Genomic DNA, 144,179 nt, shown 5'->3' with positions numbered 1-144,179 from the left:
GACCTATACCCCTGGGGATAAAAATACATTATATTTGGGGGAACCAGGTGGTGGTTATTAGAGAGGGCACGGATTGCATGGAGCACTGGGTGTGGTGCAAAAACAATGAATACTGTTACGCTGAAAAGAAATAAAAAAATTTTTAAAAATACACTATATGTGTATTAAAAAAATAATAATAAATAAATAAATTAGAAAAAAAAGAATACTTCCACAGTGGGGCTGCTGGGTGACTCAGTCCGTTAAGCATCCGACTCCTGATTTTGGCTCTGGTCATGTTCTCAGGGTCCTGGGATTAAGCTCTGCATTGGGCTCCATGCTCAGAGCAGGATCTCCTTCAAGGATTCTCTCTCTCTCCTTTCTACGCTCTTCCCCCTCACCCTTACCCTTTCCCAAATAAATAAATCTTTTTAAAAAATACTCCCATAGTGTTATTTATAGCAGAAAAAGATTAGAAACAACCTAAACATCTAACATAAAATGCCTAATCAAGTTACAGTACATCCATAAGAGGAATTATCTTAAGTGATTAGAAGAGTTTCTAAAGATGAGACTGTTAGAATTACTCTAGAAACAACAATTACTCTAGAGATAAAAGCCCTGGGAACTTTCCTTCATCACATTCTGCCCCTTCAGTTTGGACTCAGCACCACTCCACACACACGATCAATGCCAAGACTCAGCCTCTATTTCTCATCTAGCTTCATTGTCCTGATCCACAGCTTCTTCATGGCTTTCTTCACTTCGGCATTTCTCAAGGAGTAGATGACAGGGTTGAGGAGTGGGGTGATCACTGTGTAGAATACAGCCACTGTCTTGTCTATAGACAAGGTGGTAGAAGGCCTTAGATAGATGAAGATGCATGGCCCAAAGAACAAGGTAACCACAGTGATATGCGACCCACAGGTGGAGAGGGCCTTGCTCCGCCCCTCAGAGCTTCGAGTCCTCAGATGGAGCAAAATGACCATATAGGAGGCTAAGATGATCACAAAGCTGATCACAGACAAGGTCCCTCCATTGGCAACAATCAGCAGACCAATTAGGAAGGTGTCAGAGCAGGCAAGTTTGAGCAGGGGAAGGAGGTCGCAGAAATAGTGGTCAATCACATTGGGACCACAGAAGGGCAAGTGGAAGATTAGAAGGATTTGGGCAAAGGAATGCACAAAGCCCCCAGCCCATGCCATTCCCACCAGGACAGCACATACCTGCCGGTTCATGATAGTGGTATAGTTGAGGGGCCTACAAATGGCCACATAGCGGTCATAGGCCATCACAGTGAGCAGGAAGATCTCAGTGCCACCAAAGAAGTGCATAAAGAAAAGCTGTGTCATGCAGCCCCACAAAGAAATTGCTTTCCTTTCAGCCAGCAAATCCTTGATGAGTTTGGGAGCTATAGTTGAGGAGTACGAGATCTCCACAAAGGACAGGTAGCTGAGGAAGAAGTACATAGGGGAACCAAGACTTCTGCTGGTCATGACCGTGAGCACAATGAGGAAATTCCCCAGCACAACTGCTAAGTACAAAAGCAGAAATAGCACAAAGAAAAGTTTCTGCACCTTCTGATTGGGAGAGAGTCCCAGGAAAATGAATTCAGTCACATTGTGTGTATTAGCCATGAAGTCACCACAGGAGGCAATGATTAGGGTGGGGTGATCTGAATTGATACAGATCAATTGAACTGATACTTCATCAAGTGCATGAATTACATGATAATCCCTTGCAAATCTGAAAAGTTTGTGATCTGGATATTAAAAGATAAGTAGAAGTTAGTTTAAGTATAGAAGAAGGGAAGATCATTCCAAAAAGTAAGAAGAGTATACAAAGCCACGAAAATCCACCCAAGTGTAGCTGAAGTAAAGGGCAGAAGAGCAAAGATAAAACTAGAGGCAGAGTTTATTACCAGTTCCTGAGGGATGGTTATGCGCTTGGGGGTTTATCCTGCAGACCATGGAGACTCATCAGGAATGTTAGTCAACTGGGAAGTAAAGTCACTTTGTATGTAGAAGTTGGACTAGTGGGAGCAGACCAGCAGAAGGGGCACCTATTAGGAGACGAATGCCTCCTTGGATGATGGTGGCAGCAAGGACAGTGGTGCTATTTCCATGTTAGAGGTCTCTGTATGGCTTTTAAATGCTTTTAGCTGTCTTTTGCCAGCAGCTTCTCTCCCTCCCACTTCCTTTTGTTCTCTGTCCATCTTTGGTTTGCAGAATATCATTCTAACCTCTCCACTTACCCTTCAGACCAGAAAAAATGTCTCTTGACTCTCAGCATTCATTCTTATTTTTCCTTCTCCTAATTCCCTCCTTCTACTTGGTCACTTGGTAACCTCATCCCTTTCCAAGGATCTAGTTCCATCCGTACACCGTTCTTCTCTTCACTAATACCTCCTATCATATGCCCCCCAGTGGCAAGAGAAACACAAAACACCTTCTGGCCAGACTGCACACACATTCTCGGACACAATCTTCTCCACATCCAGCCTTCCAACACCTTGTGGTATCACCAATATTGTGCACTGACTGATTTGCACACTGTCCTCAGTGATGCTGGACTTAACCCAAGGTGGCTGAGGTCTGTATGTATCAGTACAGTCCCTCCTACAGTGAGGTTCCTGGGTTCTGAGACTGAGTGACATGACATCCACTCCTGCCACAAATCTTTTTCCTCTAGCAAATGGGGCAGGTTCAGCAGGTCAAGGATCACCATGACCAGAAGGGAATCACCAAAAGGGAATCACCAATAGAGTTTCTGTCTTCAGAGACAAAGACAGTAGAGACCAGCACCAAACTCTCAGCTCAGCTGCGGAATTTTACCAAGAGGCCATTCAAGGAAGAAAGCACTGCTGCAGTCCAGACTCCCATGTTGACATCAGGTTTCTTTGGATGGTGTCTATGTGATAGCTAAAAAGTTCTTTAACCTCTCACAGATTCAATGTCCAAACTGCAGCATGAAGAGACTACCTGCCTCACTGGTAGATTCCCATTCCCCAGCCCATCCCAGAACTTAGCACAGCATGCAACTTTCGATCTTGGGGTTGTGAGTTCTAGCCTCACGTTGATATAGAAATTACTTTTTAAAAAAAATAGAATGAACAGTGGATATGGAGGGCATAGACATTCCCTAGCTTTTTTAGCCTAGTATTTGGTACACTATAGGTGGTCAGTAAATATTGAAAGAACAAAGATCCCCAAGAACCAAGACCATAGCTTCTCCATCCCTGAATCCCAGTACCTTGTACGTTGTCTAGCTTGTCTCGGGCAAAGACCAGAACTATGTGAGAGCACTTTGTAAAATGCCGTGCACTTGATGGCAACATTCCCTTTCTTGAGCATTGAATGCAGAGATTTAAATAATCCCCAGAGAATAGACAGCTTTTGCAAGTTCCTCAGCTAGCCAATTGGAAAATATTAAGACCTGGCTACCAACCAGAGCTTATATATTGCAGGAGTTTCCAGATGGAGGATCTGCTCACCCTGTAGCCTCAGACTTTGAAATGCTGAGACCAAGCCACTGAGTTTCAGTTCCATCTGATTTAAAATAAGAGTTAAGTAGACTTCCCTCCCAGGTATTCCTGAATTCTGGCAGCTCAGCCTTGAGTTTGCACTGCTTGAGAAATACCAGGGGGGACACCGCCATGATCAAGTAAGAAAAGATTGCTCCCAGAGAGCCAGCCATACCTTTCCCCTTCCTAATCCAGAAGACAACCCCAGGGGAAGCAAGACCTGGATAATAAAATCTCGTACATCCGTGTAGGTAACTTCAGAATCAATAAGAAATGTAAAAGAATAAATTCATCTAGAGTTTGCACTTATTCTATATAGGACTCTAATAGGACACAATTACAAGAAAGCTCCAAATCTTGAAGTAAAACATGTATTTATTCTCTAACAGGTCATCCTGAGGTTGAGGTTCTGTGAAAATCTGCCAGTCAAAATATATTCTATATTGAAATATTCAGTTTAAAAATCTAAGGGAGATAATTTTTTAATGTGAGTCTATAAATATTTGTTATAGGAAACACATTTGTTAAAAATGTTTGTGGTATAAAACTGTCTGTTCACCTAAGTTTCATTTGTTATAAGAGGTTGATTTCATTTCCTAACCTGGTAAAGATTAGCCCATTGGCTATGGGTTAATCCCTCCCTTCTCCAGTTCTAATCAAACCCCACCATTATAAATGATGCACAGATTCATTCAGAATTAGGAATATATCGGGATGCCTGGGTGGCTCAGTTGGTTAAGCAGCTGCCTTCGGCTCAGATCATGATCCCGGCGTCCTGGGATCGAGTCCCGCATCGGGCTCCTTGCTCGGCAGGGAGCCTGCTTCTCCCTCTGCCTCTGCCTGCCTCTCTGTCTGCCTGTGCTCGCTCTCTCTCCCTCTCTCTCTGACAAATAAATAAATAAAATCTTTTAAAAAAAAAAGAATTAGGAATATATCTATACATAGATCTTCCAAAAAGGTATTTTGCAGAATAAATAAATAAATAAATAGCTCATTTGGTTTATGCTTTTTTTTGTTTTGTTTTGTTTTGTTTAAATTTATTTTTTACTTTCAGCATAACAGCATTCATTATTTTTGCACCACACCCAGTGCTCCAAGCAATCTGTGCCCTCTATAATACCCACCACCTGGTACCCCGAGCTCCCACACCCCGCCCCTTCAAAACCCTCAGATTGTTTTTCAGAGTCCATAGTCTCTCATGGTTCACCTCCCCTTCCAATTTACCCCAACTCCCTTCTCCTATTTCCCCATGTCCTCCATGCTATTTGTTATGCTCCACAAATAAGTGAAACCATATGATAATTGACTCTCTCTGCTTGAATTATTTCACTCAGCATAATCTCTTCCAGTCCCGTCCATGTTGTGACCAAGTTAGGTATTCGTCCTTTCTGATGGAGGCATAATACTCCATAGTGTATATGGACCACATCTTCCTTATCCATTCATCCTTTGTAGGGCATCTTGGTTCTTTCCACAGTTTGGCGACCGTGGCCATTGCTGCTATGAACATTGGGGTACAGATGGCCCTTCTTTTCACTACATCTGTATCTTTGGGGTAAATACCCAGGAGTGCAATTGCAGGGTCATAGGGAAGTTCTATTTATGCTTTTTTTAAAAATGGGAATGTCAACAAATATGTATAGTAGCTTTTATTTGTTTTATTTTATTTGTTTGTTATGAAACAAACAAAAACTGAAATCAAACTGGATGTCCACCAGCAGGAATACATTTTATTTTGTTGTGGTATATGTATACAATGGAATACTATTAACCAAACAAAAAGAGCAAACTACTGTAACCCACAATGCAATGAATCTTTTTTTTTCCAGTGTTCCAAAATTCATTCTTTATGCACCACACCCAGACGACACAACGAATCTTAAAAAATATTATGTTGAGTGAAAGAAGTCAGGAACAATAGCATACATGATTTATGATTCTGTTTTATGAGTTTTTGAAGGAGCAAAACTTCCATGATGATAAAAATTAGATCAATAGTTGCATATGGGGAGTGGAGATTGCCTGGGAGGCATCACAAGAGAAGCTTCTGGGGTGATGGAAATATTCTACATCTTGGTTGGGACAAACTGGGTATATTTCCAGACACTAAATTTGTCAAAACTTACTGGGTTGTACACTTAATATCTGAGCATTTCACCTAATATAAGTTAGATCTCAATTTAAAAAAAAAGAACAGCTGGGATGGGGAACCACAAAGGAAGGAACCTCTGATCCTGGTGTCAGAATATCCAAGTTTGTGCTCAACCCTTGTGCCTAATTTATTCAGAAGCAGAGACTGCTGGTAGGTTTCCCGGCATTCGTTTTCTCCTTCATTCCTTCTATAGTTTTAGGAACTCTGAATTTTTATCTGGGCACAAACCCACCTGGAATAAAAATTACGTTACCCAGCTTCCCTTGCAACTTTAAGAAAGGGGACATGTATTTATTTTGTCCCTTTGCCTTCACTGATGCCAGGAACGCTGCCACTCTTCTTGCCTCTGCAGCACCATCTTGGGCCATGAGATGGCAATGAAAGCTATAAAGGATGAAGAAACAAGAGAGACCATTTCCATCCTGAACTGTCTAGTTCTTGACTTCTAGCTTGTTTTAGACTCTGTTCCTTACAGATAAATCCTATTCTAAATGATGTTTCAAGCTCCAAAAATGTCCACTGGGAATGATTTAGATTTCACGGACCTATCAGGACTGCTGTGAGACTCCAATGAAGTAACTGATGTGAAAGGGTGTGAAAGGCTGTGAAATATTTACAAGATGTTATGCAAATATAAAATATAATACTTCCTCTATTCATAACCCTAAGTATGGCTTTGGGGAATTATCATGCATTTGAAAAGCTGTTCTTTTTTTTTTCCAATTTATTTATTTTCAGAAAAACAGTATTCATTATTTTTTCACCACACCCAGTGCTCCATGCAAGCTGTGCCCTCTATAATACCCACCACCTGGTACCCCAACCTCCCACCCCCCCGCCACTTCAAACCTCTCAGATTGTTTTTCAGAGTCCATAGTCTCTCATGGTTCACCTCCCCTTCCAATTTACCCAAAAGCACATACCCTCCCCAATGTCCATAACCCTACTCCCCTTCTCCCAACCCCCCTCCCCCCAGCAACCCACAGTTTGTTTCGTGAGATTAAGAGTCACTTATGGTTTGTCTCCCTCCCTATCCCATCTTGTTTCATGGATTCTTCTCCTACCCACTTAAGCCCCCATGTTGCATCACCACTTCCTCATATCAGGGAGATCATATGATAGTTGTCTTTCTCCGTGAAAAGCTGTTCTATTTTCATTGCAACTAATAGATTAATATCACTTCTATGTTGCAACTAAATTTTACAAGAAAGAGCCTCTCTGGCTCCAAATTATCTCACATCTAGCTCAAGCCTTTCCAAATGATAAAGATAGATAATGTTGACACCACTTTGATATCTTTTATCCATTCAGTAATTGTTGAGTACCTATCCTCTGTCACTCATCACACTAAGTACTAAGGCAGAGTAATCCTCCTAAAACCTTTTCACCAACTAGAAGTTTGCCACTAACTGAATAACGACAGTAAATTCAGAGAATTAACCAACTCAAGGATTTAGGTATTAGGCAAATGACCAATTCACTGAACTACTAATTTATCAATGATATGCTTCCACTTCTGATCTATTCTACTGCTTTTATTATTAAATAAGAAGCCTTGGAAAATCTAAATTATAAAACACACAGAAAATCAACTTTCAATGAATCCAAATCTATAAATCCATAAACAGAAAAGAGAAACTGAGATATGCCAAACCGGAAATATTTTCAGACACTATTTCCGGATAGTTCTAATCAAGAGTAAGACCTTCAAGGTAGCAGGGAAGGACATGTCAATGCCCATGCTCAACAAAATAAAGAATGTGGGGTAAGCACAACTTTTCTGCTCTTCTTTGACATGTGTATTTGTTATTCACCTCTAGTGAGTTTGTGCCAGAACCAAATAACCACAAATCCTCAGTAGTGTGTGACAATGAGCATTTATTCTCACATTAGTGTAGTGTGTCTGCAGGTTGGCTGGTGCAGCTCTGTCGCTGGCTGCAACTCAGTGGGTCAGGAGGAGTTCTGCTCCATGTGTGTCATTCTGCTGCCCAGGCTGTGGAGCAGCTCCTCCCCAGCACCTTATGGTGCTGACAGGACACAAGAGGCAAGAGACACTTGAGGCTCCTTAAATTTAGGCTCTAACTGGCACACTGTCATATCCATACACATTCTATTAGCCAGAGCAAGTCAGATGACTGAGGTCAGGGTCAAGGGATGGAGAAGTATATTTCCGGTATAGTGGGAAGAACTTCTAAATTACATGGAACAGGGCATAGACACAAGAAGGAGTCAAATGCTGGAGTGGATAATTCAGGAAGGCTTGGCTAACACATGTGAAAACATGCCCAAACACAGTTCCTCAACTGTTCCCCATACCTAAATCCATTGCTCAAGAAGGTAAATCTAAAAATGAAAAGATACGGCAAAGTCGATTGACTAGGCTGAAAACTCGTTTGAAAGAGAGAAACCAACATACGTAAAATGCTTGATATCTATCATTTCCAAAATGTTGAAATTTAAATATCCAAAAATTCCTATTACTCATTGCAGGCTTCAGTAAAACATAAGTGCAATGAAATTTATAAAGGCTTAATAGAGATAACGTTTCTGAAAAAATCAAAGGTTTAGTGTTAGCAAATTTCTGGCTGGGGAATTAGCAAATTGCTAATTAGCAAATTTACTGAAAATTAGAAAATTGATGCTTGGTGACTTTATTTGCAGTAAATTGGCCCAGAACTCTGGGTGCAGGGATATATAAGCAAACAAGACTGTTCCTCACCTTGACGAACTATAGAATGGTGTGGTTCCTATTAACAACCCTCAGGCACTCGCATGCCAGGGCTTTAGGCTCTCATTCTATAGAGGGAAATGAAAATAGATGCACTTATAGGAAAACTGGGACATGATGGAACTTGGCCCGAGTGTCCATACCAAGGAAACTGGATCACAGAGAATGACCATTCACTTGCCTGAGGTTGAGCCAGATTTCAGTCACTCTGGCACCAATTCAAATCCCTGCCATTGTGTCCAAGTGCACCACCCTCCAAGATACCCATCTACCAACACTCTCTATGGCAGATATTTCTTCCTAATAATGGTGAATTTTTTTACATACCAATACACCCAGCCCAGGAGAACCACAGTGCCTAATCTAAACTGATAACATAATCCCATTCCTCTTTACCACTGTTCACTATCCATCCCAGCCTCCTTTGCATCTAGACAAAGACATGCAGTAAGAAATATGAAAAATTTCTGTTCTGGTCAATAAGAAAAAAAATAAAAAACATTCTGAGAAGTCTCTAGGAGATATTTTCCAAATAAAATGAGAGCCCGTCCTTCCCCTCACGTGACCATATAATACCTAGACATGTTGTAGCCATCCTGCAGCCATGAAGGGACAGCCAAGAGAACTGAGGATGCACAGACCAGGTGCTTTGGCATCACAGAATTAACAAAGCAACCCTAGAAATGCTGGTCTCCAAACGTTCTGTGGAGTCAGGAATAAATGCTATATGACTTAAGCCAGTGTTGCCAAACTGTTTTGGAAAACAGTGACTGCAGTAGATCTGCCTTTGCAGACCATACACTCTCCGTACTCAACCATGCCACTATACCACAAAAGCTACCATGGGGAAAAAGTAAAATAGGTGGTACAATTGTAGTCCAATACCTACTTATGGACACTAAAGTTTTACATTCATATAACTTTGATATATCAACAAATATTCTACTTTGATTTTTTTATTTAAATTCAATTAGCCAACTTATAGCATATCATTAGTTTCAGATGTAGTGTTCAATAATTTTTCAGTTTCATGTAACACCCAGTGCTCATCTCTATTTTGATTCTTTTAAGTATAAAAACCATGTTGGTTTGTAGGCCATACAAAACATACAGAAACAGGCAATGAGCTAGTTTTGGCTTAAGCAATACCTCAGTGCCCAGATAGCAACTGGCTAAAAAGAAAAGGATCTTCTAAAATTGTCCAGATTAATGGTTAATAATAGCTTCATTGTATTTCACATCCAAGAGACATTTCCATTCTTTTTTTTTTAAGATTTTATTTATTTATTTGACAAACAGATCACAAGTAGGCAGAAAGGCAAGCAAGAGAGAGAGGGGGAAGCAGACTCCCTGCTGAGCAGAGAGCCTGATGCAGGGCTTGATCCCAGGACCCTGAGATCATCACCTGAGACAAAGGCAGAGGCTTAACCCACTGAGCCATCCAGGCACCCTGAGACATTTCAATTCTAACAATATCCTATGCCTATGAAATAAAGTTCCTACTATGGAATTTCAGGCATTAGAATCAGGTTAATAAGTAGGGTCCCAAATGAAGTATTCAAGCCTTCCTGGGACTCCAAGACCTCACAACATCAGAAGACAAGGACAAAGCAAAACATAAACTTCTGTCTCCAAGTGCTACAGACTTTCCACACACCGTGGCATGCTAACACCAAGAGGCAAAATAAATAAACCCAAGGTTGCACAGGTAGAAGATGATAAGGTGGGAATTCCAGTCTAGATGATCTTCTCCAAAATGTTCTCCAAAATACAGACATCAATGAATTAGTGCAGTTATGATTAGTACAATGGAATATGAGGGGCTCATCTAAATACAACAGAAAAATATGAATAGGTTAATTTTTCCTCAATTCCTCATAGTTGACTAAAATCAGAATGCATATTTGGCCACCCTATACATGACAATTTTTTTATGTATTCATATTTATTGCATCCCTGAGTTTACTTTTTCCCCCACAGCTTCCTCATTGCATTTTTCACCTCTGCGTTTCTGAGTGTGTAGATGATGGGGTTCAGCATGGGGGTGACAACCGTGTAGAACACAGCCACCAGTTTGTCCTCAGTGAAGGTGGAGGGAGGTCGCATGTAGAGGAAGATGGCAGGTCCAAAGAACAAGAGGACCACCATGATGTGAGAGGCACAGGTGGAGAGAGCTTTGCGCCTCCCCTCCGCAGAATGATTCCTCAAGTTGAACAAGATGACAATATAGGAGGACACCAGGAGGAGGAAGGAGAAGATAGAAAATAATCCACTGTTGGCCAATACAATAACCCCCTCCACAGAAGTATCAGTGCAGGCGAGCTTGAATAAGGGATGGAGGTCACAGAAGTAGTGGTCAATCACATTGGGACCACAGAAAGATAATTGGAGAGTGATAATAATCTGAACCATGGAGTGAAAAAAGCCACCAAGCCAGGAGCCAGCCACCAGAAGGCGACACATAGATCGATTCATGATGGTTGTATAGTGAAGGGGTTTGCAGATGGCCACATAGCGGTCATACGCCATTACCGTGAGCAGGAAGATCTCAGTGACCCCAAAGAAGTGGAAGAAGAATATCTGAGTCACACAGCCCTTCAGGGAAATGGTTTTAATCTTGGCAAGCAAGTCTGTGATGAATTTAGGGACAACAGTAGAGGAGTAAGTGATCTCCACCAGAGACAGGTAGCTAAGGAAGAAGTACATGGGGGAATGCAGACTCTTACTGACATTGACTGTCAGGACAATGAGACCATTGCCCACCACAGTGGCCAAGTACACAAGAAGAAACACCACAAAACATACTCTCTGCACCTCTGGATCCTGGAAAAGACCAAGGATAATTAACTCAGTCACATTATTTGTATTCGCCATGGAATCCAATTAGGTGTTCTGGACACAAGATCATGTGAGACCTGCAATAAAACAAACATTGATTATAACCGATTCACCTCATTTATAACACATTACACAGTGCAACCCACGTTACAATATACTAATCACCAACTCATTCAGTTGGCCCATATGTATGCTAATCCTGAATACTCATTCAGGATTAAATATTAGCAATCTAACGAGTTTGTATATTAGAAAAGTAAGGCTCAGGGAGATGGCTATACACCAGGATCACACATCTGGTGAATTCTGGGCCTCAGAACCAGACTTTTTTACTTCAGCCAGGATTCTTTCTAATTCACCAGATGATTTGAATTTGAGGAGCCATTCTGGTATGTGCTTTTGGCCATTCTGGTTTCTAACCTAGACTTTTACCCTCTTCACTGCAATTCTCTTCTATTGGGGAATTGCCATGACACACCTATACTCCTAACCTCCTTGTTTCCCTTCGTCTCTGCCTCAGGAAACATCTCCCCACTGATAATTCTTCCCTTTCCAAAAGGTCCTGAGTATGATTTTCTTCCCTTGTTATACCAGTCTTCAACCCAGGTCAGATTCTTTCACCGGACTTCAGCATCAATGGTCTTGTCTGAATGACAAGGGCTCAAATCCTCTGGAGAGAATTCAACTTATTAGTTTGTCTCCATCATTCACTACTACTTTCCCATCTCTTGCCCCACTAACCAAACTACTGGAGATCCCGAACTTGGAGCTTGTCCTCTGAGAGCATTGTATGGCCAGACAGTCTGGCTGCTCTGGTTCTAGGTTGGTAGTCAGTAGCCAAATATATTGTAACAAGAGTTATCCCCAGGAACAGATCATTACTCTTCTACATCTACACACACTTCAGACGATACAGAAGATGCACAGAACACAACATATACTCAGGCTAACAATGTCCTATGATGCAAAACGTTATTCTCTAAAGTGTCCTCTTCAGAAATTTTTCTACCACATATGAGCCATGAGAAATAAGAAAGAAATAATATGAACATCTTGATTCTCTGCTACAAAATCTATCCTCATTGCATTTCCCTTTATCTCTGAAATTTTCAAGAAATGCTCTTTTGAAAAAGTAAAAGTGTACCTGAGCAGCAAGGAACTGAATCAACAGAAAAAATGAATGTCTCTCTCTCTCTCCTTCTCTCTCTCAAATAAATAAAATCTATTTTAAAAAACTTGGGGAGGGGAGCACCTGGGTGCCTCAGTCAGTTAAGTGTCTGCCTTTAGCTCAGGCATGATCCCTGGGTCCTAGGATGGAGCCCCACATCAGGCTCCTTGCTCAGTGGGAAGTCTGCTTCTCTCTCTCCTCTGTCCCTCCACTCCACTCATGTTCTCTCTCTCTCTAAATAAATAAAATCTTTAATTAAAAAAAAAAAAAGGAGAAAAAAAAGTGGGATAAACAGTTGGAAAGAAAACAGTATATGTCAGACATCATCAGGTGAGGGCAGAGGCTGAAGCATGAAATATCCTGAGAGCAGATACAGGAGTTCTCATCCAAATTTAAAAAAAAAAAAAAAAAGTAACTAATGAGGAGATAAATATGTTAATTAACTAAGCTGTAGTAATCATTTCATTATGTTTATCAGAAAGTCAATTTGTAAATAGTAAATAGGTATAATTTTTAGCAAAGAAAAAATGTTTAAGATTAAATAAAGTCATTGACCTGAAAACATTGAGAAACTAGTATTCAGAGCAAGAAAACAGTAGAAAATAAGACCATGGCATTTCAGAGATGCAGAGAAAATCCTTGATGCTTAACTTTCAATCTCTGATTCAGTCTATTCTATACTTGGATACTAGAGACTGCCCCTTATTCCTCGAATAAATTCTCCTCTTTCTTAAACTAGTTTGATGGGTTTCTGTTTTTGAAAGCAAAACCTCCTAAGATATGAACCTAGGGGGAAAAAATTTTAAAAACTGAAAACCATAGCAATAGTAAGAAAGCTCAAAATACAATTACTAGTTTAGGACGCTTGGGTGGCTCAGTTGGTTGGACAACTGCCTTCAGCTCAGGTCATGATCCCACAGTCCCGGGATCGAGTCATGCATCAGGCTCCCAGCTCCACAGGGAGTCTGCTTCTCTCTCTGCCCTTCTCCTCACTCATGCTCTCTCTCACTGTCTCTCTCTCAAATAAATAAATAAAAATCTTTAAAAGAAATACAATTACTAGTTAGAAAACACAACTGAAAAAATACTCCCTTTACAATTGTCATATAGTTATGCAGAGAACAATGCATAAAATTGCCATACTTTTGTTGTGCAGGGAACTATGCATAAAACTTCTATAGGACACAAAAAAATTCATGTATAAAAGAAAAAACATATCCACCAAAAGCAATTTTTATAAACCCATGTTTAAGCAATAAAAGCCCACATGAAACCCTCAGCATAATCTCTTCCAGTCCCGTCCATGTTGCTACAAAAGTTGGGTATTCGTCCTTTCTGATGGAGGCATAATACTCCATAGTGTATATGGACCACATCTTCCTTATCCATTCGTCCGTTGAAGGGCATCTTGGTTCTTTCCACAGTTTGGCAACCGTGGCCTGAGGGTTTTGAAGGGGCGGGGGGTGGGAGGTCGGGGTACCAGGTGGTGGGTATTATAAGGGCACAGATTGCATGGAGCACTGGGTGTGGTGCAAAAATAATGAATATTGTTATGCTGAAAATAAATTTTTAAAAATCCTACTTTACAAAATTTTTTTAAAATGCAAAAAGATGAATTTTTTTTTTAAAAAGCCCACATAAAGATTTTGACTCTCCCTAAATTTATCTACAAATTTATGCAACTTCAATCAAATCCAACAGAATTTTTCCTTATAATTTATATAATTATTCTGAAGGTCATCTGTAGGGTGGGGGGAGATCAGCCATCTACCAAAGCAAAAAGAAACTGCCCATCCAAGAGCTAGTTTCCAGGAATGGTAAAGCAAAAAAATTACACTGATACCCATGCTAGGCACAATCAGTAGTGCTAAATTCACCAGTGCTGGGCTCCTGCCAATAGGAGTAGTTCTGTGGGTACCAAGCACCCAAAATCATTGGGAATATCTAACACCATCTCAGCCTAGAACATGAAATGAATGAATGGTTAGAAGACAAGATTGTGAGACTCCTCAAGAATCACTCTTCATCGCATCCTCACTCATGAGCCCAAGGAAAGCATCTGGAGACAGATTAGGGTTGCAGTTAATGACACTAAGCTATGGGGGAAAAGGAGACCTAGAGGCAAGTGTGACTTGGAAGACATTCTGATGACATCCTACCCTCCAGGCTGCCCAGGTTGTAGCTCTGATATCACCTTTGATCCATGCCTCCCCATCATGTCCACATCAGTTATCACCGTACCTCGTGAATTTCTCATTAAACAACCTGCCCCCATGTGCCCCTTCTGCCCCTTCTTCCACCACCCCTTCTCACGTACCATCAGCAGATGTCTAAATTTCCAATGTCTCTTCATCTCCAGATGCTCCTGCCCAACCATCCCCTGTATGGCAGTCAGAAAATTGTGTCCTAGATCCTTCTTTCCTTGGATCCTTCCCTACATGGGAATAGCCAGGGAGTGGGGAGGTTGGTCCTGACTCCTCAGACTCACATTTAAAGATTTTCACAGACTGAGCCACCTCAGCAATCACACTCTTACCCGCCAAGCTTTGACTCACTTCTGTCCACGTCCTCTCTCCATCCCACAGCCCAACCTGTTCTTTCCTACCACAATCCCTCGCTTAGCCAGAAATGCTCTCTCCCTGTCCTTCCAAAACTACCCACTTTCCAACCCAGTGCCAGTCTTGCATGTTCAGTGAAGCTTGCCTTTAATACTCCACCCATCTGAATCTTCTCTTCCCTAAGCACTGGAAAGTAAGTTGGTGATTCTCCTTAAATGCCTATCAAATCAGGGGCGCCTGGGTGGCTCAGTGGGTTAAAGCCTCTGCCTTCGGCTCAGGTCATGATCCCAGGGTTCTGGGATCGAGCCCCACATCGGGCTCTCTGCTCAGCGAGAAGCCTGCTTCCTCCTTTCTCTCTCTGCCTGCCTCTCTGCCTACTTGTGATTTCTGTCTGTCAAATAAATGAATAAAATCTTTAAAAAAAATGCCTATCAAATCATACCTCTACCCTAAAATCTACCAACACCTCCCCATTACCATAGCATAAATTCCAATATTCTTGGCATGGATACCAGGTCCTTCTTGAACTGGCCATTGCCTACCTTTGCACCCTTATTGTCATTCCCAAATGACTGTTTATAGCTACTTCCAAACCAAAGACTTCCTTTCTGCCTTTTGGGTTTAGTATTCATTCTTTCTAATCGCAGGAACAACCTTACTATAATAAGAATAATGTATCCCTTGCTCTGTGCTCTTCTAGTAATCTGTCATACTTCTTTATTAGCATTAACAGATTCTTTTTTTTTTTAAGATTTTATTTCTTTGACACAGAGAGAGAGAGAGAGATCAAAAGTAAGTAGAGAGGCAGGCAGAGGGAGAGGGGAAGCAGGCTCCCTGCTGAGCAGACAACCCGATGCAGGGCTCCATCCCAGGACCCTGGGATCATGACCTGAGCCAAAGGCAGAGGCTTAACCCACTGAGCCACCCAGGTGCACCCAATTAATAGATTCTTTATAATTGTTGTCCTGTAACTACATCTTCTACTAATAAATACAGTATTCAAAATTATCACTTACTACATTTCTTAAATTTGTATAACTAGTTACATTTTGGTTGATAATCATGGATAATATTTCAATAGTACCAAGTGCCATGCACTTTATAAGAACTCCATATACATTAATTCATTCAGTTCTCAGAACAAACCTGTGATGTGGGCTTTATTATTGTCACCTTTTGACATATGAGGAAAAAGAAGCACAGTTATTAAGTGAATTAACTGTCCTTACATCACACAGTAGCGGAGTCAGGATTTCAACCTGAACAACCTCAGATCCTGTGCTTTTTGACCACTGCCCAATATGCTAAGTACATAATAGATAAATGATAGTTAAAATTAAATATGTCCTTCTGCTCGAGGTCCAATTTTTATTTATTTGCTGACAAATATTTCTTTCTTATTGAAGCATAGTTGACGTACAATATTAGTTTCAGGTGTATAACACAGTGATTTATCATTTGTGCATATTATAAAGGGATCACCATGATAAATTTAGCTACCATCTGTCACCATACATACACTATTAACTATATTCCCTGTGCTACATATTGTATCCCCATAATTTATTTTTTTTATTTCTTTTCATGTAACAGAATTCATTGTTTATGCACTACACCCAGTGCTCCATGCCATACGTGCCCTCCATAATACCCACCACCTGGCTCCCCCAACCTCCCACCCCCTGCCCCCTCAAAACCCTCAGATTGTTTTTCAGAGTCCATAGTCTCTAATGGTTCACCTCCCCTCCCAATTTCCTTCAACTCCCTTCTCCTATCTCCCCTTGTCCTCCATGTTATTTGTTATGCTCCACAAATAAGTGAAACCATGTGATAATTTACACTCTCTGATTGACTTATTTCACTCAGCATAATCTCTTACACTCCCATCCATGTTGCTACAAAAGTTAGGTATTCATCCTTTCTGATGGAGGCATAATATTCCATAGTGTATATGGACCAAATCTTCCTAATCCATTTGTCTATTGAAGGGCATCTTGGTTCTTTCCACAGTTTGGCAACCGTGGCCATTACTGCTATAAACAATGAGGTACAGATGGCCCTTCTTTTCTACTTCTGTATCTTTGGGGTAAATACCCCGTAGTGCATTGCAGGGTCATAGGGAAGCTCTATTTTTAATTTCCTGAGGAATCTCCACACTGTTCTCCAAAGTGACTGCACCAACTTGTATTCCCACCAACAGTGTAAGAGGGCTCCCCTTTCTCCACATCCTCTCCAACACACGTTGTTTCATGTCTTGCTAATTTTGGCCATTCTAACTGATATAAGGTGGTATCTCACTGTGGTTTTAATTTGAATCTCCCTGATGGCTAGTGATGATGAACATTTTTTCATGTGTCTGATAACCATTTGTATTTATTTTTTAACTGGAAGTTTTTATCTTTTTATCTCCCTAACCTATTTTCACTCAGTTCCTCAATGCCTTCCTCTCTGAAAACCACTAGATCATTCTCTGTATCTGTGAGTCTGATGAGAAATATTTGTTATGAGAGTATGAACTTGATCCTTTTAGGACCCACTAGAGAAATTAAGCAAAATATCCTAGGACCAATATGAGAGGTCACTCAGAGATAAGAAAGGAATCTTAGAAGAGGATCCAGTTTTTCCAGCCTTCATCCCTAAGAGGAGTAACTGAAAACCTTCCTCTATGAAAACCACATGTTCCTTTCCTATCATCTCTATCATCTCTGTCTTTTCTGCATTTATTCCTCTCTTTGCTATCTACCACCAGCCATTCCTACCATCTCTCCCACAGAGCTAGTAAGAAATACCTCCTCCCATATGTATTGCAATGAGCACTGTGTGTTAAATGCAAATAATGAATCATGGAACAGTACATCAAAAACTATGAAGTATAGTATGATGACTAACATGACATAGTAAAAACATAATAAAATTAAGTAGACTACAAACAAACAAACATAAAAAAAAAATACCTCCTCTCTCCCCAACAATACTGCCTCACCAAGGGGCATGGAAAGAAAATGTAATGAGCATGTCAAAGCCTAAATCAGTACATGAACATGCAGACTGCACATCAGGTGACCCGCTGGACTCTGGAAAAGAGGAGAATGACAGAATGCAGACAACACCCAGAGGTAAATGTAAGAGAGAGCTAAATGTACCAATGTGGCTGATCTCAGATGACCTAATCACACACTCCTAGTTCATCATTCCCAAACAGTACCTCACAGAATCCTAAAATTATAAAGGAGTTTGAAACTACCAAATTTGGGGGCACCTGGGTGGCTCAGTGGGTTAAAGCCTCTGCCTTTAGCTCAGGTCATGATCCCAGGGTGCTGGGATCGAGCCCCACGTCGGGCTCTCTGCTTGGTGAGGAACCTGCTTCCTCCTCTCTCTCTCTCTCTGCCTGCCTCTCCCCCAACTCGAGATCTCTGTCTGTCAAATAAATAATCTTTTAAAAAAAAATTACCAAATTTTTTGTTTTATATAATCTCTCCACAATAAAAATAAATAAGTAAATGGAATTCATTACTCTCAAAAAATACATATTCAAAGCAAACCGCCTCATTTACAAATGAACACTTGTGGCTTAAAAAGAGGAACCAACTTGCCCAATATCCAGTGGCTGCTTAGAGACTTTGCACCTCCTTTCCAGCCATGTCACCTACCTTGAAGTCAGAAAACCTGGTGTGGCTTCATTCTGCTTTGGAACAAGAAATTGGGTCAGATGGATCTCAAATATTCTCAGGTGCCTCCAATTCAGCATGAAAACAGTCACTCTGTTGGAATAGATCATTTTCAAGGTGATGATCTGGTTGAAGAAACAGGATGGTATGGAGCACTGGATTCCTCTCTGGGAATACTGGTCCCTGGACAAGTAAGGTGCTCTGTCTAATGTTCCCCACCCAGCTGATTTTTCACTGACAGGCCCAATGAGCAAAGTCCAGGTCACACTAAGCTAAGCCCCTCTGACGGTGGTGCTGAAAATATTCAGAGACCTTGTACTCTAACTTCCTCTATTTATAGATGAGATAAGAGAGGCTGAGAGAGGTTCATTGTTTCCCAAAGCCATACACTAGGTCTTTGCCAGGCTACTAACTCAGAAATCTATGTTCTTTCAATTAGCAATAATCGCGCCTCGGATAAACCTCATTGGCTACGATACTGCCACTGCGCAAAGCTATGTTCTTTCAACAACACTCAGCCACCTTCTGAAGGCAGTGGGTGGTTGTCGCTACTGTGATTCAAGGATCAGACCTTGTCCGCAAAAATGAAACACCATGTTCCTGGGGGCTTCTAAAAAACAAATAGATGGCATCTAAGATGAATCACAAAAGACAAAAATTCAGAGGACCTAGATCTGGGTGGATATTTGGATTTATAATATCCAAAAAATAAACAAATGTCACAGAAATTTAGCCAATTCAAAGACCTTAAGATCCTGGTTTAGATGTAAAAAATGTACCCACCCACTGAGAGTCCAAGAGTTCTGAGTAAATACTCAGATCCTTTTATTATTTAAAATAAATTAAGCCACACACTACGATCAAGGGAACAACTTCCCCATGGAATTTTTTTTTCTCTTGGGGGTAACTCTCAATTAAAGTATAACTTAAGAAAGTTTCCAAATCTGCTTCAATTAGTTTAGTGAGATATCCGTAAAGTTTTGACACCCAGTTATGAGTAGTAATAGAAGAAAGTTTAAAGAAAGACATAAAAGGAATTTTTTTCCCTCTCTGAACTTCTGAGAATGGAAAGGAGAATGAAGAGAGAGGAAAGCAAGGACTGGACAGGGGCCAAGACAGCTGGGCACTGGCTCCGGTCATAAATGATAACCTACTAACTTAGGCACGTCATTCACCTCTCCACTTCTCACTCTCCCTAGCTCTGCTTCTATATAAAAAGACAGAGCAGGGCTCAATCATCTCCATTGTATCTTCCAATTCTCACATTCATGAATTCATGTACGACTCACTGACAGTCTCCAGTGCCTCACCCTCTCGTTCAATAATGATAGTGGTGATAACAATGTAATCTACAGGAATTCCCTGAGAAAAAGATGTCATCATGCCTTCATTCAACAAATAGTACTGGGTCCTTAGCCTGTAGAATGTAGCCAAGCACTATTCGAGGTGCAAGAGATTTGGAAGTTAAAAAAAAAAAAAAATGGTTCTTAGTCTCGCAAAGGTTAAATCCTTCATATCCCCAACAGATATAATGGAAGTGGAAGCAGACAATAAATAAATAAAATTTGATCTGCAAGGCATATAGTAATAAGTCCTATGAAGAAAATAGAACAGATTAAAGATGATAGGGAATGCTAGTGGGCATTACATTATTACAGTAGTAAACAAAGGTCATATTTTGCCAAGATCTCTGTCTGCTGTCTTGAGAAGAAAGAAAGGGAGAGAGAAATGTAAGAAAACCAATTAGGAGACCATCACAATAATTCAGTCAAGAGATGCTTGTGTCTTGGGCCAGGACAGTAGCAGTGAAGGTTTTAGGAAGTGGTCAGGTTTTGGATAAATTTTAAAGGTAGAATAATGAGATGTACCGATGTTTTGATTAAGATGATAAAGAAGGAGAGAAATCGAGGTTATCTCCAAGGTATCATGTCAGACTTGCCATTTCCTGAAATGGGAATGGTTGCTAGAACCAGAATAGCAGGGAATAATAAGAATTCTGTTATAGAGGGCACAGATTGCATGGAGCACTGGGTGTGGTGAAAAAATAATGATACTGTTATGCTGAAAATAAATAAATGAAAAAAAAAAGAATTCTGTTTGGGACATTTTAAATGAAGTTTCTGTTGGTACACAACCTCAGGAGGCTCCCAGGTGAAATCTGAGAACAGTCCTTATACACAGAGAATAGGGGGAGACCTAAGAAAGAGGCAGACCACTCTGTATTGGTAGGTGGAAGATTTAATCCACAAGGGAACTTAAATACATGGCTTGTCTTAGCCAGTTACAATACAATTTACAACCACCTGCCAAATCTTAAAAGTTTAGAGACTTTAACTAGCTTCAGTCACATATACTGTCCAGATGGCCTCAACACCATATTGCTTTGTCAAAGCTGTGTCCTTTGGCAGCTTCTAGCTCAGGGAAGGCATGTGGAACATACACTCCCAGGACAGGAATGGGGGAGCATCTTGCAATTGCTGGGGTCCAGCTCTCTGTCTGACCAACCAGCAGTCACGTCCTCTCAATGACCTCCTCCAACCATTGCCTTTCCAAAATCCCCAGTAGACTGCATTAAGAGAGTGACATAGTTTATTCCCAACCTCAGTCCCCCTCACAGGAAGGCCAATTAGCAACTATCCATAGACAAAACATCATTGTGTAAATCCCAGAACCCAGAGGTGAAGCTGAAATACCACCAAAAACAACAAAAGAGGCGAGGAAAAACAGAAGCCTTATCTGTTTTAATGCCTGTTATAAGATAAGATGAGCGGTTTAACCTTGACTGCACTGCCTCCCTCCCAAGCCAGCACAGCTACAGCAAGAGGTCTTCCCTGGGCCCACAGCTTCTCCAGCAGGAAAAAGAAAACCTGAGGTGGACATGCAGCTTCTGAAGTGTTCTGAGACACGTCTCAGGAGCCCCACTTGATGAGCTCATGGGGAACACTGTGTGAACCTACAGAACTCAGACACTGGAGATGATATAGAGACAGGGAAGGGGATGGGGCTTACAGCAACCAGCATCAGATCTTGGATGACCAAGTTCCTGCTCACAGTGGTCCCTGCCTGGCCAGGAAGTTCAGTTGGCAGTTCTGCTTAATTCACATCCCTAGCCAATGGCCAAAACAACTATAGAGCCCATACTATGACCCTGCCTGGGCAGCTGAGCAAATTCCCAGTCCCACCCAATTGCACAGCATAGTCTCCAATGTCCCTTCTGGGATGCAAGGTCACAGATACTTAGCAGTGGTGGAGCACATACTCTGGCTCACCGGGACAAAGGAACAAATTCATAGTTCTGCCTCAATACTAAGGATAGCCTCCAGTCCAACCACTCTGGGAAGCATGAACACAGACACCTGGGAGCCATGAACACTTCTTATGGCCTGACCAGGCAGGGAGCCAACCCAGCAGCCCTGTCCTATTACTGAGTATATCCTCTGACCCTGAATAACTAGGGACCTGAACAGTAACAATGAACAGCCTTGGAGCCCAGCCTATAGCACCATCTAACCATACAGCCCAGGCTAAAATCCCACCCAGCAGCAGAGTCTAGCATAAAGGCCTACCTGATTGCTAAACACAACCTGCGTCCTTAACCAGGCAGGGATCCAGCACAATCACAGATCATTGCCTGCAGCCCCACCTAACTAGACAGCAACCTCACATGACCCTGGCGCACAGTCTCCAGCCCTACCCAACTTCAGAGAACACCCTGCTGCCTAACCTAAAGAACAGAGCAGTCAGTGGCACTTTCCAGCCTGAAGCCACATCTGACCAGGAGCTATTGGGTGGTATATTCCAAATGTTGAAAGAACAAAACTGCCAACCAAGAATACCATCCTCAGCTAAGCTGTCCTTCAAAAATACAGAAGAAGCCTTTCCCAAATGAAAAGAATTGAAGGAGTTCACCATTACTAGAAACATCTCACAAGAAATGCTAAAGGACATTCTACAAGCTAAAATGAAAAGGATGCTAATTAACATGGTAAAAAAAAAAAACATATGACTGTGTAAAGCTCACTGCTAAAGGTAAATAAAGTCTAAGTCAGATTTTTTAATATTGTGATTGTGTTTCATAAATCAATTACAAGTCTAGTTTAAAAGTAAAAAATACAATGGACTATCACGCAGCCATCAGAAAGGATGAATACCCAACTTTTGTATCAACATGGACGGGACTGGAAGAGATAATGCTGAATGAAGTAAGTCAAGCAGAGAGAGTCAATTATCATATGGTTTCACTTACTTGTGGAGCATAAAGAGTAACACGGAGGACATTGGGAGAAGGAGTGGAGAAGGGAGTTGGGAGATATTGGAAGGAGAAATGAAGCATGAGAGACTGTGGACTCTGAGAAACAAACTGAAAGTTTTGGAGGGGAGGAGGGGTTGGGGGATGGGTGAGCCTGGTGGTGGGTATTAAGGAGGGCACGTATTGCATGGAGCACTGGATGTGGTGCATAAACAATGAATTTTGGAACACTGAAAAGATAAAATTAAATTTTTAAAAAATTTTTACAGGCACCTGACTGGCTCAGTCAGTAGAGCCTATGACTCTTGATCTCAGGGCCGTAAGTTTGAGCCCCATGTTGTGTGTAGAGATTACTTAAAAGTAAAATCTTTAAAAAAAAAAAAGTTTAAAAAATGTATAAAAACAACCATAACTGTGATACAGTTTAAAAAGCTGGCTCATAAGATGTAAGCTCTAAAAGAATCAGCCACAGACCAGTCAGGATCCCAGGGTACAGAAACAATCTTACTCCTGATCTGAAGAAATAGCTACAAGTTTGCAGAAGTAAAAACTGAAGTGTACGGGCGCCTGGGTGGCTCAGTGGGTTAAGCCGCTGCCTTCAGCTCGGGTCATGATCTCAGGGTCCTGGGATCGAGTCCCGTGTCGGGCTCTCTGCTCAGCGGGGAGCCTGCTTCCTCCTCTCTCTCTCTGCCTACTTGTGATCTCTCTCTGTCAAATAAATAAATAAAATCTTAAAAAAAAAAAAAAACTGAAGTGTGTGGATCCATGCTATCCAAGGTGGTAGCCACCCACCACATGTATTTATTTAACTTAAAGTGGAAATTAAAATAAATAAATTTAAATTTAAAATTTAAAAAAATTAAAGATTCAACTCTTCAGATTGCTAGGCATATTTAAAATACCAATTAGCCACATGGAGGCACTACCATGTATTAGAATAGATATAGAATATTTCCATCATCACAGAAAGTTATTTTTTTATTAAGTTCAATTAGCCAACATTATAGTACATCTTTAGTTTCTGATGTAGTGTTCAGTGATTCATTAGTTGTGTCTAACACCCAGTGCTTATCATATCACATTGACAATGCTGATCTAGACCACGGCAGCTTCGGAAAACGGAATGTTTACATCCATGTAGGCAGGAACTTCCTCCATCCTATATGTCATTGTGTATCCCTGGCACTTAGAGCAATGCAGAGCACATAGTACATGCTCATTAAGACTTATTGAATAGGGATGCCTGGGTGGCTCAGTGGGTTAAAGCCGCTGCCCTCAGCTCAGGTCCCGATCTCAGGGTCCTGGGATCGAGCCCTGCATTGGGCTCTCTGCTCAGCAGGGAGTCTTCTTCCCCCTCTCTCTGCCTGCCTCTCTGCCTACTTGTGATCTCTGTCAAATAAATAAATAAAAATCTTTAAAAAAAAAAGACTTATTGAATAAATTATTAAGTAAACCTAATAGCCCTGAAATAGGTGAATGATTAAGTAAACTATGCTACAATTAGGCTGTTGATATTATCAAGCCATGATAAATAATTTTTATGAAAATTTTTTTGTTTGTTTTTTGTTTTTTGTTTTTTTCATTTATTTATTTTCAGCATAACAGTATCATTATTTTTTCACCACACCCAGTGCTCCATGCAATCCGTGCCCTCTATAATACCCACCACCTGGTACCCCGACCTCCCACCCCCCGCCACTTCAAACCCCTCAGATTGTTTTTCAGAGTCCATAGTCTCTCGTGGTTCACCTCCCCTCCAATTTACCCCAACCCCCTTCTCTCTAACTCCCCATGTCCTCCATGCTTTTCGTTATGCTCCACAAATAAGTGAAACCATATGATAATTGACTCTCTCTGCTTGACTTATTTCACTCAGCATAATCTCTTCCAGTCCCATCCACGTTGCTACAAAAGTTGGGTATTCATCCTTTCTGATGGAGGCATAATACTCCATAGTGTATATGGACAACATCTTCCTTACCCATTCATCCGTTGAAGGGCATCTTGGTTCTTTCCACAGTTTGGCAACCATGGCCATTGTTGCTATAAACATTGGGGTACAGATGGCTCTTCTTTTCACTACATCTGTATCTTTGGGGTAAATACCCAGGAGTGCAATGGCAGGTCATAGGGAAGTTCTATTTTTAATTTCTTGAGGAATCTCCACACTGTTCTCCAAAGAGGCTGCACCAACTTGCATTCCCACCAACAGTGTAAGAGGGCTCCCCTTTCTCCACATCCTCTCCAACACATGTTGTTTCCTGTCTTGGTAATTTTGGCCATTCTAACTGGTGTAAGGTGATATCTCAATGTAGTTTTAATTTGAATCTCCCTGATGGCTAGTGATGATGAACATTATTTTCATGCGTCTGATAGCCATTTGTATGTTTTTATTGGAGAAGTGTCTGTCCATATCTTCTGCCCATTTTTTGATATGATTGTCTGTTTTGTGTGTGTTGAGTTTGAGGAGTTCATTATAGATCCTGGATATCAACCTTTTGTCTGTACTGTCATTTGCAAATATCTTCTCCCATTCCGTGGGTTGCCTCTTTGTTTTCTTGACTGTTTCCTTGGCTGTGAAGAAGCTTTTGATTTTGATGAAGTCCCAAAAGTTCATCTTTGCTTTTGTTTCCTTTGCCTTTGGAGACATATCTTGAAAGAAGCTGCTGTGGCTGATATCGAAGAGATTACTGCCTATGTTCTCCTCTAGGATTCTGATGGATTCCTGTCTCACATTGAGGTCTTTTATCCATTTTGAGTTTATCTTTGTGTACAGTGTAAGAGAATGGTCGAGTTTCATTCTTCTACATATAGCTGCCCAGTTTTCCCAGCACCATTTATTGAAGAGACTGTCTTTTTTCCACTGTTTATTTTTTCCTGTTTTGTCGAAGATTATTTGACCATAGAGTTGAGGGTCCATATCTGGGCTCAATACTCTGTTCCACTGGTCTATGTGTCTGTTTTTATGCCAGTACCATGCTGTCTTGGTGATCACAGCTTGGTAGTAAAGCTTGAAATCAGGTAACGTGATGCTGCCAGCTTTATTTTTGTTTTTCAACATTTCCTTAGCGATTCGGGATCTCTTCTGATTCCATACAAATTTTAGGTTTATTTGCTCCAGCTCTTTGAAGAATACCGGTGGAATTTTGATCGGAATAGCATTAAAAGTATAGATTGCTCTAGGCAGTATAGACATTTTAACAATGTTTATTCTTCCGATAATTTTTAATTGCTCAGGAAATTGGTATGTAATAGCCTGAGAATATATGCCAATACTTACACCCACTCCCCCTTCTCTATTTTTTAAGTTTTAATCAAGTTCCAGTTAGTTAACATGCAGTGTAATACTAGTTTCAGGCGTACAATGTAGTGATTCAACACTTCGATACAACACCCAGTGCTCATCCCAAGAAGCGCCCGCCTTAATCCCCATCACCTATTTAGCCCATCCTTCCACCCACCTCCATTCTGGTACCTATAAGATCGTTCTCTATAATTAAGAGTCTCTTTCTTGGTTTGCACTCTCTCTCTCTCTCTCTCTCTCTTTCTTCCCCCTTGCTCATTTGTTTTGTTTCCTAAATTCCATATATGGGTGAAATAATTTGTTATTTGTCCTTCTCTGACTGACTTATTTTGTTTGGCATAATATTCTATAACTCCATCCATGTTGTTGCAAATGACAAGATTTCATTCTTTTTTATGGCTGAATAATATCATATATATATATATATATATATATATATATATACACACACACAAACACACACACACCACATCTTCCTTATTCATTCATCAGTTGATGGACACTTGGGCTATTTCTGAACTCCCCTTTCTTTTTAGGAACAAAACACCCTGATCTTAGTTAACATAATTCCACTTAAAATAAAAGATGCCTCCATCAGAAAGGATGAATACCCAACTTTTGTAACAACATGGACGGGATGGAAGAGATTATGCTGAGTGAAATAAGTCAAGCAGAGAGAGTCAATTATCATATGGTTTCACTTATTTGTGGAGCATAACAAATAGCATGGAGGACATGGGGAGTTAAAGAGGAGAAGGGAGTTGGGGTAAATTGGAAGGGGAGGTGAACCATGAGAGACTATGGACTCTGAAAAATAATCTGAGGGGTTTGAAGTGGCAGGGGGTGGGAGGTCGGGGTACCAGGTGCTGGATATTATAGAGGGCACGGATTGCATGGAGCACTGGGTGTGGTGAAAAAATAATGTATACTGTTATGCTGAAAATAAATAAAAAATAAATTTTATGGGGAGGGTATGTGCCTTGGTGAGTGCTGTGAAGTGTGTAAACCTGGCGATTCACAGACCTGTACCCCTGGGGATAAAAATAAACCTTAAACCAGTTAGAATGGCCAAAATTTTCGCTTTTGTTTCCTTTGCCTTTGGAGACGTATCTTGAAAGAAGTTGCTGTGGCTGATATCAAAGAGATTACTGCCTATGTTCTCCTCTAGGATTCTGATGGATTCCTGTCTCACATTGAGGTCTTTTATCCATTTTGAGTTTATCTTTGTGTACGGTGTAAGAGAATGGTCGAGTTTCATTCTTCTACATATAGCTGTCCAGTTTTCCCAGCACCATTTATTGAAGAGACTGTCTTTTTTCCACTGTATATTTTTTCCTGTTTTGTCAAAGATTAATTGACCATAGAGTGGAAATAAACTTCTGGGACTTCATCAAAATCAAAAGCTTCTGCACAGCAAAGGAAACAGTCAAAAAAACAAAGAGGCAACCCACGGAATGGGAGAAGATATTTGCAAATGACAGTACAGACAAAAGGTTGATATCCAGGATCTATAATGAACTCCTCAAACTCAACACACACAAAACAGGCAAACACATCAAAAAATGGGCAGAAGATATGAACAGACACTTCTCCAATCAAGAAATACAAATGGCTATCAGACACATGAAAAAATGTTCATCATCATTAGCCCTCAGGGAGATTCAAATTAAAACCACATTGAGATATCACCTTACAACCAGTTAGAATGGCCAAAATTAACAAAACAGGAAACAACATGTTTTGGAGAGGATGTGGAGAAAGGGGAACCGTCTTACACTGTTCGTGGGAATGCAAGTTGGTGCAGCCTCTTTGGAGAACAGTGTGGAGATTCCTCAAGAAATTAAAAATAGAGCTTCCCTATGACCCTGCAATTGCACTCCTGGGTATTTACCCCAAAGACACAGATGTTATGAAAAGAAGGGCCATCTGTACCCCAATGTTTATAGCAGCAATGGCCATGGTCGCCAACTGTGGAAAGAACCAAGATGCCCTTCAACGGATGAATGGATAAGGAAGATGGGGTCCATATACACTATGGAGTATTATGCCTCCATCAGAAAGGATGAATACCCAACTTTTGTAGCAACATGGACAGGACTGGAAGAGATTATGCTGAGTGAAATAAGTCAAGCAGAGAGAGTCAATTATCATATGGTTTCACTTATTTGTGGAGCATAACAAATAGCATGGAGGACAAGGGGCATTAGAGAGGAGAAGGGAGTTGGGGTAAATTGGAAGGGGAGGTGAACCACGAGAGACTATGGACTCTGAAAAACAATCTGAGGGGTTTGAAGTGGCGGGGGGTGGGAGGTTGGGGTACCAGGTGGTGGGTATTATAGAGGGCACGGCTTGCATGGAGCACTGGGTGTGTTGAAAAATAATGAATACTGTTTTTCTGAAAATAAATAAATTGAAAAAATAAATAAATAAATAAATAAAAATAAAAATATATTATATGTTTAAAAAAAGAATAAATAAATAAATTTTTTTAAAAAAGATTATACTTTCTGGTATCCTTGAAATTAAGTGTAACCATGTGATTAACTTCAATCAAATAAGATGAGAGCAAAATGCTATATAGCACTTTTGCATAATCTCATAAAAGAGGCAGTATTCAGGGGCTCTCGGGTGGCTCAGTCTATTATGTCTCTCTCTGCCTCAGGTCATGATCCCAGAGTCCCAGGGTCAAGCCCACATTGGGCTCCCTGCTCAGCAGGGGTCTGCTTCTACCTCTGCCCCTCATCATGCTTGTACTTCCTCTCTCTAGCTCAAATAAATAAATAAAATCTTTTAAAAGAGAGAGAGAGAGAAATTGATCTTTTTTCCTCCCCTTCCCTTTCCTGTCTCCTGGGATATAGATGAAATGCTAAGAGTGATGTCTAACATGGCGTCTATTAGCCACATTGTAGATTTTTTTATTTTTTGAGGGGAAGGAGGGACAGAAGGAGAGAGAGAGAGAATCCCAAGCAGGCTCCAGGCCCAGTGTGGAGTCCTATGTGGGACTCAATCTCACAACCCTGAGATCATGACCTGAGCCAAAAATCAAGAGTCAGAGACTTAAATGTCTGAGCCACCCAGGTGTCTCACCACATGTAGCTTTTAAAATATAAACTTCTTAAAATTAAATAAAATAAAATTTAAAATTTAGTTCCTTGGACTCACTAGTTCATTTCACTTCTCAACAGCCTCTACAAATTTGTTCAGCACAGACACGGACCATCTCCAGCATGACATAAAGTTTGACTGGATAGCAGTGTTATGGAACACTAGAAAGAGTGAGGTTATGTGGTTCAAGCTGCATGCTGAAGATGGTAGAGTCTGGATTTCTGATAATGTCGTTAGACCTCCACAACCATGCTGGACTTTCTATACATTTGTACTTCTGTCTCATTAAGTTGCCATTCTTTTTCTGCCACGTGTAGTGAAAACTATACCTTAAAAGATTAAATAATAAATGAGAATAATACAAAATTCTATATGCAGAGAAGCTTGCAACATTCTCCTAACTTTTAATCTTTAATCTAAACTTTTCTTTATTTTATGTTTAATACTTTTTTTTAATGCTCAGACAGAATCAACAGTTGAGAACTAACTACATGTCTTCATTGCTAAGTGGTATAATTTGACTGTTACACTTCTGTGAATTGAGAAGTTGTTTTTAATGTTTCACAACATTCTCTGGCTCTTAAACAATGGGAGAAAATGCTTTCCCTTGATTCCTATGTTTTTCCAGTGAGACCAGAACAAAGCAAGTAATTAGCTCTCAATAGACCCACCAAGTCTCAACCCTCAGTAGGTGAGATAATCCCTGAGAATTTAAACAATTCTGTTAGTGTGGCTGTTATCTGCTCCTGCAGTATCCAATGACTCAATTGATTGATGATGTTCTTTTCCAAACTCTCAGCAAAGAACCCAGACATGTACATGACTAAGTGGCTCCCATCACAGCCCACATGCTAATGTCCCAGGCTTCCACAATACAAGCAAGGCATTGAGAGATAGAGAGGGGAACTCACCAAGCTTGGTTCTGGACCACATGCTTTAAAATATGTATTAACAAAGTATAAGCACATTTGGCATAAAAGGCAATGTGGAGCCTATGTCATAATCATTTTTAATTGAAATACAGATGACATACAATACAGTCAGCATCTATTTAATAAACATTTATTGAGCGCCTACAGCAAGCCAGGAACTGTGGTAGGACCTCAAAGGCAACTACGAGACAGAGAATGTTGAGCCCAAAGCATCCTCGAAACAAAAGAATTAAACTGTCTTTAAATGCTTGAAAACTTTTTGGTATAGAATCAGGGCCTATTCTCAGTAGCTCAAAAGAACTAAAAGACGTATGTGTGGACAGACATGCAGTCATTTTGTAAAATAAAATCAATGACCAGCAGCAATAATAATGAGATGATGACTAATTTTTATTGAGCCCAGGTAAAACTCTACACTGTTATTTTCTAAAAGCTTTACATATATCATTGTGTTTAATGTTCAGAATCATCTTGGGGATACATGCTATTATTAATATTATTTTAATTGTGCAAAACAATGTTCAGAGAAGTGAAGTAGCTTGGATCTTGGACTGTGGCTATAGGCAATTGGAACATCCTACTAAATTTCAGAGCTTGAGCTCTTAAAATTTTAACAAGAAGAGATGTGCTCTTCACCATGAAAGGATTCAGAGTGAATCAATAAGAAATAATAAAGAGAGGACAATGCATGGGCCTAAAGGGTTAATTCAACAAGCACTTATTTTTTTCAGCAAACATTTATGGAGCACCAATTACATACATATTTAGGTCCACAAAGAGGGGACAGTGAATAGTCTTGCCCTTGAAAAAAACACATGTAAAATAACTATAATCAAAGTGATAAGGCAATGATAAAGGGATACAAATATAATCATGGACAGGAGACACAAATTCAACACAAGGAGGAAAGAAGTCAGAGAAGGCCTCATAAGGGAGATGACTTTAACCGTCTTAAAGGATGAATAGGATTTTGCCATATGGAAAGAGGTGGTAAAGTTATTCTGGGCAGTATTTCCTCAGGGTTTAATGATGATGTCATCCCTGGCCATGATTATTGAAGAAGTGAAGGAAATTTCCTGGTGCCTTTAAAGCCACTATTCACCTATATGTTCAGTCAGCTCTTATGGAGCAAGAGACAAGTCCCTATGGCCTATAACCCTACCTGTGATGCTCCATCCCTCTACAAGGAAGCTGCCTGAATTCTTTCACCTGATCCTCAAGGAGAGGTGAAAGGATGGAATGCAAATGCAACTCCAGTCCTTGTAATTCCAAAGCCAAAGAGGCAAATTTCATTATATTTTCTAAATTGTCCACAGTGATATGAGTCAGTTGGGTGAAGCAGAATTTCAGAGAGGTGGAAGGATATATGAGGTCACCAAGATGAGGATGGGGCAATTAAACCACTGTTGGCCAATACAATAACCCCCTCCACAAAGGTGTCAGTGCAGGCAAGCTTGAATAATGGCTGAAGATCACAGAAATAATGGTCAGTCACACTGGGATCACAATAACAGAGGCACAGACTGTCAGAATGAGAACTTCACCGAGAAACACTAATAAGCATGTCAAATGACATGTCATTTAGAATAAAGGACAGAAGTCTGGAGTAGAAACATGCATGGACAGTATTTTCCTCCCCTTCATTCTTCAAGTTAAGCCTAATAAGAATTTTCTACATTCTGTGTTTATTTATAGTTGGATAAGTCTAAAAGTAGTCTTTCCATTAAAACATTGACTTGATCTTTCCCCACTGACAGCTAGAACCTATGCCATTTCAATTTTTTTTTTTTAATTTATGGATGCTGGACATTGTGAAAGGGCTTGTGAAGATTGTAGAACTATCTTTTGTACCAACATGTCACAAGAACTGAAATTGCCCCCAAGATTATTTCAATACTTGTAATCAGGTGGTCTATTTTACAAGATCCCAAGAACAAATCAGAAGAACAGAAAAATTCTTGGATACGATTTTTGAAGATACACTTCTTCATATTGGAAGATAAGATCACATTGGTACCCTCTTCAAATAGCCCATGATGATTCCTCTCTTTGATTTTCCTTCTTAATGAAACACAGGTCATTATTAGGAGGTTGAAAAAGGAAGGGAGAAGAGAGGGAGAGAGGGAAAAAGGAGGGAGGGAGAGAAGGTGAAAGTATATAATAGGAGTACTTTAACCTGTCAAAATATTCTCCTTTCCATTTGCATTTTTTTCAATTTATTTATTTTCAGAAAAACAGTATTATTTTTTCACCACACCCAGTGCTCCATGCAAGCCGTGCCCTCTATAATACCCACCACCTGGTACCCCAGCCTCCCACCCCCTGCCACTTCAAACCCCTCAGATTGTTTTTCAGAGTCCATAGTCTCTCGTGGTTCACCTCCCCTTCCAATTTACCCCAACTCCCTTCTCCTCTCTAACGCCCCTTGTCCTCCATGCTATTTGTTATGCTCCACAAATAAGTGAAACCATATGATAATTGACTCTCTCTGCTTGACTTATTTCATTCAGCATAATCTCTTCCAGTCCCATCCATGTTGCTACAAAAGTTGGGTATTCATCCTTTCTGATGGAGGCATAATACTCCATAGTGTATATGGACCCCATCTTCCTTATCCATTCATCCGTTGAAGGGCATCTTGGTTCTTTCCACAGTTGGCGACCATGGCCATTGCTGCTATAAACATTGGGGTACAGATGGCCCTTCTTTTCATGACATCAGTATCTTTGGGGTAAATACCCAGGAGTGCAATTGCAGGGTCATAGGGAAGCTCTATTTTTAATTTCTTGAGGAATCTCCACACTGTTCTCCAAAGAGGCTGCACCAACTTGCATTCCCACGAACAGTGTAAGACGGTTCCCCTTTCTCCACATCCTCTCCAACACATGTTGTTTCCTGTTTTGTTAATTTTGGCCATTCTAGCTGGTGTAAGGTGATATCTCAATGTGGTTTTAATTTGAATCTCCCTGAGGGCTAATGATGATGAACATTTTTTCATGTGTCTGATAGCCATTTGTATGTCTTGATTGGAGAAGTGTTCATATCTTCTGCCCATTTTTTGATATGTTTGCCTGTTTCGTGTGTGTTGAGTTTGAGGAGTTCATTATAGATCCTGGATATCAACCTTTTGTCTGTACTGTCATTTGCAAATATCTTCTCCCATTCCATGGGTTGCCTCTTTGTTTTTTTGACTGTTTCTTTTGCTGTGCAGGAGGTTTTGATTAATTTGAGTCTCAGTACTACCCAACACCATGACATGGTTGGATATCATGGAGCCAATCTGATCTCGTCCTGGAACATTATACCAGGATACCAGCCAAGTCTTTGGTTCTAGGAATAACCACAGAAGCAGCAATATTAAGTCCTTACATTTGTTTCTGCCATTTCTGAATGTCTCACTGAAATCAAAATCTATTTCAATCTGAGGGGTTTGAAGTGGCGGGGGGGGTGGGAGGTTGGGGTACCAGGTGGTGGGTATTATAGAGGGCATGGATTGCATGGAGCTCTGGGTGTGTGAAAAAATAATGAATACTGTTTTTCTGAAAATAAATAAATTGAAAAAATTTTTTTAAAAATCTATTTCAAGAACAGAGAATAATCAGATATGTGTTTTTCTTTATCATTTTCCCATTCTTACTCCATCCCTTAGTTCTTTTTGCCCCACAACCTCCTCACGGCAATTTTCACCTCTGCATTTCTGAGTGTGTATATGATGGGGTTTAGCATGGGAGTGACAACTGTGTAGAACACGGCCACCAGTTTATCCTCAGTAAAGGTGGAGGAAGGTCGCATGTAGAGGAAGATGGCAGGTCCAAAGAACAAAAGGACCACTGTGATGTGAGAGGCACAGGTGGAGAGAGCTTTGCGCCTCCCCTCTGCAGAATGATTCCTCAGGTTGAAAAGGATGACAATATAGGAGGACACCAAGATGAGGAAGGAGCACAGAGCAATTAAGCCACTGTTGGCCAACACAATAACCCCCTCCACAGAAGTGTCCGTACAAGCAAGTTTGAATAATGGCTGAAGATCACAGAAGTAGTGGTCAATCACATTGGGACCACAGAAGGGCAACTGGATGGTGATGAGAATCTGTATAATGGAGTGAAAAAAGCCACCAAGCCAGGAGCCAGTCACCAGTACATGACACAGTGGACGGCTCATAATGTTCATATAATGAAGAGGCTTACAGATGGCCACATAGCGGTCATATGCCATCACCACAAGCAGAAAGATCTCAGTGACCCCAAAGAAGTGGAAGAAGAATATCTGAGTCACACAGCCCTTCAGGGAAATGGTTTTAATCTTGGCAAGTAAGTCTGTGATGAATTTAGGGACTACAGTGGAGGAATAAGTGATCTCCACCAGGGACAGGTAGCTAAGGAAGAAGAACATGGGGGAATGCAGACTCTTACTGACATTGACTGTCAGGACAATGAGACCATTGCCCACCACTGTGGCCAGGTACACAAGAAGAAACACCACAAAACACACTCTCTGCACCTCTGGATCCTGGAAAAGGCCAGTGAAAATTAACTCAGTCACATTATTTGTACTGGACTCCATGTGGAGAAGATGAATCTCAAAGAAGAGTCCTGTGACAAAACAAACATATCATAATACCAATCATGCATGCTTATTTAGTACTTGCTGTTAATAGAACCCTTTAGTACATAACATCGTACTTGTTTATTTTACTTACTTATTTGTTAACATAACCAATATTTATCCATTCACTACCCAATACCCCACTCAATACAAAGCACTATGCAATCTATCTCACAAAAACTCCATGATCCCCAATTCATAAGCGAGAAAACCAAGGCTCAGAGAGGTTGTGAGTTAGCAAAGCCTCCCAGTAAGAAGTGGACCCAGAACAAGAACCATATCATTTTATTCCAACTAGTATGTTATCTCAAGTATACCCACATTGAAAATAATAACCAACATTTTCAGCAATAATAGGTATCCCTATTACCAACAATTCTTATCATGCCTTAGCAAGAGAAATTCTCAAGTGAACTTCTGCTCCTGAATTCCTTTTCCCTCCATTTACTCCTCAGAAATGCCAATCTCATTAATAGTTCTCCCTCTCTAACGAGTGTCTTCAGTGGTTTCCTTACATGATACTATCAAAGTTTCTAAATTTTTCAGGCCCTATGGCTTTGCCCAACCCCACATCTTCATGAAATGTAACAAACATTTTGAGAAAATTGTGATGCCTGGGGCCAAAGTGGACATCTGGAAGCTGTTGAGAATATAGTCAGTATCAAACAATAATTCACATATAATATATGGGGATTCACCTGTTCAGTTGTTTCTGTCTTCCAGTATTCTCATCTTTGTCAGCAGGAGGTGAGGATTTATTTCAAGCCGGTTCTTTGACCAAATGTTTTATTAAGCATCTACCATGTGCCCAGGCAATTCAGGACATATGAGGGAAGAAAGAAAAATGGCTCTCACCCTCAGGAAGCTTTTTGCTTCATACAATTCAGTAGCACGTTTATGAAATGAGGTAGAGGGAAACTCTTGACATTTTCTCTGCTTTTGAAATTACTCTGAAGTTGTCAGTCACAATGTTGTATGCCTGAAACTAATGTAACATCTTGTGTCAGTTATAGTTCAGCTAAAAAAACAAGTACAATTACTTTGAAGTATTTCTTATTCCTCTTATTTTTCCTTCTTCCACTTGTGCTTCTAAACTGAAAAAGATTAAGTACTTCCCCCATCACCAATTTCTCTCATAGTAAAAATTAGAAGATATACACAAGGTGACAATATGCTGAGAGAATCCTCGGCAAGTTACCTGGCTAGCACTGGAGGAAGAAATGGGAGCATTGCATGGCATGAAAGAAGGGTACCCAAGAAGAACAACTGAACAGGAGAGGGAAAGCAAGAGGTGGTCCCCTTACTGGAGCAGAGGGGAAAAAATGAAAGCATCGGAAACCACCACAGAGGATGTAAAACAGTCTGGTGGCCTAAGGGAAACTAAAGTATGTGTCGACCTGATATTCACCATTGTCATTGTTATTGTCATCCCAACAGCCACAAGGGCAGACACTTGACAGTTAGTTAGTATCTACTGTGTGCTGGACTGTGGTAAGCACTTTATCATTGTCCCCTCAATTAATTCTTGCTGTACCACTTTGAGGTAGCTAATTGATAGGTGAGTAAACTCTGACTCAGAGAGGTTAAGTAACCTGTCCAAATACACTTGTGAGTGATTGAGCCAAGGCTGGAATGCAGGGCTTTCTAGAAAGGGAGGGAGAGCTACCACTCCTTAGCCAGAGAAGAAAGGGGTTAGCCACTCCAGCACCTTTGAGAAATAACACCAAGACCTATCATTAATACAAAACTTGTCCAATTATGCCTTCCTTGTGAATAGCAGGAACATTCCAGTGAACTCCAAGTTGCTGGGAACATTTCCATGCCACCACCTCTGGAACAAAAGAAACCAAGAAGCTGTGTGGGATACTGAGGAGAGTGTGAGACTGGAGATGCCCCTTCTTCCTATGCCCCCATGGCATGGATTTGACCAGGGGTTAGAGCTGCAGCTAATGGTGCTGAGTTGTGGACTCAGTATCCCCCAGCAGGGGGGCCCTGACAGACTGCTCTTCTCAGCTGGGTCTTACAGCAGCACTCATTCTGCCTGGTCCTCAGGCTTGATTCTTTGGAGCTACCTCTAACTAATCCTCTTCTGCATTTCCCACGTTTACAAATCCCCACATCCTGTTGATTTCACTAGGTTTTTCCTCCGCCTCATCCTGCAGCCTCCATCTTCCTGCAAGATGTAAGTTCATGTGAGGATTACCACAATTCCCCCATGCTCCAGCTGTCTCCAGAAGTCCCAGGTCTTCAACCCCTCAATGTGTTCTGTACACTGAAGTCAGAATTCTTCCTGAGTCTCTCTGCTCAGATCACTCAGAAATGACCAATGTCTCCCAGGTGCCTGGAAATCAGTCCTCAATTCCTCCAAGCTCTAACATACTTTCTCGTGCTCCTTCAGACCAACTTTACTGACAACTAAACAACACATATTATTGTCCTATTTAGAGGTCCACTCACCCTCTCATCAAGGGAACCTGACAACCACCACAAGAGCATCTCTTGCTTTTCACATTCCATGGCGTGCCTGCCCCTCTGCCTGCCACTCCAAGTCCTACCCTCTCTATGATGTCCACTGTCTAGGAAGCCACTCCGGTCACTTCCACACTAGTTCATTCACCTCAGCTCTTGACTCTGAAAATGAGTTTAAGTGATCATGCGTTAAATGCAGTAACCCATGTAGTACTCAGTTCATAGCAAAACCTCAAAAAATGTAATCTATTTTTATCATAGTTTTTATACTTCTAAAATGCAAATCTAAACAAGTTATGCATTAACTTAATATCTATCAACAGCTTCCCACTGCCTACAAGATTAAGTCCAATAGTATTAGCAGGGCATATAAGCACTGGATACTGATCACCTTTCTAGTTTCACTTGCCAAGACTTCCTTTGGAACCTATTTTCCAGTCATTCTGAAATATATATCATTCTCCCAAAATTGTCCACTATCCATATACTCTTTACATTTTGTGTGGCATGCATACCTTGGCTTTCTGATTCATGTTTATTCTTGATTTAATGCTTAGATCAGACACCACTTATCTTTCCACTCCAGCCAACACTTCTTCTATGTTTTTTTACATCTTTCTACTGGAGTATTTAGCAAATTTTATTATAATTATTGTTTCTTATTCATGTCTGAATCTTCAGAACTAAATACACAGTAAGAGCCCAGTAAATGGTCATTGAGTTGAATTTCGAAATGAAGATATTCTCTACCACCTGCAACTGGAACCATACAATTTATTACAATTGATTTTTATATTGACTTATTGCTTACCATGGTTTTATGTTGCTTATTTGTCTTCAGTTCATTACTCCTTAAACCCACCCAGCACCTAAGTGTCAATCTTACAGATGGGGCTCAGAATATATGTAGACTTCTGATTGATGATAAACTGACCAACCAGTAGAACTGGTAAGAAAGAATTAGATTATTTAATGCTATCTGAGACAGATAGCATTAAATAATCTGACTCTTTCACGAAATATTTAAGGTTGTGAATAATGTAGATCATTTCTATTTCAGAAACAGACATTTTACTGCACAGGGTCAAAGCCACACGTGTTACAACTATGCAGTTCAGTTCACTGTGAGCTGGGTGGCTAAATCATTATGTTCCATAGAAGATATTCGTTGTTCTTTGTTTTGTCCAGTGTTGCAAGGACATGAATTATCTAATTCTCATTAAAAGGCCAAATCACTTAAACAAATCTCTTACACACTCATGTATATATCATATCTGAGTTTGTATGTTGAGATTACCATTTGGATCACATGGTATATATTTTAAAATACAAACAAAAAATTCATTAGGTAAATGTAAGACAGTTGTATCAGATGAGTGCATGGGATCATTGTGAGACACACAGGTGATGAATTGCTGAAGGTCAGAGGTGACCCAACTTTGAGTGGAGGGAATAGTTCCAGGTTCATGGACCTCTAAAGGGCTGGAGAAAACAAAAAAAGAACACCTGCTGAGCTGCTTTTCTCTCTCCTCAGGGACTGATCTACAATGGGGTCTATGGGAACAAGCACTGCGGTGGCAGCCCATTCTTAGCTCTATCACCTACATATCATATGTCCCTATAAGATTCCTTTTTTTTATTATTTTATTGGAATAGGGTAAAAATTCATATCTGGCATGGTTGTTGCAAGAAATAGGCCTAAGATAAAATATATAAAACATTCAAGAGGGTTGGCTGGCAAATAGGAAGCGCTCAGTAAGTAGTAGCTATAATTAGTTCAGACTTCCTGGTATTTATTTACATTTTTCTCTCCTTTCTCTTCCCCCCTTGTCCAAAAGAAAGACAATTAGTAATAAATTATCTCCTCTTCCCCTCAGCACTTCCCAAATAAAACCCTCATCCTAAAATCACAGATAACAAGCTAATCATCCATGGATTACATGTAAGCCTAGGTAGATAAATGATGTTCTAGATCCTAACTAGATAGAATTCTATCCTTTAAAATAAAGCCACAATGAGAGAAATCTGACAAGGACAAAATAATAAGTGATAGAGAGCCTGAAAGACCTATTGCTATGAACTTAAAATCACATCACAAGGGCCTCTTTCCCACAACTGATGCTAGACCCCAAGTGACACTTTATGGAATCCCAGAATGTGAATACCAAGGAAAAATTGAGGGCACATTCTGCTCAGTCCCCTCCTTTTTACAGAGGCAGAAACTGAGGCTCATGGAGGAAAAGTGATTCATTCTAGATCATACAGTGATTTGGAACCTTATACCCACATTCAATCAACCTGAGACATCCTTCTGGGTATGTCATTACCTACCTTGTTTGAGTAATGCTCAGATTTACAGCAAAGATTTGAACATAAAGATTCTTCTCCTTAGAATTAAGAACAATTTCTCCCTCTGTTGCATGAGCTCATCGCTCAAAGGAATGTCTGGGGCTGAAGAGACTGAAGGAGTGTGCCCTGGAACACAGGGGGCTCTACTGACAGCAAAACTCTTCCACCAGGTTTCTTCCTCCGCACAGAAGACCCCCAGTGGGCTAAGCTGGTGCCTCTCAGCCAAGGCACCAGATGAAACAGAAGAAACTTTAGAGCTGAAAGGCAATTTGAAGACTATTAATACAATCTTCTTAGTTTACAGATGAAGCAGCTAAGAGAGAGTTTAACTGACTTCTCAGTCACACAGCTAGTTACTAGTCAAGTTGCCAATGCACTGTTTCCATAACACTGGGATTCCTTTCTAGTGATTTTGATTTTGTGATTGCTATTGCCAGTTAACAGTGCCAGTCTTGCTTCCATACAACAAAGTTCCATCTGTTCTATGATAATTTAGAAAATGAATAGCCTATAGGGATGCAGATAAATCACAAAGAGAAGGATTCAGGAAATCATCCCCATGGCCAGTCTTTAGGTCATCTATTTAGAAACAGAAAAATAGGTACAGACAGATAGCCAGTGAGTTTAAGGTCCTGTTTTTTGGTTTAGAATACCCATTCATTCACTGGAAGACCAAGGATTGTTTTTCAATATTGAGATGCTTAAACTATTTAAAATAAATTGAGCCTCACAGTGTGATGAAGAGCCACATTCCCCATGGAATTTGTTGTCTCTAGTGTAAAACTCTACCAAAAAATTGTGAGTTAGGGAAAGGTTCAAGATGTTTTTCAATTATTTCAGCTGGAGAACTTTAAGAAGTTACAAACACCTAATTATTATGCTCTGAGAGAGGAAAGCTAAAGACATGGCAAATATATTCATGGATACAAAAATAAAATGTTGCATTATGCCTCCATCAGAAAGGATGAATACCCAACTTTTGTAGCAACATGGACAGGACTGGAAGAGATTATGCTTATGAAATAAGTCAAGCAGAGAGAGTCAATTATCATATGGTTTCACTTATTTGTGGAACATAACAAATAACATGGAGGATAAGGGGAGATGGAGAGGAGAAGGGAGTTGAGGGAAATTGGAAGGGGAGGTGAACCATGAGAGACTATGGACTCTGAAAAACAACCTGAGGGTTTTGAAGGGGTAGGGGGTAGGAGGTTGGGGGAACCAGGTGGTGGGTATTGGAGAGGGCACATATGGCATGGAGCACTGGGTGTGGTGCAAAAATAATAAATACTGTTATACTGAAAAAATAAAATTTTTTTAAAAAAAAAAGAAAGAAAAGAAATACAAAACCCAAAAACAAAAAAAAAAAAATTTAAATCAGAAGGGAGTTAAGTGAGAGTTGATTAAACTCAGGTCAGGAAAAAATTTAAAAAAAAAGACAAAAAAATCATGTCAGAAATGAAAATTAAATTACCAAAAGGAGAAGAGTCTAATTAAAATATAATAAAGAGCATGAAAGTAAATCAATAATCAAAGGAAATAAAATGACACTTTAAAGAAGTTAGGGGAACCTGGGTGGCCCGTCAGTTAAGCATCCAACTCTTGATCTTATCTCAGGTCATGATCTCAGGGTCATGAGATCAAGCACCACATCAGATTCCTTGCTCAACACAGAGTCTGCTTGAGAATCTCTCACTCCCTCCCCCGACCTCATTCTCTATAAATAAATAAATAAGTAAATTCTTTAAAAATAAAAAGTTAAAAGGACCAAAAAAGAGGGGTGGAAATGGTAGTTAGACCAAGGAGGCTTAACACACATATAATTGATGTCCAAAAAAAAAATCAAAACAATAAAATAGAGCAAATATTGAGAACTACAATCCAAAAAATATTTTATAAATTTAAAAACACCTAAGGCTACACATTGAAAGGATCCACTGGGTACCAGGAGAAATCAACAGATCAATCAACCTAAGATGTATCCTAGTAATACTATTAGAAATTAAGGATAAAGAAAGAAATCCTCAGGAACTCTGGGAAAAATTATGACATAACTTACAAAAACAAAAGACTTGTAGTGGCATTCAACTTCCCAAAAACAATACAAAGCAAGGCAACTGTGTAGCAGCATTTTCAAGAATATTAAGAAAGTATAAACCAGAATATTATACTTAGAGAAGCGGTCTTTCAATAAACAAAGCTTTGATCAGGTAATAACCCAAAAATACTGTACATAAGCATCCTTTCTGAAAAATCTACTCTATAATGAGTTTCATTGGGAAAACTTCAATAAAAGGACAGTCAGTTCTGTCAGGTCTTTCTTTTTCATGTGTTTTCAAGACTTTGTTGTTAGGTGCATATGCTATTAAGATTATTATGTATTCTTGGTGAACTGATCCATCTATCATCTATGTAATATCCCTCTCTATCTCTTTGTCCTAAAGTCTGTTTTGTCTGATACCAATATATTTGCTCTAGCTTTTATTGATTAGTGCATTTATTTTGTATCTTTTTCCATAACTTTACACCTAATGTATGTATGTCTTCATATTTGAAAAAATGCTTTACAGGCAAGAAAAGTTTGGGTTTGGTATCTTATACAATTTAAATGTTTTTAATAAGTGTTTAACTCATTACATTGAGTGTATGTATTGACTGGTTTAATTCAAACATCTATAATATAATATATGTTATATGTTAAATGTTATTGTTTTCTGTAGGTTCCACTGTATTTTGTTATCTTATTCCTCATTCTCTGCCTAATTTTGAATTAGTGTATTTTTATGATTCCACTTTACCTTACTACATATTATTTGTTTCCTTTTAAAATATTTTAATGGTTGATAACATATAATATATGTATGCATATGCAATATTACAGAGACTATATTATATAACATATTATGTCTTTCATTTATTACCACCTACCGTTAGTACTTTTATGCAACTTTATACAGTCTAAGAACCATATATCACTACACTTCCAATTCCTGCTTCCCATTTCTTGTGACATTTTCATATAATTTACTTTTGCATATACTACAAACCTATAACACATTGCTCCTACTTTTGCCTTAAAAATCACTTAAGAGCAGGGCACTTCGGGGGCTCAGTGGGTTAAGTCTCTACCTTTGGCTCAGGTCATGATCTCAGGGTCCTGGGATCGAGCCCCACATTGGGCTCTCTGCTCAGTAGGGAGCCTGCGTCCCCCTCTCTCTCTGCCTGCTTCTCTGCCTACTTGTGATCTCTCCGTCAAATAAATAAATAAATAAATTTTTTTTTAATCACTTAAGAGGGATGCCTGGGTGCCTCAGTTGGTTGAGCCGCTGCCTTCAGCTCAGGTCATGATTCCAGGGTCCTGGGATCTAGTCCCCACATCAGACTCCTTGCTTCGCAGGGAGCCTGCTTCTCTCTCCGCCTCTGCCTGTCACTCTGCCTCCTTGTGCACATGCTCTCGCACTCTCTCTCTCTCTCTCTGATAAATAAATAAAATCTTTAAAAAAATTATTTAAGAGCAACTAAAATAAAAAAACATAATCCTTTATATCTACCCTTTTTTAAAACCATTCTGAAGCTCTTCACTTATTCATATATATTCAACTTTCAATCAAATAACATTATATTGAAAGATAGCAGGAGTAGAGGACCCTATTTCAACCAGTCCCCTGAATTGAGCTGGATATCTATCAGACAACTCTGAATACCCACAAAATCAGCCTGAGATGTAAGGAGGTATATCCATATCTCTACAAACAAAATATCTCCAGCAACTGGTTTCAAGACATGAGGCAGGGTGTGGGAGGCAGGTGCATAATTCTGGGGGCAGGTTTTGGAAGATAAATGTAAGGGGGAGGTAGCCTCCAGGATCCTGTACTGCCTGAGTGCAAAGGCTCCCACACTGGACACTGGGCACAGACACCCAGACTGCTAGCAGTGGGGATAGGACTTTAGGGTAATCCTCCAGACTGAAACCTGGAGCTGTGGGGGCACATGTTCAAACTGGGGGCAGCTGGTAATTTAGAAGCACAAAGGGCAGAGATGTGCCTGGGCTGGGAGTGCTGCTATTGGATGCACAACCCAGGACACTGTGGTTTTTAGTAGCACAACAAAAACAGAGTCAGTGTGGCCTGAAGTGTTCTCTGGAGAACAGACTGCAATCTTTCTGTTCTGAGACAGAAGTTTGGATACAGTCACTCCTGCTCTGACTCTTGAAAGAGATGCATAAAGCTGCAGGGAAAGTACCCAGAGAACAAACCACCCCCCAAATAGGGTTGCCTGAGTAACAACACCACAGACTCCTCCCCTAGAAGACAGTCTGGAAGAACAAGAGGCTGACAACCCTAAGATCCCTATAACAGGTGCATCTTACTTCAGTTGTCATCAATAATCCGGACTCTGTACATTCCCTCCACCAACCCTCAACAGAATGACTAAGAGGAAGAACTCCCAACTATTCAGAGACTATGACCTCTGCCACAGAACTAATGGATACAGATAAAAGCAAGATGTCAGAAATAGACTTCAGGGTAACAGTTATGCAGACAATACCTAAGATGGAGAAAACCATTAACGACAACATAGGTTCTCTAAGGGCATAAATGAAAGCTGATCTGGCAGAACTTAAAAATTCTATCAATGAGATCCAATCCAATCTAGATAGTCTAATAGCTAGGGTAAATGAGGCAGAAGAATGAATTAGTGATCTAGAAGACAAACATAGAAAAGAGGGAATAGGAAAAGGCCTGGAATAAACAGCTTAAAATCCATGAAAACAGAATCAGAGAAATAAATGATGTCATGAAATGTTCCAATGTCAGAATTATTGGGATCCTGCAGGGGAGGGGGGAGGACTAGAAGATACATTTGAGCAAATCATAGCTGAGAACTTCCCTAATCTGGATATGAAATAAATATTCGTGTCCTAGGGGCAGAGAGGTCCCCTCCCAAGATCAAGGTGAACAGACCGACACCCAAGCATATAATAGTTAAACTCACAAATCTTAAAACCAAGGAATCCTAAGAATTTTAAGAGCAAGTAGAGGGAAAGAGACTCCTTACATAGAGAGGGAGAAACATCAGAATAACATCAGACCTGTCCACAAAGATCAGGCAAGCCAGAAAGGGATGACAAGACATATTCAGGGTACTAAATGAGAAGAACATGCAGCCAAGAATACTTCTTCTGGCGAGGCTGTCATTTAGAATGGATGGAGAGATAAAGAGCTTCCAAGACCTTCCGAAATTGAAAGAATATGTGACCAGTAAGCTGTCCTTGCAAGAAATATTAAGAGGGGTTCTATAAAAGGAGAAAGACCCCAAGAGTGATATCAAACAGAAATTTACAGAGACAATCTATAGAAACAAGGACTTTGCAGGCAACATGATGACAATTAATCATATTTTTCAATAATCACTCTCAATGTGAATGGCCTAAATCCTCCCATAAAACAGGACAGGGTTGCAGATTGGATAAAAAGACAGGACCCATTCATATATTGTCTACAAGAGACTAATTTGGAAAGATACATCCAGACTGAAAGTGAAGGGGTGGAGAACGATCTTTCATGCCAACAGACCTCAAAAGAATGCTGTCATAGCAATTCTTGTATCAGACAAATTAGATTTTAAGCTAAAGACTATGGTTAGAGATACAGAAGGACACTGTATCATTCTTAGAGGGTCTATCCTACAAGACCTAACAACTGTAAATATCTATCCCCCCAACATGGGAGCAGCCAACTACATAAACCAACTGTTAACCAAAATAAGAAGATATATTTATAATAATATGTAGATAGTAGGAGACCTGAACACTCCACTCTCAGCAGTAGACAGATCATCTAAGCAGATAATCAACAAAGGAACAAGAACTTTGAATGACACACTGAACCAGATGGACTTCATAGATATATACAAAACATTCTACCCTAAAACAACAGAATGCTCTTTCTTCTCAAGCACACATGGAACTTTCTCCAGGATAGACCACATACTGAGTCACAAATCAGGTCTCAACTGATACCAGAAGACTGAGATTATTCCCTGCATTTTTTCTGCATATGTGGCCTGCATATTCTCAGGCCACAGTGCTTTGAAACTGGAACTCAATCACAAGAAAAAGTTTGGAGAGAAATTCAAACACTTGGAAGCTAAAGACCGTCCTGCTCAAGAATGTTTGGGCCAACCAAGAAATCAAAGAGAAGCTTGACTCATGGAAACCAATGAGAATGAAAACACATCAGTCCAACTCCTATGGGATATGGCAAAGGCAGTCCTAACAGGAAGTATATAGCCATCCAAACCTCACGCAAAAAAAAAAAAAAAAAACCAAAAGCATAAACTATCTTTACATTTTAAACAACTAGAGAATCAGCAACAAACCAGAAATAATGCAGTAGAACACATTAACGAAACTAGAAGCTGATTCTTTGAAAGAATTAATAAGATCGATAAACTGCTATCCAGTCTTATCCAAAAGAAAACAGAAAGAACCCAAATTAATAAAATTATTAATGAAAGGGAAGAGATCATAACTACCACTAAGAAAATAGAAACAATCATCAGAAATTATTATCAACAGATATATACCAATAAGTTAAGCAACCTGGAAGAAATGGATGCATTCCTGGAAACCTATAAACTACCAAGGCTGAAACAGGAAGAAATTGACAAACAGTCAAAGAAGAAATAATACCTATTCTCCTGAAGTTGTTTCAAAAAATAGAAACAGAAGGAAAACTTCCAGACTCTTTTTATAAAGCCAGCATTACCTTGGTCCCTGAACCAGGCAAGGACCCCATCAAAAAGGAGAATTTCAGACCAATATCCCTGATGAATATGGATGCCAAAATTCTCAAAAAAAGATCCTAGCTAATGGGATCCAACAGTACATTAAAAGGATTATCCACCAGGACTAGGTGGGATTATCACTGTGATGCAAGGTGGTTCAACATTTGCAAAATCAATCAATGTGATAGAATACATAAATAAAAAGAAGAGAAAAGAACCACATGGTGCTCTCAATTGATGCAGAAAAAGCATTTGACAAAATACAGCATCCTTTCCTGATTGAAACACTTTGAGTATAGGGATAAAGGAAACATTCCTCAATTTCATAAAATCCATCTATGAAAAACCAACAATGAATATCATTCTCAAGGACGAAAAGCTGAGAGCCTTTCCCTTAAGATCAGGAATACAACAAGGAAGCCCACTCTTGCCAATATTGTTCAGCATAGTACTATAAGGCCTAGCAACAACAATCAGACAACAAAAAGAAATCAAAGATATTCAAAGATTTTAATTATTTATTTTTTTTAGATTTTATTTATTTATTTGACAGACAGAGATCACAAGCAGGCAGAGAGAGGAAGGAAATCAGGCTCACTGCTGGCAGAAAGCCTGATGTGGGTCTCGATCCCAGGACTCCGGGATCATGACCTGAGCTGAAGCCAGCAGCTTAACCCACTGAGTCACCCAGGTGCCCCAAGATTTTTTTTTTAACTTTTATTTATTTATTTGAGAGAGAGCAAGAGAGAGAGAGAAAGAGTGCATAAGTGGGGGAGGGGCAGAGGGAGAAGCAGGCTTCCCACTGAGCAGGGATCCCAATGCAGGGCTGGATCCCAAGACTCCAGGATCATGACTTGAGCCCACGAGAGAAGCTTAACTGACTGAGCCACCCAATACCCCTATGCATTCACTATGTTAATTATCACACCAACTCAGTGAGCCAAGAACTATTTATCCCTATTTTACAGGTTAAGACAGTGATTAAATAGCTAAACTAATAGGTTAAAGGCACACAGCCAGCACTGGTGTGCCTGGGAGTTGACAATCCAGCTCTATCTGATTTGGTGATTTTAACCAGTATTCTACACTAGACAATAGGTAGTCTGAAGCCAGACCATCTAGAGAGATACACAAACCAGTAAATCTCATTTCCTTTCTCCCTCTCTCTCTCTTCTACCTACAAAATTTATTGAGTACCTAACATATGGCTCTGGCACTGGGTCAAGTCTTGAGGAATGGTCTCTGTATTTAAGGGACACAATCTAATGGGGGAGACACACACACATTCTAAAAAACAGGGATTTAAAATATTATGATAAAAACAAACAGAGGACATATACAGGGGTCAGGAAATCCCTCTACTGCAGACTTTTAAAAAGCCACTTCTCTTCATCAAGATCAAAAGCTCTGCACAGCAAAGGAAACAGTCAACAAAACAAAGAGGCAACCCATGGAATGGGAAAAGATATTTGCTAATGACAGTACAGACAAAAGGTTGATATCAAGATTCTATAAAGAGCTCCTCAAATTCAGCAAACACAAAACAGACAATCATATCAAAAAATGGGCAGAAGGTATGAACAGATAACTTCTCCAATGAAGACATACAAATGGCTATCAGACACATGAAAAAATGTTCATCATCACTAGCCCTCAGGGAGATTCAAATTAAAACCACATTGAGATATCACCTTACCAATTAGAATGGCCAAAATTAGCAAGACAGGAAATAACATGTGTTGAAGAGAACATGGAGAAAGGGGAACCCTCTTACACTGTTGGTGGGAAAGCAAGTTGGTGCAGCCACTTGGAGAGCAGTGTAGAGATTCCTCAAGAAATTAAAAATAGAACTTTCCTATGACCCTGCAATTGCACTCCTGGGTATTTACCCCAAAGATACAGATGTAGTGAAAATAAAAGCCATCTGTACCCCAATGTTTATAGGAGCAATGGCCATGGTCGCCAAACTGTGGAAAGAACCAAGATGCCCTTCAACGGATGAATGGATAAGGAAGATGTGGTCCATATACACTATGGAGTATTATGCCTCCATCAGAAAGGATGAATACCCAACTTTTATAGCAACATGGACAGGACTGGAAGAGATTATGCTGGGTGAAATAAGTCAAGCAGAGAGAGTCAATTATCACATGGTTTCAATTATTTGTGGAGCATAAAAAATAGCAGGGGGACAAGGGGAGATGGAGAGGAGAAAGGAGTTGAGGAAAATTGGGAGGGGAGGTGAACCATGAGAGACTATGGACTCTGAAAAACAATCTGAGGGGTTGGAAGTGGTGGGGGGGTGGGAGGTTGGGGAACCAGGTGGTGGGTACTAGAGAGGGCACAGATTGCATGGAGCACTGGGTGTGGTGCAAAAACAATGAATACTGTTATTTTGAAAAGAAATTTTAAAAAAAGAAAAAGGAAAATTAAATTGGAAAAAAAAGCCACCTCGAGTACAGATCCTTTACTTCTTTGGTTAGGTTTATTCCCAGGTATCTTATGGTTCTTGGTGCTATCGTAAATGGAATCAATTCTCTAATTTCCCTTTCTGTATTTTCATTGTTAGTGTATAAGAAAGCCCCTGATTTCTGTACATTGACTTTGTATCCTGCTACGTTGCTGAATTGCTGTATGAGTTCTAGTCCTTTGGGGGTGGAGCCTTTTGGGTTTTCCATATAAAGAATCATGTCATCTGCAAAGAGAGAGAGTTTGACTTCTTCATTACCAATTTGGATACTTTTTATTTCTCTTCATTGTCTGATTGCTGTTGCTAGGACTTCTAATACTATGTTGAACAAGAGTGGTGAGAGTGGGCATCCTTGTCGTGTTCCTGATCTCAATGAAAAGGCTGCAAGTTTTTTCCCATTGATGATGATATTTGCTGTGGGTCTTTCATAGATAGATTTGATGAGGTTCAGGAATGTTCCCTCTATCCCTGTACTTTGAAGCATTTTAATCAGGAACGGATGCTGGATTTTGTCAAATGCTTTTTCTGCATCAATTGAGAGGACCATGTGGTTCTTCTCTCTTCTCTTATAGATTTGTTCTATCAAACAAATTGATTTGCAAATGTTGAACCATTGATTGATTTGCAAATGTTGAACCATCCTTGTAGCCCAGGGATGAGTCCCACCTTGTCATGGTGGATAATCTTTTTAATGTGCTGTTGGATCCTGTTTGCTAGGATCTTGTAGAGAATCTTAGCATCCATATTCATCAGTGATATTGGTCTGAAATTCTCCTTTTTGGTAGGGTCTTTGCCTGGTTTGGGGATCAGGGTAATGCTGGCTTCATAGAAAGAGTCAGGAAGTTTTCCTTCTGCTTTAATTTTTTGAAACAGCTTCAGGATAATAGGTGTTATTTCTTCTTTGAAAGTTTGGTAGAATTCCCCAGGGAATCCATCAGGTCCTGGGCTCTTGTTTTTTGGGAGGTTTTTGATCACCGCTTCAATCTCGTTGCTAGATATTGGTCCATTCAGGTTGTCAATTTCTTTCCGGTTCAATTTTGGGAGTTTATAGATTTCCAGGAATGCATCCATTTCATCTAGATTGCTTAGCTTATTGGCATATAACTGTTGATAATAACTTCTGATGATTGTTTCTACTTCCTTGGTGTTTGTTATGATCTCTCCCTTTTCATTCATAATTTTATGTACTTGAGCTTTCTCTCTTTTCTTTTGGATGAGTGTCGCCAATGGTTTATTGATCTTATTGATTCTTTCAAAAAAACAGCTTCTAGTTTCATTGATACACTCTACTGTATCTCTGGTTTCTACGTCATCCACCTCAGCTCTAATCCTGATTATTTCCCTTCTTATGTGTGGAGTTGGTTTGATTTGTTGTTGATTCTCCAGTTCTTTAAGGTGTAGAGACAGCTGCTGTATTCTGGATTTTTCAATTTCTTTTTTCCATTTTCTTTTTTTTTTCAGCATAACAGTATTCATTATTTTTTCACCACACCCAGTGCTCTATGCAATCCATGCCCTCTATAATATCCACCACCTGGTACCCCAACCTCCCACCCCCTCGCCCCTTCAAACCGCTCAGATTGTTTTTCATAGTCCATAGTCTCTCATGATTCACCTCCCCTTCCAATTTACCCCAACCCCCTTCTCTCTAACACCCCTTCTCAATGTAGTTTTAATTTGAATCTCCCTGAGGGCTAGTGATGATGAACATTTTTTTCATGCATCTGATAGCCATTTGTATGTCTTTATTGGAGAAGTGTCTGTCCATATCTTCTGCCCATTTTTTGATATGATTGTTTTGTGTGTGTTGAGTTTGAGGAGTTCATTATAGATCCTGGATATCAACCTTTTGTCTGTACTGTCATTTGCAAATATCTTCTCCCATTCCGTGGGTTGCCTCTTTGTTTTTTTGACTGTTTCCTTTGCTGTGCAGAAGCTTTTGATTTTGATGAAGTCCCAAAAGTTCATCTTTGCTTTTGTTTCCTTTGCCTTTGGAGACATATCTTGAAAGAAATTTCTGTGGCTGATATCGAAGAGATTACTGCCTATGTTCTCCTCTAGGATTCTGATGGATTCCTGTCTCACATTGAGGTAAAAATAAAATGGGGGGCATCACATTACATGATTCAAGCTTTACTACAAAGCTGTGAACACCAAGACAGCATGGTACTGGCATGAAAACAGACACATAGACCAGCGGAACAGAGTAGAGAGCCCAAATATGGACCCTCAACTCTATGGTCAAATAATCTTCGACAAAACAGGAAAAAATAAACAGTGGAAAAGAGACAGTCTCTTCAATAAATGGTGCTGGGAAAACTGGGCAGCTATATGTAGAAGAATGAAACTCGACCATTCTCTTACACCGTACACAAAGATAAACTCAAAATGGATAAAAGACCTCAATGTGAGACAGGAATCCATCAGAATCCTAGAGGAGAACATAGGCAGTAATCTCTTCAATATCAGCCACAGAAATTTCTTTCAAGATATGTCTCCAAAGGCAAAGGAAACAAAAGCAAAGATGGACTTTTGGGACTTCATCAAAATCAAAAGCTTCTTCACAGCCAAGGAAACAGTCAAGAAAACAAAGAGGCAACCCACGGAATGGGAGAAGATATTTGCAAATGACAGTACAGACAAAAGGTTGATATCCAGGATCTATAATGAACTCCTCAAACTCAACACACACAAAACAATCATATCAAAAAATGGGCAGAAGATATGGACAGACACTTCTCCAATAAAGACATACAAATGGCTATCAGACGCATGAAAAAATGTTCATCATCACTAGTCCTCAGGGAGATTCAAATTAAAACTACATTGAGATATCACCTTACACCAGTTAGAATGGCCAAAATTAGCAAGACAGGAAACAATATGTGTTGGAGGGGATGTGGAGAAAGGGGAACCCTCTTACACTGTTGGTGGGAATGCAAGTTGGTGCAGCCTCTTTGGAGAGCAGTGTGGAGATTCCTCAAGAAATTAAAAATAGAGCTTCCCTATGACCCTGCAATTGCACTCCTGGGTATTTACCCCAAAGATACAAATGTAGTGAAAAGAAGAGCCATCTGTACCCCAATGTTTATAGGAGCAATGGCCACAGTCACCAAACTGTGGAAAGAACCAAGATGCCCTTCAACGAACGAATGGATAAGGAAGATGTGGTCCATATACACTATGGAGTATTGTGCCTCCATCAGAAAGGATGAATACCCAACTTTTGTAGCAACATGGACGGGACTGGAAGAGATTATGCTGAGTGAAATAAGTCAAGCAGAGAGAGTCAATTATCATATGGTTTCACTTATTTGTGGAGCATAACAAAAAGCATGGAGGACATGGGGAGTTAGAGAGGAGAAGGGAGTTGTGGTAAATTGGAAGGGGAGGTGAACCATGAGAGACTATGGATTCTGAAAAACAATCGGAGGGGTTTGAAGTGGCAGGGGGGTGGGAGGTCGGGGTACCAGGTGGTGGGTATCATAGAGGGCACAGATTGCATGGAGCACTGGGTGTGGTGCAAAAATAATGAATACTGTTATGCTGAAAATAAATAAATTAATTTTAAAAATATTTAAAAAAAAAAGCCACCTCTCTCAAGAAATGTCTGTAGATAAATTTTTTCAATGAGTCAGCATTTAGTCAAGGCACTGAAATTTAGCATTTGGTGATGCCTAAACTCTCATCATTAGATTTTTGCATCTGTCCTCATTCTACCACAGATTGAAGGGTACTAATGTATTCTGGTTTGTGAAATAAACCATGTGTAGGCCCAGAACCACATGCCACGGTGATAGTAGAGGCAGGGGAGACCCAGACTCTAGTAGGAGAAATGACAGAGTTTGAATATGCTTTGTTACAGTCTGTTCCATTTTCTGAGATTGTTCCTATCCTGTAGCAGAAACTACTGTTTGGTGGCAAGGCCGATGGGTCTTCCAAGAACACAGGACATCAGGACTTCACTAACTTATCAGAGTACTGGCATCTATCCTGGTGAATTAAGTTTTGTTTGAAGTTAATAAAGGAGCAATTCATATCCCAGAAACATTAAAATAATAAAGAAGATCCCAACACTATTATCAATATTTTTTAAATAAATGCCAATGGAAATTGTACATTTATGATATAAAGTAGCATAGGCTAAGAAAATGTATCAAGGTTGAATCTGTGTTTCATCAATGACTAGTTACATGACCATAGATAAAGCTAGTTTAACTTTCTGGGTTTTATTCCTTATGTGAAGAATGGGAATAATTCTACATACTCTATATAATTACAAGAAATAGTATGATTAAGTACTTAGACTAGAGCCTAATCCCCAGTACAGCTCTGTGTGATAGAAACATTATACAAGCTGGAAAGGATGCTGTATTTTGTCAAATGCTTATTCTGCATCAATTGAGAAGACCATGTGGTTCTTCTGTGTTCCCTTATTTATGTGTTCTATCACATTGATTGATTTGCAAATGTTAACCACCCTTGCCTCCCAGGGATAAATCCCACTTGGTCATGATGAAAGCCACACTGTCATTTTAAATATTTTGGTAGCTACCTAAAAGAGCAAAACAAGTAGGTAGAATTGATTTTAATAAAATTTAATAATATATTATTTAACCCAATATGTCCAAATTTTATTATATCATAATATTTTACATTGCTTTAGGTTTTTTATTTCAATAAAATGAAATAATTTAAATAAAACCAAAACTTCAGTTTCTTAATCCCTCTGTACACAGTTCAAGTACACAGTAGCCACAGTGCACTACCCTAGCACATGGAGCAGACATTGTAAGCACCCACCTAAGCACTGTACGGAGAGACAGGAGCAAAACATGGTTCCAACAAACCAGGAATGGGTTAATATCAAGCAACTCCTGGTAATTTTGTTATATGTGGTTGAGCCTTTCGTTCACATGAGAATATTCGGGATGGCCACCGCCGTCCTCGTTAGTATAGTGGTGAGTATCCCCACCTGTCACATGAGAATATTCCCCAGAAATACAGAAAAAGAAGCATGTAGTGGTTAAAATAGCATGATGACTGGGAATGACACTAAAATACCCTGACAAAAAAAAAAAAATGAAGAAGAGGGAGGGATGATGCAAATGTAGTACAATATAAATCATTTTTTAATCTGAGTGATCAATATATTAGAGTTTATACTACTGTTATCTCCATTGTGTATACATTTGAAAATTTTCACCATAAAATGTGTTAAGTACTGGTAACCTAGTTAGAAAATGAGAGGGCATAATTACTGGGTGCTCACTATATGTCGGGCTGGTTTGGTATTTAAAATAACTCTCTTGAAGAAGTCAGTAGTGTTTCCATTTGAAGGATGAAGAAATTGAAGTTTAAATGAATTGTCAAACTTATGAGAGTAGTATTTGTATTCAGGCAATACAAAGATAAAGATACACATTGTCTCCCCTTCACACATCTTTTGGTTCAAAGGAATACAGGGATAATGAAACAAAGAAACTACATTCAATGGCAATGATCCATCACAATGAAATGATCATCCCAAAGTCCATGACATAGGCCAAAGCAAAGGAGACCCTGGTATGCATGTAGCAGTTATACCAATGACCAAAGTAACTGGGTCTCTATCAATGTACATAACTTGTCCCAGAACTCACAGTTGGTCATTGTTAAGATCTAAAAGATCTAAACCTACTTGAGAGTCAATTCATTTCCATATTTTATAACAACTAATGTCAATGAGGATCTGAAGCCTTAGCATCTTGAAGATGGTAGTCCCTTTTCATGAAAACTCTATACATATTTCCCAACTTTTAGACATATAAGAAGGGACAAAGAATGAAGTCCTGGAATAATCAAAAATATGACAAAGCCAGTCAGTCTATCAGGAATTTGGGAGCCCAAGGAGTCTCATAAAAAGGTAATTACATCCTGGGTTTGACTTAAAGTGCACATTTTAAGACTTACATACATATGATCATAAATGTGTATGTGTGTGTGCTTACTTTTGTAGATTCCATACACCAACTGGAAAAATGGATGAAAAGCATCCTCAAATGAAGAGACTAGAGGTTGCCACTTGGAACCTTGATCTAACACAGAGATTTAATTTAAATTCTGGTGCAACAATAAATTCTGTCAGACAACTGACACTTAAGAAGAGAGCCAAGACTACAAGACTATCTCTAAATCCATTCAAAGCCTGTCAGATCTTTTTGTTTTTCCCTTTCTTTCTCTCTGTCTTTCTGTCTCTCTGTCTGTCTGTCTGTCTCTCTCTCTCTCTCTCTCCTCCCACCAGCTCCCCTATCCCTGGTAATTTTAAGAAATAGACCATTGGGAAAGGTGTGTGCTATGGTGAGCGTTATGAATTGTGTAAGACTGATGAATCACAGACCTGTACCCATGAAACAAATAATACATTATATGTTAATTTTTATTTTTTTTATTTTTTTATAATCAGGAATAAATGATTTTTTTTAAAGATTTTATTTTATTTATTTGAGAGAGAGAGACAGTGAGAGAGAGAATGAGCGAGGAGAAGGTCAGAGAGCGAAGCAGACTCCCCATGGAGCTGGGAGCCTGATGTGGGACTCGATCCCGGGACTCCAGGATCACGCCCTGAGCCAGAGGCAGTCGTCCAACCAACTGCGCCACCCAGGCGTCCCAGGAATAAATGATTTTTAATCTCAATTTTAAAAGAATTATATGAACTGGAATCCTGTCACATGCCATAAAAACTTAGTCCCCCACAATTATTTTTTTTTCTTCAATTTATTTATTTTCAGAAAAACAGTATTCATTATTTTTTCACCACACCCAGTGCTCCATGCAATCTGTACCCTCTATAATACCCGCCACCTGGTACCCCCAACCTCCCACCCCCCCCACCACTTCCAACCCCTCAGATTGTTTTTCAGAGTCCATAGTCTCTCATGGTTCACCTCCCCTTCCAATTTACCCCAACTCCCTTCCCCTCTCTAACACCCCTTGTCCTCCATGATATTTGTTATGCTCCACAAATAAGTGAAACCATGTGATAATTGACTCTCTCTGCTTGACTTATTTCACTCAGCATAATCTCTTCCAGTCCCGTCCATGTTGCTACAAAAGTTGGGTATTCATCCTTTCTGATGGAGGCATAATACTCCATAGTGTATATGGACCACATCTTCCTTATCCATTCACCCGTTGAAGGGCATCTTGGTTCTTTCCACAGTTTGGCGACCGTGGCCATTGCTGCTATAAACATTGGGGTACAGATGGCTCTTCTTTTCACGACATCTGTATCTTTGGGGTAAATACCTAGGAGTGCAATTGCAGGGTCATAGGGAAGCTCTATTTTTAATTTCTTGAGGAATCTCCATGTGTTAATTTTTTAAAAAAAGAGACTTTACCCAAACTAGTACCTTAAAGTGAGAAAGAAATTTTGAGAATATTTTTTTTTAAATAACAATGTTGTGATACTATGTGCCCAAATCTAATTATCCTTCTTGTTTTTTTTTTCCTATAGGTAAAGTCAAACTGTATTTCTCTCTTGTGAAATTCCCAGGTTCCATGGAAAATAATGTTACTGAATTTATCTTCATGGGTCTTTCCCAAAATGAGAAAGTACAACAACTATGCTTCTTTTTGTTTTTACTCTTTTATATGATCCTTATGACTGGAAATTTTCTCATTATAATGACCACTCAAAGGAGTCCAAATCTCAACTCTCCAATGTACTTCTTCCTTAGCTTCTTATCCTTTGTGGACATCTGCTATTCCTCTGCTACAACCCCCAAGCTGATTGTTGATTCCCAAGCCAAAATCAAGAGCATCTCTTTTGTTGGTTGTATGGTGCAGCTTTTTTTCTGCCATATCTTTGGCTGCACAGAGATCTTCATTCTCACACTGATGGCCTATGACAGGTATGTGGCTATCTGTAAGCCTCTATGCTATATGACCATCATGGATCGAAAGGTCTGCTCCATACTGGTGGTAACCTGCTGGTTAGGAGGGTTTGTGCATTCCTTTATCCAGAACATCCTCCCTGTACAACTGCCTTTCTGTGGCCCCAACATTATTGACCACTATTTCTGTGATGTCCACCCTTTACTGAAGCTAGCTTGCACAGACACATATGTGGTAGGGCTCATTGTGATAGCCAACAGTGGCATGATGTCCCTGAGATACTTTGTCATTCTTGTAGGCTCTTACATTGTCATCTTGCTTTCCTTTAAGACTCATTCATCAGAAGGGAGGCACAAGGCCCTGTCCACATGTGCTTCCCACATTATGGTGATCTTGTTTTTGACCCCTGCCTCTTCATATACCTAAGGCTTTCCACCACTTTTACTGAGGACAAGATGGTGGCTGTGTTCTATACCATCATTACACCCATGTTAAACCCCCTGATCTACACCCTGAGAAACATGGAAATGAAAAATGCCATGAAGAAACTGTGGATGGAAAGGTTGTTGGTTAGAAATAAGAGAGACTCTGGTATGAAACTCAATGGGATTGCTATAGCCTCATTTGTACCAGTTTCCACTTGAGTTGCTGGGAACAAGTCAACCATCATCCCTTAAGCCTTATCCCATGAGAAACAATACAATATAGCATAGTTCCGCATTTGAAGTCTAAAGGCCTAGCTTGAAGGGCCTATTCTACTAGTTACTAGTAGTCTGACGTTAGGCAAAGAGATATACTCATCACCCTGAGTGGATTAAATGTTTCTGCAGAGAACTCTGACACCTAAACACAGTCCATTACATAATGTATAGTACTGTTGCCTCTGAGTAATAACTCTAACTGATGTGGAATGTCAGGCATATGTATTCTAATAAGGTAATATAAAGAAATAATATCAAAATATTGGAATGATATTAAAACATAAAGGAATGATACCAAAAACAAATGTTGACATTGATCTTGCTATCCTTTGTCTGGTCTGTTTTAAATCTCATTTTAAAATGCAGATAACTACATTTCCTACCACTTCCCAGGGTTATATGAGGTGAAATTGAAAGTAAACACATTTTGTCAATGGTAAGGATCTCTGAAAGCCAACAAGGCTTGCATCCATGAGACCCCAAAATTATAGCAAAGAAACAGTTAATGGGCTCATGAGAACATAATGAGGCTATTTCCCCAAGACTCAGCCAGAGGAAGCAGACAGAAATGTCTATCTCCAAGTCTTCCCCTGAAAGAGGCTTATCTGCATACTTTAAAAGCTGATGTTTAAGCATCAGGCTTCTAATTTAGCACAGTAGGGGCTGACTGCAATCTTCCCCAGAAACCAAGAAGGTAACTGGACACCATCTCCACCTTCACCCACTGGCCCATTCCAAGTTATCAGTGTCTCCGTGGCAGGACCTTATACACATATCTGGTGCCCAGGATTTTAGGCTGCTCCCCAGAATATGCCCCCTTCCACCACCTGACTCTGGTGGGCAGTGGAGCTTGAATTCACTGGTCCCATTGGACTACATCAAACAACAAAACTCTTCTTAACCAGCTATCCCCAAGAAATGTCTACTTCCCAGCCTTTCCCTGAAAGAGGCTTATTTCCTTCCTCTAAAGTTGCTGCCTGAGGATATAGTTTTCAATCTGTTTCCTGGAGCTGATGAGATCTTCCCTTTTGGGACACTTACAGGTCTTGGCACACACTAGTCTACTGAAGGCTACTAAACGCAAAGAAAGCATCCTGCACACAGGTTTGAGAAATGACCAAAAGCTCAGGCCAGACTGAATGATTAGGTTCATTCCCTACAAAACACCACTTCGTCAAGACTAGGAGAGGTGGGGCGCCTGGGTGGCTCAGTGAATTAAGCCTCTGCCTTCGACTCAGGTCATGATCTGAGAGTTCTGGGATTGAGTCCCCTATCGGGCTCTCTGCTCAGCAGGGAGCCTGCTTCCTCCTCCCTCTCTCTCTCTCTCTACTCTCTCTCTGTGTCTACTTGTGATCTCTCTCTGTCAAATAAATAAAATCTTTAAAAAAAAAAAAGACTAGAAGAGGTGACTACATCAAAAACTAATGATATACTACATGTGAGCTAATTGAACATAATAATATAAATAAACATTTAAGTAAATAAATAAATAAATAATCTTTTAAAAAGTCTAGGAGAGGTGATGGTTTTATCTAATGCACAGAAACCAACAGAGAGTCAAGAAAAACAGAGAAACAGAGGAATGTGTTCCAATCAAAAAAGCAAGATAAAACTCCAGAAACTGGTCATAATGAAATGGATTTAAGTGATTTATCTGATAAAGAGTTCAGAATATAAATAAATGAATAAATAAATAAATGAGTTTAAAATAATGTTCATAAATCTGATCACCAAGGTTAGGAGAACAATGCATGAACCAAGTGAGATTTTCAACAAAAATATAAGAAAGTACCAAAGAGAAATCACAAAGCTAAAAAATGCAGAAACTGAACTAAAAAATTCAATAGAAGTTAATACAAGACCACATCAAGTAAAACAAAGAATCAGTGAACTCAAAGATAGGGCAGTGGGATTCATTCAAACAGGAGTAAAAAGAAAAAAGAACAAAAAAGAGAGCATATAGCATAAGGGACTTACAGGATATCACTAAAGAGACCAATATTCTCATTACAGGGTTCCCAGAAGAAAAAGAGAGAAATAAAGGGACAGAGTGCTTATTCAAAGAAATAATAAAAACTTCCCTAACCTAAGGGAGGAAATAGACATCCAGATTGAGGAAATTCAGACAGTTCAAAATAAGATGACTCCAAAGAGACCCACACTGAGACACTTTATAATTAAGTTTTCATAAGTTAAAAAATCTTTAAAGCAGCAAGAGAAAAACACCATGTTGCATATTAAGGTACCCTCATTGTGTGATCAGCATATTTTTCACAGAACTATGCAGTCCAGAAGGGAATGCATGATATATTCAAAGTGCTGAAAGAAAAAAAATGCCAACCAAGAATATTTTTTTTAAAGATTTTATTTATTTATTTGACAGAGAGAGAGAGATCACAAGCAGGCAGAGAGTCAGGCAGAGAGAGAGAGAGAGAAGCAGGCTCCCGCCAAGCAAAGAGCCCGATGCGGGGCTCGATCCCAGGACACTGAGATCATGACCTGAGCCGAAGGCAGCGGCTTAATCCACTGAGCCACCCAGGCGCCCCCAACCAAGAATATTTGACTTGGCAAAGCTGTCTTTCAGAATTGAAGGAGAGAGAAAGAGTTTTTTGGACAAACAAAAACTGAAGGAATCTTCACCACTAGACCAGCCTTACAAGAAATGTTAAAGGGAGGGACGCTTTGGATGGCTCAGTTGGCTAAGCAGCTGCCTTCGGCTCAGGTCATGATCCCAGGGTCCTGGGATCGAATCCCACTTCAGGCTCCTTGCTCAGCAGGGAGCCTGCTTCTCCCTCTGTGCCTGCCTGCCTCTCTGTCTGCCTGTGCTCACTCGCTCGCTCTCTCTCCCTCTGTCTCTGACAAATAAATAAATAAAATCTTTAAAAAAAAAAAAAGAAATGTTAAAGGGAGCTCTTTAAGCTAAATTGAAAGAACACTAATTAATAACATGAAAGCATAGGAAGGTATAAATCTAACCAGCAAAGGTAAAATACAGTTAAATTCAGAATATTCCAGTGTTGTAATGGTGATAGATAAATCTCTTATAACTCTAATATGAAGGTTAAAAGACAAAAGTACTAAAAATAACTATAACTACTATAATTCGTTAATGGATACACAAGGTAAAAAGATGTAAATTGTGACATCAAAAATATAAAATGGGTGGGGATTAAAAATGTAGAGCTTTAAACAATTTTTTAAAGATTTTATTTATTTATTTGACAGAGAGAAATCACAAGTAGACGGAGAGGCAGGCAGTAGAGAGAGAGAGAGAGAGAAGCAGGCTCCCTGCTGAGCAGAGAGCCTGATGCGAGACGCGATCCCAGGACCCTGAGATCATGACCTGAGCCGAAGGCAGTGGCTTAACCCACTGAGCCACCCAGGTGCCCCAAAAATGCAGAGCTTTAATATATATTTGAACTTAAGTTGGTATGAGCTTAAAATAGACTATTATTAATACAAGATGTTTTATGTAAACTTCATGATAACCACAAAACAAAAACCTGTAATGAATACACAAAAGATAAAGAGAAAGGAATCTAAGAACACCATTATGGAAAATCATCACAAAAAAGGAGCAACACAAGAAGAAAGGAAAAAAGAATTACAAAGAGCCAGGAAACAATGAACAAAATGGCAATAGTTCGTCCATACCTACCAATAATTACTCTAAACATAAATGGACTAAGTTATCCAATCAAAGGCATAGAGTGGCTGAATGTATTAAAAAATAAGACCCAACTTTATAAACTGGTTAAAAATTATCCCTTCAGCTTTAAAAAAAAAAATTTAGTGTGTTATGTTAGTCACTACACAGACCTAAAGTGAATGGATGGAAAAAATATTCCATGCAAACAGAAACCAAAAGAAAGCAGGGATAGCTATAGTTACATAAATAAAATAGACTTTAAAACAAAGACTATAATAAAAAACAAAGAAGGTCACTATACAATGATAAAGAAGGTACATTTGTAAATAGAAGGATCTAAATATATAAAGCAAATATTAAAAGACCTGAAGGGAGAAATAAACAATAATAAAATAATAGTAGGGGATTTCAATACCCCACTTTTATAAATGGAAGATCATCCAGACATAAAATCAATTAGAAAACACTGGAGTTAAACTACATGTTAAACCATCATGACATAACACATTTGCAGAACATTCCACCCAACAGCAAAAGAATACACATTCTTCTCATGGAAACATGGAATATTCCCTAGGACAGATCATATGTGAGACCATGAAACAATTCTTAATATATTTGAGAAGACTGAAATCATATCATGCACCTTTCTTGACCACAATGGTATGAAACTAAAAATCAATTATGAGAACTGAAAAATTCACAAATATATTAGCTACTGAATAGCTAATGGCTCAAAGAAGAAATTAAAAGAGAAATTTTTAAAATATCTTTGAGACTACAAAACAGAAACAGAAACACAACATACCAAAATGTATCTGATGTAGCAAAAGCACTTCTAAGAGAATTCATAGTGATAAATACCTACCTTAAGAAAACAGAATGATCTCAAATAAACAACCTAACTTTGTACCTCAGAAAACTAGAAAAAGAACAAACAACATCCAAAATTAGTAGAAAGAAGGAAGTAACAAAGATCAGAACAGAAACAAGCGAAATAGATGCTTTAAAAAAAAAATAGGAAAGAGTGGAGGAGCAACATGGCAGAGGAGTAGGAAGCCTAAATATCATCAGGTCCCAGGAGCTCAACCAGATAGTTCTGAAACCATTCTGAACACCTACAAACTCAACAGGAGATTGAAGAGCAGCAATTCTAGAAACAGAAAAGTGACCACTTTCTAGAAGTAGGACATGTAAAGAAGTGAACTGAAGCAACATATGGGAAGATAGACCATGGGGGGAGGGTCAGCTCCTGGCAAGCAGTAGCACTGCAGAGCTCAAAATCAGAACTTTTAGAAATCTGCTCCACTGAGGGATGATGCTCCAGGGGCTGGAGTCCTTACAGGGACAGGGTGGTCTCAGGACCCACAGGGTCACAGAAAGACCAGGGGTGGGGGCGCCTGGGGGGCTCAGTGGGTTAAAGCCTCTGCCTTCAGCTCGGGTCATGATCCTGGAGTCCTGGGATCGAGCCCGACATCAGGCTTTCTGCTCAGTGGGAAGCCTGCTTCCCCCTCTCTCTCTCCCTGCCTCTCTGCCTACTTGTGATCCCTATCTGTCAAATAAATAAATAAAATCCTAAAAAGAAAAAAATATTAAAAATAAAAAATAAACATGAACCCCTCTCTTCTCTCTTAAAAAAAAAGAAAGAAAGAAAGAAAGGCCAGGGGTGTCTGAGTGTAGCAGAGGGCCCATGTATCAGAGCAGGGAAGCCAGATGCAGAAACAGAGATGAGGGGTGTGCTCTCAGCTCAGGGTTACCTTAAACCATGATTCAAGGCATAGTCAGACCACTGCTCTTCAAGCAGGGACCCCACAAGTGGCATATCCAGGAAGACCCCTTCCTTCCTCCTCCAGGAGGAGTAGCAGAGGAGTGTGCTGTAGGAATCTGCTGGGTTTAGAGACTCCAAATGAGGCTGTGCTCCAAAGATAGAAACACTGGGTCACAGGCGAGGTGAGCACAGAACACAGCCAGAGACCAGGGTGACAGGAGTGATTGACCACTTTTCTCTGAGAGTGCACTGAGGAGTTGGGCCCTGAGCTCTCAGCTCCTACAGAGCTGGATATTGGGAAGCCACCATTTTCATTCCCATCCTCCACAGCTGTACAGAATGCATTCAGGGAACAAAAGCTTCTGAGAGCAAAACTGAGCAGATTATTTAGCCTGGCCCCTGGCAAGGACAGTATAATTCCACCTCGGGCAAAGACATTTGAGAATCACTGCAACAGTCCCCTCCCCCAGAAGATGAACAAGAAAATCCAGCCAAGACCAAGTTCACCAGTCAATGAGAACTGAAAAACTTCAGAGCTATGGGAATACAGCACAGAATTCATGGGGTTTTTTCCCATAATTCTTTAGTCTTTCAAAGTTAAATTTTTTAATTTTATTTTTTTCTTATTCTATTTTTTTAATTTTTCCTCTTTCCTATTTTAACTTTGTTAATCATTTTATCTTATCAATACTTTTTCAAAAATCTTTTTTTAATTTTCATTGTAATAGTCATATTCTATCCTTTCATTGTATTTAACCTTATTTTTGTATACATATAGGTTTTTCTTTCTTTAAAATTTTGGGATACAGTTTCTTCTAACAGATCAAAATATACCCTAACTCTAGCACATGGCTTTGTTCTAGTCTCCAGCCTGATTACATTGTTTCCTTTTTTTTTTTTCTTTTTTCAACCAACTTCTTATCAATTCCTTTTTTAGAATCTTTTTTTAATTTTCATCTTTACATTCATATTCCATCCTTTCATCATGTTTACCCTTATTTTTGTATATATATGTTTTTCATTCTTTAAATTCTTGGGAGGCAGTTTTTTCTAACAGATCAAATACACCAAAATCAAGTGTGTGACCCTGTTCGATTCACTAGTCTAATTAATATATATGTATATTTATATACTCTCAAACACACAGAGAGAGATTTTTTTTCTCTCCTTTCTTCTCCCCCCAGTTTTGGGTCTCTTCCAATTTGGTTAGTGTATATTTTTCTGGGGTCTGCTACCTTTTTAGTATTTTGTTCTCTCATTCATCTATTCTTATCTCGATAAAATGACAAGGCAGAAAAACCTCAAAAAAAGAAGAGGAGGCAGTACGGACAGCTAGGGACCTAATCAATATGGACATTAGTAAAATGTCAGAACTAGAGTTCAGAATGATGATTATCAAGGTGCTAGATGGGCTTGGAAAAAAGCATGGAAGATACTAGAGAATCCCTTTCTGGAGAAATAAAAGAACTAAAATCTTATCAAGTTGAAATTTTAAAAAAGCTATTAATGAGGTGCCATCAAAAATGAAGGCTCTTACTGCTAGTACAAAGGAGGAAGAAGAGAGAATTAGTGATATAGAAGATCAAATGATGGAGGATAAGAAGCTGAGAAAAAGAGATAAACAACTACCAGACTACGAAAGGAGAATTCAAGAGATAAGTGATACCATAAGATGAAACTATATTAGAATAATTTGGATCCCAGAAGAAAAAAGGAAAAAAAAGGGGGGCAGAAGGCATGTTCGAGCAAATTATAACAGAGAATTTCCCTAATTTGGCAAAGGGAACAAGCATCAAAATCCAGATCAAATCCAAAATCAAAATCAATAAAAATAGGTCAATACCCCATCATCTAATAGTTAAACTTATAAGTCTCAGTGACAAAGAGAAAATCCTGAAAACAGCTCGGGACAAGAGTTCTGTAAAATACAACAGTAGAAATACTAGATTGGCAGCAGACCTATCCACAGAGACCTGGCAGGCCAGAAAGGACTGACATGATATATTTAGAGCAATAAATGAGAAAAGTATGCAGCCAAGAATACTATACCCAGCTATGCTGTCACTGAAAATAGAGAGGTAAAGAGCTTCCAAGACAAAAACCTAAAGAATTTGAAAACACCAAACCAACCCTACAGGAAATATTGAAAGGGGTCCTCTAAGCAAAGAGGCAGCCTAAAAGTAACATAGACCAGAAGGAACAGAGACAATGTACAGTAACAGTCACTTTATAGACAGTACAATGGCACTAAATTCATATTTTTCGATAGTTAACCTGAATGTAAATGGGATAAATGCCCCAATCAAAACACACAGGGTACCAGAATGGATTTAAAAAAACAAAAAACAAAACACAAGACCCATCACCATGTCTGCAAGAAACTCATTTCAGACCCAAAGACACCTCCAGATTTAAAGTAAGGGGTGAAAAAAATTATCATGTTAATGGACATCAAAAGAAAGCTGGGGTGGCAATCCTTACATCAGACAAATTAGATTTTAAGCCAAAGACGATAATAAGAGATGAGGAAGGACACTATATCATACTTAAAGGGTCTATCCAACAAGAAGATCTAACAATTTTAAATATCTATGCACCTAACATGGGAGCAGCCAATTATATAAACCAATTAATAACAAAATCAAAGAAACACATCAACAATAATACAATAATAGTAGGGGACTTTAACATGCTCCTCACTGAAATGGACATATCATCTAAACAAAAGATCAACAAGGAAATAAAGGCTTTAAATGGCACACTGGACCAGATGGACATCCCAACTATATTCAGAATACTCCATCCCAAAGCAACAGAATACACATTCTTCTCGAGTACACATGGAACATTCTCCAGAACAGATCACATCCTGAGCCACAAATCAGGTCTCAAATGGTACCAAAAGATTGGGATCATTCCCTGAATATTTTCAGACCACAATGCTTTGAAACTAGAACTCAACTACAAGAGGAAAGTTAGAAAGAACTCAAATACGTGGAGACCAAAGAGCATCCTACTAAAGAATGAATGGATCAACCAGGAAATTAAAGAAGGATTTTTAAAAACTCATGGAAACAAAAGAAAATTAAAATGAAAACACAACTGTTCAAAATCTTTGGGACACAGCAAAGGCAATACTGGAAGGAAAGTATATAGCAATATAAGCCTTTCTCAAGTAATAAGACAAGTTTCAAGTTTGCAACCTAACCCTATACCTAAAGGAACTGGAGAAAGAACAGCAAATAAAACCTAAACCTAACAGAAGAAGAGAAATAATAAAGATCAGTGCAGAAATCAATGAAATAGAAACCAAAAAAAAAAAAAAACAATAGGACAAATCAATGAAAGTAGGAGCTGGTTCTTTGAAAGAATTAATAAGATTGATAAACCCCTGGCCAGACTTATCAAAAAGAAAAGAGAAAGGACCCAAATAAATAAAATCATGAATGAAAGAGGAGAGATCACAACCAACACCAATAAAATACAATTAAAAGAACATATTATGAAAAACTATACACCTGCAAATTTAACAATCTGGAAGACATGGGTGCTTTCCTAGAGACATATAAACTACCAAACTGAGCCAGAAAGAAATAGAAAACCTGAATAGACCCATAACCAGTAAAGAGATTGAAGTAGTCATCAAAAATCCCCAAGAAACAAGAGCCCAGGGCCAGATGGATACCTAGGGGAATTCTACAAAACATTTAAAGAATTAATACATATTCTCCTGAAACTGTTCCAAAAAATAGAAATGGAAAGAAAACTTCCAAACTCATTTTATGAAGTCACCATTACCTTGATCTCAAAGCCAGACAAAGACCCCATCAAAAAAGGAGAATTACAGACAAATATCCTTGATGAACATGGATGCAAAAATTCTCACCAAAATGCTAGCCAATATGATCCAACAGTACATTAAAAGGATTATTCACCACAACCAAGTGGGATTTATTCCTGGGCTGCAAGGTTTGTTCAACATCTGCAAATCAATCAATGTGATACAATACATTAATAAAAGAAAGAACAAGAACCATATGATATTCTCAATAGGTGCTGAAAAATCACTTCACAAAGTACAGCAACCTTTCTTGACTAAAACTCTTCACAGTGTAGAGATACAGGATATATACCTCAATATGATCAAAGCCATCTATGAAAAACCCACAGAGAATATCATTCTCAATGGGGGGGGGGGGACTGAGAGCTTTTCCCTAAGGTTAGGAACAAGGCAGAGATGTCCACTATCACCACTGTTATTCAACATAGTACTAGAAGTCCTAACCTCAGGAATCAGACAACAAAATGAAATTAAAGGCATCCAAATCAGCAAAGAAGTCAAACTCTCACTCTTTGCAGATGATATGATACTTTATGTGGAAAACTCAAAAGACTCAACTCCAAAACTACTAGAACTCATACAGGAATTCAGTGTCAGCATAGAAAATCAATGCACAGAAATCAGTTGCGTTTCTATACACCAACAGCAAGACAGAAGAAAGATAAATTATGGAGTCAATCCCATTTACCATTGTACCCAAAACCATAAGATCCTTGAGAATAAACCTAGTCAAAGAGGCAAATAATCTGTACTCAGAAAACTATAAAGTTCTTATGAAAGAAACTGAGGAAGACACAAAGAAATGAAAAAATGTTCATGTTCATGGAGTGGAAGAACAAATATTGTGAAAATGTCCATGCTAACTAAAACAATCTACACATTTAATGCAATCCCTATCAAAATACCATCTACTTTTTTCAAAGAAATGGAACAAATACTCCTAAAATTTATATGGAACCAGAAAAGACCCCGAATAGCCAGAGGAATGTTGAAAAAGAAAGCCAAAGTTGGTGGCATCACAATTCCAGACTTCAAGCTCTATTACAATGCTGTAATCATCAAGACAGTACGGTACTGCCACAAAAACAGACACAAAGATCAATGGAACAGAATAGAGATCCCAGAAATGGACCTTCAACTGTTGAAGGTTAACTATGGTTAACTAATCTTTGACAAAGCAGGAAAGGCTCTCCAATGGAAAAAAGATAGTCTCTTCAACAAATGGTATTGGGAAAACTGGACAGCCAGATGCAGAAGAATGAATCTGGACCAGTACCATTTCCTTACACCACACATAAAGGGATGAAAGACCTCAGTGTTAAAAAAGAATCCATCAAAATACTTGAGAAAAACACAGGCAGAAACCTCTTTGACCTCAGTCACAGCAACTTCTTCCTAGATATGTTGCCAAAGGCAAGGAAAGCAAGGTCAAAAATGAACTCTTGGAACTTCATCAAGATCAAAAGCTTTTGCACAGCAAAGGAAACAGTAAACAAAACCAAAAGACAACCAAAAGAATGGGAGAAGATATTTGCAAATGACATATCAGTTAAAGGGCTAGTATCCAAAATCTATAAAGACCTTATCAAACTCAACACCCAAAGAACAAATAATCTAATCAAGAAATGAGCAGAAGATATGAACAGACATTTTTGCAAAGAAGACATCCAAATGGTCAACAGACACGTGAAAAAGTTCTCAACATCACTTGGCATCAGAGAAATACAAATCAAAACCACAGGAAGGTATCACCTCACAACAATCAAAATGGCTAAAATTAACAAGTCAGGAAATGACAGATGTTGGCAAGAATGTGGAGAAAGTGGAGCCCTCCTTCACTGTTGGTGGGAATGCAAGCTGGTGCAGTCACTCTGGAAAACAGCATGGAGGCTCCTCAAAAAGTTGAAAACAGAGCTATCCTGTGACCCAGCAATCACACTACTGTGTATTTACCCTAAAGATACAAACGTAGTGATCCAAAAGAATATGTACACCAGTATGTTAATAGCAGCAATATCCACAATAGCCAAATTATGGAAAGAACCTAGATGTCCATAAACATATGAATGGATAAATTAGATGTGGTACACACACACACACACACACACACACACACAGGAATACTATGCAGCCATAAAAAATGAAATCTTGCCATTTGCAATGATGTGAATGGAACTAGAGTGTATTATGTGGTTTTTTTAAAAGATTTTATTTATTTATTTGACAGACAGAGATCATAAATAGGCAGAGAGGCAGGCAGAGAGAGAGAGGAAGGGAAGCAGGCTCCCCACTAAGCAGAGAGCCCGACGTGGGGCTTGATCCCAGGACCCCAGGATCATGACCTGAGCCGAAGGCAGACACTTTAACCCACTGAGCCACCCAGGTGTCCCAAGAGGATATTATGTTAAGCAAAATAAGTCAATCAGAGAAAGACAATTATCATATGATCTCTCTGATATGAGGAATTTGAAAGGCAGGGTGGGAGGTCATGGTGGGTAAGGAGGAAAAAAAAAATGAAACAAGATGGGACCAGGGAGGGAGACACATAAGAGACTCTTAATCTCAGGAAACAAACTGAAGGTTGCTGGGGGGTGGAGAGGGGAGGGATAGGGTTGCTGGATGATGGACATTGGGGAGGGTATGTGTTATGGTGAGTGCTATGAATTGCGTAAGACTGATGATTCACAGACCAGTACCCCTAAAGCAAATAATATATTATGTTAATTTTTAAAAAATAGGAAAAATCAATGAAACTAAGAAGTAATTTTCTGAAATAAGTAATAGACAAACCTTTAGCAAGACTTACGAAGAAAAAAAAGACAGGACTCAAAAAATTAGAAATAACAAATGATACCACAAAAATACAAAGGGTTATCAGAGACTACTATGAACAATTATATGCCAACAAATTGGACACTCTAAAAGTAATGGATCAATTCCTAGAAATAAACCTTCTAAGACTGAATCATGAAGAAAGAGAAAATCTGAACAAACTAATGACTAGTAAGGAGATTGAATCAGTAATCAAAAGCCTCCCAACAAAGAAATAACCTAAGTATTCATCAATAATTGAATGGATAAGAAAGATAATCATCAATTGATTGATGATTGATAATCAATAATTGAATGTGGTATATAAATACACAATGAAATATTACTCAGTCATAAGAAGGAAGGGAATCCTGCTATTTGCAACAACATGTGTAGACGTTGAGGCATTATGCGAAATAAAGTCAAATAAATACTGCAAGGTATCACTTATATGTGGAATCTAAAAGAAAAAAAAAGTTAAGTCAAACTCATGGAAACAGAGTAGAAAAGTAGTTGCCAAGAGCTGGCATTGGGAACTTAGGGACAGGCTGAGAAAAAGGAACAAAGGTTCAGCCACAAGATGAATAAGGTTGGAGAATCTGATGGAAAACATGGTGACTATAGTTGATAACACTGTATTGTATAACTGAAATTTGCTAAGAAAGTAGAACTCAAATGTTCTCACACACCACTCCCAACTATGTGAGGTTGTGAGGTGAAGGATGTATATCAGTAACTACACAGGGGAATCCTTTCACAATGAGTATGATTATGCATATCAAATCACCATAATGTACAGTTTCAAGATCTTACAATTTTATTTGTCAATTATACCTCAATAAATCTGAAATTTAAAAAAAATTAAAGAAATAAAAAAAAAGAAGGATGCTATGGACTAAATTGTCCCCCCAAAATTCATATGGTTGAAGCCCTAATCTTCATTGTGATGTGAGGTTGTTTGGAGATGGAGCCTGTGGAAGGCAATGAGGGTTAGATGAGGTCATGAGGGTAGGGTCCTCTTGATGGGGTTAGCAGGCTTCTAAGGAGAGGAGGAGAGAGAGAACACTGTGTCCCCCACACATACCCTCGGCACCATGTGAGGACACAGCAGAAGGCAGCTCTGCAAGGCAGGAAGCGAGCCCTCACCAGGGAACCAGACCCACCAGCACCTTGATTTTGTACTTCCGGCCTCACCTCTGGAACTATGAAAACTAAACTCATGTTGTTTAAGCCACTGAGGATGGTATTTGTTACAGCAGCCTGTGTATGATATTGAAAAAATATATGAACTAAAAAAAAAAAAAAGCAGGTCAAACAAGAGTGTGCAAACATGATAGTATAGATGTACAAATGATAACGACTTGTTTGAATCCATGTATTCTCAGCTGTTTCCATTGATTCTCTACAACACAGATATCAGCCTCTCTGCATTTGGCAGAAAACGTTCGCTGCTGCTACAATCATCATCAAGGGAAGAAAAAGAGCCAATTAGTTCTCTGTTCTGTGCAGTCGATGATCAGTCCCTGCTTTCTGTGGCCCATGCCCAGCTTTATGACATGATGCCTTTGGCAAATAATTATACTCTAAGGAGTTGAGGCAAAGAGCGAGGAAAAGTTTGCGAAGAAGAAAATTAATGTCATCCCTCAGGGGTTTTTCAGAGCTGAGTGTTTTTTTACCTCTTTGAGATCCCCAGGAGCTGTAGGTGAGTAATTAAAGGCATGACTGGAGCCTGTGAGAACGCTGATGAGCCAGAGCCTGCGGTTCCAGGCTCCTCCCGTAACCACACTATGCACCCGAACCAGGACTCAACACCTCCCAGCACCTCTGTTAGATCCACAAAACAAGACATTGAGAAGTTGCTGGGTTGCCATGCCAGTGCAGAAGCACAGAGGCCATTTCTTTCCCATCTCCCCCTTCCCCAGACATGTGTCTCTGGAAGGGTGGACAATACCACCCTTTATGGAATCCCTGCTAGGTACCAGGCACGGTGCTGTGCACTTTATCCATTGGATTGACCAATATGGCACAGAACGTCAGTGCTCACTGATACCTTCAGTTTTCTGCTTCCTTGGTAAACAGCTAAATGCTATTTCCCTGTCAGTGGAATGCAGGTGAAAGTGATACATGTCATTTCCACACTTGGCCATAGAAACCCCACACACAGTGTCTTCCACTTTCTCTTCCTCATCTTCCAGCTAGAAGGTGACACTCTGAATGATCTTAAGAGGTTTGGGTTAAAGGGGATGGAACCTGTACCAGCCTGGGTCCTTAAATGGTGCCAACCACATTAAACTGTGGCATGACTATTAAGCCACTGAGAGCTGGGCCTTGTTTGTTATAACGGCAGTTAGTTTACCCAAAACATCTATTTCACCATCTCAAAAACACAAATCAAATCACACCTTTTATTTACCCAATTAATGGTTCAAGGCACACCTGCCTTATTTTTAGTATATGTGCTGCCGAAGCGAGCACACACCTGCCTTATTAACAGAAGTCCACTATCTCCCACATAATGCTGAACCTCATCTCCATCTCAAATTGTCCAAGAACTTCTGAGGAACTCCTAGCCCAAAGGACTCCTACTGCCAAAGACCATGGAGGAAGAGAGGAATTAAAAATCTGACTAGGCACCCTCTTTGGTCATTGCCATGTCATTGGACCTGTGTAATCTGATTGATATGGGTCTGCTGCCCAGGTCTAGACCACTGTCACGCCATGGTTAGAGTCCACATGTGAGCCCCAAGGTCATAGTTCTCTTTGTCCACTCTCACACACTCAACTATTGTTCCCCAAAACACAACAGTCCAGTGTGGCTGGACCCATTGGGGTTTCCAGGCCCAGGCACATGCTGGACCAAATCAAGCTTCCCACATAAACCCTGGTGCTGAACCTATAATCACCAACACTGGTCCCGCTTTCCTTCATGGAGGGCTCCCTCTTGAGGCTTTTAATATTCATTTATGCTGATGGATCATGGTCAACGTCACCATGAACCACCTAAATAGGTTTCCTTAATTGCAAATCTTACAGACCAAAAGTTGGGGGTTTGGGCTCTTTCATCCTAGAAAGCCCCTTGTTCTGTATGAAAATTGTTCATACCAAGGGGAAGCACTTTTTACTCCACCTCTTGAAAAACATCATAATAATAAGTCCCCACACTTACTACATCTCCATTACTAAGCAATGCACTCAATTAACTTCTCAGAACAAAGACATCTACTCTAAGGAAAATTCCTGCCTCTGTCTATACAGAGAAGAAGCTAGCAGTTAATCTTGAGTTTTGCACATAGTATCTCATTTAAAGCTATGAGTAAATGCTATCATATCACACAGCATTATGAGTCAATGCTGTTATTCTTACAAAGAACAAGATGCTCAAAGAAGGGAAGTGGCTTGTCTGCAGGATCACAACTAGTAGGTAGTCAGCTAGGCCACAAATCTTGTTCATTGGATTCCAAAGCTTAAAGCAGTTTCTGAGGATCAGGAACCCAGGAGGGGTTTAGCTGGACAGTCTGGTTCAAAGTCTCCCCGGAGGCCACAGTCAAGCTGTGTGCCTCCGGGCTGTGTGGCTGTGTGGCTGTGTGGCACTCTGGGTGCCAGAGAGCAAAGATCATTGGGGGTTGTCTTGGTTGGAGACAGGACTTCTTTTCCCATCTTTTTTTTACCTGAATTTCCTAAATTTTTTTAAATAAAGATTTTATTTCTTTATCTGTCAGGGAGAGAGAGCATAACCATGTGAAGCAGCAGGCAGAGGGGAGGTGCAGGCCCCTCGCTGAGTAAGGAGCCCAATGTGGGACTTGAATCCAGAACCCTGGGATCATGACCTGAGCCACCCGGGCATTCCTAAATTTCCTAAATTTTTTACCAAGAACATTCTGTATACCATATTATAAAGAAAAAAGCTATCGAGTGCTGGCAAGGGCACTTCTTCAACCCTGTTGATTTTTAGGCATCCTATCTCTGCCTTCTAGTTCCTTTTCCAATCCTATTTTCCTCCGTAGCCTTCCCAACAGTTTAAACAAGTGTCGCTTCCTCGGCCCAATCCTCTAGCGCCATCTAGTGGCCACTTTAGAAATTGCTCCCCTGTCAAAGTTTCTCAACTTTTGGATCCAAGAATTTACCTTGCCTTCAGGAAAGTGACTTGGATAGGATGTAACTCATAAGTCTAGAGTCTCGTGTTTTTCCTCAGAAGCCCCAGAGATCTTCAAGTCCAGTCCCAAAGGGAGCTGTTCCCCAGAAGGGACGGATGGGCTGTGAGAACTTTTGAGAACAGGGACTAAACCTGCCTCCTCCTTCTGCTTCCTAGATGACAACCAGCCCTCCCCGCTCCCGGACCAACATTCAGCCAGGAACCTGAAGGTCCCTATTTTCCTACGGCTTTACAGCTCAGAACCTAACTTCCAAAAACTTAACATTCTCTTTTAACAAACTGCTAGCAGCTGGAGGTGCTCAAAAAACAGTCTTGGGCTCACACTCATTTTAGAAGACTTTGTAAAACTTAACAAATGTGTTTTAAAATATGTTATACCTCATTTTTTTCATCAAGGAGAAAACAATATTAGGTTTGAATGAGTTGAGTAGTCACTGGAATAAAATAGAAAATTTAGGCAAGTAAAAATTAAAATAAAGCCACTCATAATCCCACCGTTACATATTCTGGGGTTGTCTTTCTTCTGTAAATTTATCTGCTTTTTAAATGGGATTATTCCCTACTTCAGTTCTACAAACTGCTTTTCTCAAAATTTACATGTCAGAAGAACACAGGTGATTGTCTGATGTTTATTTCCAATGATACCTCAGTTTCTTGGCTATACCTGAGTAATCTTTATCGAACTAAGTGTTAGAAGCAGAAAACACTTATATGTGAGACCATTTTTGCCTTTTAGACTGGTTTTTTAAAAAGTCAGAAACAGAGTATGAGGATTTCTTGCATCCTCCTGCCTCACCCAAACCAAGAGGGTATGCAGAAATATTTTGGGACAGCTTTGGCCTGAACCAAGGCATGAAGGCTATGTATGCATTCCCCCACCCAGTGTTATCTCTAAGCAGAAAGTCTGGGAGGGCTAACTGTATCATAATCTTTAGTGAGGGCGTCTAGGATAGAGCTATAGGCAAATTCTGTTTTCTCTGGTGTGATAGATACCACCAAATTCTGTTTATCATTGCCTGGTTAAGAAATGGACTGTTTTAAGGTGACAGGTATTAAGGGGTGCTCTCGTTGTGATGAGCCCAGGGTGATGTAGGGGGTCACTATATTGTACACCTGAAACTAACATAACACTGTATGTTAACTAACTGGAATTAAAATGAAAACTTTAAAAAATTGACTATTTTAAATGAAATCATCTATTCTTGAAAGAGATGACTAAGAACCAAGCCTTAAAGTTGACTCAAATCCCAGCTTCACCCATTACTAGCTGGGAGGCTGTTTTGTTATTGCCACAAAAATGCTATATAATAGGGACACCTGGGTGGCTCAGCTGGTTAAGCATCTGACTCTTGATTTCAGCTCAGGTTGTGATCTCAGGGTCCTGGGATCGAGCCCCCCGTGGGACTCCAAGCTCAGCATGGAGTCTGCTTGTCCTTCTCCCTCTGCTCCTCCCCCTACTCTTCTTTCCCCCTCTCTCAAATAAATAAATAAAATCTCTTTTTAAATGCCACATAATAAATGATCCCAAAGTCATAGAGAATGGAGTAAATCATTCTCTTGGATGTTTAGGTCGACTAGGGAGCAGCGAACAGAGGCACGGTTGGACCAGGTGTCTCTGCTCCCAGGTGGAGCCCAGCTGGGCTTGGCTGGGGCAGCTCTGTCTGCTCCACACATGTTCATTCCGGGGCTCAGGCTTACAGGGCAGCAGCTGTCCAGGGGAGGTTCTTTTCATAGCAATGGTTGAAGTACAAGAGAGTGAACAAAACCGAATGAAGTGTCTTACGATCTAGGCTTGGCACTAATACTGTCACTTGTGCCCTATCCACAAATCATCTGGCCTCATCCTGAGTCAAAGACAGGGGAGGGGAGTGTATTGGCCCACCACTGTCCTGTACACAATCGCCCACCTACCCCTCTGGCTTCTTACTGTGCTCTTACCTCCCCTGTTAGTTATACTCTGAAGACCACAGTCTCTAGTGACCCCTTTTCAAAGCACCAAATGCACTCCTGCCTCAGGGCCTTGGCACACCCTGCCACTCCCCCTGATCCTTTCTCATTCAAGCTACAATGTATCAGCAGGTAGGTTTAATTCCTTTTAATTCCCTTTTAAATTTCCTGTTTCTCCAATAGGCCCTAACATTCCACAAGGGCAATGACCATGTCTGTCTTGTTCACAAACGTCTATATCCAAGGCCCACTGCCAGCTCACAGTAGATGACCAATACAAATTTAGGTTGATAAATGAATCGCTACCACGTATTGGATAGTTCATATATCCCAGGCGCTGTGCCGAGTGTCACAGCAGCAAAATTACAACCACACTCATATAGGTAAAAAGTTGAAATGTCACCTCTTTTCTTACAGAACTTGTCTTCAAGCCCCCTCTTTGCTGAGTGGCCAAGTCTGAAACATAGGGTAGGCCCAGAAACTCCCCAGCCTGACTGGTGATGGCCAAGACACCCTTGGGAAGATGCCCTCCTAGGGGCATGAGTCTTTAAACTTCCTCAGGTTTGACAAGACATCAACCCACACCCACCTCTCTCAGGCACCAGGGCTGTGTTTTCAGCAAACCCCAGACAGTCCAGTCCTGACAGACCAGTCCTGACCCTCCAGTCCTGACAGTCCAGTCCTGACAGTCCAGTCCTGAGACTCCAGTCCTGATAGTCCAGTCCTGACACTCCAGTCCTGACACTCCAGTCCTGACAGTCCAGTCCTGAGACTCCAGTCCTGACCCTCCAGTCCTGACACTCCAGTCCTGACCCTCCAGTCCTGACACTCCAGTCCTGACAGTCCAGTCCTGACACTCCAGTCCTGATAGTCCAGTCCTGACACTCCAGTCCTGACACTCCAGTCCTGACCCTCCAGTCCTGACCCTCTAGTCCTGACCCTCCAGTCCTGACACTCCAGGCAAACTTCAGCTTTCTGCCACCTGGTGCTCATCAAAAGCAGAAGGTCTGTGATTTCTAGTCCGTTTGGGGAGGAGAAGACCTAAAGCTCAGGCTTCCAAACTGGGACCTGCACGATTCTTTAGCTCCACGTACATCCACCCAGAAGCATCTTTTCTTAAGGCAAAATGCTTTCTAGCCGCAACCAGGAATAATTAAATTATAATACACTCCAGATCTGTGTTTTTTGCCTAATGAGAAAAGTAATTACAGCCACGGCCTCGGGCAGACCTGGACACACCAGGGGTACCATGCCTGGAAAACTGACCCACGTTCACATAGTGTTTGTAAACAGCTCAGGAACGTGCTGGAACTGTCCGTGGTTTTGTTGAACTTGACAAGCCGGCCGGTGTGTAGCAGTAAGTCCCCAGATAGCTGGCAGAGGTGAGGAGCATGGGGAGTGAGAGACAGACAGAGAGCGCACATCATGGGCAAGGCAAGGTGCTGGGAGAATCCCCCTCAGTACCAACTAGAGCTGAGAACTAGGCTGTGGACCCCGTGTGGGGGGAGGGGGGTCGGATGGGGGAACTCTGTCTCCCACTGCAAGGGCTGCGTGTGCCCCTTTCCGTGCGGTAAATTCTACCTCTGACTGGCATTCGCAGGACTTCAGTCCCATTAATCTGCCAGGTATCTGATGGGACCCTTCCCTCTAGCCCGTGACGCCATGTGACCACCATGCCGTTTCCATCCAGAGAAGATAGTGAAGGTAAGTTACGGGCCTGTGTGCGAATGGGGTTACTTTTTTTTTTAAGATTTTACTTTTTTATTTGTCAGAGAGGGAGAGAGCGTGCCCTAGCAGGGGGAGGGGCAGACAGAGGCTCCGCAGAGCAGGGAGCCGGATGTGGGACTCCATCCCAGGACCCCGGGATCATGACCCGAGCAAAAGGCAGACACTTAACAGACTGAGCCGGTCACGCGTCCCATGCATGTGGTTACTTACGTATAATGTCTACGTCTGCGCACACACACGCGCACACGCGCGCACACACACGCACACACGCCTGGAGCAGTGTCTTGGCAGTGAGACAGCCTCAGGCAACCAGAGTCCCGGAGCTCTTGCCCTCCAGGCTGCCTCAGCGCCGCCAGGGGCACTCACCCTCCCGCGCTCACCCGACCTCCCGGCCTCCCGGACACACGGACACACGTTCCCCAACTAGCGCCGGTGCTTTCACGCCCCATCGACCCCCACCTCCTCCTGCCAAAATTCCACTGGAGGCTCGGCTCAGAAACCTCCAGCCTACCTTCTCCTGGAACCCCTCTTACTGGTGCCTGTCAACCTCCTGGGCATCTCCTGGGTTCCTTCTGTGTTTGCGCCACCAGGGCGCCACCCCCTGCTCACCGACCACCTCTGCTGCCTTCATTCCTGCTTCTCCCGCAGCCGGCCTGCCCAGTGAGCCCCGAGGTGTTCTGAGCGGGCTCTTGCCTCCTCCCCACAAGCTCCAGTGCATGGTGAGCCTGTGGCCAGAGCATGGGCAGCGCGCCCGCAGCAGGTGACCAATGCGTGGCCACCACGGGGCAGAAAGCTTTCTCCTTGGCACAGGTGTGTACCTGCTTATGATCGTGTGAAAGCTACGAGTTGGTACATCAGAGCATGAAATGCTGTTTTCTTTCTATTTTGACCACCTAACACAATAAGATTTTATTTACTTACCTTATTGGTTCTGTTTCCCCTCTCAGAATGTAAGCTTCATGAGGGCAAAGGTTTTTGCCCCTTTCGTTCATGGTGGAACCCTCGGCCGCTGAGGTGTAGTGGTTGGTGCGTAGTAGACCCGGGAAATAAAAACTGTCCGCATTGCTACAGTATCCCAGCAATTCTGGGTCTCCCCAGATCATCACCGAAACATCCTCAAAAACTCCTGGGGACTTGCCTATGGCATGCATGCTACCACTGAGTGGCAGAAGTAGGGTGTCCGACCCTCTGAGTACACATTCAGCCACATCTTAGAGGCACACTCACTTCTTCCACGTCTCCTTTTCACGTAGTCTCCCTGGATGTGTGTTTTGGGCTGTTATGTCTCCCCAGACTTCATATGTTAAACTTCTAAGCCCAGTACCTCGGAATGTATTTGGTCTTCAATACATGGTCTTCAATGAAGGGGGGAAATCGGAGAGGGAGACAAACCATGAGAGACCATGGACTCCAAGCAACAAACTGAGGGTTTCAGAGGGGAGAGGGGGGGGAAAATAAGTCAGCCCGGTGATGGGTACTAAGGAGGGCACAGATTGCAGGGAGCACTGGATGTACTAAGTAAACAATGAACCATGGAACACTACATCAAAAACTAATGATGTACTGTAAAATAAAATTTAATAAAAAAATTTTTAGGGTGCCTGGGTGGCTCAGTGGGTTAAGCCGCTGCCTTCGGCTCGGGTCATGATCTCAGGGTCCTGGGATCGAGTCCCGCATCGGGCTCTCTGCTGGGCGGGGAGCCTGCTTCCTCCTCTCTCTCTGCCTACTTGTGATTTCTCTCTGTCAAATAAATAAAGAAAATCTTAAAAAAAAAAATTTTTTTTAAATAATGAGATTTTTTATTTAAAAAAAAAAAAGAGAGGTGAGTATAGTAAATATTAAGTCATTGGGGAGCCGTAACTCTTTATGGCTGGTGTCCTGACAGAAAGAGGTGAGGACACAGACCTACACAGAGGGAAGATCGTGTGAGGACAAAGGGAGATGGTAGCCACCTGCAAGCCAAGGAGAGAGGCCTCAGAAGAAACCAGCTGGCAGCACTTTGGACTTCAGACCCCCAGACTTGTGTGACAGTGAGTCTCTGCTGTTTCAGGCCCCTGGTCTGCGGCACTTTGTTGTGGCAGTCCGGAAACAAACACTAGGTAGAAAATCCCAAAGGACCCCATGTTGTGGTTAAGGATGCCTCAAGGTGCAGGCTGGCTAGGACACTGCTTCGTAAATGAACTGGTGTGCACACAAAGTAAAAAAGTGGGGGTGGGGGGAAGAAACAAAGGCACAACGTGTTGAACATTTTTTATATTTGGTATTTGTGAGTCTTTTTAAAAAAAATTTTCAGGCCATTTTTTTTTTCATTTAAAAAAAAAAAAGCAACCAACAGCAATACTCTGTACAAGTATAACAAACATTAGAAATATGCATCATTCCAAAATAGTTACAAGAAAATTACAGTTTTAGAGTCCATATCAACACATCCTGTTCATATGTGCCCCCAAGAGAGAAAAGCTACAGTATGTTGAACACTTGACGGCTACACAGTCTGAAAACTCAGAACTTGGACTTTTGAGGCAAATCAACATCAAGTCACCAAGACTCATTTAGCTCAAAAGCATACCCCAGCGCTGCAAAAGAAAACCAGGCTTTTACATCATCTCAGGTGAAAAGCAAACACAGATCGGCTGCATAATTGGCCCCCATCCCCCAGGAGCCTCTGACTTCATGAAGCCCAAATCCAGTGCAGTTAAATGTGCCGAAGTCCAGCCAGAGGTCGCCACATGCCCACGGGGAACAGACCCCCAAATGTCATTTTCCACTGGTCCCTGTGTCACTAGGTTTACCTTTGGGGGCAAATGTCCTTGCTCTTGGGAGAAGGTACCAAGGACCCAAATGCCCCCAACCAACTGACCACCAATCTTTCACTGATAACTAACCCCATCCTGGCTGTTTTTCTGTGTGCAACTGGCAAATACTGAAGCAGGGATGATCACACCATCTCTGCGATTCCACTAGATTCCTCAGATTTTAGTTTGCTGTTCCTGGGAGGCTTTGGCACAGGAGCTCAAAAGCACCTTCTGTTTCCTATGGCCAATCTCCAGCCCATGTGTCCTTTATATTTACACAATTTTCTTCCCTTTTCAAACACTGTGCTATAAATACCCTCACGACCCCACCAGCCCCAAACCCAGTCCTCTTCAGGATGCAAAGAAGCATCGTGACCTTCATGTGACCTGCCACGTGGAATCCAGAACTCTAGACCACAAGCCTTCTTCCCAGGATTTGAGAGTGGCTTGCTGGGGCAGCTGCCTGTTTCCCAAACCCGTATCGGGCAGAAGGGAGGAGGATTTCTGGGTGTTTTGCGTGTTTTATACAATAGGTTTACAGTTACTGTTACTTTAACCTTTTAAAGGGATTTTTAGACTTTTAAAGGGACTTGACACCTAAACACCCATCCCCGTGGCTTCCTGACAACTGAAGTGAAGAGGGGTGTGGCCAACAGAATTTCTGCCCAGGCAAGAGCCTCTCGATGGGGTCAAGGAACTCTCCAAGATCTGGGTGCATCGAGGGGCAGACCAGTGTGAAGGTTTGGAAGCCATCTGCCCAAACCCGACATCACTCAGCAGCCTGGGACAGCATGGCTTCCCTGATGCAGACCTCAAGAGCTGAAGGCCCCCCTGAAACAGAGTCCAGAGGGCCCGTCCAGACCCGTACCACCCATTCCTTTAAGGGCCTGATGCTAAATGAACTGCTTGCCATGAAAGAAAGCAAAGGATTTGGCAAAAAGTGCAATTTCTCTGTGGGAAGGAAGTTCTCCCCAAACGCGACACCTTCTCCACCTCTCCTTTTAATCCTTTCAGTACCTCAAAGGGAAAAGGGGGACAAAAGACGTACAAGCGCTAAACCTCGGAACTGAATCAAGGGCGTTCAGTTGTGGTTCACCCTTCATGACCCACTAACATGTCCAGTCAGCTCTCAAAGTGCCAGCAGAGTGAGGAACACGGCAGGGGCAGGAGACAGGCTCCCCCAGGTCAACGGTGACCAGGGCACTCGGAGAAGACCCCGCCCCTGTTTTCACTCGGACACAATTGTCCTAAGTTTACAGCAGGATTTATTACTGTGGAAAACAGCCACAGGATTCCAGGAACCTGGCAATTCCTTCATAAGACCTTATATACTTCATTGCCTATAGGAGGAGAAACCCAAAACTTCTTCCAAATATAACCTGAGCCACAATATAAAATAAAAAGAAACAAATCCTTTCATGTTAATGCCTTGAGAAGTTTACAGATTATGTACCAATAAAATAAATCCACATAAATTCTGAAATTCTTGGTGGATACAACACCTGAAGCCCAAAAAAAAAAAAAAAAAAATTAATCTACATTTTAAAAAAATCAAAGTAATTACAGCAGCAGTATAGTGAAAAGAGGTTTTAAAAATAATTACATCTTTGATACAAATTCAAACTTTGTACACCTCAATTCAAAGGAATGACTGTTTTAAGAGTTTAGTATATATATATACAGTAGATATGGATGTGTGTCACTGCAGATAGACTAAAGCCAGTGGACTTTGAGGGAGGAGGGATTAGTCAGACACTGTTTTCACACTGAAGTGTTCACAGATTGCCACGCTTTTAAAAACACACACACACACAGACACAGACACACAGACACACATAAAATGCCAACCTGAGTAAAACATTACTAAAAACCTAGAGCATCATGAATCACTAAATCACATATTGCACCTTTAAATAATCCTTCTTACCAAATACAGAAACAAGAAAAAGGATAAAACAGGGACAAGAAAAGGAGATCATGTCACTGTAGGGTTCCTTTGCTTCCCTCCCCTAACCCCACCCCACAAATTCTCAAGGTGATACCTGGTTTCCCCTCTCACTCAACCAATGGGCTGAAAATGTGGCCAACAGAAGTGTCTTTGGGGAAAAGTGGGAGGGAAAAGGGAAGAAAGAATAGAGCACAAACAGGGGGGAGGTGAAGGGGAGGGGGAGGCCTCCTCTAGTCAAATGAGAACAGGAATGTTACTGAGAAGGCTGAACCTCGGATACTAAACTACTGTTTAAATATTTCTTATATTCCAATTATGAGATTCAATACAAAAATAGAGATATCTACTGAGTTTTGCCTGTGGAAGCATAATTCAGAAAAGGCACATGTTCAAATAGAAAACCCAGGCAGGAGAGGCACCACGTACCCCTCCCTACATGATAATCATCCACAATTATGTATTTTCCATCAGCTAGATTCCAAGATACAGTAGGTAAAAATAGACCTCTGATACTTAAAATATATTCAACCCAACACAATCCTGGCTTTAGCATGTGAATCATATAAAATAGTCTTTTTTAAAAAGAATCTGTTTGAAAAAGAAAAAAAAAAGGCATAGCTCACTTTTCCTGGTGTTCCATAATTCTTAAGAAAAAATTTAAAAAAAAAAACAAAAAGTGAACTCATCCCATTGGTGATCAGGAATGTAGTAGATTAGCTCACCACCCATCCACAGCCCCTGTCAGCCCCAACTTCTCATCTGTCCTGTGCAGCCTCACACCCTCAAATTAGTTCTAACGAAACAGAACAAAGAATTAAGATATTAGACATATAAAAACATGTCCACATCGGGGCATTTTCCTTTGCTGTGGGTGAGACGGTCCGGGTAACTCCAGAAAGGTCTGACTTTGGGATTAGGCAATATAACCATTTGTCTTTCCAAATGCAGTCACGGGAGCAAGGTTTTCATAGATTGTCATTGCGGTTGTGTTCTGGTAGATGAGATCTACTTTTGAGTCCTTCTGGGATCTGATAATATCCAGAACACACTGGTTGAGGAAAACATACTGGTCCTGTAGAAGAGTAAAAAGAGAAAGCCAATGAGCAGAGAGCCAGAGAGTATTAGCAATCAAGGCTATTTTCAGATTACCACCACTTCCCCAAACCCACCAACCACCCCACCACACACCGAGTGAACACTTCAAGTTCACGTTTATCAAGAAGCTGCCACATTCTGGTAAAATCTGAAACCACAGATAGCAAGATTCTCATCATCAAACATTCTTAACCAGAGGGACACACTCCCCACACCTCCCCTCCCTAAGGAGGAGTCCCAGAATCTTGGGGAAGAGCAAAAAAGGAATGTGGAAGAAATAATGCACATATACATTCAAACAAGAAAAAGTCCAGCAAGAATTACTTGGTTAGCGAGCATGTACTGTATAAGGAGTAAATTGTGATTCTCAACAGAGGGAATGTGTTAAAGGGGGATAAGCAGGGTAGAGTTCAGTGGGGACAACCTCAGGCAAGCTTGTCAGAATCTGTAGCCATTAAAAAGAAAGAGGAAGAAGGGGTATATGCTGACAGAAAGATCCATGATGCTATAAGAGAAAAAAATTACAGTGTAGTATTATATATAAAATGGGATTCAATTTTTTAAAAATACTCTATGTGTTAATATCTAAAGTATGTAAAGAACCTATACAATTCAACATCAAAAAAAAAATCTGATTAGAAATTGGGCAGAGGAACTGAATAGACATTTTTCCAAAGAAGATATATGAAAAGACACATGAAAAGAGGGCCAACAGACACATGAAAATATGCTCAATATCACTCAACATCAGGGAAATGCAAATCCAAACCACAATAAGATATCACCTCTCACCTGTCAAAATGGCAGGAAAAAAGGACAAAAAACAAAAAGGATGCCAAGAAAAGGGAACACTCTTGCACTATTGGTGGGAATGTAAATTGGCACAGTCTCTGTGAAAAAAACAGTATGGAGTTTCCTCAAAAAAATTAAAAAGAGATATACCATTACAACCCAATAATTCCACTACTCGGTATTTACCCAAAGAAGACAAAAGCACTAACTGAAAAAGATAGATGCAACCCCATGTTTATTTTAATATTATTCACAGTAGCCTAGATATGGAAGCAACCTAAGCATCCACTGATCAGTGAATGGATACAGAAGATGTGGTATAGATCGACAATGAAATATTACTCAGCCAGAAGAATCCATGAAACAAGATGGGATAGGGAGGGAGACAAACCATAAGTGACTCTTAATCTCACGAAACAAACTGTGGGTTGCTGGGGGGAGGGGGGTTGTGAGAAGGGGGGTAGGGTTATGGACATTGGGGAGGGTATGTGCTTTTGGGTAAATTGGAAGGGGAGGTGAACCATGAGAGACTATGGACTCTGAAAAACAATCTGAGGGGTTTGAAGTGGCGGGGGGGTGGGAGGTTGGGGTACCAGGTGGTGGGTATTATAGAGGGCACAGCTTGCATGGAGCACTGGGTGTGGTGAAAAAATAATGAATACTGGGTATTCAGAAAAATAATGTTTTTCTGAAAATAAATAAATTGGAAAAAAAAAAGAAATATTACTCAGCCATAAAAAAGAGTGAAATCTTGCCATTTGTGACAACATGGACAGATCTACGGGGTATTATGTTAAGTGAAATAAGATGGACAGAGAAAGACAAATATCATTAGATTTCACTTAAACATAGAATCTAAAAATCGAAACAAACAAATGAAAAACAGAAACCAACCCACAAATACAGAGAACTGCTAACTGCCAGAAGGGAGGGAGACAGGGGATAGGCAACATGGGGGAAGGGCAGTGGGAGGTACAGGCTTCCAGTTACGGGATGAATAAGCCAAGAGGGTAAAAGGTATAGCATAGAGAATCTAATCAGTGATGTTGTAATAACGCTGTATGGTAACAGATGGTAGCTACACTTGCGGTGGGAATAACATCACATATAGACTCGTTGAATCACTATGTTGTACCCCTAATGTACTAAATGTACTAAATAATATTGCATGTCAACTGTACTCAGTTTATAAAAAGCAATAGCCAGAAGAAAAAAAAAGATACTGTGTATGTGTGTGTGTACATGTTTTTCTACAGATGTACATAAAGAAACCTGTAATGATATATACAAACCGTAAGCATTGGCTATCTCTAGGGAGCGGGATTGGGGAAGAAAAAGTAATAGAGAAACATAATCCTGTTCTGTCAGAACATCTGTCAGATGTTTTAAGATAACAAGTTTACAGGGTGCCTGGGGGGCTCAGTCTGTCAAGCATCTGACTCTTGATTTCGGCTCAGGTCATGATCTCAGCCCCACATGGGGCTCCACACTGGGGGCACAGAGCCTGGTTAAGATTCTCTCTCTACCGATGCAGAAAAAGGGGAACCCTCCTACACTGTTGGTGAGAATGCAAGCTGGCGCAGTCACTCTGGAAAACAGCATGGAGGTTCCTCAAAAAGTTGAAAATAGAGCTACCCTGTGACCCAGGAATGCACTACTGGGTATTTACCCTAAAGATACAAATGTAGTGATCTGAAGGGGCACGTGCACCCAAATGTTTATAGCAGCAATGTCCACAATAGCCAAACTATGGAAAGAACCTAGATGTCCATCAACAGATGAATGGATAAAGAAGATGTGATACACACACACACATACACACACTGGAATACTATGCAGCCATCAAAAGAAATGAAATCTTGCCATTTGCAACAATTAGGATGGAACTAGATGGTATTATGCTGAGCGAAATAAGTCAATCAGAGAAAGACAATTATCATATGATCTCCCTGATATGAGAAATTTGAGAAGCAGGGTGGGGGATTTGGGTGGTAGGGAAGGAAAAAATGAAACAAGATGAGATCAAGAAGGAAACAAACCATAAGAGACTCTTAATCTCACAAAACAAACTGAGGGTTGCTGGGGGGTAGGGGGGTGTGGAGAGGGTGGCTGGGTTATGGACATTGGGGAGGGTATGTTCTATGGTGAATGCTGTGAAGTGTGTAAGCCTGATGATTCACAAACTTGGACCCCTGGGGCAACTAATACATTATATGTTAATAAAAATAATTTTTAAAAAAAGTAAAAAACAAAACAAATAAACATTCCTCACACTGCAAAAAAAAAAAAAAAAAAATTCTCCCTCTACCCCTTCCCCCCACTCCCACCGCACCTGCTCATGCAAGTGTGCTCTCTCTCAAAAATTTTTTTAAAATAAAATAAAAAACTTTTTTAAATAAACACATTTACATTACTTTCAAACTATAAAAGAAAACAAACAAGAAAAGACTTTGTAGGCAGGTGTAAGATTTCTGGGTTTCTCAAAAGGGGATAAAAGACTGAGTCCTACTCTACGTAAGTATAGCAGAAAAAAGAAAATCTCTCTTCTGCACAACACAGAGGTGAATTCCACTCTTTGTACCACAACCATGCCGCTTACCCCAAAGCACACAATGTACCCAGGCCTTCAGAATATTCCCTGCTAGAATCAAAAACACAGCACATATTCATGGAGTTCTAAATTGGTACGGGGTGACAGCCTGATACAAAATTAATATTCTGCTCTCATCCCAGTCAAGACGTGTTCCACCCCTACGGCATCAAGGAAGGCGATTTCCCATTATGGTTGTTGAGAATGTGACTCGAAAACAATGTTTATCAGGAACATCTCAGGGAAAGCCAAATCCAACGGTCTTACCCAACTGACATTGTAGATATTAAGCATTCATCTTCTCAATTGGCCAGCCACCCCCCTGTAGCTATGATAATTGCCGTTGTGTAATATTTCCTTGGCTGGGTGAGGATACACAGTGGTATGAATGCAGCAACATCCATTTCACTCACATCGTTAACATCTGATGAGTCCGTTCAGGAGCTCATTTTAAGGATGGTCAGACCTTCTTAGGAACAAAGTGTGATAATACCAGTTTTATGAGTTTACAAGGGCAGAAGCCAAAGTTCAGATTATGTGATGAGTCAGTAGCTGCAAGGTACAGAATTCTGACGTTATCTTGGTTTGTACAGTTCCATTGCTGATATCAGTTACCACTATCTCACTATATCAAATCATTCAATCATACATCAGGATCTTAAAGAATGCCTCACAGCCCAGAGCCAGAAAGATGTAGAAGGGTGAAATGTCTTAACTCAAGAATGTGATGTGATGCAACCTTCTAAAAACAGATTGGAAAGGCAACGTGACAAACACAGAGCTTGGCCTCACCTCTGTTTGCACCATTAAGGGCCTGTGCATTCGAAGATCATACACAATCCCATATACATCCACCATGTTCTCATTCTCTATCTGGTAGATAAGACGATCGATGGCAATGAATGTGCCTGTCCTTCCAACGCCAGCACTGAAGAGAAAAAGAAATGAGCACATCACCATGGGTTACTTGAACATAAAACTCTCAAGTGTCCCCCTTTGTACATATATCTCGCTCTCCCCCACTATCAACACCAAGGATGGTTAAACATCTGCTCTACTGAAATCCTGGCAAGTGGGACTTCGTTAGCTTGGGACTGGGACCCCAGCCGTAACGTTCATTTGGAGGCAAATGACACAAATAAAACATCTGGCTAGACCTTCTTAAATCTTAGTGTCGTTCAAGTCACCACCATAACCTAGGATGGCAAGTTTCATCAACTTATTCCCCGTAGGGCCATAAAGCCCCTCTCTTCTTCTGTCCTAAATTAATTTCTTTAGCTTAAAAGCTAGGGTCCTATTGTTCTAAAGAAGGAAGGGGGTGGGGGGTAAACTTTTTCTGTAAAGGACCAGATAATAAATATCCTTGGCTCTGCAGACAAAATGGCCTCTTTCTGCCATTTTAGATGAAAGTAACTACAGATAATACATAAGTGAGCATGGTTCTGTTCCAATAAAACTTTATTTACAAAGCTAGGCAGCCAAAGACATTGTGGTGATGGACCCGTATACATTAATTTACACACAGATTTTATATGCCCAAAAGAATTCATTAATAAATCAATAAAATGAACTAGAACTATGTGCTCCAACTTTGTTAAGTAACAAACCAAAATGCTAAAAGAAGAAAGGAGGTTGCAGCGTGATGCCTGTATCATAAAATCTGGTAAAAGTAAAAAGCTATATAAAACCCACAGGTACATATCAAATAAAATACAAAAGCATGCAAAGGAATAATTCGGATCCATGTTAGGACCATGTTTAACTGTGTAGGAAGGAGACTGATAAGTAGAGACTTCATGACTGTAAGATCTTACTAATAAAAAAAAAATGACCTCATTTTATACTTTATTAGACTGCTGGTTGAACTATTTTGTAAAATTGAACTATTTTATAAGAAAATGTTATAAATAAGAAATAAGAGTACACTGTAGTTTAAAAAGAAAAAAATAGAAGCAATATACCAGATCTGGTCCACAGGTTATATAGTTTGCCAACCCCCATTCCAGTTCCTGGTCCTTTATACAAACTGTTCTTGAATTTGCAAACGCCCACTGCGTTCCCTCTTGGGCCTTGCTTTTCTAAAGTCTGATGGCACTTGAAATCTGTCACACACGGAGCACGTCTGCATACCTGCAGTGGACCAGAATGGGTGACTCAGGAGGACTCTGCTTCATGTAGTCACGAACAAGGTACCGAAAGTTAATGAGCAGGTCCGTGGTGTCGGGAACGCCGTGGTCCGGCCAGGAGGTGAAATGAAACTGTCGCAGAGGGTGACTCTCACTTGTCTGGATCTAAAAGCCAAGAAAGAGATAAGCGTCCGAGAAGACCTAGCGAAACGGAGTCATCCCCGGATGCCGAGCTGCACGGGATGGTTGACTAGCAGCTAGATAGGAGTGGTTACAACTACCGGGATGGTTGACTAGCAGCTAGATAGGAGTGGTTACAACTAAAAGTTGCAACTTTACATTGCTACAACAATGGATAAAGTGCTTGCCCACACTATGATGTGCTCATCAAAGCCCACAATATGCTCCAGAAGGAGGGGTTCTCACCCTTCCGTTAAGATTCCAAAAAGTGAAGCGACTCCCCCACACTCAGCTCAAAGGCAGCCTCTTCCTGAGTTCAGACCTTCCTTTCCCACAGCAGGTGCCTGCCTGTAATGCACTCACAGTCTTAAACCTACAGCTCCTTGGAGCCTCCAGAAGCCCATCCCTGAACCCACCTGGGAATGTCATCAACCAAAACACCAAAAATGAATTATACTGATATGGCTCTGATACTTGGAACCTTTGGGGCATGGGCTGCCTCACAATCTGCACGCCTTCCAGAGAGTCTCATAGCAGGTAGCTAGTGAGCACAAGTAAATATTTAGAATTGCAGGAGTTTGAGAAAAGGAACTCCCCGCCCCCAACACACCAAAAAACACATCTATTTCAACATCAGACAGACAATAGAAAGTGGATCTTGTTGTAACAGAGTGAGTGATGACACGGGCTGGTTTCCTACCACGGACAAAGGCAGGCACCTGTTATTATCAGAATTCTACCCAGGCTGGACCATTCCTGTCCCTATTCAACTGTGCTCATTATGCCCAGCCCTGGGCACTGAGCTCAGCCTCATACCTACATCTGGACTCTAGGCATTTCCATCTCCTTTATGAGAGCTACCTTTGGAAGCTTCTTTTTTTTTTTTTTAATGTATACATTACAAAAGCAGTGTATTCACATTGTTCAAAATATGGGAAAAGAGTAGAGAAAAAAGGCAGAGTGAAGGAGAGGGTACTGTGAAGGCTTATACACACAAAGGGGACAGTCACAAACTGAACCACAAGTATTCATCCAAAGAAGGAAAGCAGCTGTGAGAGACATGTGGACAAGGAGGTGTAAGGGGAGGTCAGACTTTTCAGCATTATCTCTACAGAGGGTGGCCAGGGGCTCCGCTTAGGGGTGGCAGTCCAAAGAAACTTTTAGTTCTATCTGCTGTGTTCCCACTTTTAAGAAGGAAAATATATTTATGCACTTTGTGTTATTAAAAAGGAGTCTTAGGGGGGAAAAGGGGTATTTTACTAAATGCTACGTGGTCTCCTGGAATCATTCGATCCTGGAACAGGAAAGGGCTTTAGGGGAAAAATGTGAAATCCAAATGAAGTCCGGAGTTTAGTTAAAAGATGATAACATCGTGGTAATTTTGTTTAAATGATGTGAACAAAGCCACCCATGATTCCCCTCATTCCCCTCCCCAAGCACAAAAGCAACCGAGGATAACCTGGTCTGGTTAAAATGGGCAAAATCTATAGAATAAGTGCATTATGAGCGTTTCTCAACCACTATGTGCTCCATCAACGTGTGAGAACAGCTTTGACAGCACCTCCAGGGAAGGAATTGAAATATTAATTGAAGCCAACTCCTTTGAGACACAGCACTCAGTGAAGAATTAATACTTAATATACTACCTTGTCTCCATGACTTTTGGAATCTTCAAGGATAATTCTTGTCAAACAGAACCTAACCCACCAACCTCCCATAAAAGTTAACTCCACTGACTCTACTCCCAGGCTTTTCTTTGGTGCAATATTCACAATATGCATAGACGTTTGTCTCCCGGTGTGTTTCACTTAATTGCAATCTCGCATCTCTCCATGGTAATTACGCAGTCTACGTAGCCATCATTTCTAATAGCTAAATAATGATACACTGACTAGATAACCTATAGTTTAGTTATCTGTTCTCTGAAAGCTAGATATTTGAACAGGCACCAAATCTTCCCTCCATTATAAATAACGCCGAGATTCCTCTTTGTGAATAATAAGCCTTGTCCTCTATTTCAGATTATTACTTTAAGACAGACTCTCAAATGTTAAACCACCAGATCAAAGGAGAATGGTCATTTTGATGCTTTTGATATAAACCACAAAGGGCTATACCAATTTACACACTCACCAAAAGATATCAATGTGGCTTCATTGCCTCTATTTCTAGACACCCTATAAAAAAAAGGACACGGGGTGCCTGGGTGGCTCAGTCAGTTAAGCGGCTGCCTTCAGCTCAGGTCATGATCCCAGGGTTCTGGGATCAAGTCCTGCTTGGGCTCCCTGCTCAGTGGAGAGCCTGCTTCTCCCTCTCCCTCTGCCTGCCAATCTGCCTATTTGTGCTCTATCTCTTGGTCAAATAAATAAATAAAATATTTTTAAGAAAAGAAAAAAGGACACATAATCTGACTTCCTGCAGTGTCTTCACCATGTAATTGGGTCTTTTCCCCTAACTTTTGGCGGGAGCTGGGCGGGTAGAGGGTGGTAAGGCCATGTCTATACGCCCAGAAATCTTATTAATGTAACCACTCTCATAAACTACTCCCAACTGCAAATTGCCACTCCTGAGGTCATATTTGCAACCAAATAATCCAAAAGGGTCTCAGTCTGTAACAAAAACTCTATAAACAAGTCACCTGAAAGCGGAAGGAACAGTGGCTGCTGCTGACCCCTTGTTCTTAAGATTCATCTCATTCCAGAATAACATACAGTAACAAAAACAAACACAAAACAAAACAAAACACCAGACAGAAAAAACAGAACAAGCTGGTGGCTGCCAGAGGGGAAGTGGGTCAGGGGTGGGCGAAAGGGGTAAAGGGTACTAAGACCCACAAACTCCCACTTACAAAATGTGTAAGTCACAGGGACAAAGAGGACAGCATAGGGAATAGAATCAGTAATGTCGTAATAAGGTTGTAGGGTGACAGATGGGGACTACACTTACCCCAGTGGGTACCACGTAAAGTATGTAATTACTGGGTCACTATGCTGTACACCTGAAACTAACGTAATATTCTATGTCAGCTACACTTCAAAAGGGAAAACTAAAAAATAACATGAACTTTCTCTTAAGAAAGTGAAAGCTAAGGGTTGCTTTAGAGTGTCTGCAGATAGTTTTCATTCTGTGAAAAGAGAGCAAAAGTATTTTTCTGATGCATAACAAAAAATATATATATTGGTTAATATCAACCTAAAACTATGACCCCAAACTACTAGAGGGACTTCTTTTCTGAGGCCTATCCATCTTGGCCTCTTACTTACGTTTTTCACCGTGAAGTCTCTGATGGTCCATTCTGGAAGAACGACTTCTGATGTCATTGCCACCGTTATGTCCCCATAGTCCTGAGCCTGCTTGGAGGGCCAGTACTCCTCACATTTGGTCTAGAGTAAAATTGCATTTTTATTCACAAAGTCAGGTCGCACCGTCCGCCATCACTACAGCTTCATAAGGAAGACTGGCTATTGGAAACTTGCATCAGAGACTGGGTCAGCCCTTTAGCTGGGTTCTGTCAGACTCCCAAAATTGTTTTTTTAATTTACAATTATGGCCAACTCTTTTACAATTGGGACGTTTCTCATAAAATTCCAGATTCCCGGCTTCTCCTGAGAACCCAGAAGATCTGGCCCACCCTGAGCCCCCATTTCTGCATGAAAATGGATTTAGAGCAGAACAGTCATTGTCCCTTCTCTGAGGACACAGTTCCAGCCTGCTTCCTTCGGCTCCGACGGCCGCCAGCCCACGACTGTCCTCGAAACTAAACTCAGACTGACCCATAACCCCGTGCAGCTAAAAGAAATGAGAACCTTCCCCAGTACTTTCAGACCCACACTAATTAGAATACAAATACAGACACGAATAAAAAGAATCAAATTAAATCACTCGAGGTCTTCGATTTAAATAAATCGGTGGGCAGATGTAAACAGAATAAAAATCAGGAAACATCTGCTCTGCAAGAATATCTGAATCTCTAATTTGACAAATGACTTAATACACCCACACAAACACACACTCTTTCTCCCTCCTCCCTTCCCCCTCCCCGCTTTTCCGAGGTGTGTTCTACTGCAAGTGCCGTCCAAACCCGATTATCTGACTCGCCCCAGGAAGGTCTATTTTGCTCTAAAAACAGATGCCCGGACTCCACCTCCAGGCTTCTGACTCTGGCTGCGGACCTGTATTTTTTAAAAAGATCCCAGTTTCCAGACCACTGCTCCCACAAAAAACACAGGACTCCAACACACAATGACATGGAGCGGATGCTCTCAGCTCAGCCTCTTCCCAACTGGGTATTGGCTGCTACCGTGTGGGCAAGTTCTTAAGATCTCTGAGCCTCAGTTTCCCCATCTACACAATAATTATAAAGGAACGCTGTTAGAAGAAAGAAATAACATACATGGAGTAAACTGACTGGATCCCTGACTTTTTCACCCAGAACCAGTAAATGCACTTCTCCCCTGACTTGAGATAAACAACAAATGTGTTCTCCATTCATTCAACTACATCATTTTCATTTGCCTAACACTGATTTATGAAACTGTTCCACGGGGCAGGCCTTGAGCTCCACCACACCATAAAGTTTATTTGCATTCATAAGCCAAGTTCTTTTGTTTGCGAGACAGTCTGTTCTCTGGATGCAAGGAAGTGAGGCAGAACACGGGCTTCTATACCCAGAGCTGTGTGAAATGGGAACCACCTCTTAGGGCTCACTGTTCTCACTCCCTCCCCCATCCCCAGCCCGTAGCACAGCACCCTACCCGTACTTGGGGCAGGGTAAACATCTGCTAAATTAAAGCGAAATGAAGAATATTAAAGGGGGAGAGGGGAGAGCTGAGATTTATCTGGGAAGGAGTCTGAGGTCTGGGGTAGAGGAGGGGTTCCAGTGTTAAAAGCTATGTTTGATCACCAAGTTGGTCGAATCCCTCATCTCACAGATGAGCTGCTGGCTGCTTAGAGACACAAAGGGCTGGCGCCCACTCCCAGCATGGAGATGACCCCGTGCTCCAGCCCCAAGAGCTCTGCGTGGAGCTGACTGCACCCCCACTACTTGTAACTCCAGCAGCGACCTCGTGAATAGAGAACATTGCTATTCATCCACAAAAGAAGGTAACAATAAAATGCTTTTTTTTTTTAAGATATTTTTAAACTTTTCTCTTAGAGGAGAAAAAGGCAGAAAATGAGTTTCTAAGAAGAAAAGAGTGTTTTCTTCAGAAAGACAAATGCTTCTTAAGATACCCCTTCAGCGCAGTCAAAATGAATGCATTAATTTAATTGAATAGTTTAAATTAAAATAATTAAATAAAATAAATTTTAAAATAACTTAAGTAAAAAATAAAACACTTACCCTTCCCTGTTCGACACATTTGGTCAACATAACAATGGCATATACATTTTTCTCCCAAACCATACGCCAGAAATCTTTCAAAGTGTTGGGCAAAGGCCCTTGTGTGGCAATGAAATCTTTCTTGGAATGGTAGCCCTAGAAAATGGGAAGCAACCCAAATTCAGTGTCAAAGACACAAGGAGGAACCCTGAAGATTTCCCCCAAACAAGCCATGCTCTGGGCTCGTCTCCCCACTTACGGGCATGTAGTTGGCGTTGATGTAGTCATCAGCTGAGTGGGTCTGGATGGAAAGCTTGACACGGGAAATGTCATCTGTGGCATTGAGAGAAAAAAAGTGCTCATTAGAAATATTTGAGGAGGGGTGCCTGGGTGGCTCAGTGGGTTAAAGCCTCTGCCTTCAGCTCAGGTCATGATCCCAGGGTCCTGGGATCAAGCCCCGCATTGGGCTCTCTGCTTGGCAGGGAGCCTGCTTCCCTTTCTCATTCTCTGCCTGCCTTTCTGCCTACTTATGATCTCTGTCTATCAAATAAATAAATAAAATCTTTATTAAAAAAAAAAAAGAAAAATATTTGAGAAGAGTTACACACAAGAGAGAAAAGTACAAAATGGCAACACAAGGGGCTTCTCACATCCTGAAGGTGTGACACATGGCATTTTATGGAGATGACCTACTTGATCCTTACAGTCAGCCCAAGTGACTGGCACAGAGGAGTCAGGCAATTGCCTGCAGAAGCCCAGCAGAGCTACGCACTGGCAGAGCCAGGATCCGGCCCCCGGGCAGCCTGCAGCGAGGGTCTGAGCTCTTCATCACGCCAGGCCTCCTTCTCAGACAACACCAACCTACTGCTATTAGCATCCTCGGTGTGCGCGCCACAAGCCAGGAGAGGCGCTGAGCAATTGTAGTTATTCCTCAAAACCGCCCTTCTGGCTTTTGTGCCCATTTTACAAATGAGGAAACTGAGGGTCTGTGCGATTAAGTACTAATGTCTGGTCAAAGACACTCAGAATTCAAATCTAGTGCTCCTCCCACGAAGGAAAGGTCTCCATACTTTCTCTATTCTCCTAAAAATGTCATTACAAAAAGTACCAAACTCAGGCATACACTGAATGTGGAAGACTACTATGGGTGGGAAGATCTAAAACACAAAATCCTTGTGTTTTCATCTTAAAAATACACACACCATTCATCAGTTGCGTCTAAACACTACAAAAATAAATGCACACACAAGCTTGCCCAACTCAAGAAATGAAGTAATGTTAGAATTTCAAATGTAATCAGTAGCATCACCTGTGTGTCCCTGCCTCTGACCACATATTATCTCACCCTCCCCTGGACAAAATAACACGACAATTCCAAACTCAGTGACCTACATGAGTTTCAGCCCAAAACTCTCCCAAAATCTGGATCTGAAAATCTCTGCAACATTCACAGGAACAGGCCAACGATCCTGAGTTAACCGTAGACGGGCCATTCTGAGGCACATCCCACCAGCCCGATTTTGAAAGCATTTTTCTTGTAACAAAGGCCAGTACCTGCTGTCAATACAAGAACAGACGGCAGGAGGCACGAAGAGAAAGAATGCAGAAGCTAAAAAATCCTGAATCTAAGCAGAAGTTAATGTTTTAGACCGGAAAAGAAAAACACAGCTCCGAAGAAAAAAGACAATGTCTCTAAATGTCCTCATAGAAAAATCATCCGCAGAGTCTATAAATGACAGCGAAATCAGAACACAGCTGCAATCTATTGATAAGTTAGTTCTTCGTGCCCTAATCCCCACCCGAGAGAGAGAGACCACAAAGAACTTTCCGTGGAGGAGGGCTTACATTTCTTCTCCACGGATGATGTGATAAATCACTCTCATTTTAAACCCCATTTGTTTTGTTGGATGTTATCCCCATCCATTAGGCAGACATTGTTACTTTTCCAATATGGGAATTCAAATACAAGTCATATTTAGCTGTGGAATGCTCTCATCAGCCCACCAGAGATGTATCTGGATAAGCAGAAAGCATTCCTCCTGTCCTCCTCCTGCTCCCTTCCTTTCCAGAGCAACAGTAGCTGAAATAAAGGGCTTTAAGAGAGAAGGGATAAGAGCAGGGACTCTGGCCCTTTCCTGGAAAGAAACGATAGCCCTGGCCGGCCAAGGCCCTCTGTGTGACTCTCAGCAAACCCCCTAGCTACGCTGTGCCTCAATTTTCTCATCTACAAACCGAATATTCTATTACCTACTTCATAAGGTTCTCCTGAGGGCTGGATTCAGTGGAATATGCCTAAATAAAGGGCTTAGCACCCCACAGGGGACTCATGAATGAACGTGGGTGTGGCTAGCCAGCACCCTGATCCCATTCCCCTCCACTGTTAGAGGCCTGACAGCCAGAGACCAAGAACAGGGAAGAGCCTATGGGGGGAAAAACAACAACAACAACTTACAGGGCAGAACGTTATTATAGCGATTTTTTCCTCTATTCTCAGCCAGCTCCGCCGCATATTTAGGTAGACTGATTCCAACAAGCTTCAGATCCTGAAAACAAATGAGTTGTCCGTTGGTTTAGTGCCCAGATGTAAGTTACAACGAGCACAGAGCACGACAGAACAAGGTGGAAGTGCAGAGGTGTTTGGGATTAAACTGTGTCCACCAAAAAGACAGGCTGAAGTTCTGATCCCTGGGACCTGGGAATGATGCAGCCTTATTTGGAACTTCGGTCTTTGCCACAGTCATCAAAAGAAGCCGCGGTCATGGGGGTGCCTGGGTGGCTCAGTGGATTAAGCTTCTGCCTTTGGCTCAGGTCATGATCTCAGGGTCCTGGGATCAAGTCCCGCATCGGGCTCTCTGCTCCACAGGGAGCCTGCTTCCCCCTCTCTCTCTGCCTATTTGTGATCTAAGTCTGTCAAATAAATAAATAAAATCTTTAAAAAAAAAAAAAAGAAGAAGAAGAAGAAGAAGACGAGGTCATACTGGAGTAGGGTGGGCCCTTCATCCAACAGGACTGATGTCCTTCTAAGAGAAGAGACACCAAGATACAGACATATGAGGGGAGCCAGGTGTGCTGGGATGAAGGCAGGCAGAGGAGTTAGACTCCCACACACCAAGAATGCCTGGGGCTTCCAGAAGGTGACTGAAGCTTCTGGCAGGAGCCTTCTCTAGAGGCTTCCGATGAAGCAAGGCGTTGCCAACACTTTCATTTTGGACCCCTGATTTCCAGAACCATGAGAGAATAATTGTTGTCAGAAGCCACCCAGTCTGTGGTGATTTGTTACGGCAGCCCGTGGTGTTTTGTTACGGCAGCCCGTGGAAACTAATGCAGAGGTCCCACTCAAAGAAAAAGCATAATCCTTGCCTTCAAGGAGCTTACAACCTGGGAGCGGGGTGTAGGCGGAAATCACTAACTTTACAACAAGGCAGAATTAGGTAAATGCTGGACGTCGCTGACAGGCAACACCCCACAGGGGAAAGGGACCCAAAGACAGAATTTACGTCCTGAGCTGTGCTTTGAGTCGTGCAGTCGGTAGAACGGCAGCCCCCAAAAAAGGCAGGCCCACATCCTAATCCCCACAACCTGTGGATGTGAGCTGCTTTTGGAAAAGAATCTTGCGGAATGGATTTAAGTTGAGAATCTTAGGGTGAGATCATCCCGGAATCTGCAGGGGGGCCCCAAATCTAGTAAGAGGTGTGTTCACCCAAGACACCCCGAGGGGAGCCACAGGGAGGGGGGGAGCCACAGAGCAGAGACACAGCCCCAAGCCACAGAACACCTGGAGCCACCCACTTGGAAAGAGGCAAGGAAGGGGATCCCCGCCCAGAGAGATGAAGGGAGGACTGGTCGGCTGACACCTGACTCTGCACTTAGTAGGGCCTCCAGAACCACAAGAGAATACAAATTTGATGTTTTAAGCCACGAGTTTGTGGTGATTTGTTCTGGTAGCCACAGGAAGCCAATGCAAATGGCCAGGCAGAGAGAGCAGCAGGGCAGCAGGCGAGGGAGGCAGCGCAGGGCAGGGAGGGCAGCAGGGCAGGGCAGGGTGGGAAGGGTGGCAGGGCAAGGCGGGGAGAGAGCAAGTGTGTGAGTGTGCGTGGCCGTTCTGAGGGAAGGGCTCTGGGCTGGTGGGGGTGGTCAGAGCATGCTGGACAGGCCGGAACAGGATGGAAGCACAGGAACTCTTTCCACGGCTCTTCACATGATGCTCGGGAATCGACCTGGGTCACACAGTGGCCCACGCCAGCCCCCACAGCTTCCCAACTACTCCAGTGAACAGCCCCCGGACTGAAATGCCCAGTTTCTCTCCTTCTCTCTGCATAATCTTCATTTCTCAACAAGGTTAAACACACAAATCACTAGCAGTGAGCGTACATCTAAGGGCTCGCAGCCCACGCAGCCACAGTGGGACCCCGGGGGGGACATGCAAGAGCTCCTCCCCCCTCCAAGAGGGCGGTCTCTCACCCAGCGCTTCTCCCTGCAACAAAAATGGGCGGGCTCCCAACTTTAGGAAGAAACATAAAGCAGTTAAAAAACACATTATTTACAACCACGTACTTCATATTCTTCTGCAAACCCACAGTTGGAGTCCGCTTGTTGCTTCTTAAAGTAGGCCTCGAAATTCTCCACTTTGATTAACTTGGATCTAAGAAAATAGAACAACTTCTTAGGACTCTTTACATGCAATAAAGTTCATGCTCAAAACAGAAAAATACAAGTTATTAGAAAAAATTAAAGCAGCTACTCACTTTTTAGGTCTTCATCATAGAAAGGGAAAGAAAAAATAATCCATTAGAAACACCGACTCAGTCATGACTCGAGAGATAATAGTAAACATCTTCCCAAAAGAACAAAAACCATAGTAATAAATGGGCGAGGGAGGGCTCACTATAATGTTATTTACAAACCACTGAAATGTAAATCAGGAAATCTCACTTCTAGACCCTCTCATATAACTGATTGGCTTTGTGACTTCCAACAAGGTCCTCTCCTAGTTATTGATAACCCATTTATTTTTCCTTAACAATTACAAAATACAAATTTATTAGTAGAATATGGAACTGAGGTTTTACTCGCCTTAGAACATGGCAAGGAAGCTACTAGCTTCAGGAGACAAACAGATTCCTTGCAGAAAAACAAAGCTAGCAAGAACTTAGCATGATCATGGCCAAATGTGTTAGAAAAAAGGACAGCAAGTTCCACCAAAAATCCTCTAGCTAGTTACTGAACAGATTGGGGATTAAATGTCTTCAAATAAAGCTCATAACTCCAGAGACTTACTTAATTTGAGAAAAGGATACCTCATTATTCTTCGCATCTTTCCTGTTTTAAAAGAAACAAAGACCCATTAAGACCAAAAAAAGGGTAATTCTGGGCTTTTCCACTTTCATGTATCTACAAAATGCCTTTGATATATATATGACACTAAATCTTGTTTCCTAACACTAAGCTTAGAGGTCTAGGCAGCAAACCCTGGTTACAAATCTGTGAAGTAACTCTCTTTCATACCATCCAAAAGTATGGAAGAACCTTGCCCAGGCCACCGTTAGAAATACCTCTGGGTAAACGTGAATCCGCAGCATGACTCCTTTTTAAAGCCAGAGTCATTTCTTCATACTCTTCGAGAAGGGCTTCCCGATAAGTTAATGGAATAAACCAGAAAATGTCTCCACTATAGGTATGGTGGTGGGATCCTGGCAATCTCCTGCATTGTTGGCTAAATCCCATATTGGTCTTTAAAACATACACACACACACACACACACACACACACATATACACACACCAATTCTGGAAGGTGATTTGTCAGTATGTATCAAAGTTGAGAGGCTCCAGAAATAGACCCTCAACTCTATGGTCAACTAATCTTCGACAAAGCAAGAAAGAATGTCCAATGGAAAAAAGACAGCCTCTTCAATAAATGGTGTTGGGAAAATTGGACAGCCACATGCAGAAAAATGAAATTGGACCATTTCCTTACACCACACACGAAAATAGACTCAAAATGGATGAGGGACCTCAATGTGAGAAAGGACTCCATCAAAATCCTTGAGCAGAACACAGGCAGCAACCTCTTCGACCACAACCGCAGCAACATCTTCCTAGGAACATCGCCAAAGGCAAGGGAAGCAAGGGCAAAAATGAACTATTGGGATTTCATCAAGATCAAAAGCTTTTGCACAGCAAAGGAAAGTTAACAAAACCAAAAGACAACTGACAGAATGGGAGAAGATATTTGCAAACGACATATCAGATAAAGGGCTAGTGTCCAAAATCTATAAAGAACTTAGCAAACTCAACACCCAAAGAACAAATAATCCAATCAAGAAATGGGCAGAGGACATGAACAGACATTTCTGCAAAGAAGACATCCAGATGGCCAACAGACACATGAAAAAGTGCTCCATATCACTCGGCATCAGGGAAATACAAATCAAAACCACAATGAGATATCACCTCACACTAGTCAGAATGGCTAAAATTAACAAGTCAGGAAATGACAGATGCTGGCGAGGATGTGGAGAAAGGGGAACTCTCCTACACTGTTGGTGGGAATGCAAGCTGGTGCAACCACTCTGGAAAACAATATGGAGGTTCCTCAAAATGTTGAAAATAGAACTACCCTATGACCCAGCAATAGCACTACTGGGTATTTACCCTAAAGATACAAATGTAGTGATCCAAAGGGGCACGTGCACCCGAATGTTTATAGCAGCAATGTCCACAATAGCCAAACTATGGAAAGAACCTAGATGTCCATCAACAGATGAATGGATCAAGATGTGGTATATATACACAATGGAATACTATGCAGGCATCAAAAGAAATGAAATCTTGCCATTTGCGACAATGTGGATGGAACTAGAGCATATCATGCTTAGCGAAATAAGTCAAGCGGAGAAAGACAACTATCATATGATCTCCCTGATATGAGGAAGTGGTGATGCAACATGGGGGCTTAAGGGGGTAGGAGAAGAATAAATGAAACAAGATGGGATTGGGAGGGAGACAAACCATAAGTGACTCTTAATCTCACAAAACAAACTGAGGGTTGCTGGGGGGAGGGGGGGTTGGGAGAGGGGGGTGGGGTTATGGACATTGGGGAGGATATGTGCTTTGGTGAGTGCTGTGAAGTGTGTAAACCAGGCGATTCACAGATCTGTACCCCTGGGGATAAAAATATATGTTTATAAAAAATCAAAAATTAAAAAATTTTTTTAAAAAATTGAGGGGCTCAGTGGGGTAAGCATCTGCCTTCAGCTCAGGCCATCATTTCAGAGTCCTGGGATCATTGAGCTCCCTGCTCAGTGGGGAGCCTGCTTCTCCCTCTCCCTGTCCCCCTCCCGCCTGCTTATGCTCTCTCTATCTCTCTCTTTCTCTCTCTTACTCAAACAAATAAAATCTTTAAAAAAAAAAAAAAATTTGGAAACAGGCACCATACCCAAAGAGTCAGCAAACTGCCCACTTCGGGATTTAGCCTAAGGAAATAATCATGAATGTGCCCAAAGATTTAGAGACAAGTTAACTAACTATAACAAAAAAAATAAAATAAAATAAACTGAAGACATCAGGAAAATTGAATAATTTCCATACAGTTGAAACTCTGTATCTACTTAAAATGAAGAAGATTTGAAGCTGTCCAGACTAGAAAATGATGTCCATAATATGATTCTGTGTGTGTGTGTGTGTGTGTGTGTGCATATCTGTGAGTTTCACAACGATATCAATGTGAAATGTAGTTTTGTGCAGAAGCTGTGATTATGAATTATCTAGTTCCTTTGCTCTTCTTTTTCTTTTCTGCTTTGTTTTTTGATTTGTTTGTTACCACAAGCATGTATAACTCTTATTTCAACAAGAAACAATAAAGCTGTTTTGAGCCCCTCCACACACACACACAGACACACACACACACATTTAAAATCTGCCTGTCAACCCAACAGGGCAAGATGGCGGCAGAAGACCCTGGCATGGCTGCTTTCAAGGACTCTGAGCCAGAAGGAAACTCCCTGGCTGGCAGCACCTGAGGATGAATGAATGCCTGCAGATTCACAAGCTTCACTTGCCCCACACATGGTCAGACAAGAAAGCTAGCAATGAATTGCAAACACTGGGTTCAAGTTCACTTCCACACTTCCTACACTCAGCTTGTGTGTCCTTGCAATGGGGCTTTCAAGACCTGCCTCCTAGAGCCCCAGGAGTATGAGAATTGATGGAAAACACAAATCCAGTTACACAGGAAGCACTCAAAACAGAGATGCTATTTTTACTCCTCACACACTGTATCTATTTAACACTCAGTGTCACATCACAGAGTCTCCTAGACATCCCGGCAAAGCTCCCTACTGCTAGTCAGACCACCCATGTGTTCATACTTAGCTAACTCGAGAGTGAAATCTCTTAACACCACACCATTGATTCCGGAACCAGAAGGCACAGTTCTGAGGAAGCACCTTACACGGCAGTGTTCACCAGGACCTGATGGCGGGGCGGCTGAGGGGAAGCAGGACTGGCCAGCAGTGGAGAGTGTGGATGACGGGAATGGGGGTCGGGGCACATAACATTGGTCCTTCAAATCGTGTGACTGTCTGAAATTTTCCATTGTAAAAAGCTCCCTTAGAAACACTTGGGTGGCTCAGTCATTAAGCATCTGCCTTCAGCTCAGGTCATGATACCAGGGTCCTGGGATCAAGCCCCATATCAGGCTCCCTGCTCAGCAGGGAATCTGCTTCTCTGTCTCCCACTCCCTTTGCTTGTGCTCCCTCTCTTGCTGTGTCTCTGTCAAATAAATAAATAAAAATCTTAAAAAAAAAAAAAAGTCCCTTAAAAAGTAGGGTATTGTCACCAACATAAACAGTCACCTTTTCTTTCTCCAGAAGATGAAGCCGCCCACAGCCACAATTACCAAGGCACCAAAGATGCACCCAAAAACTGCTCCACAGATGACACCTGGGAAAAGTCCAAACAGGAGGCACTTCAGAAGATGCTCACGAGTTGATAATATACGATATGTTAATTGAATTCAAATAAAATTTTTTATTTTTTTAATTTAATTTTATTTTTTCAGTGCTCCAAGATTCATTGTTTATGCACCACACCCAGTGCTCCATGAAATACGTGACCCCCTTGGAGACAAACCATAAGAGACTCTTAATCTCACAAAACAAACTGAGGGTTGCCGGGGGAAAAAGGGTTGAGAGAGGGCAGTTGGGTTATGGACATTGGAGAGGGTGTGTGCTATGGTGAGTGCTGTGAAGTGTGTAAGCCTGATGATTCACAGACCTCTACCCCTGGGGATAATAATACATTATATGTTAATAAAAATTTAAAAAATAAAATAAAATACTTGCCCTCCTTAATACCCACTACCAGGCTCACCCAACCCCCCACTTCCTCCCCTCCAGAACCCTCAGATTGTTTCTCAGAGTCCACAGTCTCTCATGCTTCGTCTCCCCCTCCAATTTCCCCCAATTCACTTTTCCTTTCCTTCTCCTAATGTCCTCCACATCGCTCCTTATGTTCCACAAATAAGCAAAACCATATGATAATTGACTCTCTCTGCTTAACTTATTTTACTCAACATAATCTCCTCCAGTCCCGTCCGTGTTGATACAAAAGTTGGGTATTCATCCTTTCTGATGGAGGCATAATACTCCATTGTATATATGGACCATATCTTCTTTATCTATTTGTCCATTGAAGGGCATCTTGGCTCTTTCCACAGTTTGGCGATTGTGGCCATTGCTGCTATGAACACTGGGGTGCAGATGGCCCTTCTTTTGAGAACATCTGTATGTTTGGGGTAAATACCCAGTAGTGCAATTGCAGGGTCAGAGGGAAGCTCTATTTTCAGTTTTTTGAGGAATCTCCACACTGTTCTCCAAAGTGGCTGCACCAACTTGCATTCCCACCAACAGTGTAGGAGACTTCCCCTTTCTCCACATCTTCTCCAACACCTGTTGTTTCCCATTCTGTTGATTTTGGCCGATCTAACTGGTGTAAGGTGGTATATCTCAATGTGGTTTGGGGGCAGAAGACATATATATAAATGGCTAACAGACACGTGAAAAAAATTAAGTTTTAAAAAAAAAGATGTTCACAATTGGCCCAGAGTTTTCAAACCAGTGTGTGTGTGTGTGTGTGTGTGTACGCGCGCTAAATATCTTTGGACATAAAATTAGCCCAGGCATTTGGGATCCAGGTTCCTCCGCCCTAGCCCACCACCAATGGGCTGGTCTTGAGAAAGTCACGGCTCCCCTCCCCCGGGGTTCCTCCACTGCAAACATAGGGAACTGGGCTCTCTATGATTTTCGAGTTGTTCTTACTGCTGATGTCTTTCTTCAGATGAAATTGCATGCAGTAGCCCAATATATAAAGTAGAAAACCAGGCAGAAACGCTCTTGTGGAGGCAGGGTGGGGGCAGGGAGGGTCTCAGACCTGGATCCTGTTTGGTGGAGTGACCGCTGTTTAAAAACCACTAGAAAAAATGTTCCCTGTGGTTCCTGCCACCTCTAACTCTGTGAGACTAATACCCACCAATGAGCAGACATACCGACAGCACTGTGCTCAAGTGACAGAAAACCCATCAGATTACTGAGGGAGGGGGTGGGCGCTCCCTGAACTTGGCTCCTGGGGCTTCTTTCCTGAAGCCAACAACTATCAAGTGTAAAAACCGGACACACTAACAAACAGCGGATCATTTTGCCGCTGGCCTGAAGGTAAGGTATATATTCCCTTGGGTCCCTGAGGCTCCAGAATCACTTTGTTCTGTGTGACAAAGGACAGGAGTGCTTGACAAGGAGTCTGGGGCTGGAGTGTCAGGCCTGCCTCTATGCAAGTCACTGCCCCTCTCTGGGCCTTCACAGCCTCCTGTCTCAGAGAGGAGCTGGACAAGACATTTCTGCGGCTCCTTTGGCCCTAACATTTGAAGGTGCCATGCACTAACGTCAAATGGAGCCTGGCACGTGGGCACACGAACGACCACTCTGAGAAAAAGGACTAAATGTGTTTGCAGAGTGGAAGGGCAATGGGCCGAGGAGAGAGATATTGGGGGCGGGCAGGGCGGGGAGTGTCCTTCCAGGAAGCAGATGTGGCCCTCGGTGGCCACAAGACCTCTCAGCTTCTGAGAGGAGAGACCAGCCCTCCCAGGGATGGAGGGAGGCGTGCAGACTCGCGGCCTTCTGTCCACACCAGAAGCAAAACCCCACTGAGATGTTAAGAGCACTGTGGTTCTTTTCTACCTGGATCCTGGGGCAAGAACACTGCATCTGAATAGGGACTGAAGGACACGTAGCTCTCGGGCCCGTCTATGAGTCCATTATTGCGAGGGTTAAAGGTGATGTTGGTGAAGCCGGCCACACAAGCCCTATGGGATGACAAGAAGGAAGGAGATAGCTGAGACAGGGCCACCACCGTGGTGTGCAAACTTCGCACTCACGAGGATCGGCCCCAGAGGGCAAGGACCACTAGGGCATTACCGATAGGAGCCCAGGGGTTCCAGCTTCCCGTTGTAATAACCGTGTGTGGTTGACTCGTTCCCAACATCGACTTCATATTTCAAGACCTCAGCCAAGCCCTGAGAACGTCTCTTCTCTTCTGTGGTGATGAGGTATGTCACGTAAGTGTCTGAGGCCCCGTTTTTGAAATCCTCATACGTGTATCTCAAAACCTCTGCAGATGGCTGAACAGCTAAGAAAGGCACACAGAAAGAAAGTCATAAGAAAGTGACTGCAGAGAGAGATTTCCATTCCCCACGTATCTAAATAGTGACATTGATGCTGGGCGGTAATGACGATAGCTCCCATCTCTCACGTGTGCTCTCCATCAGGCTTCACTTAAACTAAGTTGTACCTGCTTTACTTAACCTCTGTGCACTAAACGACAGACACTGGCAACAGTCTCATCACAATGGTTTACTGTACCCATCTTACAGGTGGGAAAATGAAGGCATGGAAAGCTAAAAGAACCTGGGCCCAAGACCACACTGCATATACAATGGGGTTGATTTTCTAGCCAGACCATCGACTCAGTGCCTGTGGTCTCCTTACCACAGGGTGATATTGGTCACTGTGGTCACTATGAAATATTTCCTCCTTCATTCAACAACGTCTAAGCTTGGATTTTGCTGGAAACCTTTGCCACAAAACGACTTGAAACAGACCCAAAACAAAAAGACAGAGAGACTGAGAGATCTCAGCATCCGCTGTGGAAACCTTGCCATGGGTTTATGACACCAGCAAAGTCCTTGTCTTCCAGATCCTCACACCCCTCACAAGGGGCTCCACCTCTGGGTCCTCGAGGAGGTGAGGACAGTACCCTGGGCAGGGCTGCGAGAATGGGCAGAGGCAGTACTGCACTGTTCCCGTTTAAAGAATCAACAACAGAACGTGGCCTTGAAAATGCAGCCTTGTGCATTGCACAAGGACAGCTAACACTAACAAGAACAACCCCAAATCGCACCCTTCTTCCCACCAAAGAATGTAATGGAGCCCCACTGGGGAAGAGGAGCATGTGAGCCCCCTCCTCTCTCAGCTGTGAGGATGATTTCTGCAAGTTTTTAACCACAAATGCAGAAGTCACTTTCTGTTTTCCTTCAAGAGAAAGTCACCCTCTAGTATAACATGGGTGCGTGTGTGTGCACACATATGCACGCACGTGTGTGTGTGTGTGAGAGAGAGAGAGAGAAAGAGAGTTGGTTAACAGACTAACATTCTGTCACCTGAAAGATCCTGTGTTGTAAAAGAGAAGAAAAACCTAGGTCAGAGGTCAGCAAAGTACAACCCACAGGCCCGATTCAGCCGGCCACCCATTCTGATAAATAATATTTTAATGGAACAGCCACACTCATTCTTCACGCCCCTTCTGCGGCCGCTCTCACCCCACAGCGCCAGAGTCGGGCAGCTGTGAGAGGGACTGCACGGCCTGCAAAGCTGAAACTATTTGCTATCCAGCCCTTCACAGAAAGTCTGTCAACCCTGACCTAGATCATCGAACAAAGAGCTCACCCACCGCCTTCTGAGCGCCAAAGCGTGGGCGACAATGTAAAAACAGACATGTGTTTGTATCTCCAGTGTGCCTCAGTGGGCAGAGGAATGGGCCCCTGTCACGGCATGGCTCCTGGGCTACTGGAGCCATAACCGACCCCTCCTTACCATTCCCAGTGGTGAGAATCAGCGCATAGGCTTTGATGGGTCCGTGGCTGGCTTCAAAGCCACTGAATTCAACCTTTACGGAATTGTGGCTGATGGACGTAATATTCGGGGATGCATCTGGAGAAGGGGGGTCTGAAACAGAACAAAGCAAAACATGATCACCCACCATTTAAAACCAAAGAAGGAACAAAATTATTAAGGAGAAGTTTGCTGAGTTGCCTTCAAGCTCTGCTCTTGCTCTGGGAGCAGGGAGGGGGGCTCAGGGAAAGCACAACCAGAGCCAGGGACAGGAAAGGGAAGTAGGGGGCAGAGATGGCAGATCCCCAGTGCCCAACGGCACCTTCAGCATGCCCAGCCACACGCCCGGGCAGGCTCCCAGCAGCCTTGTTTGTTGAAGACAACCTGCCTTTCTTATCATCTTATCATCCTGACCCAGAGAGCCAGGGTGGATGGAGAGCGAGAGAGAGCCTGTGTGTCTGGGACTCTGAGGTGGGAGCTGTGCGCAGTCACCTGCCCACCACGTGGCTACAGCACCAGACGGTTTGGTTGGCTGAGGACCATGATGCAACAGAGAGACCTGGATGAAAGCAAAGCTGAGGGATGCCTCTGGGTGGCTCAGTCGGTTAAGCCATTGCCTCCGGCTCGGGTCATGACTCCAGGGTCCTGGGATCAAGTCCCACATCAGGCTCCTTGCTTGGCAAGGAGCCTACTTCTCTCTCCGCCTCTACCTGCTTGTGCGCTCTCTCTCTCTCTCTCTCTTTGAAAAATAAATTAAAATCTTTTAAAAAACAAAAGAAAGAAAGCAAAGCTGACATGGAGAGGATGCACTTTCTCCTGAGAACTGGCTGTGTTCCTGGTCCATATTCTTCAAACTAAAGTCCTCATTTTTTTTTGCTGGAGTTGGTTTAAAATGCCACCTAGAGAAACCCGACTGATCCCCCTCCCAGAAAAACCCATGCAGGAACATTCCATGCACAACCTTCACGAGGATGTGCTTCCCCTTTCTGAACTGAGCTTCTGAAGTCAGCCTCTGAGTTAATGCAAGAGGAAGAAAACGCTGAATTAAAGATGATCCTTCTACACACACACACACACACACACACACACTCTCTCTCTTTACCTAAATCTGCCTCCCACGTACAGTTCGAATGTTTTCATCATTATAGTCAAGATTCAGGGAGACTGAGAAAACTGAACAAAAACACTGCAGCAGGGCGCCACGCAGAGCTGCTCAGCTGCTAAAACATGACCAGCCCCAGTTCGGGCGTGCTAGGTGTGTAATCACGGACTGGATGCTGAAGACTGAGCATGAGAAAAGAATGTAAAATAATTCATCAATAATTGGCTTTGTGTAGATTATGTGTTGGAATGATGTTTTTAATATATAATATATAATGATGTTTTTATTTTTTTTTAAGATTTTGTTTATTTGACACAGAGAAAGAGAGATCACAGAGAGGCAGAGAGGCAGGCAGAGAGAGAGAGAGGGGGAAGCAGGCTCCCCGCTGAGCAGAGAGCCCGATGCAGGGCTCGATCCCAGGACCCTGAGATCATGACCTGGGCTGAAGGCAGAGGCTTAATTAACCCACTGAGTCACCCAGGTGCCCCTATAATGATGTTTTTAATATTAAATGTGATTTAAATCAATGTCAGCTCTTCCTTTTTACTTTTTTTTTTAATTTTCATATAAAGATTTTATTTATTTATTTGAGAAAGAGAGAGAGAGTGAGCAAGCACAAGTGGGTGGGGGAGAGGCAGAGGGAGAGAGAGAAGCAGACTCCTAGCTGAGCAGGGGAGCTGGACGCCAGGCTCCATCCCAGGACCCTGGGATCACGCCCTGAGCCAAAGGCAGATGCTTAACCCACTGAGCCACCCAGTGCCCCTTTTTACTTTTTTTTTTTTAAATGCAGCCCCTCGGAAATGTTAAATGCTGCAAGAGACTCCTATTATTTTCTATAGGACAGCACAGCTTTGAACCAGGCTTCCACAACCTCACAAGTAACTGAGAGCAGTGACCACTTGGGGGCGCTATCCCCATGTCTAATTGTCAACCAATTAGCCAGGCTTCCCAACACAGACTGGGGGATTCCCCTCAGCTCTTTGCCTGTAAGCTGCCCAGAGGGGACTAGATTGTCAGCGGCATGCTAGCTCATCTACCTGCAGGGCTGGAAATCCTTTCCCTCTCTGCCCTTATCTGAATCCTAAGCTCCAGGGACCCCGTCTGCATTACTCACCAGTGTCCCTCACCCCAGGCATAGAGTCAGCAACTAACAAATGACTACAAGACCATCATTCCAGTTCTCCAAGATTACTCATCCCATACCTCTCAGAAAAAATGCAGCTCCACCTTTATGATAAATAAAGGATATGTTAATTTTGTCTATAAAAGTTCATCTGCGGGAGGGGGGCACCCGCATAGCTCAGATGGTTGAAAGATCAGCTCTTGGTTTCGGTTCAGGTCATGATCTCATGGGTCATGAGCTTGAGCCCTGCATCAGGCTCCATGCTCAGCCTGGAGTCTGCTTGAAGATTCTCTGCCTTTGGCCCTCTTCCCCACCCCACACCCCACTCTCTCTCTCAAACAAATAAATAAATCTTAAAGAAAAATTCATCTGAGGAAAGAGAGAAGTACAGATTGAAAAGCAAGAGAATTACTGGACTAAAGAACTGGTCATTATCCAAACCTACCACACTGTTCAGCTTCAGAAACAACTATTTCTGACAAGTTCCTTCTCTTCCCTAGGCACTGTGTATAGCCCTAAAGATATGGAGTCAGATATGGCTTATGTTTCTCAGCAGCTGTAGAGACGACACTAAAAAACAGAAACTACAGAGAAGGTTCATTATTTCTGTTGTGTTCTAGACTGCTGCAGAAACCTGAAGGAGTGTGACCCAGGGCATCTGATAACAGTTGTGTACTACACAACTTCAAGGAGCCCCATGCACACTGTAGTCCATATGAATGGTGTCCCCTGGAACTGTGTGGTGCACAACCTGAGCAGCCATACATGGCCACTCTCAAGCGGTCTTGCAAACACATTTGTATTGTTATACAAATTAGACCTCATCTAATTTGTATAACAATCCTGAAAGCTCGTATTATGTCCGTTTTTTATAACCAAGAAAAATAAGTCTCATAGAGGTTAGGTAGCTCTTCTGAGATCCCATAGCTGGCAAAAGGCAGAACTCAGAATCAAACCCAGGTCTCCCTGTCCAAATCCAAGGCTCTGTGCACAGAACCACTCAAACACTTTCAAATCAGAGTTCCTAAAGTAAGAGGCCTTTTTACCTTATTATTACACTCATGGATTCTTTGGAAAATTTCCAGAAACATTCTAATACCCGAAAGGAAACACATACAGGAGTCAAATCACAAAACAAAACCAACCCACCAGGCTGATCTAAGACATAATGTTGGCAAAGACATTGCAAGGAAAAGACAGGTAAAAACAAAACAAAGACGTAGGAAGGAACTTTTTTTCCAAGTACAAAAAATAAGAACAATGAGCATGAAAAGTTTGACTAGTGGGATCCCCTGGACAGGAAGTGACCCTTGTGCCTCAAAATAGGTGGGGAACTTATCCATAATGATTCTAGGGAAATGGGAATCTTGACTGGATATGTGATCACAGGGAATAAAAGCACTTCTCACTTTTTAAGTGTGATGGTAAGAGCAATGTGGTTCTGTCAGAAAGGGGAAAGGAGCTTCTATCTTGGAGGAATGCTTCCTGATATATTTATAAATAAAGGTATAGAATGACCAGGACTGATCTCAAAGTAATCCAGTCAGGGAAGAGAGGATCTAAATGAAAGAAGATTGGTCAAACTCTGACAAACGTTCAACTGGGTGGTGATGGATATGTGGGTTTCTTTATGCCTCCTTCTACTTTTCTGTATATATGAATATTTCTATGAAAATGTGTTTTGGTAATGCAATCAGGGAACTTACTACTTAAAACGTGGCAATGAATTATTCTATAAAACAAAGGAAGCTTTTGGAATACAAAAAAAAAAAAAGAGTCCCTCTTACTCTGCTTTTTAAGTCTAGATTTCTATAGAATTAACAGTCTATGCCAACAAAAACAAGTATTTTAGTAGAAATTGAAAAAGAAATACAGGTTTTTAGGCCACACTTGCAGACCCACTGGGATAGTGTTCTCCAGGAACACCACAATGACCACAATGCCACCTGCCCCCTCTCCACCGCCACCACCACAAAGCCCACCTGTGATGCCAGTGAGGCAGGTGTTTTGGGCGGGAGACGCCGTCTTGTTGCAGGAAGAGGCAGCGACGCTGATGTTGTAGGAGGTAGAAAAATTCAAACATGTGATTTCTGTCCTGTACTCAGTGCCATTCTCTGAGGAGCAGTTCTCCAGGTCTGTCACATTTTCCCAAGCTCCTCTGCTGATCTCCAGCCGGAAGCCCGTGTTGGCGCCAGGAGGACAGGGCCACTTGAGAATCAAGGTTGGCTCTTTGGGGACCACTTCGCAGTGGAAGAAGGCTACTGGCGCGGGATCTGCCAAGCAAGGACAGTACGTCGTGAGAGTCTGGGACTTGTGCCTTGCCGGACACTGGCCCTCAGAGAGCAGCAGGATCCCAGCTCATCTGTAATGCAGAGAGAGCCACGCGGTCCAGTAGAAGAGGCAGAGGCTGACATTGAATCAGGCATCACTGAACTGTGCGACCTTGGCTCAGTCACCCAACTAAGCCTCAGCTGCAGGACTGTATGCGGAACTACATGAAATAGTGGCCTCTGGTCACCACGCCCGAAGATGACAGGGCTCCGTGAGAACGAGCTGTGGCGTAACAGCAGGGGAACAGCAACTCCTTCACCCGCGTCATCTCACCTTGGGGCCCTCCTGACAATCCTTCTGGAAGAGGTAGGGTTAACACCTATTAACTCTGCCGATGTGTCAGCTGAGGCTTCAAGAGGTCATGTTAAGTTGCTAAAGATGATGTGACTGGTAAGCAACAAAGCCAGAACTGGACCCCAGGATTTCCAAACCCAAGGCCAGGGTATTTTGCAGACACACAGCATGCTGAATAATCAATGGTAAGTGGGATCAGTTTCTTCATCTTTAAAATGGGGTGTCAGGGGTGCCTAGCTGGTTATTCAGTTAAGCTTCCAACTCTAGATTTGGCTCAGGTCATGATCTTGGGGTTGGGTACCAATGTACTAAGGGAGAGTATTATCACTACTTCAATGCTGCAGTATTTTGCAGCAGGAAAAGCACTAACAAATCACTAGGAGCAGCTCCCACATGCTTCACCGGAGGCCTGAAAAAGCCATCTGCCCAGTGCACACCTACCGCCACTGCTCCTCTTCCAGCCCCTTCCAGTCATAAAGGCTCATGTACGTTTTTCTCTTGCTATCGGTGGCAATTATTATAGCTAAGATAAATGTCAGCATGGAAGCAACCCAAACCACAAAGGTCAGTGTCCAGACCAGGCAGATGGAGCCCAAGTTAGCAGAAGTGACTCAGAGTTGCCAGGATTTCTTCGCCTCTCCCCATGAGAGGTCAGAGGTCATCAAGGTCCCAGCTCCCACACCACCAGAGAGGCTGATCCAACGGGAACCCTCTACTTCCAGATCAGCCTGAACACACTTGCATAGCTTGGTCTAAGGAAGAGAAGATGTAGGTACAAAGGGGTAGAGAATAAGGTGGTACACAGGTGCCAAGGTGACAAAGGGCCAAGCAGATCTGTGAGCCGAAGCACTTAGAATCACCTGTAAGACACTCCCTGGGTCCCTCTTTGAAGCTCCCTCAGTTAAACGTAAGCTACCCTTCTCTTTGTAGCACTATTTACATTGAGAGATAAGGATTGAGACAGGTGAAAAGGCTGAGCATCCATTTTAACAATATTCTTTTGATCTTCTTCAGTGGGGAAACCAAACTATGAACTACAAGCCTGGATGGTATCCATTTCCTGGCCCATTGCCTCTCAGGCCTCACCATCTGCCCGTCCATTGCCCCTTTGCTCCCATTGCTCCACTCCTGCCATTCTGGCCTCCTGATCTTCCTTCAACCCAGTGGGCATACTCTAGCCCCAGGGCCTTTGCACTGGCTGTTTCTCTGCCTTCATGCTCTATGCCCTGACAGTCATATGGCTGGCTCCACTTCCTTCAGGACTTTGCTGAACAGTAGTTACCTTTTCACTGGGGCACCCTAGATAAACATCTTATCTCCCCCTTCCTTGTACTTTTCCCTCTGCCCAGCAGTAACTGTCATATAATAACTTACTTATTTATCTTGTTTATTATCTGTCTTCCCTACCAAAATAAAAATTCCAGGAAGGAAGGGACTTGGGTGTCACTTAACAGCACTTGGCATATAGTAACTGTTTGATAAATCCCTGAGTGAATAAATGATAAGAATAACTAGACAGCACTAATAAGCTAATAGGATGTCTCAAAGAGATCAGTGTATTCCGTACAACACAAAACTTATTAAAGTCTGTAGAGGACCTACCTGCAAGGTCAGCACCACCCAGGAAAGAGTCCAAGTGCCACCTGAGGCTACTCACCTGTACAGAATGACTGCCGGCTCGGTGACAGGGACCGGGTTGCATTCCCAAGTTGGGTGAAGATGTCCACCATGTATACCGACCCAGGTATTAAGTCAGTGATGGTGGCATTGGTGACACCCATGTCCGTGATGAGTTCTCTTGCATTGCTGGAACTTCCATCCTTCTTAATAAAAAGGTGGTAGGTGTACATATCAGAATCTTCATCAAAGTTGTGCCACACTAAGGTTGCTGCTGTGGTGTTGGTACTTATTTCAATGTTGGATACAATGCTGGGCCCTTCATTTCAACAACAACAACAAAAAAAGGCATGGATTAGCCCTGAATTCCATGACTATTTTATTTACTTCCTCTAAAAAACAGGCTGACCCCTTTGGGACAGAATAAATAAAGCTAACATTTGCTGACTCAAACAACAGAAGTCTTCTTCCCAAAAAGACCTTCAGAAAATAATCATACAGATTAAATCTCAGAAAAAAAATCCTTTTTTACTGCTTTTAATTATCTGAAATATATTTTCCAAATATAATTTCCTATCTGTTTTGGAAGTCGGATTAAGGAAAGAGAAAAATATACTAAAAAGATAACACACACTACCATGTCTACCATATAAGTTAGATCAAACATTAGCAAGACACCTGAAGTACCTGAGTGGCTCAGTGGGTTAAGCCTCTGCCTTTGGTTCAGGTTATGATCTCAGGGTCCTGGGATCAAGGCCCGCATCGGGCTCTCTGCTCAGCAGGGAGCCTGCTTCCTCTTCCCCCCTCCTTCTCTGCCTGCCTCTCTGCCTACTTGTGATCTCCCTCTCTGTGTCAAATAAATAAATAAAATCCTTAAAAAAAATAAATAAATTTTTAAAAAGACACCTTCCTTACTGCTCCGCATGTGAGCAGTATCTTCTAATGGAAGCATGACAAGCATGACAAGGTGACCCTCCTCTAGTCTGTACTCCCAAGGAATGAATGAAACAGTTATGTCATCCATGCTTATCAGATCACTTTCTGCTTCTAAAAACAATTCCAGGTTCACATGGCTCAGTAGTAACACTGAGAACAGCAAAATCTCTGCTGTTTTCTGATGTTTTCCACTTAAGCAGCTTCCTATTCTAGCGGGAACCCAGAAACACAGTGATCCCTTCCCCACTGTTTAGCCAACGCTTACGTCCCACCCTCCGGGAGAGAGTCGGGGAGAACAGTCCTTGACCAGGCATCCTAAGAGACTTACTTGTGTACTGTGCAGTGAAGTCGGACTTCCCCACGATGTGGTCCACTTCTGGAAAGATCGTGATGTTATATAAGGTGCCTGGAACCAAGTCCTTGAGAGTGATCGCTTTGTGAGAGCTGTATGTCCTGTTAGAGCCGTACTTGGACTGTATGTCCAGGTAGTAGGTATAGTCAGAAACATTATCTGTATTCTGCCACTCCAACTCCATTTCGGTTGTGGTGACACTGAGCACACGGATGTCAAAGACCACACTGGGGTCTGGTTGGAAGGAAGGAAGAGAAGAAGAAGTCTGTCAAGGACCATTATAATGCTCATCTTGATTTCAAAATGTCAAGAGAACTGTTCTTTTGCCATCGAAGCCTCAAATGAGTTCACAAAAGGTAAATTCCAAAACAAGGGAGAAACACACACACTCATTTCTTTCAGGAATTTTGGCTCTTCCATAGCACAGATGAATGTGCCAATTCATCTGCCAGTTCTCTGGTCTTTTCTTTTTGCCCTAAAAATGCCTCCCAGTTGGGGGTCTTCTGGAGTGGAAATCAAGTTTGGTTTCCTGATCTGAGTGCTGATCACCAGATGGGTTCAGTGTGTGAAAATTCATCAAACCACGCACTTAGGCTGTGTGTGTTTTTCGGGATGTATCCTGTATCTTGATAAATAGGCTTTTATTTTTTAATCATTTCCTCAAAAGAAAACATCTTCCTGTAAGAGAACAGCTGAAATGCAGAGTGGACATTCACTAGGTTGGGGGGAATTTGAGGACGGGGTGAAGGGAAAACACATACACACAGTCCAGCCTCGGAGCTGGGCTCAGAAGAGAAGTGTCCCTCGGGACCCCGCTCTGCCCACCTCGCCTCTACACACCGAACCAGATATAATATGAATGCACAGATCAAGGCCCAGAAATAAGGACATAAGCAGAGCGTCTCTTCTGCCCTTGCTTTCAGCACACTTCTCTCTTCACCTGGGAACCGAGGTCACCTCTAATGAGAGGAACTGAGTGGAGGAAGGGACAGAAGAGGGAAAGAAATATTTTCACTGTAAAACATTTGGGGGGGTATCATTATTTTGTACCACCTGCATGCACTCCCTTCCAAAAAAAAAATTTTTTTTTTAGATTTTATTTATTTATTTGAGAGAGAGTAAGAGCAAGAACACAAGCAGGAGGAGCAGCAGAGGGAGAGGGAGAAGTAGGCTCCCCAGTGAGCAGAGAGCCTGCCGTGGGGCTTGATCCCAGGATCCCGGGACCATGACCTGAGCTGAAGGCAGGCACTTAACTGACGGAGCCATCCAGGCACCCCCCCCAAAATTTATTTTTTTAAGTGTGTTCTCCTTAAAGGGAGGTAGCTTTGAGAGGCTTCTTTCCCTACCACCAAATTCCCGATGTCAAAGAGATGCCACAGAGACCATAAAAGAAAACCATTATCTATGAAGATAAAAGAATCTATAAATAATCTAAATATCCCATAAAAAGAGAAGGGCTTTGTAAACTGTGCCCTGGCTACCAAATGAAACATTCTGCAGCCACTAAAAACATGAAGACCATTAAAAAAAAAAAAAGTTCACCCACAAAATACAGTGATTTGTATAATAATCACATGTAAACAAAACCTGTGACCGTGGACACAGATGTGAAAACCACGCAGCTGCGTTAGAAGAGTGGAGTTATTCTTAATTCCTTTCCTTTTGATGGTGGTAAAATACACATGATATTTATTATTTTAACCATTTGTAAATGTACAACTCAGTGGCATTAAACACACTCACAATGTTGTGTCACCAGCATCACCACTATACCCAGAACATTCCATCACCACCAGCACACACGCTGTTCCCATGAAACAGCAACTCTTCTCTCCTGGTAACTTCTAATCTAGTTTTGTCTCTATGAACTTGCCTATTCCAAGAACCTCTTGGAAATGGAAACATATAATATTTGTCCTTCTGTGTCTGGCTTCTTTCATGTAGCGTAATGTTCCAGAGGTTTTTCTACATTGTAGAAGGTACCAGGATTTCATCCTCTTTATGGATGAATAATATTCTATTGTGTGGATATACCATATTTTGTCTATCCACTGCTCTGCTGATGGACACGTGGTTACTTCTGCCTCTTAGCTATTGTGAATCATGCTACTACAAACCCCAGTGTCCAGGTAACTCAGTCCCATATGGACATATATGATTGGAATTGCTGGATCAGATGGTATTTGTTTCCCTTCTCCAAATTGCCTGTAATGCCATTATACTGATTTTAATAATAAGTTGTTCAATAATAGAATGGCAATCCCCTAAGAGACTAACGCCTTGTTAGAACTCTTCTTGATTTCCATTCATGAGACTCAATGACAGGCTACAGTACAGGACATGCCTTCTCCTCAACCAGCAGTCCTAAATGGCTTTGCGGCCGCACCATATCAAAGTGCTTGTCCGCACTCTCACGAAAACCTCACTCTTCAAAGCCAGACAGAGGCCAGCGCCCTACCTTGTCACTCTGGGCCAGTTATGAAGCTCACAGAACTCCCATTCCCTACACTGGAAAATAGGTTAACAGTACCTACTTCATGAAGTTGTGATAAAAAATTTTAAATAAAGGATGAGAGCCCAGCACTCTGCAGACCCCCAATATGTTTAATTATTGTTCCATTAAGTTCTGGTTCTTGGCAAGTCAAGCAATACCCAGGGTCCCCCACCATAGTGATCCTCATCACTAGCAACATCCTCAAAAGAAGAAAAGAAATACATGTTGACATTAAGGCCCCATCTCAACAGTTTAATCTAAAATTCAGAGTTGAAAAGGAATTACTACCTTTCATCTGAGGAATGCACGGTAGCAGTTCCTTATTTTGGAAACAGATCTTCCAAGTAATTAGCAATGTCTTAACCCAACCGAGTTGAAGAAACCCACACAAGGAAAATCTCAAAAGCCCAACTGATTTCATGTGTAGCTAAGGGAATTAGTCTCATTTCTTTATTCTTCCCCTCTCCATAAAAGTTTTCAATTCTCCTACAATCAAAGATCAAAGAATAGTGTGTTTTTCAAACTTCCTAAAAAAAGTCATTTCAAATTTTAAAAACAACAGAAATGAGCATTAAGTTGTTTTCATGAGATACTTTCATCAATATCATTTAGCCTTAAAGAACAATGTTGTTCATGAAAGACTGTAAATAATCTGCTTGTCCAATGAAAGAGGAATACTTAAGTAATTTACAATATATCCAGATCAGTGGTTCTCAGACTTTTGAATCTCAGGACCCTTTACCTTCTTAAAAGAGAATTTTTTTTTAAAGATTTTATTTATTTATTTGACAGAGAGAGATCACAAGCAGGCAGAGAGGCAGGCAGAGAGAGAGAGAAGGAAGCAGGCTCCTGGCTGAGCAGAGAGCCCGATGCAGGGCTCGATCCCAGGACCCCGTGATCATGACCCGAGCCGAAGGCAGCGGCTTAACCCACTGAGCCACCCAGGCGCCCCAAGAGAATTTTTTAAAAGAGAATTTTTATTTATATAGGCTATATTTATATTTACAGTATTAGAAATTTTTAAAACGAGGGAATTTCTAAAACATAATACACAAGCCTAAATTCCATTAGCCATCAGAGTGATGATGTCATCCCTTGTCATATAGCATCTGGAAAACTTCAATGTACACTCATTATGAGAGAATAAAAGTGAAAAAGCCAAATATCACTTTAGCAGCATTATGATAATAATAATACCTTGTCAACCTCTTGAAAGAACCTAGGGAATTCTCAGGGATCCCTGGATCACACTTTGAATACCAATGATCTATCCCAGGGATCAACCAAGTTTTTCTCTAAGGGCCACAGAACAAATATTTTAAGCTTTATGGGTCATATATTTTCTGTTGCAACTACTCATTTCTAGCACAAAAGAAGTCATAGACATATGTAAATATATAAGCATGGTTGTGTTCCAATAAAACTTTGTTTATAAAAACAGGCAGTGGGCCAGATTTGGCCCATAGGCCATTATTATCTGTTGACCTTTCATTTAGACAATGGAATGCCAGGCAGGTATTAAAACTACCCTGTAGAAATATTTATATTGAAGGGGGAAAATTTCCATAATAAGCTAATAAGTGGAAAAAGGCAGATTATAAAACCACGTAAATAGGATGACTTCAATGTTTGTAAAAGAAAAAATATACTATACACACACACACACACACCTGTCTATATCTTAAAATTGTAAAATCATAAAAGTTATCAGTAATTATTTCATACACCAAAAACACTCCAAAAATTATCAGTGATTATTTCTGGTTGATAGTTTACTATGTGATTTTCTTCTTTTTGCTCGTGTGTGTATTTTATACAATGAATATGCATTACTATCATTATACATTTTTTAAAGATTCTTCTTAGATAAAAAGAAAAGCAATATTTGGAAAACTTGGATGTTACAAATTGCACTGATTTCCTTTAAGGAACTGTTCTACAGAAAACACAGTCTATTTGCTTACCAGTGCTATTGCAGACTCTCTGGGGATCCCCTTCAGTCTCATTTGGTCCTCTCGGAAATATGTCAAAAACATACATAGTTCCAGGGGATAAGCCACCAATGACAATACTTTGGTGAGTGGTGGTGTTCTCCTGAGATTCTCCAGTTCCATTCTTTGTGGTAATTATCTTAAAGAAATCCGAGTCATTGCTGCTCCAAGCTAAGCCAATTGCTCTCGTGCTGACACTCGTCACTCGAAAGTCAGAAACCGGACCAGGGGCTGAGGGAAGAAAGTAAACAACTAGATTAAGAACCTATTTCTCCAGAAGACAAGAGTGACTGAACGTCACACAAATATTTCTACTGAGATTAAATGCACACTTGGGACACCTGACCTGTCTTTTTCTCTTCTCATCTACAACCCAAGCCCCTCAGAAACTGGTATTTCTGGCCACTGAGAAAACACTTGATTACAAGAACACAGAAACTGCTTTTGGGTTGTACGAAGTCATTCACCGGAAATAAATGAACCTCTGTTTAGGGACATGCAACAGAGTTGACTGCTAAAACCAATTCCCTACCCTGCTTTTTCCTTAGTCATGCAGCCCTAGATTTTTAGCCCTGTACATAGCCATCAGAAATAAAGACTACATTTCCCAGCCTCCCTTGCTGCTAGATGAGCCATGTGGCTAAGTTCTAGCCAATGGGATGTGAGCAGAAATACTGTCGGACTTCTAGGACGATATCATGAAAGCCTGGAGCAGTATCTTCTGCTCCTCCCCCTCCTTATAGCTGGAATGTAGACACAATGGCTAGAGCTCAAGCTGCTTAGCTCTAGAACCAACACTGTGGCTGCTGATCCCAGACTACAGCTCAGAACATACATTCCTGGAGCTGCTGTGACAAGCTGGACCCTTAGGGTGGGAATCATTCCTGGGTCCCAGCCTAAAGCCGGCTCCCCAGCTGTTATGACTTGAATTGTGTGTCTCCCTCAAAATTCCTGTGTTGAAGTCCCAACCCTCTGTACCTCAGAATGTGAGGTACATTTGGAGAAAGGGTCTTTAACAAGGTAATTAAAGTAAAATGAGGTCATCAGCTGGAGTCCTTATAAGAAGAGGAGATTAGGACACAGATATGCATGGACCAAAAGACAACCATGTGAAGACACAAGGAGAAGCAGTCATCTACAAGCCAAGGAGAGTGGCCTCAGAGAAAATCCCGCACGCAACACCTTGTTCTCAGTCTTCTTACCTCCAGAACTGCGAAAAATAAATTTCTCTTGTTGAAGCTCCCCAGTCTTGGGTATTTGGTCATGGCAGCCCTAGAAAAATAATATACCAACCCTCCAAATAATTCTATTAGCCCTCATTTCCCAGGATTAAATTCCTTTCGGCTTAAAAAAGCCTCATAGCTTGTGTTTCCTGCAATGGAGCCCTGGCTAGCACTCCACCATCCCCTCCTGCTGGGCACTGGGCTTCTTTTATGATGACAAAGAAATAGACTTTTATTTTGTTTAAGCCATGCAAACTCGGGGAGTTTTTTATTACTCCCAGCTAAACATAATCCTAACTAATAAAGGGATTAAACAGTAAAAAATGTAAAATATGGAAAAGTGAAAGTAAATTCCCATTTACCCCAAAAAGCCAGTCCAGAAGACACTTGTAAAAATGCCTAAGGTGTGGGGGTACCTGTATGGTTCAGCCAGTTAAGAGTCGATAAATCCGACTCTTGATTTTGGCTCAGGTCTTGATCTCAGGACTGTGGGTTTGAACCCCGCCTTGGACTCCACACTGGGCATAGAGCCTACTTAAGATCCTTCCTCTCCTTCTCCCTCTGCTCCTTCCTTCCACTCTCCCCTAACCTCACCCCCTCTCTAAAAAAAAAACAAAAAACAACAACAACAAAAAAAAAAAACCTCCTAAGATATGCTTCCTAGGAAACAACAGACACCCAAGTGAAGCACTCTGTGAAACAAGCCCTGGATCCAGAGCCAGGCACGGGTTTTTGTTCTGCACTTGCTACCTAACTCTGTGGCCTTGGGCAAATCATGCAGCTGCGCTGGGCTGCAGCTTTCTCACCTCTAACACAGGGATCCTAAAGCCCTGGACATGGTACAATACTGATACTATTGTACTATATACTGCTGGTACACCATTATTGTTTTCTTTTAAATACTGGACCTCCTTCAGAACAGAAAACTTTTTATTTGCTGTTTATCATCTTATCTTTAAGGCAGAGTTAAGTAAAAAAGGATAAGCTGTATCTGTCCCCTGCTTCACGATAATGTCAGTACCCGGAAGACAAAGGGACGTGAGTATGCAGGTTCTTTTTGTCTCCATGCATCCATGTGCCTCCACCGCTCTAGAATGGTCATGACAAACCCAGCTGGAGTCTAATCCCACCTCTGCCACTTACCAGGTGTGATACCTGCCTACAGCATCTCTCTCAGCCGTGGCTTTCTTGTCCGTAAAATAAGGCTAATGCCAACCATGTCAAAGATTTGTGAACATCCCCTGAGAGCTCAAGGAAAGCACGCTGCACAACGCTCAGCACATGGGGAGGGTTCGTCAATGGTCGCCAGTACTACAGCGCACATCCTGAAGGAGGTAAGAGGCCCCGTGGACTCCCACACTGAGCCCTGCTCTCCTTGAGGGCAGGAAAGCAGATAGCAGGCAGGCAAGAAAGTTTAGCAAAGCAATGAGTGAACTCACGGGTGTACACTTGGAGGAAACCCGACACGCCTTCAGAACCGTTTTGAAGGAAAGGGCGCACGGTGATGTTGTACAGGGTACTTGACTTGAGTGAAGGGATGTTGACCCAAGTCTCACTGGTGTTGAGGGTGAAGGAATCCGTTGCCCCAGCAACCTGGATCTCGTAGGTATAGACAGAGGATGCCTCATCATCGTTGATTTTCCAGGTCAGGGTCATGTTGGTCACACTGATGTTCACAACTTCAATGTCAAAAACTTTACTGGCCACTGTGAAGACACAAGAGAAGTTAACAGTAACCAGAATGGCCAAGCCAGAGAGAGAAACCCCCATCGGGGCATGCCAGCTAATGTAAGAAGGGCTCTCAGCGACTGTGCCTTCCTCTCCCTCACCAGGTACCCACAGCCACAACACAACGTCTGCAGGGGCCCCAGCAAATGTCAGGCGTCATCGGCGTCATCATCGTCATCAGTGAAAAACAACCTAGCCAACTGCAACGGCACAGTCCATCTTTGTTTCTTCTTGGGAGTTTACTCTTAGAGCTAAGACAGCCCCTCAAACAAGAACACGGACTCTACTCAGGCCTGCGCCCGTGCCGGGCTGACCCAGAAACCCCCTCAAGCAGCTATCCCTCCAGAATGAACTCTACAGGATCAGTTAAAGATCACACGCTTCAGCAGGAGGCGGGCCCAGGTTCCAAGGTTAGTTCTGCATTATCAGCCGGATAGATCTTAGGAAAATCACTTGAGCTCAGTTTCCTCATCTGTCAAAGTGGGATAACACTCCTAACCTCAAGAAGAGATAACACAGAGCTCACTCCACACTCGCAATCCATCCTCCATCCTTCTACGGCCTGCTTTGTGTCCCGGGAGGCTGCCTCCTCCACCCTGCATCCCTGGGATTGCGGGGGGTGGGGGCGGCAGGGAGGCCCTGCCTGATGGCCTGGGATCGGGTTCCACCTGCCAACCTGGTAAGAGATAACTTCCTACCATGACTAGTCTCAGGGGTCTTGGCAATGCTCTGATGATTTCCTGAACTCCATCCCACCTAACTAGTCACTAGAAAAATGCCCGGTATGATACATGTATATGTGTGCGTACTTATACGTACGTATGTATGTGTCTACATATATACATACCCACACACATACCACAAAGAGAGGGTGAAGGTTACTATAATTCTTATTTATCAAATGCTAGGACAGTTTGACACAAACCATGTGTGTGTTCATTTGACCGAGAGCCTAAAGCACAATCACTAACACTTTAATTCTGCTCAAACCACTTTAAAAGCAGGGAACCCAAGACCCACACTAATCCACAAAACTCCTTTTGGCAAATCAGGCAAAAGGTCATCGGGTAGATCCAGCTCTGGAGTACAGTGCTTGGCAAGGGGCCCATTCACCCTCTTGCACAAGCATCTTGCGTGTCGGACAGCTCTACCACTGTCAAAGGCACCCCCAGTGGGTCCATTCCTCCCCCTCCTCCAACCTGACCCCCACTCCAGACACCAAGCCCTCCCACCTGCCGACCTGCTGGGTCCCTGAGGGTCCCTGGAAGCCAAGCCGCCTTTCCTACAGGTATATCCTCCCCTCTCCACCCACACAGTAGCATCCCCAGTAGAAGAAAGGAGGGCACGAGTGGACCCTCCTTCAAGGCAGATACCAGGAAAAGCAAGAATTCTTTACAGACACCACCCGTCATAGGTGCCCTGCCAGGAACAAGGCCTGTGCAAGGAACATGGCCAGGCCAGTCACTGCCCCTGAGTGCTCTGCAGCATGACTCTGAGAGAGACACCCAACTCTTAAGCTCCTGATCACATCTTTCTAGGAAGGAAATCAACCCCTGTGGAATTACCAGGGGCCTGGAGCCGTCACCGACTCCCTGTGCCTCTCTACCTCCATACCTCCGTATTGGCGACCTGTACCTTCACCCACGATGTTGCCTCAACGGACATGTCTTCCTCCCTCTCTCTGTTCATCCAAATGCTATTCTCTCTTCAAAGCAAGTTCAAATCCTGCCTGTGGCAGAGGCCTTCCCTTGGGATTTGATGTGAGAATCGTGCTCCACCTTCCGACGTCCAGAGCCCTCAGTGGACAGCTGCCGTGGGCAGCTGGTTGCCTCTGCAGCACCCAGTGCCCTCTTCCCAACAGCATCCCAACCCCCCTTGATAGGAGGAAGTGCCTGTTGGCCATGTAAAAGCTGGGGGACAGAACTCGCTTCCCCAACACAGTCACCCAGAAAGCAGGAATGGGATACCCTCTCCATCGTGGGACTTTGCTCCTGGTACAGTGTGATCCAGCGTTCCCGAGTTTCCTGGATCCTAGTCTTATCTTCTGCCCTGTGTCCCCCAGCCCCCACCCCATCCCTCCATCCTATGGGTCTCTGGCAGCCTTTGAGAACAGGTATATTTTTGGATCAGGTAACCAGAGTTAGTTCATGTCGCCTCGGCCTGGTCCCCAAGGGTGACGCTTCTTGCGGAATTTATTCCCAAGCCCACGGGGCCTGACACATGCCTCTCAGTGCACGTGCATCTCCCTCAGCTCCCCGTCTATACCCAAATGCCGTCAGGGAGGAACCACGCATTTCTTTGCTCCCCCATCAGCACCAAACCAAAACACCCCCAAACACTGGTGAGTGTGCAGAGCAGAAGCACCACGGGAACTCTAGGTAGGACGTCACGACGTGAATGTCAACGAGCTTCAGCAGGGAGGTCAGTATGCATGCCAAGTCTGGGCCAGAAAAATAAAAACTCGTTTTCTCATTCGATGGAGAAAATCTTTAGCCAACAATGACAACACGAACACCTATTAATAAGAGAAAACTAGGACACGACTTTGTCCCCCAGGTTCATGTGCAAAGGCACAAAAGAAAGACACGAGGTGGCACCTGGCGTCTGCACATAGTAGCAGCTCCCGACACGCTTTCCGGAGCTGGAAGAAGGCGGCGTCTTGGCTGCAGAGGGAAGAGGAAACTCACTGCAACTGCTCTGTCCAAAACCTCTTCCAGAAAACGCCCTCTGACAACCGAACTGCTGGTGAGGCAAGAGAGAACTGCAAACCGGAATCACAGAGGACAAAACTTGGGGCCAGAACACTCTGGCTGAAGACATTCCACAAAATTCAACGTACCCGTCCTGAAAGTTATGTTTTGGGGCTGCCCTTCTCTACCCCCGGCTGCTTGAGGATACACGGTGGCCTTGTACTGCGTGTTGGGCTCCAGCCCGAAGAGCCACACTTCCGTGTCTCTGGTCAGAGGATGGTGAGAAGACGGGTCTGTGGAACTGAGGGTGTACCCATACACCTGGGCAGTGGGCGTCCTGGGCGGCGGGAAGGCGCCCTCTGTGTTGCTGGCATCTGTTTCAAACACAGAAGTCAAATACACTCACTGCGACAGAAGCCCAGCCCTGTCCCCCTGCAGCACCTCCCCGACCCGAGGCCACCTCAAACTCTGCCCTTCCTTCCCTTGAGAGAGAGAGACATCCTCCTACAAAGGCCCCAATCTCAGGCAGGCATTTTATTTTCTACTTTTATCCCAGGTACCACCAGACAACTGTGCTTCTCCTTCCAACCTGACTGTTTGCAGCTCTTCCCCTTTTCTCAGGACATCATCTCCCACCCAGCTCCAAACGTGGTCCTCCAGGGACAGCCACGGGACGCAAACCCGGAGAGTCAGAGCCCACTCTAGAAATATCTCCTCTTCTGATAGGGGGTGACACGGGGTACCTATGGGGAATCATGTCTCCCAGAGCTGTGTGACCGGAGCCACTCTGAGAATGAGGTTGCTAAAGAAGGAAACAGGAAGAGGAATTGGGAGTCCCCCCGTCTCTTTCTTCAAGGCCTTGCTGCCCACCGTGGGAAAACAGACGCAAGCCAGTAAGTTCCTCTTCCAGCCCAAGCTACTTGAAGTCTGGCTCCTGTCACTCGCAGTCAAGACTCCTAACACCCACTGTGCAGTCCTGTTTCCTTCAGTGTAAAACGGGGATTAAGTATGTGTTCTCAATCCACAGGGTCACTTCTGAAAACGCTTAAAATCTGCAAATGGCTACACCATTGGCAATGCAGACGATGTCTGCTAGATTTGCCTGCTAAGCGTCCCTGTCCTCAATGGGCATGGCAAGTGCCTCTGATGGCCCTGCTCATGTAAACACATCTGTTGTTCATTCGATGGAAAGCTGAAAGAGCTCGTGGAGCCAGCTCCTTTCCGGGATGCCAGACTCAAAAACTTTCAACCCCCATTACCATTCTGAGCCCCAGCGATCTGACCTATAAAATAAGAACATCTCCCTACCTTCTTCATATAAATGTAGGGTCAAACTAAAATGTGGAGGAAAGCCCTCAATAGAAATGTAAGAACAACACTTCTTAGCAGTCATGGAAAATCAAATCCAGAAAGGCAGATGAGAAGCACACACTTTGGTAACTCACCTAAGTCACTGCCTGTGACCGAGGGCTTTCTCTGTTCATTTGGTTCTGCAAGTGTCAGGGTGACATTGTGTGGAGTCCCTGGTTTCAGGCCCAATATATTGGCCACTAAGTCTTGAGTCAACTCCTTAGAACTTCCAGCACCTTCAAGGAGCAGCCGGTAGGTAGAAGTACCATTGCCAGTCTCCCAGGTAAGAGCAGCCTTTGTCACCCCCACGAAGGAATCTTGAAGACGAGAGACTGGACTGGGCTCTATTTGAAAAACACACAGTGGACATTGATGGAACAATGGGCAGTCACCTTTCATTAGTAATGACGGGGCCACTGAGGTTCTCACTAACAATACTTTCTTGATACCAGAGTCCGGGGCAAATCTGTCATTTCACAGCAGGAAAAAGTAGATATAGCATGATGAAAAGGGAAAAGAAGCATACAGCCACAGCCCAGGATTTTTAGGATCTGTAGTATTCCCCTCCACAGTTCACTTCAACGGCGGTGTGACACTCTGAAATTGTCCTCGAAATTGACAAACAGCAGCATTGAATCATATTTGTTTAGGGCATGGGGACAAGGCAGGAAACAAAGTGATTGTTTACTACTTCTAAAGGTCTCGATTCAAGATAACAACAAAAATAATGCCATCTCAGGGCATTATTTTTTCGACTTTCGACGAAGGAACTCATTCCTGTGTTCCAACCCAAAAGTGTTTTGGAAGATTTCCGATCCATCACCCCACTGTTCTGTCCATCACCTGATTTGGCTTGCTGTAACATACACCAGCCATTTCGGTCAACGTGACCTCCACTCCCTTCATTCTGGAGATGGCAAGGTAGACACACTGAGAGGTGGACGGACTGACTGGCTCAGGGGCACACATCACGGGTGGAATCAGGGAAATCAGAACCCAAGGCTCCGGCGCTGAGTCCGTGAGGTCCGCGGAGTGCTGCGGGTACAGCAAACCCTGCCTGAGGTCTGCAGGGGGGGCACCGGAGGCCACGATGGGCTCTGAAGTGAGCTAATCCGCTGTGATTCTACCCTTCACGCCAAACACGCTCAAAGATTCCTAAATGGGGTCACTCCTGTGTCCTTTCTCTTTTGAAAAGAAATGGAACAGCCATCAAGTAGCCAGAGGAAGGACTCTGGGTAAGGGGTCCCAGCTTTTACGCACTATTGTGCTCTAAGCCCGGGCTCCCTCGGTGCCCGCCGCTTCCTGCTCAATAACCAAGCCCTCAGACGATACCTCCGTATTACAACGCCTCGGCATTACAGTTTGTCACTGTGGCCCTCAGGGTTACTACGAGGCCAGGATAATGTATTAAGAACAACTAAGCACATAGTACATGCTCAGCAAATAGTAGCTGATGAACGAAGCCCTGTCCCTGGGACTTTCAGACAGAGTGAGGACACTCAGCCCCTGGGCTGGCTCTTTCTTGCCACCGCTCGACCTCCTCTTTCCTAGGGCCACCGGTGCTGTGTTCCCTTGTCCCCATCACCATTGCTGAATTCCGTCATCTTCCTCCTCCTCCTCCATGCTCTTCCTCTTCTGCCTCCCTCTCCTCCTGCTCTTCTCTCTTTCATAATATAAACCTCTATTATACAGCTTTTTGCCCCTAAAACTCTGCTCTGAAGAGTTCCGAGAGTTTTTCTGAAGGTATCTGTAATACCCCATCCCTGTAGCTCCCCCTGGTCCCAGTTCTTTTTATTTATTGGGCTTCTGGGCAAGATTTCATTATTTAAAGAAATTGTTTCCTGACCTAAAAAAAAAAAAAAAAAAAAACCCTGCTGAAAACCACTGGTTTTGTTCGCCTGTTCCATTTGAAGGAGACACTGTGCTAGGCAGGTGGTCTCTTCAAGCCGCGGGCTCCACGAGGTCAAGCTTCCATGGCCCTCACCAGCCAAAGAGATCCCATCCCCAGGTCAGAAAACCAACAGAGGATCTCATTTTTAAGTTTTTGGTTCTTCTCAGCTTTAAAAGAGCTTCTCATCTCTTTTTTTATAGTTTTGGTTCTTTTCAGCTTAAAAAGAGAGAGAGAGCTAAATTGGCAGCTGTAACACGTGGCTCAGGATACTGACATCTAAGCTAAATAAAACTCTAAACCTTCCCAAGTGTCACAGGGCCATTATGTCATCTGAAACACACACTCCTCTATAAAGTATACCCAACGTAGGCCCAGCAAAAACTCCTCAGAACACAAACACAGCATCAACTCTCCTGCAGAGCTTTAAGCTTCTTTTAAAGAAGCCTACTAATCACTGGACCCATTACAACACATGGCTAATGAGGTCTCTGCCCCCAAGCCTTAGCAGAAAATATTGCCAATAACAGCAAAGGATTTTTAAAACAGAACAGCTGGAATTACTTAAAACTTCCCAAAACACCGAGGACCCTAATACCGAATGAGCCAGTCACCTGAACTCCTGGGCTTAAAACAATAGAGAATCTTTTTTCTCTTCCACCGTTAGCAAAAACCAATCTCTCCCCAAAAGGCAAACTGAATGGACAAGGCTCAAGGACACAGGATGAAAAGGAACGGTTCACCATCATTCCTGGAGGCTCATCTTACCTGTGTCATTTATGGCCACGGAATCTCTTGACGTCCCGGCGACTGTTTCTGAAGGGACAAAGGACGTGTTCGAAGTTGTTGGATTGAAGCCTGTGGTGCCATTCCGTATTGGATCTTCAGCCCGGGTGTTCCACTCATTCTCCACCTTGCTCTTTTCTGTATGCGTGTACCCAGAAACAGTGCCATTCACGTCTGCCCATGTTGTGGTCATACTGGTTGTATTGATGGAAAAAGCTTCAATGTCAAACACAAACATGGGTTCTACTTAAATAACATTTCCCAAAGGACAGAAAAAATTATATTTAAAAAAGAAATGTAAGCCTGGCTGGCTCAGTCTGCCTTTGGCTCAGGTCATGATCTTAGGGTCCTGGGATTGAGCCCCACATCAGGCTCCCCATTCAGTGGGGAGTCTGCTTTTCCCTCTCCCTTTGCTCCTCCCTGTCCCACTCATGCTTGCCCTCTCTCTCTCTCAAGTAAATAAAATCTTTAAAAATAAAAAAGAAACCTAAGAGCCAGGACTGCTCTGTATGTCTATTTTTCAGAAGTGAATTGTACAATGACAGAAGTTTATTTCCCTTTCTTTGCCTCCTGGACTTTCCTCCAGCAAACTAATTTTAGATACATATACATATATGCATGCTTGTGTGTTAGTAAGGCAGAAGGCTTTAAAACGAAGACAAAAATGACAGAAATCAGCAATGTTGGCTGTGACTTGAGTATGGATTAAATCTATCTAGAGGCTGATATAAAGAAAGACCTAAGAGGCAAAAGGAGTCTCTCTTGTCATTCTTAGAAAATACTGCCCATGAAGAGGTCTTACAAGATGCAGAAGCTAACTCTTTGGCCAAACCCTGATATTACGAGGAAGCTCTGCCATTTTCGGACACTAAGACGGCATGAGACAGGATGGCATGAAGGGAAAGGAGCTGGTCTTTGAATTCACCCCTGGATGTGAGGACCTTCTCTGCCCCTTAGCAGTGTGACCTGGAATGAGTCCCTAAGAACCCCTCATCCTCAAATTCCTCTGCTGTCAGCTCTAACACACTATTTTAAACATGGACTATTTTTAAGGCACGTGATATGGTAACCAAGGTCGCTGGATTTGGACATTTATAAAATAGGAGTGCAGAGTTCCACCCTGCTGGTCGTCAGCATGTGATTTTACTCAAAGTCCTGGGAGAACATTCTCATTATTTCATCACTGTGGTTCACAGACTTTTTAGCTTGTGTTTCATTTTTCTTTCCTGTGTCCAAGGCTTCAGCTGTGATCTGGTAACAGTTACATCTACAGCCACCGAAATGCATGTTACTTAATAAGGCACCAGGAAACTTTTCAGTGATAAATGTGACTGATTTGAGTAGCCAGAAACAGTGGTCATGCAAGCTAACAAAACATTATCTCCCACTGTATACTAGCGCTAGAACAGGATTTTATTATGATATTTAAAAGGAATCATAGGTCCCTCATCTCCCCTTCTTCTGTTTTAAAATGCTACCTCTATGCACAGAAGTTCTCTTCTTTGGCACCAAAGATTCAAGCCTCTACAAGGTACCTACCAGCCTATTTACCAAACTGATTAACAAGCAAGAAAAAGCAACTGCAGAGCTCTTCCCATTGTTTGTACAGACTTTGCATAATCACTATTATTAACTGAGATTGGCTTTATTAAAAGGTTTCAGCAAGATCTGCCCCCTTTGTGTGGCACTGGAAGAACATTCTAATTATTTTATCTCCATGGTTCACAGACTTTGGGATTTTACCAATGGGGGTGTGGAGGGGAAGTTCCCAAATTTTGAGGACAGATAAAAGCTACCAATTTTTATTTATTCTAAAAGGTACATTTTTAAAAACTACCAAATACTATTATTTTTATAGAAACAAATTATGACCTAAAAAATTAGTGAGGACATAATCCCAGAATAAATGTTGCTATCAATTAAATACACTTAGCTTCACTTAAAACTTACTATCATAGCCTTATTTTACTCATTTTACTCTAGACCAGGGAGCACTTCAATGGACCAGCACTGTTAGCAGCTGGGACTCAGTCCTCCACATAGAAGCAAAATATACAGGAGTCTACTTCTAATTTTCCAAAGCTTACACAAACTCTGTACATCAGTTTAAAAATAATGGAGCAGGGGTGCCTGGGTGGCTCAGTGGATTAAAGCCTCTGACTTTGGTTCAGGTCATGATCCCAGGGACTTGGGATTGAGTCCCGTATTGGGCTCTCTGCTCAGTGGGGAGCCTGCTTCCCCCCCCCCCCGCCTACTTGTGATTTCTGCCTGTCTAATAAATAAATAAAATCTTTAAAAAAAAAATAATGGAGCAGCGTAGCAAAAAAAAAAATACTTATGGGATAGCAGCATACAAAGTAAATATAAATCATACTGCGTTGTGAAAAGTAAGTGTTTTTAAAAATCACCCATGGATGTAGGCTTGCAGAAAAGAAAAACCACAGAAAATATAAAATTTTTTGTCAAAGTTGCTCAACTGATTGAATTCTTTCTTTCACTTGCTGTTGCCACACTCACCCCAATTCTAAAGAAAAACTGGAAACTAAGACTGAACAAATAAGCATTTTCTGTGATTTTCGTATTGCTGTAAATGCTGCTGTGTCCATCAGGGGGCGGTAGCGAACAATACAAGAGAAGAGAGGGAAGTGGTACTTACAGTCACCTGCGCACACCATCTGTAACAGAAAAAAAACGGAAGTCAGTGCATTCATTCAGCCACGGAAAATGCAAATCAGGAATAAAGCAGTTGAGAATTTAATAATGGAGCTGGGGTGTTAACGAGTACATTAAAAAAAAAAAAAAAAGGCCCCCTGGCAGAGATTAGGATGCCAGGACACTGAATACGGGAACTCGGTGAAACCAGAGGTCGCTTACAAACAATGGATTAGCTCGGCTGTGTGGAGGCTGACCCAACCAGTGTTCTTCCCCACAGATACATCCAACACTGGAGCAGCTCCCCAGGGCAGCACTCCCTCCTGCCACCGCAGAAGGACATAGAAGAGGCAGAAGGACATAGAAGCAAGATCAAGATTCTCTAGGGCGGGGGGGGAGGGGTGGGGGAAGCAGGACCATGGCACCCTTTCCCCCAGCCATGTTCAGGTTGCAAGTACAGAATGTAAAGCCAGGTGCGCACAAGACGGTAATCAACGGAGTTCGGGATTTTTGTTGTGCAACAATCCAGCTTCTTCCTTCTACCAGTAGGTGGCAGTAATCTTTCTTTTTTTTTTTTTTTTTCCAATTATATGGCCTGCAACTTTGGGAAGCGTGAACGTCCAAAACAGAGCAACCTTTTTGCTTTGTTTTATTTCGTTTTACTAAATCTGGCAACCCTATCAATTTGGTCATGGGAAATCGCTCACAGCATGTAAATCCTTCTAGTCATCACGGTCTTTCACGTGGAATGGAAGACCTTTTTTCCAACGCCTTCTGCTTTCCAAAAGAGGGCGTCAAGGAACTTCACCTGCCTGCGTGGTGGGTTTCTATTTAAGACATCTTTATGATTATATTTAACCTGTAATTGTGCTTTGGCTAAATGTCTAACAGTACTTGTAACTGTTTAATATTCAATAAAAACATTTTTAAAGTAGAAAAAAAAAAAGATTATTTATTTAGTTAAGTGTCTCAATCTGCCATCTTTAGATCCCTAGAGGTCCTCAAAGATATTCATTGTGAGCCATAAATTATTCCCCCATACTTTAAAAACCTAAAATAATTTGAGGTTGTACATTCTACTGTCTAGAATACACATTTTTGGGTAACAGGATTTTTCAAAGTATGGCCCTCATGAAGAGGAAAATAATCAAGAGGGATTCTAGTGGGGAAAAAATGTCCTCCAGCCACCCATCACACTTAGAATATAATCATGATCTCATCATGCCCTTTGAAATGTTCCTGAAGCTGGTTCTCTCTTATAGCCTTTACATATTGATTCCTTTCTCCAAAAACACTCTGCCCCAGACCTTCCAATGTCATGGCCTAAAAGGCCACCTCTTCGGGGAGTCCTTCTCCAATCAACCAGAGAAACCTAGCATCCCTGGCTCTTTTCTCCTCTGCATTCACCTCAATTGTCATCAGCCTCCTTCAACTACAACGCATGAACAGAAACCTCATCTGCATCCATCCCTAGAATGGTGCATACAGTAGGCACTCTAACAATGACACTGAAGAAAGGAATGACCCTCTTGTTTTATAAAGGAAGTAATTCCTAAGGCGCAGAGGAGGAAGAAGATTTGCCCAAGGTCCTATACAGCAAGGCCAAGGCCAAGGCTGGTCAGGTCCAGAAACCTGAGTACCCCCCACTCAATCCAAAGGAAACATCTCTGTGCTTACCAAATGGAGACACTGAAGACAACATTCATTCTCATCTCGGAGGTTAGACCAACGGACAGAAAGGTCTACTCACCAGCCTGTCTCCCAAGGGCCCAGGCACCAGTTCCCAAAGGAATCTGAGGGTTCCTCCTCATTCTTCACTCCCTACAAGTCTCAGGGCCCACGTCCTGTTTATTCTCCTTTCCTACCTGTTGATTCCTCCTTTCCTACACACACACACACATTTTCCATTCCCACCCCCCCAACTCTATCCTCAAGCCTGCACACCTTCAGCCCATCTTCCTGCTTCCAGCCCCTGCCGCCCGCCTATGCCAGGCTTCTCTCCTGTGTCTGATGGACCACAGGAGAGAGAAAGACGAAGACCAGGTTGCCAAGCAAGTTAGTATGTGGCAGCAAACCCCCGCCCCTTTTTCTCCCCAGCAGTCAGAAAACATAAACTACCCAAGCTCATTACTCTACACTGGCCCGTCCTAGCCCCTTGCGATGCTATCATCTCTTCATACACAGCTCTGCGTTGCATCCTACGCTGGAATCCATTCGGTCAACCACGCACCCAAATACTGCCCACAAACATGGATGCACTGGACCTGCTCTCAGACTGTTTTTAGGAAAGCAAGGGAAATAAGGCGTATCTATAAGTAAGTAACTGAAGGCAGAGTAGAAAGCACTGATGACTCAGTGAACCAGCAAGTCCCGAGCGCCTGCGTGTGCCCAGCCGCACAACCCAGAGCTGAGGCAGGCAGCCTCTGTGCCGTGCGGGGCTCTCGGCTGCGGTGGGGAGGCCAGCGAGCCGACCCGCAGGACAGACACGAGGTACCCCTGGGGTAGGCAGCAGTCGCTGAGGGACGTCAGAGGAGGGCGTCCACGAAGACAAAGTGCCTGTGCATTCCGAGATGGGTCCTGTACAGCCCTAGACCAGGAAACACAGGCTGACGATCACTACATGGGACAAACAGCTCGGAGTTCTAGAGGGGAAACGGCGAGCGTCACCCTCAGTGTGCACAGAGTCTGAATCTGCCAGGCTCTGTTCCAAGTGCTTTCAGATATTAACTCACTTCATGCTCCACACAGCCCTGAGTGTAGGAACGGGTCCCTTGAGCGCTATTGAGCTGCAGCGTCTAGACTTGAATCCAGTCAGCCTGACTCCAGGGTCCACATCCTTAATCACCAGCTACCCTGCCTCCCCATGTAAAGCAACGGGTGAGAAATATACTGGGACCTACACAAGGTTTAAAAGTCAATTTCAAAAGCTATCCATGTCACCTTTCTTCCCTCTGCCCTCCAAAAACTCCAGCAAGCAAAGGAAGAGTGTTCTTGACAAAACGGAGTTATGGTTTCTCCTGGCAGCCCTCCCACAGGTGCCACACAAACACAGCAGCCGTGTCTGTCCACGGCTCAGCGTGAAAATGACAGCCAGAGAGAGCAAGCGCACTCGCCGTCACACGGCTTCAGGCTCTCCTGGCCTCCCTTCCTCTGCTTTACCTTCATCTTGACCTCACTGGGCCTGACTTCCCAAATAAAGCCTCAACACTATAATCCCTTCCTCAGGACTATAGAAAGCCCAGACTAAGACAAGGGACAAGGGGACCAAAGAGAAGTCCACAAGGGGGCTCCGGGAGGGAAAGCTTCCTCATTAATAAAAAGGAATTACATAGAAGAAAATACCATCCTGGTTTGGTGGACTTCATTAGAGCTGCCCATGACGCCTGGGGCTGCTGCAGCCTCTGTGTGACAAGGTGGTAAGAAATCACCAACTTGCTGAGAAAGGCTGATGAGGAGAAAAGGGGGAAACATCTTGTGCTACTAAATCAACCCATTCTTGCATGTCCTACCCCCAGACTTCCTGCCTAGGGAGAGGCGATACCCCTCATTATTTAACTACTTTTATTTGGGCTGTCCAATATTTAAAACCAAAAGGACACTAGCTGACACAACAACTATAAAGCAAGGTAGCTAATTTTCACATTAACCCTCATTTTTATAGATGAAGAACGTGAAAGGCCATTGATCTGCAAATTCAGGGTCACAGAGCTGATCAGGGAGAGATAAAACCAGGATGCAAGCCCGGGTCTGCCAGATCCCCAAAAATCTTTCACTGACCACAGGGCGGGGAAAAAAAGACACTTGCAAACAATACCCCACAAGACAACTGGCATGGGGGAAATTTGTAAATACTTTTTTAAAGAATACAATCAAAAGAAAACTCATCTTTCTAAAATTAGCTCAAAGCCTACTTGTAGGAGGTGAAACGGGAGGCAATCCACCTTCACAGATTCATACACCAAGCACCAAAGTTAACTGCAGAAAACAGGAAGCTGGGGACAACTTCCCAGCAGGGACAGCGAAACATGATGACGGGAATAACCTCAGCTCCTTCCCCTTCGGAGAGGATCCAAAATGGTGGTTGCCCATGCACAAGGCATCCACACTAATCAGCCTTCATCCAAGGGCCCTTCCACAATAGCTCCCTAACCCGGCTGCCCCAAATCCTGGTAGGAAAAGAAGCAAGCCTTCCATTTTACTTGATCGTTATTGTCACAACAACCCTATAACATAGGAATTATAATCCCCACTTTACAGATAGGGACCCTGGGGCTCAGAGTGCACAGCCTGAGGTCACACAGCTGAGAGATGAAAACAGATGCTAGAGGATGGAGATAAAACAAGCAATTTCTACTCTCTACCCCACCTCCTTGGCAGAAGTTAAACTAGAGTTAGTATGCAGAGCCAAGCCCAGTGGCAGCCTCCCTCAGACTCCAAAGGGTGTCCCATTCTCATCTGAGGCTCCAGGCTTCTCCCCCCCCCTGCTTCTGCAGACCCTCAATGAGAGGGTTATAAGTGAGCCTGCCTTATGGCTAAGACTCAGGGGACACCAGAAGTCACTGACCTTGAACCCAATCAGGGAGCAGAGTTTCCATAAAAGGTGGTGTCATAGCAACACTATTTACAATAGCCAAGGGGAAGGACCACCTAATTTCCATCAACAGATGAATGGATAAACAGCATGCTCTATACCCATACAATGGAATACTATTCAGCCATAAAAAGGAATGAAATTCTGGGACCTGCTACAAACAATGTGGATGGACCACAAAAGCATTATGCTACATGAAAGAAGCCAGACACAGAAGCCCCTATGTTGTAGGATTTCATGTATATGAAATATCCAGAAAAGGGAAATCCAGGGAAACAGAAAGCAGACAGGAAGTCACCAGGGGCTAGGGGAGAGAGAAGGGAGAGTGACTGCTAATGGCTACTGCGTTTCCATCTGGGTAATGGAAATGTTTGGAACTACACAGAGGTGTGGTCCTACAACACTGTAAATGTACTAAATGCCACTGACTGTGTTCTTCAACATGGTTAATTCTATGTTCTATGAATTTCATCTCAATTTTTATTTTTTTTAAAGATAGGAAGTAGGTAATTTTTGTATAATCAAGCTCAGGCACTAGAAGGAAGTAGGGAAAGAAAGTTCCCTGAAGGAAGGACAGGGGTACAGTGGAGAAGAAGGACGAAGTAAATAGGGAGGTTTGAAAAAGCAGGTCTGGACAATCAGAAAAGAGAGAAAGAAGCACCATGAACGTGGAAATTAGAAAACTAAGCCAGGCAAAACTGCCCAACAGAAGCAGTCTGAGGACCTCCAGTTCCAAACAGATTCCTAGGATAAAAGGAAGGAACTGACGCTCCCTAAACACCTACTGTGTGCCAGGCACTGAGGTGGGCTTTCCATATCCCTTGTCTGAGCTGAGGCTCGGAATCACAGCTGAAGAGCTTGGGAATCTAGAATCAGACCAGGGAAAATCATTCAGCTCTACCATTTACTGGCTCTGTGACTTCCGGGCAGGGACCTTAACCTCTCTGTCCCTTGGCTCTACATCTATAAACAGGAATGATAATCATACCCGCCTTGTTGGAGTGAGGATGAAAGTAACTGATCTCTTTAACACCAATTGTTAGCATCTTTAAATCTTCAGAGCAATTCTGCAAGGTATTTTTATCCCCATTGTACAGATGACAACACCAAGGCTCAGATCTACTGACAAGACCAACAGACAATCTGAAATTCATACTTCCAAAGCATTTGAATAAATGAGCAACAACTCTGTTACAGAGGTGGGCGCTGAGGCCCAGAGACAGTAAGTGGCTTACCCAAGGACACACAGCACCAAAACCAGAACCCACGTCTTGACTTCTACTTGTCTCCAGGGATGCAGACCCATAAAGAGTACTCACAGCTCACCCCCGCTTCTCACTCCTCCTCTGCAAAGTCAACCATACAGATGACCCAAAGCTTCTGCAGGCCCCCATGACTAGGCAAATGAAATAAATCGTGAGATGAGATTTTGAGCTCACTGCTTTGGGAGGAAGACATACTGACATGCAAAAAAGGAATATGATACTGTCTTTGACTCTGCCACAGAGTTCTGGTGACCTAGGCTCCCCAGGCACAGTAGAAACCTGTTGATCAACCAGATAGTGGGACTAACTAAACACCCTACACGCTGTAGAGCCTTCTCCCTCCTCTTTTCTGAGGAGCAGACCCTGGCTATTGAGCCTTCCAGCCTTATTCATGGCTCCCCTCCCGCAGAGATGTGTTCCTGTTTCACTTTGCTTACGCCAATGAGCCAAAACTCTTTCTCCTTCTCTTTGAGAACTACCACTAGTCCTGAAACTGTGGCTCCGGGCACAAGGATCTTCCTCCAGGCCCCCAAGAAAACCAAACTATGAAGACTACCCTCGATGCCACCCCAACTCAGCCAAAGCTGCAGCCATCCCATCAGTGGTCCACTCTGAACACTGGATTCTTCCTACTCAACACCTTCGTCACAGGAGGTCCCTAACTGCATTTACCTGAAACTTCTAAATTCTCCCCAGCTCCTCTACATGTAAATATCACTCCCACATTCATACCAAAACATACTCATAAATATTCTCTTCCCCTCTCTCCAAGACCCTCTGTAACTGCCCCCATTGAACTTGTCTCCCACTCTACGAACTTCAGAAGAACCCAACTCTTCCCTGCCTTCACCCTCCATGGCTACACTCAGGGGTTATGTCCTAAAGATGCTTCTTTGTCCAAATCACCTTGACTTCCCCACTTCCATACTGAGGCCATCATAAACCAAAGCCTCCTAAACCCCAAGCCCTAAATCACAGAGAAAGCCTCCTCCTAGGGCTGAGCAAAACCCAGGCCACATTTCTTTTTTGAAGTGCTTAGGATACACTCACCAAAAAAAAAAAAAAAAAGAAAAAGAAAGAAAGAAATTAAAAGTACCAGGACAGGGTAAGATCTGTTACAGTGTACCAGTGTACTTGTGTTTTAATCTGTGACTCCATCCATAATCCTTCATTTGGAATATTAAAGGCCAAAACCTAAAGGGAGGCCCTTTGTGATGAACACCGAAGGGGAGAGCCAGGCCCTAGTCCTTCATCCACGCACCTGGTTGCCCCTCCTTTCACCTCTCCCTTCAATGAACAGTGAAAAATAAATAGAACTGCTAGATTCCTCTTTCTAAAACATGCTAATATTCACCGGGACCCTGGCAGGGACAGATGGCACACTCAACCAGGGGAACTGAGGATGGTTGGGGGGCGGGGGCAGAGCCAGTAGGGAGGCAAGAATCCTGAGGCGGTACCAATTGGACAGGTAAGGAAATGGGCTGAGGGGATGCCTCTCCCCCATCTCCATCTGGGGCTTCCTAGAGGTCAAGGGCCTCCACTGGTGTAGACCTGGAGGTCAGCCTCCTGCTATCAGCAGGGCAGGGTGGAAATGAGTGGGCAGGGGTCTGCAGGGGTACACAGAGAGCTCATGTCCCATCACCGCTGAGAGCCTGTGAATTGGTAGGCGAGGCCTAGCAGGGTGACCAAGAGGTTTAGGTTCAACTGCCCCCAACAGTCGGGAGCTCTGGGGCTTGAGCGTCTCTCCAACTGTTTCATCAGTTTTAAACAGTGGAAGGATATATGCAACACAGATGCCCCGTTTGAGATCTCCCTGAAGCTCAAACAGAATAAGGTTTCCATATTCCCAGTCTAACAGCCGTCTTCCTGCCTCACTGAACCTCTGGAGCTGCCACCTTCAGCAGCCTTGATGACCTTCGGCGATGGCTCCAACCCCCAGGAGCGTCCAGGCTCTGAGCCCCTTCCATTCCCTGCCACTCAGCCCTTTCCCTACACTCTGCACTGCGCCCCACTCTGGCCCAGTTGCCAAAGATAACCAGGGCACTTCACGTGGTTCCAAGTCTCCAGGTACTCAGAGGCCCGAGAAGCAAGAAAGAACAGTACAGTGCAATGTGGAGAGAGAGCCAGGAATGACCCCGAACACCCTGTTACATGGGCAGGGGGTGCCCAAGGACATGGTGAATGTGGGGGACAGGGAGCAAGGGGCTCAATGGGTTCGAGGGTGATGTGTAAGGGAAGAGTGGTGGAATCACCACCCAAAGAGGGACCCCATGCAGGGACCTAATGCTGACTGACTCTACTTATTATAATACTGATTGAGTGCTTAGCTACTGGCCAGTTACGGTGCAATCAGGGTTCCCTTCACCATCTCAGTCAAGCCTTACAGCAACCCCAGGAGGCAGGAACTGTGCTTAACCCCACTGTCCAGATGAAGAAGCTAAGCCTTGGAAAAGTGAGCTTCCTGACCCAGCATCTCACAGCTAGGAAGTTGAAGATTCCAGCACTGGTCTCCCTGGTTCTGAAGGTCTGCACCTTCACCTCTCCCAAGAGCACTCAGCTGGCTTGTCCCTGAGCAAGTCTCAGCCTGGCTTCCAGGCCTGCCAGCCATGAACCTCTGCCTTCCACACGGGCCTCGGGGACAGGTCTGTTGACCCATTTAACTGGGCTCAATTAAGAAGGCTTCTGTGTGTTCTCAGAAAGAGCAGAGTTTGAGGGTAAACTCACAGAGCTGCCTGGATTTTAGCAAGTGACAAATCTTCGGGTTTTCCATTATCCATGTTTGGCTTTTAGGGATGGATAATAAGTGACTGAGGAACACAATGGGTAACAATAGGCTCTTTATCCTTCTAAAGCCAAGCCCACACACCATATGACAATAGTTATTTTTACCCACTGACGTAATTAACCAAAATGTGAACTGCTTCAAGCAATTTTTTAAATCAAATAGCATTTTATGGGATTTGGTACATTCTTCTGAATGCTCATTTATCTCCCATGTGAAAAGCACCCAACGGCTTCTGTAAAACCAGTCCCTGAAAGGTAAATCATTGATCATGAAAACGGTAGCCGGAGTGGGCTGTCACTCTGAACCCAGAAGTCAGGCAATAAACATCACTCTCCAGAAGACAAGTGTGGCGTTATGAGGTGATCTGAATACCTAGCATCTTTTTCTACCCTAGAGACCGAAAGGCCAGGGACAGGCAGGTCAACAGGTGGCATGACAAAGTGTTACCACACCACAAGACAACAGACCAAGCCAGGCTCACCCTGCCTATGTGGGACTCTCGGAACTTGATGCTGTCATCAAAAGGGATTGTGGAGGGACACCTGGGTGGCACAGTTGGTGAAGTGTCTGCCTTCAGCTCAGGTCATGATCTCAGGGTCCTGGGATCTAACCCCGCACTGGGCTCCTTGTTCAGCAGGAGGTCTGCTTCTCCCTCTGCCCCTCCCCCGGCCCATGCTATCTCTCTCTGTGTCTCTGTCTCTCTCTCTCTCAGACAAATAAATAAAATTTTTTAAAAAGGGGGGGTTTTGTGGAAAAGGGTCAGCATCAGCCAGAATTCTGTGACCCAAAACAGCCAGGTGAGGTTTTGTCAGAAAGGATGAGCGCCAACCAGCCTACAAAGACCAGAAGCTCACCTCTTGCCTCTTGGGATGGTTGGAGGCATGACAAACTCTTCCAAATGCATGGAGAAAAAAGTAACCAGAGGGGCTATTTTGGTGAGGCTATGTGAACTTTGAGATGCAGAGCTGAGGAAATCCCAGGCCAGAAGTTTCCATGGGTATTTTTAGCAGCAGGATTATTTTTTCAAGAAAGAATCTTCTGGAGAACTATATGTACAGAGCTCCACACTTCATACATATCAATCTATCTATCTATCTATCTATATACATGTACATGTGTGTACAGGTCTGCTTGGATACAAGCAGTTTTTTGTTATATATTTCTTTTAAAGTTCAAGTTACCTCATTCTTATTTTTTTTCCATTTTATTTTATTTTACTTCTTTTCAGTGTTCCAGCATTCACTGTTTATGCACCACACCCAGGGCTCCATGCAATACGTGCCCTCCATAATACTACCCCATTTTTATTTTGATGCATAACCACATTAGGACACTGAATTCGTGTTCTCCAATGTATTAAAATATGGTGTAACACATATCTGGGCAAGTGTGTTCATTACAATTTGACTATAATTTCAAGCACGGCCAAATTGGAAACCAGGTAGGGTGTTTTTAATGAAACACTTATGGAACCCCCAACACACCTCAAGGAGCACAGTTTGAAAACTAGTGATCTAGAGCGCCTGGGTGGCTCAGTCTGTTAAGTGTCTGCCTTCAGCTTGGGTCATGATCCCAGAGTCCTGGGACTGAGCCCCACATAGAGCTCTTTGCTCAGTGGGGAGCCTGTTTCTTCCTCTCCCTCTGCCTGCCATTCCCCCTACTTGTGTGCTCTCTCTCTCAAATAAATTAAGTATTTAAAAACAGAGAGAGAGAAGGAGTGTGAGAGTTGGCAAGCTCCAGAGCCCTGTCTAAACCATTTTCCACACTATGTGATAAATCTGAAGGTCCTAAATTGGAGCTCCATTGTCCAAATCTAGCCCACTGACATGTTTTACTCAATTCACAATGTTTTTTTTCTAATTCGCCTTCACTAGAACACTTCCTATTTTTCCCCATTGTGTTTTCCAACTTCAGCGATATTTTAAGAGTCTTAGCTTAGATTTTTTTAAAATCTTAAGTTTTAGCTCCAAAAAAAAAAAAAAGAAGAAGAAGAAGAAGAAGAAAAGAAAGAAAGATCAAGAGGTAGTGTAATTTTTCATTATTTGGCCTATTCCATTTACTTACATTCCTAACTACCCCAAAAACTTCCTATTAATCAAAGTGCATCTTGCAAAATTCATGGGTTGCAATTATCAAAGAACTGTTTACTTTGTACGTTTCTCTCTTAGGGCCAGATCTCTGGCCAATCCCAGATGTGAATTTTGTGCACGATGTGAAGATGAAATGCACCAGTATGCCTGCTCTAAATTCTCTGTTCACCCCTGTTCAACCTACCCCCCAATGACACCACCACCCACCAAAAGAAGAAAAAAACAGGGTGATCCTTCAGTTGAAGAATTTAATTTCCTACTTCTAAATCTGAATAATAAAACCACTCCAAAAGTCCTACCATACACCTTTGAGTATGGACAACAATAGCTAATAGCTACCACTTACCAAATGCTTGCTATGTCCAGGCCAGTTCTTCATGGAATCCTCCCCTCCCTCACCCCACCCAGCTGGGTGTATCTGTAATCTATGCCTTCTTGACTCCCCAGTCTCCCATATCCCTCCCGCTTCCTCCTAGAAGAGGACCAAAGATCACAAACTCTGCCTTCAGCTGACCGCAGAAAGCTAAGGGGTCTCTCACTATCTATTCACTTTGATAAGAAACCCAAGGGTGGATCCTATCTCAGAGGCCAAAGGGCCAGTGGTGATTTCCACAAACCCAGATGCCTTTCACACCCTCTTAGAACTATCCTGAAGTAACCCAGTATTCTTCCGAGGCTTTGCAAACAGAGGTTCCCACAACTCAAATCACCACCCCTCTGATGACCACTGCATTGTGGCATTGAGGACAGAGAACAAGGTGGGGTCAAAAATCAGCAGGACTTGGGATCAGGTTTGGATGTGAATCCTGGCATCACCACGATTCATCACCACAAGTCTGAAGGCCACCCTCCTTGATTCTTTTCACCCATAAGTTAGCATCTCCTCTGTAGGCTTGATGTGGGGGTTGAGGGGCACACACTAGGTCCTCTATACACAGCAGCAAACATCAGTCCTTCAGAGGTGGGACAGCACAGGAATGAAAAGAACACGGCCTGGAGTCCAGCCCTTCCAACAACGTGAACCTGAGTGAGTTACTCATCCCCTTCCAGCAACAATGACAACCACACCCACCTGAAGCAAGGGTGGGTAAAATATTGACAAGCACTGAACTCAAGCGCTGGGTATATTGGGAGTGTATTTGTGTACGTTTGATCATTTCGTAAATAAAAAAGTAAATGCTAGAAACAGTATTTGCCGTTTACAGCACTGCCCTGACAAGTCTGAAGTGACGTGCTCACCCACAGTGAGTGTGCGGTCAGTGACCGGTACAATGATTATCACTCCCAGGAACTGGGACCAGAGGATGGGAGAGGTGAGGCACAGGGAGGGGCACGCTGTCTTGCAGAGAAAAAGCAGAACCAGCACATATTTCTGCCAACACAGAAGCAAGAACAGAAGGGAAGGGCAAGCCGGCATCTTGGATTTTGGTGTGTGATAAGAGGAACTTGAGCAAAAATTCTGAGACAGGCTGCTTCCCTGGCTCCTCCCGCCCACCCCAGACTGAGCTGTACAGAGGCCATGGA

At 42.4% G+C, this 144,179-nt stretch overlaps 4 protein-coding genes and 2 pseudogenes across 4 annotated transcripts; 1 reads left to right on the top strand and 5 right to left on the bottom strand.

Annotated features, from left to right (window-relative positions):
• Positions 1–686: 686 nt before the first annotated feature.
• LOC122914325 (olfactory receptor 4X2-like) lies at positions 687–1,616 on the bottom strand. The gene has a single exon (XM_044260958.1). The coding sequence runs from the start codon at positions 1,614–1,616 to the stop codon at positions 687–689; it is 930 nt and encodes a 309-aa protein (XP_044116893.1).
• Positions 1,617–10,344: 8,728 nt separating this feature from the next.
• Positions 10,345–11,256, bottom strand: LOC122914324 (olfactory receptor 4B1-like). The gene has a single exon (XM_044260956.1). The coding sequence runs from the start codon at positions 11,254–11,256 to the stop codon at positions 10,345–10,347; it is 912 nt and encodes a 303-aa protein (XP_044116891.1).
• A 7,685-nt stretch (positions 11,257–18,941) lies between these two features.
• Positions 18,942–19,110, bottom strand: LOC122914704 (annotated as a pseudogene).
• A 14,739-nt stretch (positions 19,111–33,849) lies between these two features.
• Positions 33,850–34,767, bottom strand: LOC122914323 (olfactory receptor 4B1). Its single transcript, XM_044260955.1, has one exon. It carries the CDS (start codon positions 34,765–34,767, stop codon positions 33,850–33,852), a length of 918 nt encoding a protein of 305 aa, XP_044116890.1.
• Positions 34,768–56,425: 21,658 nt separating this feature from the next.
• On the top strand, positions 56,426–57,438 carry LOC122914322 (annotated as a pseudogene).
• A 23,964-nt stretch (positions 57,439–81,402) lies between these two features.
• PTPRJ (protein tyrosine phosphatase receptor type J) lies at positions 81,403–131,947 on the bottom strand. Its single transcript, XM_044259312.1, has 23 exons — positions 131,929–131,947; positions 129,255–129,488; positions 126,694–126,942; positions 125,398–125,622; positions 122,270–122,536; positions 119,581–119,838; positions 115,099–115,356; positions 113,875–114,153; positions 111,575–111,865; positions 107,350–107,481; positions 105,676–105,886; positions 105,439–105,563; positions 103,060–103,147; positions 99,483–99,524; positions 98,951–98,959; positions 98,760–98,847; positions 96,658–96,748; positions 94,465–94,538; positions 94,227–94,361; positions 92,149–92,268; positions 88,710–88,870; positions 87,372–87,507; positions 81,403–83,174 (listed from the first exon to the last, which is right to left on the bottom strand). Exons 1-23 carry the CDS (start codon positions 131,945–131,947, stop codon positions 83,016–83,018), a joined length of 3,651 nt encoding a protein of 1,216 aa, XP_044115247.1. The 3' UTR covers positions 81,403–83,015.
• Positions 131,948–144,179: the final 12,232 nt, after the last annotated feature.

The sequence above is a fragment of the Neovison vison genome, chromosome 7 (genome assembly GCF_020171115.1).
Source record: "Neovison vison isolate M4711 chromosome 7, ASM_NN_V1, whole genome shotgun sequence".
NCBI lineage: Eukaryota > Metazoa > Chordata > Mammalia > Carnivora > Mustelidae > Neogale > Neogale vison.
Note: the sequence above shows the minus strand (reverse complement) of the source record. Positions and strands in the feature narration are given on the sequence as shown.

Excerpts from the sequence above, each read along its gene's own strand:
- LOC122914325 (XM_044260958.1), bottom strand. The coding sequence starts at position 1,616 with ATGGCTAATACACACAATGTGACTGAATTCATTTTCCTGGGACTCTCT.
- LOC122914324 (XM_044260956.1), bottom strand. The coding sequence starts at position 11,256 with ATGGCGAATACAAATAATGTGACTGAGTTAATTATCCTTGGTCTTTTC.
- LOC122914323 (XM_044260955.1), bottom strand. The coding sequence starts at position 34,767 with ATGGAGTCCAGTACAAATAATGTGACTGAGTTAATTTTCACTGGCCTT.
- PTPRJ (XM_044259312.1), bottom strand. Across the intron at positions 114,154-115,098 it reads CTTCACTGCACAGTACACAA|GGCCCAGCATTGTATCCAAC; the intron begins GTAAGTCTCTTA and ends GTTGAAATGAAG. Across the intron at positions 88,871-92,148 it reads GAGACTTCACGGTGAAAAAC|ATCCAGACAAGTGAGAGTCA; the intron begins GTAAGTAAGAGG and ends CTTGGCTTTTAG.